Source organism: Acipenser ruthenus, chromosome 16 (genome assembly GCF_902713425.1).
Source record: "Acipenser ruthenus chromosome 16, fAciRut3.2 maternal haplotype, whole genome shotgun sequence".
Classification (NCBI taxonomy): Eukaryota; Metazoa; Chordata; class Actinopteri; order Acipenseriformes; family Acipenseridae; genus Acipenser; species Acipenser ruthenus.
Genome location: NC_081204.1, coordinates 32,842,634 through 32,967,556, shown reverse-complemented (window position 1 = coordinate 32,967,556; position 124,923 = coordinate 32,842,634). Strand labels below are relative to the sequence as shown.

Below are 124,923 nucleotides of genomic sequence, written 5' to 3'. Positions count from 1 at the left end.
TAGTTTATTTTTGCACATAAGTGCCTTTTTCAAAGAATGCTTTTACTGTAGGTACATGAGTGCATACTGTGGTGCTTGCCAAACTGCCTTCTGTGTGTTCCACAGCTTGCAGTTACTTGGTAGCAAGAGGTCATCGTTGTGCTTGTTCACTGCAATGAAATCCCTTGTGTTGGAAGTTGAATATGTTGCTGTAAATACTGTGTGTTTCTTGTGTGGATGGTTATTCCTAATTGCAGTGGGTGCAGTATCCCTTTTAATTCAAGCAGGTCTCGCTCAAGCAACTGAAAATATAAGTCCATGCATAATAAAAATTAAAAAAGATACAGGGAAGTGTGATTTTTGTATTTTCTGTTCTTTGGGATTTCCATCAGTCTTTATTCCTGCGTAGACGCTTATCTTGTGATCCTGAGTTAAATAGCTGCAAAAGCAGTGCTAAAGTGCTTCATTTTGGCACTGTAGAATTCCAAACTTTATTTGCATGGAATCTTGTCCCTAACTAATTCACTTAGAGGCGCATTAAATGCAGCTGAGGTAGCATACCTTACCAGAAATATAGCCTATTGATTTGACTTTAGTCATTGTTGTTTGTAGCACCCTAAAGCAGATTAGGGAAACTGCACCTGGTGTTAAACACACAGCACCCTGAACACGTTTCTTTCCACTCGTAATTCTTTTTTTGTGGAAGTTTGTGCTCACGTCTTTGTATTGGATAGAATGTTGTCAGAAGGGTGTTTTATATAAGCTATTGAAATAAAACTTGAACACTACAAACCTGGAATCTACCAGTCCAGTGATCATTTCTGAGTACAATGCTAAATAGAATAAGAATGCTGTGTCACAGATTCTAATGTTGATTGCATGATTGTGTTTTTATGGGAACGTTTTTGCTAATAGTTTCTATGTGTTATAAAATGCATGTTTATTCACACACATTTTACTCGGAAGTACCTGGATGTTGTTACCCTCCTTACGTCTGAAATTTTAACATTGGACAGTTTATATATATCACTGATTTAGAAAAGTGGGCATCTAATCCTCATGATTCCACTTGTCAGTCTGACTCTCCTTATGCATGCAATGAAGTGTGACTGGCCAGTAATAAGTGTCTGTGTGGCAGGTGGGGCAGGGCAGCTCACTGGAGGACTATTGAAACGTGAACGCTGTTTAATTACCGTTCATGTTTAATAGCCTGCCAGCGATGCGTCTGAGGACCAGTTGTGAAGGGAGATTATCCTTGAAGCATTTCTCCCTGGGGAGACAGTATCTCTCCTAATTTTCTTCTCATTGAAGATTCATAGTTATTGTTTATGAGCCCCATATGTTCTCTCTCTTATCTGTAAATGCAGCTGAACAGCCTTTGTCTTTTTTTTCTTGACTTTTATTTATTTATTTTTTTATACATTTAGTGTTCGCCAATTGTTTTTTATGATCATTTTCTCCCAATTTAGAATAGCCAATTATTTTTAGGCTCAGCTCACCCCTACCCACCCCCGCGCTGACTCGGGAGCGGCGAAGACAAACATGCTGTCCTCCGAAGCGTGTGCCGTCAGCCGACAGCTTCTTTTCACACTGCAGACTCACCTCAGAGCTACAGCGTCGGAGGACAACACAGCTCTGGGCAGCTTACCGGCAAGACCGCAGGCGCCCGGCCAGACTACAGGGGTCGCTGGTGCGCAGTGATCCGAGGACACCCTGGCCAACCTAACTCGAACCGGCGACGTCCAGGCTATAGGGCGCATCCTGCACTCCCTTCTTGACTTGAAGGGGAATTTTCATGAATTACTACCTACCGTAGTAGCATGAGCAGTGCTATAATTAGAAAAAAAGACTTTCGACTTTATCGTTAGTCTGCTTTTTGCTCTTTATCTATTTGCTGGACACCTGGCAACACTGACCTGCATGTTCCACTACCCCTTCATAATTTCTTTTGACATGCCCTTTGATTTTTTTAGTTAAATGTCCCAGTATAAAACAAACCGGTTCCATATGAGTAAAAGGGAATGGATGTAATTACAGTAAGTTATTCTAGCATTGATTTTTGATTACTAAATTAAAAAGGTCATGCCTTATTACAGCACAGTGCTGTTTAACTATACATGGTTTTCCTTTTTAAAGATTGTAAGTCATTCATTTTACAAGACTATTGATTTTAATGAGAGGTTAAAAACAGCTTGCTGCCTGTGGTTCAACGGTAAACTTGAGTCCACAGGCTATTCAAATACCAGAGTTTTGTATTCCTGTATTATATTGAAATCAGCTGCTGCATAATCCCTGCAGGTTTTATTTCACAGCAGTGGTGTTCAAATGCAGTATTCTATATTCAAATCCTATTTGTAGAAGGTTTCTCTGTGAAAGGGAGGTTGCAAGATATTTCAGGGTTTCCAGAGAGTCTGTGCAAAGTTACTGCAAGGATACTTGCTTAGGAAGCAATAGGATAACAAAGACCAGTAGTAACCAACACTGTAATTCTAGCGTATTGCACATGTTCAGTGGATCAGCCTTGATTCTCATCGGTAACCTGCAGGTTTCTCCCACTCTGTGTGAGTAATCCTCACTCAGTCACGATGTCCTATCTAGCTAATGTGAAAAGCACCGCAGGCTCTTCTGCCTTAGTACAGCAGACGCCCGACAATTAAAATGCAATAACATCAGTTGAATTGAAGAGACCTCCTTTGTTGCATAGTTCAATCAAAGCCACCCTTCTTACAATGTGCCAAACTAAAAGATTTTGCCAAGTTGTATCACCACTCTTATTATTATAATTACATTTCTTAGCAGACACTCTGTACCCTACTTTGCCTGAATGCATTTGATTTTGCCAATTTTTGGGCCCAGTGAAACATGTCGTACATTTTGTACCTATTACCACTGATACCTGACAAAAAGGAAGCCACAGCACTTATCAACGATCAGTCACTGTTGCTGCCATGGCAACTGGGATCTCAACATAATCTCTACAGTACATCTTTCTCTTAAGAGCTGAAGTTAACACACATAGCTGTAATCCAAATGATCAGCTCACAAGTTTTCATCTGTACACTTTACACGCAGAAGGAGACCACTGGGAGGGATGATCTGCATAATCCGTGTACAATGTGTTGACCATATGGATACAATGCCCCAGAAACAAGTGTAGAATTACTGATGGCTGGAGAAGCCTTTTTAATGACTGTAATATTTACCTGAATCTCATCCAAAATAACAGATTCATAGTAATCCTGTGCATTTAGTGTCAGCCTGATGAAAGTGAAATAATGTTTTAGAAGTGAATTTGTTGTACCAACTGTTCCATCCTAATGTTCCGTATACAGAAAGCCGCAGATACAAATCCTGTTCACTTGCAGTTTTGCCTTTCATGCAAACATTGTTGCAGTTTATTATAAATATCTATCTAGCTGTGTGTATATTGTACTGTCTAATGGATACTGTAACAATCATTTGAGATACAGATGCCGTCTTCTGTCTAATCCCCAGGGAGGTGTATGGATCTGTAGCACAGTAAAACCACAGCACTTTGCTATCAGATACGTTGCTTGTTTTCTTACAACAACCTCCCTACAGTGATATCCCTCTTACCTTTACCAATTCATTAAAGCTGCACACAGCTAGGAGGTGCACAGACTTCATAGTTTCAGGGCTCATACGTGCATATTGGGTTAAATGTAATGGTGACCTTTACATTATTTGGCTTTTTGGTTTCTGGATGATAAAGAATAGGCATACTGGTTCCACATTTCCGCATTCCACGATTTTCATAGACTGGTGTTCATGAAACCTTGTTTATTGTGATTTTTACAAAGCAATCATTAAATAAACCACTGGAATCATTTCATCAAAAGAAATATAATTTACTCTTGAGACGCTGCTCTAGTCTTAGTTTAGTATTTGATAGTTTGTAAGGTATTACCTTACACATTATTACATGCTTTCTGCAAGCTCCAAACTATACCACACTGTAACGGTGCTTTCATTTTAAAGACAGCTGTAAGCAAAGGAGAGTGTCTGCCAATGTACCATCCTGGCCGCAAAGGATGACTAACCAAGTGCTACAAACAAGCAGCCTGGGTTTAATGTTCTTCACGCCTGCTCGCTGAGGAGATGTTCCTGCTCGCCAAGTCCGCTGTGTTTAGACCAGACACAGTCTGTTGCATATATCTACTGACTCTGATGAGAAGCAGAGCAAAAAGCTGTTTAAAATGAGCCGGCTGCAATCACACAAGCATAGTCTGAAAAATGTAAAGAGAGTGGAATTTGTGATGCATTAAAGCAACAAACCCCGATCCTCTCCGCTGCCCCAGATGATTCTGACCTGGTTGTCGAAGGCACACAAAAGTTCTCCACACAGGTTTGAAGATTGAATTAAATCTGAATTATGAATTAGGATATATACATATAGATAATGAGAAAGCATGTGGCACCTGAGACTGATCGCAAGAACAGTATTCAATCACTCGGAAGATGGGAACATGTCAAATCAGCTGCCACCAGGGACTGCCGTCACAAGCACAGGGGAACAAGACCATTGTTGCCACGATATCATTTGATTAAAAGTAATTCAATTAGAGACGGTTAAATACAAAGGGATTAATGAGACACGGCTGGTGCCTGGGCTGCAGCAGACTGTGACTGATGGGAAACCTCCAAAGGTCAGGAGGTGGTTGAGATTGATACATGGTGATTATTAGGAGGCTTAGGAGTGAGGCTACTGTGTGTGAAAAGGTGTGCTAAGAGGTTGAGGCACTGTCCAAGCCAGACAAGGGCAAACCCTTTTATTTACCGTTACTAATACTCAACACTGGTTCCCTTTAAAAGCACTGGCACTAATGCATGCTGGTACTAAAAGGGATACGCTTTTTGTGATATTTCATTTCTTGCTTCTTTAATATCCTAATATCCTGTGTTTTTGTATGACTCTCTAATTATGCTCAGGTCATCATTTACCATTAGGAATGCCTGCCTTTTCTGTTTCAACCCAGAACACACTGATGATGCCATTGACCCCAGGAAACCTGCTCTTAAAGGAAGCTTTCCTTCGAAATGCAAGCCCTTCATTTCAAACACATACACAATGAACTTCAGATCAGGTTTACGGAGGTAACTACCTATGGGTGAATGTGTTGACGTAGATGTAGCCCAAGCTACATCTTCAGCTTGTATCCTCATCATAGCAGCCTGGCTCACACAATACCTTGAGCAGTCCAGCATCACAGCACAATGAGTTCTGTTATTTTCTTCTCCCCCATTTTACACGTCGAGGGCTTGTATTGCTTTCAGCCACCGCACACGCATCACAAGCGTTACTCCAGCCATCCCACGCAGATATTCAAATTGTCTTCCCGTGGGATTAGGTTATCAGCAGCATGCAGACCACAGATAAATGCAGGAACACATACGGCTAATCCTACGCATCCCACTGCTTCACAATGCGTTCCCATATGGCCATGTGGCATTCATTGAAAAGGAATGGTGCTGTTAGCACAATGAAAGAGTTAAGCCAGTCAGGTGTATAGCTCTATCCACATGATATCCTAAAGGGACACAGAATGTTCTTCTTTTGTGTGTGATGCTGACCTTTGCTGTCCTTAATGATTTCCACAGATTTCACACACATTCTTGCAGGTGCATGCATACACACAAACACATGCTTTTCTTTCTTCTGTTATACATGACAAATAACCCTATGAATAATAATGAACACCCCTGGTATTATAGTATATCCTGAAACTGCAAGCATGCACATTGTATCATAGTTGCTCTGCGTGTTCTGCAGTGCTCTACAAATGGCTGGAGAAATTAGGAAGTGGACAAAAATGAGAAAGCATTATGATCATTAAAGAAGTAAATGGCTTCAAATGCCATTGCTTCCACACCCTAATTTGTAATGAGTTGCTCTGTTCTGCTGCTCCAAGTTTGGGTTTAAATCATTTCTCCCTTCCCCTTCAGCTCAATTCACTTTACACTGCAAGGTGCTATCCTACGGCCAGTCTTTGGGTCAGTGTTACCATTCCAGAAGGCTGTGTAATGCGGTCACCTGTCTCAATTGTTGAACTCTGTAAGGAAAAATGGGAACCACTGAGAAAGACTGCAAACAGGAGACAAAAGACAAGGATAAAAACAGGTAATAGCAAAACACTGTTTGTGCTTTGTTGCTGGTACTGTGCTGTGTGCATTTGAAATCAGCACCGCTGCACTGGTCCAGGTAGGCAGCACTGGAAGCAAAGGCTCTCTCCATTGGAAATCTGGGTGACTCGGGCGCTGCCTTAAGCCCCTTGTTGCTAAATTCCACTCTCCACACTCTGTTGTGTTTGATGTTTATTTCTCAAAAGCTGCGCTTTAAAGTAATTCCCCTTAAGCACAGGAAACACAAAACACTTTCATGAACTTAAAAAGAAGCCCATACAATTCTAACTTGATTTAAGATTAGGGTGCTTTCAAAGGCATGGCTCCATAAACAATATTTCAAAGATTAAATAGAACAACTATTGTTCCAGGGGACTATACCACCAACATAGCACTTGTAATTTAATATCTAATGTACATTCCCTTTAAGGGTTAACCCCCCCACAGGCATTATTTTATACTCAAATACAAAAGATTTCAAAAGTATCACTGTAGTGTTCCTTACCTCAGTGATTATTGAAACGTTAAATTACAGGTACATTGTGTATGCTCATAAATACATAAAATATACTTGTTCTAAGCTGTGACTACAGCTGTATCAACAGAAAGCAGAGTGGTGATCTAGTGATTTAAGGACTCTTAAAGACTAGGCTGTCCAGTTCTATGGCCCGTGTTGGTTCTCAATGGTCCTGGGAGAATGTGCAACAGATGTAGATTGCCACTGTAACAGCTGCAAGGTTGTGGCTGCCATGGAAACAAACAGCCTTTTACTCCCAACCAGCTACAAGGCACCTGAGCCACTCAACTAACAGCACAACATGAGCTAGACCAAACAAACCAGAGGGGGCGATTCTCAGGAACATGGGCCACGAAGCTTCACCCTGAACCTGTGAAGCTTGGCAAACACTGGTATCAATAAATGGGCAAACCTTGATGTCTTGAGATCGAAAGAAAGAAAGAAAGAAAGATCTTGCAAAATCTCTATAGAACAGCGCTGCCCGCATGGGGGTCAGCACCATGTGTATGCAGTCTGAAGCTGCAGCTCCCTCCAGCTGTAAAGCAGTAAAACCACAAGCCACTATTTAGAGATACAGGGGGATTCATAATTCACACAACATTGTTGTTTTGCATTGTTTTCAATTCTACTTGAACCTTGACATTATTGACCAAACGCTCTGATGGCCAAACGGTCATAGACGTTTTTCCTTTGCATACCATCCTTCCCTCCAGTTTGCGCGATGCTTTGACAATGCAGTGAGAATGCTGACCTGTATATTGTACATCCACCGTCAGATGGACAGTGCTGCTGGAGTGTTATTGTTTGGCCTGGCCAGTCTGTGCCCCCTTTGAAAGCACTGACGTGCAGCGCTGGCACTGGGTGATACACTGATACAAGGCAGGTTCTTTGTTTAACAACAGCTTGTTACTGTACCAGGGGAAATGGGATTACTGCCACTAGAAGGGGGTTATATTCCCTCCGTGTCGCAGGGGGCAAACAACAGATTTCTTCCCTTCTTATTGGTTCATTTTATGGTGTGATTGACTTTTATTTGAATGTCTGTGTAGTAAAGCATGGCAAAGTGTAGTAAAGCATGGCAAAACACAGGTAAGCATGATGAATCACAGATAAGTATGACAGAGAATAGTAAAACAAAAACAATCTCTGAAGGCCTGTATAATTGCTAGTTATATACCTACAGACAATAGAAAAGTTACACCAAAGATTTGTTTGAATGATTTGTACAGAAGTGCACTCACACATTGATTTTGACATCCATCTCCGTCAAGATAGTCCACCATGATACCTGAATCATAGTTTTCTTTACAAGTCAGTACAAAGTGTACATTGTATGGCCCCGGTGATAAACTGTACACATACTGGTATTTGTCAGTGTGTGTTTTATCCCCCTCTGGTGGTTAAATACCTCTGTAACTACTGACATAAAAAGACAGCATCAGCACTGTTAAAACAAACCCCTTCTTGCCATTTGATGGCGCTGTTTCGCTTTTATTTTTGCAATCCATGCTGTACATTCAATTTAGGTTATAAAACAGTAACATTAAAGTGACATTTATTTTGCAGAGAGCAAGGGATAAAGACAGGATTTTTAAATTGCACTTGGACTTGCACTTGGTGTGTGTGTGTCTGTGTCTGTGAAGTTAGAAATCACAGTCTCTCAATCCCCTAATCACTGCACATGAATATTTACAGTTGGGGTTACGAATTATACAGACACAAAGTAATGAAGCCTGTCGCTGTTACGCTGTGCTGTTTTAATACAGGCATGTTCTTCGATGCTTATCTTGGTACACTGGGGCTCCTGCCTGTCAGAAAGTGACATGTAAGACAAGGCCTAGACTGATGTGTTGAGAGAAGCCTATTCTCCCCAAAACAATAGAATCTTTCAAGGCGTCTTAGCGCTGTGTTCTGTGTGTGTCAGCGCTATTGTCAAATGCATTGTTCCCATAGCAACAAAGTCATTTAGAACACCTCAGGCTGTGCTGTGAATCTCAGAAACCAGGGCAGGTAGGAAGTGAAGGGTTGTCATCACGGTCCCTCCCACACCAGTGCTCGCTATGTACTGCAGGCTTTCATAGATCTGCAGTCATTGTCAATCAGTAAACAGAGCAGGCAGAGCAGCAAGGCAAGCCTCTGCTGTACTGAGGTGTGACCAGTCTTAAACTGCACCAGAAATACTGCAGTGACATCTGACAGATATATACACATGGCAATGTTGTTGCTGCTGTTTGTTTAGGTGTGTAAATTGAATGTAATATATATATATATATATATATATATATATATATATATATATATATATATATATATATATATATATATATATATATATATATATATATATGAAAAATTTATTATAGCTGATGGGGCCCTTGAATGAAAATGAAGAGTTTGCTACAATTGATATCAATATTAAACTACTGACAAGCCCTTTTATGTGAGCAGGCTTCTTCTTTGTATTGGGACACACAGATCCTGGGCTTGCCACTGTACTGTCAGTGATGCAAACCTATCGCTTCGTATTGGTCCGGCTGTTTTCATAAACCAAAGCCCTGACGAAGGCCTACACTTTAGTTCCCTTAGCAACCCTCCCAGACCTGCAGGTAATGAATATGGGCACTGGATTTCCATCCCCAGCCTTGTGAAACACGGATTTCAAAACGCTAGAACGATGAAATTCGAAACTGGACACAAAATGGACAAAGCACAAGATTAGACTGGAGTAAAAAGAAAGTGAGTTAAAACCATTGCCTGCACAGATATGACCCTTTTGCTGTTTTAACATTAATTGCTTTGTTTCCATCTGCCACCGGGTCTTGAATGTGATCTAAAATCCTCATTGAGCATTGAGCTCAAACTGATTTGAGCTCAAACTGATTTCATTTGGGACTCTGTCAGCCTCAGTTAGGACTGGGGACCAGCAGAACTCGATCTCTCCTCCTCGCACTGAGGAGGAAGTTACTTAATGACGTCTTTAAAGTGTACTTACTGTATGACGTCTTTAAAGTGTACATACTGTATGCACAAATCACTTTTATTTTGGAAATTAGGTCACACTGCAGCGGGCTGCTGCGCCTGCTTTTTTTTTTTGTAACAAATCATTTGTTTGAATAATTCAAATCTTCACTTTTATTTTGGAGAAGAAGAAAAAAAAGAAAAACCCTTGGGTCTTTCAAAGTTATTTCTTTTAAAATGGAATATGCAGCTGCCAAAGATACAGCCTCATTCCAGCTTCAGGGGGGTTGATGTATAATGCATGAAGTGTCTCTTACTTTCTAGAAGACCGAGGCGGTGCTCAGTCAACTAAAATAAATGTTTTCTGTAATACACCTGCGTTCAGAAAAAAGTACAACCCCCAATTAAAAGTGACCACCAAAAAAAACTTGACAATCTTCAAATAAAAAAGTACTTTTCATGATAATTTTGTTGTCATTATTGAGTGGGTGTGAGCTTCACATGAACACGAGCGACTGCTGGCATTGTTAAAATCCGTGGGTGTTGCAGTTTGACGTGTGCTACTGTACGTGATGAGTTTAAAAGCAAGCGGATTGCCAATACAATGTGCATTATTATATGTTTCTCAGACCCATCTGTTTACATGATCGACCACTATTGGCAAAGCTTGATTATAACACACTGTCTTGAAGTAAAGTTTGATAATCAGGAAACTGTTGTTAAAGAAACTATGAACACAATTGGTTCAAGCTTTTTTCAAAGCACACTCTTAGTTTATTAACTGTTAATAATTAGCTTACTAAATATAATGATAAACTATTAAAAATGGCACAACATGAGATATCACTTGCAAAATGTTACTGCAGTGACATCACAGCCTTTTAAATCCATTCCGACTTGGTAATAGGGGATGTAGAGGGCTATTATGACCTATCTTTTAAATTACTTTATAAACAGTTTACTATATATTAACTATTAACAAAAACTAAACATATTTGCTCATATGTTAGTAAGCTACTACAAAATCTGTCTAACTGGTTCAAAACCATCACAAAACAATTTGTACATGAGAGAGATCCTACTGACTGGTTTAATATACAGGTGTCATTAGACTTACACTTACCTGCACATTAGGGACCAGAAAACACCTCAACACAAGAACCCTGTTAAAAAGGTGCGAATGGAGACAAAAAGCAAATAACCATTGGCAAATCACAAGCCTGTACATGCTAAAGAAAACCAAAGTACAAAAACATCATGCTCGATTACGTGTAAGTGCAACGGAATTAGTAACTGTCACTAACTCTAACCTGCCGTTACTAAATGTATAAACAAATACAGATATATTGAAATAATGAATCATGTTTGATTTTTTTGGGTATGTTGTCCTACCAATGGTATTGCACCCAGCGTATCCCCTGAGGTCAGAACTAACAGCCAGTGAGAACGCCTCTGCCTGTGGCTGTGACAGCTCGGACAAGCCTGGGCGTGGGTTCTGTACAGAACAGTACAGGATCTCCTGCGGCATTCAGTAGGAATCCTCTTCCATTCAGTGTTGGTCAGGGACCGGGGTCATTGCCTGGAGGCATCCCTGAAGTTCATTCCAAAAGGTTTGTTTGGATAGGGAAGCTCAAGTTTATGTGGCAGCAGTCATAGAGTACCTGGAAAGCATGGCAAAGGCGGTCTTGCCAGTTATAATGTATTTTTCCTCACAGAGATGGGTGCCACCAAGACAACAGTGCCAGAGGAAGCAGGAGCTGATTAGAAGAGGTACCTACCTCTCCGCTGGTGTTCTTGATTTGTTTAGCTTGCTTTGAATAAATGAAAACATAATGCAGCTTTTTAATGAGTTTCAAAGTTCTAAAATCCTGTTCTCTTTTAGTGGGCATTTGCTAGAGGCATAATTAAACTCAACTCTAAACTTGATTGGCTGAGCCAATCCGTTCTGTTTGTCTTAGCACATTAGTTTATAGTTCTGTTACAAGCGCTCACGTACATGGATCTTGTAGTAATATATATATATTATAACATTCATATAAAATGTTATAGCAAAAAAAAATCTATCACTGTTAATAGCAAAAATAATAGCAAGATTGAATATAACCACATAGACTGGATCTATAAACTAAAATGTGACCAGGTTTATGATATGCATTAACTGTACTTTGCATCAATGTTACCATGCTTTACCATTCTTTGCACACTGTTTACGGTTAAAGCAATAGATTAGTTAGACACCTGTTAAGACTTCTTTAATAGCTTCATTATATATAGATTTTGTTTAAACATGCACCAGAGTTTAAGCCAATATATTTTTGTAGAGTAAGGTTTTCTTGGTTTGCCAAGGTGATCTCAAAGAGCACACCTACAGTAATGACTCTGGTGTGAATGGGCTTAATCTGGTGATGCATGAGCATTTGAAGGTAAAACAATGATCTGTGTATATTACTACTGTAAGTGCTATTGTACTTCCTCAAAAATTCCAGTCCTTGGGTATCTTCCAAGTTTAGTTTATTGATACGTTTTTATTGAATAATAAAGACAGTATTTAGCAATTATAAGAATGCAATACTTGAATGCAAATGCTCTTAAGAACACTCAAGACACATGCAAGGCAAAACAAGATGCACTTCAAATATAGACATAATACTGTTCTCTGCTCTTTACCATTCTGTGTAGCCTATATGAAAAACACACGTGTCAACATTAATAAAAAAGTGATCTAGCCCTATTTTAAAAGTAAGGTACATTATCTGAGAATAACTATTGTAATGGTGTAAACTTAGGAAGGAACGGCATATGGTACGATTTAATGTTCAGGCAGGGCCTTCAGCACCATCAGTGGAGTCTGAATGTGTTTTAATGCGCGCTCCATAATCAACATTTAAAGAATATAAGACTTAAACAGTTGAGGGAAATAAATTGTTCCCCTAAGTGGATGAGAAAGCCAGGAAAGATAAAGCAGAATAACCAAGACTGCTTTTCACATCGTTAATTCAGTATGCAATGCTAATAATCCAGCCTTCGAGTGAAGCAGTAGGACTGGCACTTAAACTGAGGGAAGACCACAGCAAAACTAGAATTAAAATGACTGAAATAAACAGTTCATTTATGCTATTATTATTTCAGCTATGCTGAATCTCCATGTGTGGCTATCTATAAGGAGCATCTGTGTCAGCATCTTTTCATCCCAGATTCTTTTAAATTCTCACTTCAATAAATGATAGGTTTACAGCAGAGCCTCTGGGCTTTAAATATTTCTTCTCTAAGTGACGCTTGTGGTCCTAAATAAGAGTGTTCTTTAAACTACACAAAAACATGGCATGAGCGATCACAACAGGGAGTGGATTGCAATAGACAGCGACTCGAAATGTAACTAAGAGACTTCCCAGGCACTGTCCCACGGCGCTCTGTGGAGTCATACAGGCTGTCTTTGCTGTTTCTATGGAAATTAATTGCAAAGCTTCTCAGCAATAATTAAATATACATTTAAAGGAGAGCGTAATCCTTTCAAAGTACAGCACTACAGCAGTTAAACAAGAAAGGATCTAGAAAATGCAGTCATTCTGATCCAATCTACTGTACCAGTGGCTATGTGGAAAGTGTTAGTGCCCATGGCTGTATACAGATGAGGCTGGCATCTTGCCTTTCACTATTTGATGCAACGTTAAAGGAAATATCTCTAAAGGAATAAATTGCTGCATGTCTTTAAGTGGGAAATATGTTATGTATTAGTTAAACAATGGAATTAGATCAATATAAACCTTTCTACCCTTTGTGATGCTTAGTGGAATTAATCAGATTTCTTTATTTAAGTCAATCAAATTCCAGGCAAAATCCACTTTATATCTTCCAGCTTGGATCTGAAGCACAAAACTGTAGTGGTATTGGGGATGATTCACAGTCTTACAGAATTTCTCTCCAACTGAGATAGAAAAACCAGCAACAGAGAGCTCTCCGAGTCTCCTCACAGACCCATTCACAAACATTCCTTCCCCGGTGAGAAGCTGATTGGCTGAAGGCTTTTCCCAGGAGCCCCCTCAGTGGACAACCTTGACCTTAACTGGACAACAAAGCCTTTCCTCAGGCAAAGCCTCAGACTCCGAACCCCTTTAGCAGTGTGCTGGATGTTTAATGTGAAGCTACATCCACACGACCTTCTCCCCTGCTGGTAGCATTTAACAATCCATGTCCTAGGGCCATCCTACGTGCTTCTATCAAGGCGGGATCCACGACTTTTTTCTTAACATTTATTAGCCGCTATTGAATTGGGGCCATTATGGTTAAAAGATCCCTCAACATTAATGCATACTGTATGTTCCAATCTAGGGTTTTGTTTCCTGGGTCCTAGCTGTGCATTTAAAGTGCATATTGCATAAGTAAAACAAGCTACATTCAATAGTGAAAGCTAATTTGCATAGATCCTGGATGTATTTAACAAATAGGGTGCGGGTTAAACAACAGACTGGAATGCCCTCTAACCAGGTTTATTTTGCTTAATTAATCTCTTCAATTATAATCCCATCACACAGACAAGCCAGAAGACAGAACTCCCAGTAAAATGACTCGGCACAACAATAGGGTGAGAGATACTTCCTGGTTCAAATCAGGGAAGCCCATGGTCACCGTGGAAACCATGAAGCTTTAGAACAAGGAAACAAAGGGGCGTGGTTTATTTCGAATAAAGGCTTGGGCACACCTTGCTGTCTGCTGCAAAGCAGTAGCAAATACATCCGAGAGGAGGGAAGGAAAATATTAAAAAAGAAACACAGAACTGAAAATCTAAAGGACCGTTCAAAAGCCATTCAGATATAATTTTGAGCTTTGAAGCAAAGCTGTTGAAATACAATAACACACTAAGGAAAAAGGAACTGGGGACGATTTTCAAGGTGTAGATCTAATCAGCACCATGTCAGTGCTTACTAAATGAGAAAATGGAGTGTTTATGAGCCTTTGAATAGTATCACTACAGTAGTAACTTGCTTCTAATTATGAAATTAACCCTGTGTTTTTCTCCTTTCAAAAAACAGTATGAAAATACACCCCATTGAAAAATATACCTGTGCCTAACCAAACCATGCTCACCTCCAAAGCATAAAGAAATAAGAGGTCTAAGTGTAAAATATATTTCTGATGTTGTTGTGCAGACAATATATACTGTAGACAACAGTCCTGATCATTAATAGTAAAGCTGACCTAAAAACTCCTCCAGATGCATTCTGGCAGCTGCTACAAACCGAGATAAAGTTAAACCCAATAGGCCAAACTAAAACGCAGGATAAACATCAATAGATTACAGTAAGCAGTGAGATAAGCCTTCAGGCTGTTGGATTGCCTTTGAAGCAATGGCACTGGAATCTCTAGTCCACTGTTAAACATACTGTACTGTACTCTACTGAACTTTTCTTACAAAATAAACCTGTAATAAAACACATCTTGTTCGGGTGCAGTGGGACGTATTCATAAAGAGAATGCAGACTGGCAGATGCACCGACTAGGGCACTGCTGCTGTATCAATGCGTTTAAACTTTAAAGATCTAAAAAATGAGAGAGAATTCACTCATCACCAGATGTCACATCTGTTTCATTTCAATGAATCCTCACACACACACAACATCTACATTATTACATTCTTTCCTGACTGTTAACAAGGAATAACCAGTGTATTACAGTAACATTTTTAATGAAACATTCCTGGTGTAAAGTCATGTTATAAAATCATTAGAAAGTTTCTTAATTACATTTTCTCTCAACAGCGTATTGCTTTAGTTACTGTACAAGTACTCATAACAGTTTAAAAAAAAGGAACTGGTTAAAACAAAAACCTAGGCTGTCAGAGATGTGTCAGGATTGGAGTTGACAAAACAGACTGCCAGTAGAGTTAAAGAAACCACAATATTTTTAGGGATTTAGTTGTTTAGTTTAATTGTGTCACACACACACACACACACACACACACACACACACACACACACACACACACACACACACACGCACACACACACACCACGTTTGCTGATTCTGCAGAGACTCGCATTGAGAACACTTCTCTTAATTAGAATTCCTAAAAAATGTGCCGTTTCCTCTCTGGCCGGAAGCTGTCTGCGGACTGAACTGAGGCCGCCTTGCTTGGATTCTGTTTACAGCAGTTTCTTTTCCTGTTTGTTGATCATCGCTGATACTGTGCATACTGTGTACATGGCATGTTCTCAACCATCCAACCACCTTGCTGCCTATTGAGTCACCATCGTTCTAGAAACATACCCATCTCCCTGTAGTACGTGTCCTGTCCTAAAATTGATAAGCCAGACAAGACTTCCCCGTGCTTACCTTGGCCCCTTTCCCAGAGATTAGGATAAAATGCTGGCCAAAACATTGGCCGTTCTAATACTAAGGCGTTTCCATATAGATCATAAAAGGTGATCTGCTGGAGTTGAGGTATGTGTCAGGTTGGCTGTAGTGGGTGACATCAGACCAGGAAGTAAAGGCAACACACAGGGCCACTGCGGGGTAAATATGAAACGCTGCGGCCCTCACTATTTATTAAACAATAATACACTTTAAATAAACACAAAACAAAAAAGGGCACGTTGGCCAAAGTAAACAAACATTACAACAGAACACAAAACGAATGAAAACGAGTGCCCTTCAGGAAGGTGAGTAGGCAAATAGGGTTTGTAGGAGAGCAATCGCATTTCCAGTCTCTCTCTCTCTCTCTCTCTCTCTCTCTCTCTCTCTCTCTCTCTCTCTCTCTCTTCACGCTCCCTCTCTCTATTATTAGCACAGCAAATATAACATTCCAGGCTTCCCACCATCATATATAATACAACAAACCATAATAATACAATAAATCATAATAAAGAGCGCACAAATATACATAGGGGCGGGACTCCCCGTCGCTAGGTAACACAACTTGAAACATCTCTTCATCTGTTTCTCGTCTGCTGGCACATGGGCTTGCTGTTCAATCCGTTACGTTAACTATGTTGAGTATTTCATTTCACACCAATGTTCAGGAGCTCAGCTGGGGTCAAAGTGTCAGTGGGTCAGACACAGGCCAGTCTTTGCATTCTTTGCATTTTATTATTGCTAGTGCAACAGTACCCAAGTACCTCTCCTGGGGTTGTTGCTTCCATAAGAGCGGCAATACCACACGAATGACTGGATTGGTCATGGGGTTTCAGGACCTGAACAGCATTGGTATGCACACTCACAGCTGTAGAAAAGCAATACATGTCCAGCTACGTTTATTTTGTGTGGATATATTCTTTGTACACTCGTTTCCAAGGAAACACCTTTCCCCAGCCGGTAAGCTAACGTTTACTGAAAGAAACGTGACCAAGACAGTGGCTTCCGTAACCCTACTGTTCTTTAAAAGGTGTACTTGAATCTCTAATGCCTAGAAAACGTCCATGATCTTTGTAAAAATCTTATTTGAAAGTGGATGAATACAATATGTCATGTTGCTGAGCAGATAAACCAATAATAACCCACTGAAGGCAGAACCATCTTCCAATCATCATAAGTTATTCAAAATAAGACTCTCTGTATGGAGTAACCAATGCCCTTATTATCCCCTGGTATGTGCATAGACCACAGCTCACTCAATTGTCATGAAATTTGGTATTAATATTATTTAACATGCGGTATTGAGAATATCAGACGCTGAAGATAGGGGGTGTCTCTCCCAATACTGGTATATAACCAAGTCCAAGAAGTGCTTTGCATTTGATTATGCCATTACATCAGCTGGCCCCAGTGAATATAAATAATAGAGGAGGCACCAGCATTGTGGACATTGCGCATTGAAGCAGATGAGCTTGGAGTAACTGTGAGTACAAAGAAAGCATGGCCCACAGTAAAGTCAAATACAACACCACCTAACTCACATGCTGAACTGTAAAGGTCAGCGTCTTTCGAAAATTATTTCATGGCAATACCCCCATCTGTTAAAAAGCATGCTCACAGAAGTATGGGATACAATAAACTGCTCTAAAGTCTAAATGTCTAAAATCTAAACTGACAAGCTGCTGACACCAGGAAGGTGCAAGGGAAAGGTGTGTGCAAGGATCTGCGATGTGTGAAGAATGAACTGCTGTGATAATAAAGAGCTGACGATGACTATTCAGTGGGCTGAACAGAGCAACCATTTAAAAAGCAGGTCATGTTCTTTCTTTTACACACAAGTAAAAAACAACTCAATTGATGAGTAGAAAGCGGTGACAGCGTGGGTTGGCAATGGAATAAAGTGTCACCCAGTCTCTTCCATCTGGTTGCACCGGGGCGGACGAACAGGGACGACTCTGTGAAATGAGTTCTGGACCCCCTTGAGAAGGAAGAAGTGGGCTGAGTATACATGTGGGCTTCTTAAATATCATGGTAGTTTGAACCATGACAAAAACATAAACATTGAGGTGATAACCTATTCTGTTTTGGTCTTCACATTTTTTTTGTTTTGTTTAGTAACGCAACATATAGTATATTTCTTTACATTTTGAATTCCTTTGCAGGGGAGTTCTCGCTGATATCTAAACAGTACCTATAAACCCTCCATGAATGAACATGTTCTGAAGTGTTGGGAGATTCCTCATGATAAGGAATGCATGCAGTATTTTCGGTTCTATCCATAAACAAGCAGTCCATTTGCCTTCCTTTTCTTTGCCATACCTTCTAAATAATCAACGCAGTGTCTTCACATAGTCTCACAGACAGGAAGGAAAGGAAACGTTTAAATTTAGACTCCCCCCCTCCCCCCCAAAAAAACATCTCTTGTCTTTCTTTCTGAGCTCCACCAAAAAAGGGTCTGTTTAGGTTACTGAATTCCTCCAATTGCCTTGCTCTTTTCCTATTTTGACTGCTGAGTTGAACGGCATTAAACATCAAACAGCAGGGTTTAGATAATGCACAAATAGTCACTTCCCATGATACAATCAGATTACTTTGAAAGGGGAGAGGAAACTACAAGAACGTCCACGATCAGAGCTCTGTGAAACAAGGAAAGCACCAATCTGAAAATATTAAATACTTTTGTATTCTGATACAGTTCTGACTTTATCCAAACATTCCAGGTCACTCGATTTTAGATTGGGAGGTAAAAGGCTTATTTGAGCATTTTACAGCACCTTGGATTGCTTCAGCCACTTTTTTGTAGGAGTATACCAGAGACATGTCTTCGTCTCTTTGGCATTTAGGATGTGCTCCTTCAGAAGCACTTGAAGGCAGCAGGGAGGTAATAATACAAATGCAGGAATAGGTATAAGAGTCAGAGATGGACCAAGACAATGGAGGCTAATGGACAGTCCCGTCTCCTGTGGGACAAATCAATATTTATCACTTGCAATCAGAGAATAAAGTGTTCCGTAGCAGTGCTGAGAGAACCTCTTTGAATGCTGCGATGCAGCTCTTAAAGAAATACTTCCATAGACGTATTGAGAATATGATGTGAAGTACGTTAAAAAAAAATATGAATAAAACTAAAGAAACTGGATCTGGTTGTTTCTGCATTTTTAAATGCCTTTTTTTCTCTACCAGACAATTTAATTGAATTTACTTTAATGTAATCAATATTACTGCATTATAAAGTACTGTATTATAAAGTCTATCTGTAGCATTGCCATAAAATTTAATTCCGGATTTAGAACTTTCTTTAGTTTCACTCGGATTCATTGATTGTTTATACCAAAAAAGAAAAAAAAAGAAAACAATTCACCATAGAGGTTAAAATTAGTTGCTTGTTTTGCATCATAGGATTACTTGAATGAATATTAAAAAGATATCAAACAGCAATACCATTGGTGAGCTGCTGCCAGTGCCTTTGGGAAAATAGCAATTAAATCGACGACTGCTTTGAGCTGCATGGGCTAGCTAGTCCTGTGTGAGTGAGGTCAAAGGCACAGAGATTAGCAGTCTGAGTTAACTGGAGCTTGAACTATGCTGAGTGTGATTGAGAGTGTATGTGTGTGTGTGTGTGTGTGTGTGCGTGTGTGTCACGCACTGCATGCTGGGCTGAACTTTGCATTTACCACAGTCTGCTCTCAAACTTTGCAGGGATTGTTCCAAGCTTTTCTTGGGGGCGTTTCAAAGGCTGGGAAAGGTAGTTTTACCGGCTGGATTGGGATTCAACATAAACTGCCTTGAAACTTTTAAGGAGGGGAGTTCTTCATACTGATTGAGGAGGTAAACCTCACCTCAGCTGCTGTTTGTGGTTAACAGAGAATCTGTAGGAGCGGAGATACCATTCATAATAAAAGAGGATTATATTTACAAACATTATCTGGTGGCATGGTTGTCTTGCTGGCATGGTACAGAGATAGACAGCAATGGAATGAATGTTATTGCAGCTCCCCTCGCAGGACTAACCTACTGTGATAAAATATACTGTAAAAGAACACTGAAGTCCAGACACTGGAGAAACATTCAGGTAAGGTTTGGCATGCTTTTTGGGGTTTTACTGACATGTAATTTTAAGGATAATGTGCACATTATATATAAATATATAAAGATTTAAAAATAATGACTATGTGATGTAGGTTCAATATTTATTTCTCCTGTTTGATGTATTTGTTGGATTGAAGGTGTGGTTGAGTTCATATTCAATAAATGCTAAGCCATACTTCAAAGGTAAACTGGTTTGAAGTATGAGATCATATAATAAGAATAAAAAATGTTGTAAAGAACCAGCACACTTTGTTTTACATTGTAGAACACAGTGAATAGTTATTCTGCTATTACTGGGGTTTTACACACATTCCAAAAATAATATAATTGAGTTTAGATACATTTTAGTACATCCACACTGGTATAAACATGATCTTACCACTGTTTAAAAAGAACTAGAATCCCTTACTGTAAAAACTTTACTGGACAATGGTAAAACATTAGAAACACATGGTAACAAAGGCTGGAAAAACAAGGTAAAGTCCAGATAAGTATTGAAGATAGTTACAGATAATAACACACACAGAGACACACACACACAAACAGCATAGTTTTATAATGAACAGCAAACATGCAATAATGGAGTGGAGTGTTCGTGATAAATAACACATGTACAGTGCAGCTATGTGTTTATAATTAGCATACTGTGATTGTGGTTATTACTCATCTAATAAAGAAGAAAAAAACAGAGATACAAACCTGATTCACAGTGTGATTTACACTCATCAGTTATTATGATGCACAGTGATGTACAGAAAGTGTGATAATCAGGTGTTAAGAACTCTTTCATGTGCTGGCAGAGTGGCTCATCACCCAAAGTGGATTATTACAAAACACTGGCTTCTCCTCATAACCTCTATATACTATCCTACACACACCGGCTACCAGTCTATGTTCGGTAGCACTCACCCTGTTCTGAAAAGGGTTACTTGCAGCTATTCTCTCGTACAGCACTTCTGTGCCACCCCAATAACAAACTTGAAAATGTGACGTTGTTGGTGTATTAAATAAAGCATACACTCTAAAAAACATTTTTAGTACAAAGCTTTTGGGGGTTTTTCATTACAATAATAATAATAATAATAATAATAATAATAATAATAATAATAATTTAAGATGTTTTTTTTATTCAAATATACTTCTCCCATAGAAATAAACAATATATGTTGCACGTAAATGTATACAGCATATATTTACCTTAGTTGAACTCAATTCATATTCAGTGTAAACCCATGAGTTATGCATGTTCCACATGGGCATATATTAGTTTTTCAGTTCCTCTATTTTTATTACTGAATTCAATTTGAGCTTTAGAGGTATGTGCACAATTTAACTCTCAGGCCGATTGCTTTCACTCTGTGAACAATCCATCCAGGGCTGGCTCCTCATTCCCGTCATGTTTCCGCAGCGTAAACATCCTCACAGCTCTGTCTGCTTTGAAGGGCTGAGGCATGAGAGAGAGGTCACACATGGAGCCAACTGAATTACTGCAACATTCTCAAAGTCTGTGCAGGCAGAGTAAGCTCTATGCAGGACGACACTCTGATGTACTGCCCTATTCCACCACCCTCACGCGACATTACATTGGTTAGCAGTTCAATTTCACACATAAGGAGCTCACACTCTCCACACTGAGATCAAATAAGCAATACTGTCATTTTTGTGATAAGTAATTGCCTAAAGGGATACTTGTATACTGTATATCATCTTAATTTTCCTACTATTTTATTTCTTTCCTATTCAATAGTCTGTTTTGCATGTTCTGTATGGTTCTCTATTGCTGTTAATCCTGTTGGGAAAAGTGATACAGGGAGGCATTTCAGTGTTGCACAGGCTTCAGTACACTGAGCTTCACTTCTGGGCGAGCTGGAGAGGAGTCAGGTTTGTTTTGTGTAAATTCACTGGTTGGAACAGCCTCAATGGATGAGAATCACAAGTGAGATTCATTACCTTCTGAATCATAGCTGCAAAATAGGAGTGTCCCCTCTTTCTGGCAACGCTGCTGCTGTGGATAAAAACATTCCTCCATTATATGATTATATAATTAACTCCTCAAGGAATATTCTGGGTCGTTCCCAGAGAATTTAAAATATACGGTTCCAAAGAATACAAGCATTTTTTTGTAACCATGCAATGCTAACATAATGTAGGTAAACGGTCTTTGCAGGTAATTAGTTCTGACATGTTCAAGTCAGCACGCCTTACTGCAAATTCCAACTGTTCTGTCACACGGGACTGTAATTCATCAGAATTTATCACGTTGGTTCAAACTGAATTTAGCTGCACGCTTTCCTGCATGGCCGACACACCAGCTCAAGCATTTCTTAAATAGTTTTAAAGACTGAACATGATTTCACTAGAAAGGCTATGGAAAGGTTTTGGGGAAGGTTTCACCCTTGAGGCTTATAGCAGCCTCACTCGGGATTGCACACTGCTGTGTAGAGATATTGTTAATTATTCCTTTCTACTGTTCTATGTGGATTTGCAGAAGCATGCATGGATGATCACGGTTATTTATTATAGTAAAAAAGTAGCCAGCGGCTGTAAGAATGAGTGTGATCTCACACTGGACATGTTTCACATACATTCTGCTAAATATAAGGCCAGGTCTTGATGTGACCGCCTGGGATAAACAGGAGTTTTAGTTGGGTTGACGTTTCTTCAGCTTTATTGCTGTGCACATACAACCGAAGAATAAAACCTTGGAAGTGGATGCTGGCATGCATCAAAAAGCACAGTGTACTAAGACACTGCTTATAAGATGTCATGTGTGAGGGACAAGTTTTTTTAGCTTTACATTAAGCAATGCAACAGGACGACACCCTGATAGAGCGTTATTTCTACTGTACAATCAGCTCTTACTGTAAAGATGGTCAGGGCTTGGCAAACCGTAATTAAAACAGGACTAGATCCAACAGTTCCTCGTTGGCTCTGCCTTTACTGTTTGGAACAAGCTGCAGTTAGAGTAATACATGTACAACCTTAAAACTAAGACTATTTAACAGGAAAAAACGGTTTTACTTGTAATTCAACTAGTGACAGTATTCAGGAGGAGTGATGCAAGCTGTGTTTTTGGATGCTTGGATATTTCCCCAGCTTCATGGTTTACAGTCACATTCCCTATACCAATCTGTTTTTTTATTGTTATTTCTGTGACAGTGTATGTAGCTGGTAAAACGCCATCGTTGTCTGTCTTTAATGTGCATTAGTCCACATGGCAGATGATCTTTGATGTAATTGAGTTTGACGCTGTGTCTCTGTCCTGAACAGCAGCGAATGTGTTTCACTGTTTCAACACAGTTCGTATTTGCGTCAACAGATTTGTGGCAGATGAAAGATTCGAAATGACAGGCCATTCACAGAGGAGATCAGGACTCTGTCATTCCATTCAGTCCTGTTGGGGTGGCCAGACTGCATTTAGTGGTTCCAGTCTGTTTAACAACCATGAAGAGACCTTGGCTTTTATAGATGATAACCTGGGCAGGGGATCTAAAAGCTGTGAGTGGAGATCTAGCAGCTTCACACCCTGTACTATATTGGGCAGTTACGGGTCCAGTGGTTCGATGGAGTGCTCAAGAGGTTTGTGAACCCAAGATTATCCATTGACTTCCTATATGATCATGCAGCAAGTCACTTTCGCTGTACATTACTACTAAAGGTCATGCCTGCTTGATTTGTAGACAAAATGATAAGTTAAAGAGACACTGTCAAGCGCCACTAGGCTGCCTCCCTGGCTGATTTGCTAGAGGAACAGATGCACAGTGTTAATCTGCTTGTCTCTACGTTAAACAATAAACAAGTCCTCTTGATACATTGGAAGCAGTAACGATCAGTAATGCGTGCCCCCCTTATTGAAGCACGTGTCTGCACCATGACAGAAAGCTTTTCTTGGTGTCATCTGACAGGCAACACTGCCTCTTTTCCGTGCTTGGTTGACCGGAGCTGAGATTTTGCTGCACTGTTTCACCGTTTACAGGATCTAGAACAGAGGCCACCCCAGAAGATGCAGCATGTGACCCCCTTATTAAGCTGTCACCCTGTAATCTCATTTCAGCTCCAGTGACTGCACACAAGGTCAGCAGCCTGTGTGTTATTAGGATAGACAGGAGCTCTTCCAGCCTCTCAGTACTCAGAGCACAGTCCAGGTTAGAGGCTCCAGACTGTCGTTGGGCTGACATCAAACCACTACTTGTATCCTGAGCAAGAAAAAAGAAGTGAGTGTTGGGATTGGAGATCTCAGTTATTACGAAGCAGTTGCAGGATCAACAGATCAGCCTTTGCTAGATGCCAATATACAGAGTTCCCACCATGGTCAGGAGCCATAGTTTTCAAACCATGCAAGCTGTGTTTCAGCTAGTAACCCTAGCCCTAGAATGTAAGTGGAAGCAGAATGACACCACTTCATATTCCATCCTGTGATATAAGAGGCCACCTTATAAAGAGGGGGCACTGTATTTCATGCTCACCCTGTTCATTGCATATATATAACTGGCATATAAGAGTCACCTAAAGGTTTCTTACCCCTAGAGTAATGGGGTGCTATTAACTTCAAAAGAAGGACCCAGTTTGACAGACAGGAGGCACACGGATACTGCATTTAAATGAATGGGCAAGCTCAGTATATATATGAATGGACAAGCTCAGTATATATATCACTGAAGCACTGGGTTGTACTTGCAGCTGTAACTGTGTAAATGTGAAGCAATTCAATTGCAAGTCACCAATGTTATATTGGTTAACTGCCTGTAACTCAAAAGCAGTACATGTAAAAAACAGATACAAGCATTGCTGGTAATTATAGCGGTTCACAGTTTGCTGATTATAGGATTACATGCCATCAGTTGTACATGTGCAAGAGTGCTGCCTGTTCCCCTGTTTCACAGCTAGAGCATAGCTCTCTGGGTTATTACAGTGATAGTATGAGAGCACGCTATAAGCCTGAGGCACACAACTCCTGCAGACTTCCAGATAACCCATTATTTCTGTCAATAAAAGTGTCCATAATCAGGCTTGCAACAAACACACACATTACATTTGTTAATAAGGGATCCATTTGCTACTTGAAACTTTATTATTATTATTATTATTATTATTATTATTATTATTATTATTATTATTATTATTATTATTACTACAAGGTCAAACTGTGAAACTTGTGGTTTTGCTCGAGATTTATGGAATGGAAATTACCTATTTGAGGTCTGGTAAACTACCTGCATGGCCGCTCTACAGAGCTGTACACTGTGCTTCCAAAGTTGAAAAAAAAAAGTATTTCCATGATCATATAAACCCATTCTGTGACTATTCAGCACTCCCCTGTCTAGCAGGCTGTTGACAAAAGCTCTAATTACAGCACTCGTTGATGCTGCGGTTTGTTATTTGCGACACCAGCCCGATTTCCTGCTTCATCACAAACCTGCTGTTTTTCTGTGTGGAATGTTGTGTCAAGAACAAATTAATGTGAAGCCTAAATCTTTGACTGGAAAGGCATACAGTTTGAGTGCTTGATTACACAAATTAAAGCAGTTAAAATACCCCTCTGGTGCTCAAACATGTCGGCTCAAAACAAACAAACAAAAAAGCGACAACGCGGCGGTCCTTCAGATAGCAGTCGACGAGGGGAAGGTGGAAATCGTGTATATTCCTCCACTCCGACGGCTGTAACCGACACTTGACTTGTGGTATCTATAAATAACGTGCGTTAAAAGTGAATCATGATTAATATCTCTGCTGCCCACAGCCTCAGTGATTCCTTCATATTCCATGTTGTTGGAAAATATTTATTTCACAATGTTTTGTGAGTTTCCTAGTAACAAAACAACAGTCACAGACAGGCTTCTGTTTAGGGGAGTTTTCTTATGATTCTAGGTTTAAAAAAAATAAAATGACAGTGCTTATCTAATTCCAGTTGGGTGTAGTGTCTGGGTTTGGTGTTGTGGTAAATTCACAGACAAGCTTCAAGTTACACAGTTGTTTTTTTTATGTTGTTTGACAAAAGACAAATGTATCATTTGAATCAGGGCTGTCTAACAGCTTACTGGTCTCCCCAGTATAGTTCTTGATTTAGAAGGGGAGTCTCTATTAAACTAAACTTATTTTATGTCTTTCTTTTTTTCCCCATAAGTAAATAGTTGTTGAAAAATAACTGTAAACTGTGTTTACTTGTATCTTGTTTCTACTTTGTGTTTTGTCAAATCCAAGTGCTCCAGTATATCCTAAGAGTTTTATTGTTATCAAGTCTTGGTATTTGTTAACATTTTTACTTCTAATTGTAGGTACTGTTAATCTTACAATAAAAGAAATGAAGCTGGAAGACTAAACTGACAGATTTTTAAGATGGCATCATGGATAATATAGACAGTTCCATTCACGCTGATCAGAATGGATTCGTTAACAGAGTGTTTAATGCTTCCTTGGACTTAGAGAACGCAAAAGGCACAATGAAAATCTGTGAGGCGGACCTCTGTGACCCAAAGGACGTGGGTCAGGGCCTTGGCAAGGAAAAAAGTCAATTTCAAAAGAAACCTAAAAACTCTGGGATTTGGAGGATCCTCAACAGGAGGAAGACAACAACTGGTTATGAACAAAGGCCACATTCCATGATTCTTCCAGGGGAGTCCTCAGTCCCCAAATTATCATTCGTGGACAAAATACGATTCTTCAAAAAGCTGAGGTCTACCTCAAGGAGCAGAGGAAACAGACACTCGGAAGCCTCGACAATCAACACTGTTCTGAAAGTAGAGGGAGACCAAGAACAACTGCATAGCTGGGACTACTCAGCTGAGATTTATTCAAATAGACTTTTGACCAGACACAAAGTTTTCCGGCACTCTTATGGAGGCCACACCAGGGACTTGGACTGTTCATTTGAAGATGTAGATTTAACCAGCCCTTCTGAAAATGCTATCGATGAGAACAACTGGCTCAGGGACATCTGCAGACAGCAAAATGGCAGTGGGAACACTGAGAGAATATCCAATGGGAAGAGAACTCCCCCCGTTTTCTCAAACAGTAACAGTTCCGTAGTTTGTCAAGAGCATGTCCTTAGGGATTGCCCAAAGACCCCGCAGGGAGGAAGAAGGGCCAAGGGTGCGGACGTCTGGAGCTACTTGAAGAACATTTCTTTAATGGGGAAAGTGAACTCCGGCATGGCGGAACAAAGTATTGATTCTGAATTCCAAACCTTGGACAACACCATTGATTCAGACTTTGCCTCCACCGACGATGGAGATCCCAACCCCCCACTCAAAAAGTCCAGCGAGAGCAAAGGCAGCCATTTCGGTGGGCTGTTCAGGTTTTTTAGCAGTATAACACAAACAGCAAGAAGGTGGAGGAGCTCTGCCAGGTCCTCCACACAGCCTGCGCAGTCCCCTCTGGGAACCCCCTGCGTACCGAGATCTGGAGTCTTGGCTCATGGCTTGTCTTTACACTTAGGGAATGAACATCAGCCCTTGCCACCAACAGCCAAGTCTGTTCTGTCTCCAGACTCTGGGCTATGTGACGCCCTAACTCCGGCAACGTTATCAGGAGCCGAGTCCCCTCAAGTAGCTATAAAATCAAGGTCCATTGAAGATTCACTGAGCCCCAATGTTTACTCCCCTAAAATGACAGCCGAACCTGAAGCTCTTTCAAGTGTACCTCAGGGATCTATCAGTACCCCAACTTACGGCAGAGACCATTCCTCAAGTGAAGGGGGGATTCACCTTGTGAACAGGACAAGGCTGGATAACACCCTTCTCCAGGATTTGCACAATGAAGGAAAAGACACTGAAGACCAGTCTGTTTTAAAGGGGTTCTCATGTCATAAACAGGAGCAGCAGGGCTACAATACTGACACAACCAGGGAACATGGATTACAGAAGGCAGCGGCGCTCAAACACTTAGGAAGGCAGGAAGAAAAGGTAAGAGAACTTTGAATAATGATGACAAGTAGTTATCCTTTGGGTATCATTTTCAGGTTTGTAAGAGAGGGACTCCACATTAAATTTGATCAAATGTGACTCCATATTACTTATTATAAGTGTTTCTAAACCATGTGTAGGAGTCGTTATTACAGGTTACATAAATAATAACTATTGTTAAACAACAATACAAGTGATTTTGTGTTTGTGCCTTTAACCCTTCCCCTTGCCAAAATCATTATAAACATGTGACGAAGTAAGCAACTTCCTGAGGTACACGCTTCGTTTATAAGTGCTGTTCGAATGCAGTCTACACACAAAGATAACCACGCCCATCTACCTTGATTGACACGCTGCCCAGGGCTCTTACGATATTAACCCTTCAAGTGGTCATCACATGCTACTGTACAATTATAATTACCTTATTAATAACTCTTGAATTCCCGTTTATGTTTGTCTAGTATGACATTTATAACTTACTGCATTAATGCCTTGGAAGTTTTTCCCCAAAAAACTGTTAATAAAGTATTTAACCTAAATACAGACAACTGCATTTAATTAACATGGAACAGTGGAAAAGTCAATGCATTTATGTTATGGTTTGCCTGGACAAATTGCTTGCTAATGCAAGCGTACATTTATTTAAAATTGTGTGTTTGGTTCCAGGTATTGCGAAATGCTTCTGGTCTATTGTACCAGAGACCTTTTTGCAAAGTCATTCAGAAGAAGGAGGGCTGGTGTAAACTGGATCAGACAGAGTTTTAGAATCAGCCCTCAGCATAATTACTATTATTATTTATTTCTTAGCTGACGCTCTTATGCAGGGCGACTTACAATTGTTACAAGATAACACATTATTTTTTACATACAATTACCCATTTATACAGTTGGGTTTTTACTAGAGCAATCTAGGTAAAGTACCTTGCTCAAGGGTACAGCAGCAGTATCCCCCACCTGGGATTGAACCCACGACCCTCCGGTCAAGAGTCCAGAGCCCTAACCACAACTCCACACTGCTGCCCCTAACCACTACTCCACACTGCTGCCCCAGTTTTAACCTGGAATTACACACAGTCAACATCTGTCCGAAAAGAACACAGTTATAGCAGTTTCATTTCCACAGGTCCTGTGCACAGTGTTCTTGAACAATAGGTTAAATCAGACATTTTTGTGATAATTCGTGTCTAGACCAATGACCTATAGACACTACCTAAGTAATGCACGGTCCACGCAGCGTTAAAAACCTGTCTACTTCATTCACAATCACGTCTTCAAAACGTGGTGATAGCGCATCACGTAAGCATGTAGGGTATTAGTATATGAAATATATAAAGGTACTGCAATATGAGCTGTGAAGAAGCAGCCAGCAACACACACACGCGTACACACACACGCACCCACGCACACACACACACACAGTGAGAGTTTAGAAGCACAGGTATTTAATTTAGATGTAAATCGATCTTATAAAGGTGTCACTTGAAATCACATGAATGAATGTCAAGGAAGGACAGCATACTGAGTAACTGCAACTGCAAGGCAGTTTTTGCTGCTCGGTGGGGGTTAAACTGCAGTACAAATGCAATGAATGCGATTCTGAGTTGCCGTTACAACGCAACATATAGATAACATATAGGACAGACATTGGTCTCTGTCATGATCACACGACTGTCTGTGGAGAAATATATACTGAAATCCTTTTGCGCCATCTACTGGACAGCAACAACATAAACCTACAGTAGATTAAATCCAATGCAGAATAAGGTTCTGTTATATTAACTATGATTCCCACATCGGTGGAAGAAAATAACCTCAGAAGGTGTAATTCTGTAATATAATTATTCTGTATAATATTCATATATATATATATATATATATATATATATATATATATATATATATATATATATATATATATATATATATATATATATATATATAACCTGTATGTATTTTAAATAAAAATCGTACGTCATTTGTACAGTATGCTATTTTATTCCCATTAAACTGAAGCCATATAGCCCAACCAATTTCAAACACACTACAGAAATGCTCAGCAGTCAATTGGTTAACCCTTTGTTGGTCAAAAAAAACCTAATGATTTGTGGATCCCCGATCCTCCAAATGAGTACTGAGTAACGTTTTAAGCAGTGGTGTACAGTACTAATATTAATGAGATAATGCAGTTTATTTCTCTTAATTATTGACATGAAAAAAGGATCAGGTGGAAGACCCATCTTTGGAGAATGAAAATAAGCACCTTCAAACACCAACTGATGCCAACAGCAGCCTATCAGATTCGAAGGTCACTTCCCCAAAAAGGAGGAAGCGGCGCCCAGCATCAGCCTACAGCATGATGTTAAATTTGCAGTGTCCCATCCCTGAAGAGGGGTCCATTGTGACATCAGAACCCAAGCCTGCTGAGCAAGATAACAGCGTGGGCCTGCAGAACTCTCCAAACATTCCGTCTAAGTTCCAGGCGAAGAGGCCCCTTGTGAGACAGAGACCCCACTCTGTGATAGAGGGCGCTGCCGTGGACCATGCAGACGTTCTACATCCACCCAGAGTAAGACACAATGAACTGTGTTCAACTATCTGCTTACAATTCGGTTTCTAACTCTCTACCCTCATGAAGGAGTAGCTGCCTGTGCTATCGCTTTGTCTTCTGTGCTTTGGTGTGACTTCAATCCCACTAGACTTCACTAACCATAACTAATCTGAAGGTATTGACCTCATTGTTTTTTCATACATATTGACGTACTAAAGATGATACGAGAAATGCAGTATATTTTATTGATCTGATTACAAAGTTTGTTTTCACCTAAAAGAACCGATAGTTGCTTCTTTGCACATACTCTTCAAAGTTGATTGATAAAAAAAGAAGCAATCATGGAGACTCAACTGTCACCGATGATCCTGTCCCTTGTAAACAATCTATTATTATTATTATTATTATTTATTTCTTAGCAGACGCCCTTATCCAGGGCGACTTACAATCGCAAGCAAATACAAATACATTCAAGTGTTACAATACAAGTCATACAATAAGAGCAAGAAATACAATAATTTTTTTTTTCAAGTGTGACAAACCACAATTCAATAATACAGCAGATAATAGTGAAAGTTACATCAGGATATGATTAAATCTAGTGTAATCAGTCAAAGCTGTTGCTCCGTTCCGCCTTTTCTCTTCCCAGAGATCTGCATTTAATCGGCTCTATCATTTGACAATCTCAGATATGCTGTCTTCTGTGTAGATTTTTGAAGCAGCTTTAAGTAGATCTGAAGAGCCATTTACAGCAATCTCATGAGCGACCAAACCCAGCAGCACAAAGTGCAGCTGCTTTGATGGCGTTTTATTCCAGGAAATGAAACTTCTCAATGTGTCGTTCAAAGCAGCCTAAATGCAACCCAGTGAACGTATCCTCATCAGGGGGTTTTGAAGATTGCGGTTTCAATGCAAATGTAACAGGCAATGCTAGGTGATGTACTCCAGAACCGACCCACATCAGTTGGAGACAAGATAATGGGGAATACGTAATCAGGAAGTTCACTAACTTTAACGAAGAGATCAGAGCGATTAAGATGTGCACTGTGATAAGCGAAGCACGCTCCCAAGCATGTGTGACATAAACCATGCCCACGTGGCTGTTTAAATGAAAATCCAACTTGCCCAAGCTATTGTGATCCTGAACCCGCCTACAAAGTTTAGTCACCAAGCCTCACCACACAAACAACCACATAAACACTGGTACAGTGTGCGTAGGATGAAAAGCAGGATGAGACTGCCCGCTGACCCCTGGCAATCTGGGAGCTAGATCTGAATATGCAGCTACTGCACACTCCCAGTTTCATGTTTCTTTACCCTCCTTATTCTACTCCTAAAATCATGCCTGCTTCACATCGCCACTGAAGTGTAAAGAAAAGGTTTCTCATTTGAATTTGTTAATTATATGTGCTACCTTTCTGAACTATGTTGTTCCTACTTTCTCTCTGCAGAATACTAAGTGGCATGAAATTAGACTGCATATAGCTCTGTTACTCACCCTCCAAAGGGAAAATGTATCCGATCTGTCTTACTGCTGCTTCCATTTTATGAAAATGTGTGGCAAATCTATTTCTATACAGTGTCCACTGTGTTTCTATTACCTTCTTTTTTGTTGTTGCTTTGTTGTAGCTTTCTTGAGCCAAATATCTAAAGCAAGCCATGAGTTATTGATGTCAAAATTCTTGTAGATTTCAATAAATTTTAACCCCTTTTTTTTTCACTAATTTTGCGAAGTTCCAATAACATTTTTGTGCTTTCTATTTCTATTTCTATTTAATATCTATCACACTACAAAACCAAAACGCTACCTTCAGAAAGTCTTCCGAATATGTAGCATACTCAAAACATTACTAAGAAATGGGAAACGGACTACTTTGATTTAAAGGCACTGTTTGGCATTCCAGAAGTCTCTTTATATTTGTTTCCCATTCCTCTTGCTGTTTTCCAGCCTGTGTCTCGTCCTCCTGGACTCTGCCCTCAGGACCCCCATTTCGGTGCCGCTGCACTGCAGAGGTGTTGCTCCCTTCCCCTGTCCCAGAGCACTCCCACTGGGCTGGATGAGATGGGGTGGAGGGGACACACGCTGCACAAACCAGGTGAGACAAGATACAGCAGATGTTACTTAATACACCTGCCAACAGGGGGCAGTGTTGACACTAACAGCACAGATTCTCAAAGCTATACTTGCAATACAGTAATCACATTTCTTTTTTTCTGGAATACAATTCTAAAAAAAAAAAAACAGCTTAAGACCACTTACAAGCCCCTAAATGAAATGCTGTTTATTTCTGAATCGAGGGGCCCCCTTCTTACAATGGCTCACTAAACGTCTTGCCACTGCCACACTGTGGAAGTGGTGTTTGTCACTTACTGTAAGACACCCTGTGTCCTGCCTCTTTGGTGCTGCTCTCAGGATAATGTGAGGTAACGGGCTGGACTGCAGGCGGTCTGGGCTGTGATCCCTGGTTTCACATTAGGGTTGCTCTGTCTGGCAGCTGAGGCTCTGCTGGGTACGGAGACCGCGGGGGTGCGTGACAGAGGAGGCGGCGCCACAATCAGGAGAAGACTGCTGAAGCTGGGAGCCGAACAACTTCAAGTTAATAAAGTAAGTGGAAAACAAAACGATACCTTCTTTTGAAGGATCCCATGCCATCTTAAAAACACATTCTACACACTGAATTTAAGATAACATCAGTGTATTACCCTGACAGGACCCCAACAGACACTATTGCTCAGTTGGTTCATACCATATCAGTATAAAAATGTGTTTTGATTGGTATTTAACAGAGATTGAAAATGCATTTAGAATCAGAAACATACCTATGGCATAGAGGTAAGATGACTTCAAAGGGGAGAAAACTGCTCATACTATCTTTGGGGAATATAAACAAAATGTAATGTCAATGAGGTATTTGACTCTAAGGAATTATGCTGTAGTGTCAAACTGAGGGACACTGCAGCTTTAAGTTGCACGCAAGGAAACACATCATAAGGTTGGATAAAACTTGGATTTAATGCAAAGTCACCTAAACTTAATTTATCTCACCCAAGCCCAGATTTTCTGCATTTAATACTGAAAGCTGGGTTACGGTTCAATCCCATTCAAATTTAGAATAAAGAGGGAACAGAAGTGAAATATTTGCCAGCACTTAATTTAAAGTGGCATGATAAAAAGTTTGGGAAGAGAATAGTTATATGACCTTGACATAAATGCTGGTTCTGTGGGGTTGCTGCTGAGAATGCAGGCTTATTTTGCTGTTTACTTTTAAACTTGCTTATAAGCAACATTATTTACATGTTAATTACACATGTAACAGCTTCCTTACAAAACCAAACCCAATGGTATAAGCTATTGGTAGAATGTCTCCACAGCCAATAACCAGTACACGGCCTGATAATCCCTTCCACCATGCTACTGTATCAGGACCACTGGGAAATATTTTAGGTAGTTATGTAGTAGATTTATTTTTGTAATTAAATACGCCTTCACATTGTTACTACACGCATGTATGTGTAATTACCGTGTTATTGCTTTGTAATTACAGTGCTGTTAGAGGCACTTAATATAAAGTTTTTTTGAAGTAGATCTAATGTATATTCAGTCCACACAGAATGAGGAGGAGGAGGTGTCTAATTTAACACTGAAGCTTGATAATCAAACTGATTTTAAATCCAGCTGTTCCTTTGTCAGCGTGTAAATCACAGCAAATGGTCCAAGCACGGTGTGCAGTGTAAAAAGGAGGAAAGCTTCATGCTTGGCTTTCTGTGGAAAGACGAGCATCAGTGGCTTGTCTTAAGGACAGATTGCACTTGTTTCAGCATTAATCTCATTAAACAAACCAACTTAATAAAAGACACGTCAGCAGAAAAAAAAGCTTAAACTGCAAAAGAGAAATGAGGGTGAAAGGTCTACGCTGTGCGTGTGGATGGGATGGCATTAACGGCTGCCTCTGCACATGAATGGACTTCGAAAAGCACGACTTATACAGAGTTAGCAAAGATAATGGTGCAACAAACCGTGTTGCTCTGGGCTGGAGTTTCTTACAGTCTTGTACCTCTTCATTTCTCCTCATTATCTCCTTGCTTTTCACATTATGTGCCAGAACAAGGTGTTTGGGCAGCTGCATTGTGACCTAAAAGTACAAGAACATTTCACTGGCTTCCTTGGTATTTTTTCCTCTGTGTGCTTTTTTTTTTATTATAATGTACTCTACTTATTTTCTTGAGTTATACCAGTGCTGGAAGGCGTCATTTATAACCTCCAACTGCTGTAAGCACCATTAGGAGCACGCTCATTTGGTTCACGGTGACATGTATGAGTTCGGTTTTTGTGTATAGTAAAACTGAACAGGATTCTGGGACACTGCGTTCAAAAAATGATTGCGTTATTATAACACCTAACACTGCATCGAAAAAGATGAAATTTCTCTAAGTATTTATCTCCATTATTTAATCATTTTGCAGAGTACAGACCCCCCTTATTGTTTTCAATTGAATTTGTGATATTCTTCATTCTGATCTGCCCACCTTTAACCAGTGGAGCATAACTGTGTTATACTGTATGCATGCCTATAATCACACTCTTCATAATTAAAACAAAAATGGCTCTGCTCTTGCCCTCACCCCCTGCTATTTATATATACTGTAGCTGCAGTAATGTTCTTCAGCTAGAGTCCCTTGTTAATATAAGAGCTGTCTTTACCTAAAGATGCTTTGGTTCCTTGTGTAATATAATGTAATCATTCACCGAGCTTCAGGAAGCAACTTTTCAAATATTCCCCTGTTATAATCCCACACTGGCTATGTCTAAAATCAATTTTTACAGCAGAATTCCATTGGAATTAAGAATGCGCAGTGAAGCGCTGCAGTGCTGTGGTGTTCTAGATCTTTGAATACGCTGGTTCTAAACACTCAACAGGGATCTTCCTGCTTTCTCCTGAACTGTCATCTCAAACTCTTTGATATGCAGATATGTGACCTACATCATACGCCCCCTTTACAGAGCCCTCAACCTTCCAGAGATGGAAAAGAGGCATCCAAGTGCACTGGCAATTACTGCATTCTAGTGCAAACTGTTTAACCATTCATTATTGTTAGTATTATTATTATTAGTAGTAGTTGTATTAGTATTATTATTAGTATTATTATTCAATGGATACTTTATATATATGTTCCTAATCTTGAATGTAGTACTTGTTTAATTTCCTTTAATGTGAGTTATGTATACTCCTCCATTGTTGTTTTGACTTTGAAGGTTGATAATTATTCCAGCTAAATTTGCTTATGAAAAGACTCCACTCGGCCGATTTAAACGTGACACAGTAAGGAGAATCAGACAGTACACACACCATAGGGTTTTAAACAGAAATGAAGTGGAGTGAAAATGTTGATGGTGTAAAATATCCCTATTAAAAATAGCTTGGATTTTGTGCCTCTCGATTTCCTTGCCTGAATGTGTTCCGCTGTGACCTCACACAAAGCTCCATTCCAGTGTTCTTACAGCCCTTTGATATTTCTCGGAACCTGCAGTGCTGAGTAGAATTCTCAAGATGTATTGATTGTTATGCCAAAATGCATCAACAAAGAGCACAGGTTATTGGCTTAAAAGAACCACTTTTATAGCAGCTGGTAGATTTAATGAAAGCTACGTTGGTCCTGATAATATACGACAGTGATGATTATCAGCGAGTGTCTGTTTTATAAGAAAATCTCCATAAACAGATAGAAGTGTTGCAGCACAGAGAGCTCTAATGATTAAACAGCTAGCAGCTATCGGATGCAATCTACACAAGGGCTTGGTTTTTCTTCACATTATCTCTTGACAGAGCACAAGGAGGCTCCTGACACCAGACACTTACAATGTTAATTTCACCTGCAAGAATAATCACATTAATCAGCAGAACATGAGATGATTAAGACCAGCTGTTTACCGGGAAATAATGTGCATGCTGTGTCATAAGGCTATTCAGACATTCACATTGGTACACAGCTACTATAGAGCAACAGAGAGTTGATGAAAGTTCAGCATTTCATCGGGGGGCTTGGGGGACATCATCATTTGCTTGAGCTCCCATATTACCGAAAGAAGCAGTGAGGTCTATTATTTCCATTATATAAACCCTACTGGTGCCCCCTACAGCTTTGGTGATTTATTGGGATCCTTCGCCACTACATGCAGTTCAAATAGAGTGGAAACAGGTCATATTGGTGCAGGCTTGCAAGTTTATTATAAGGTCTGCCATTGAGTAGATCATTGAAACGGATCCTGAATACCCCGACATGGAAATTGCTTCCATGCTCTGCCCACAATGGAGACCTGCCCCCCTGAAAGCATGCTAACCAGACCTCCTTGACGAATCCCTAGAGGCAGTGTGCTGATCATTGGTGGTGCTAAGGGCTCCCAGCATGCCTGTGTGCACTGACAGGAATTGTGATGCTACAGGACAGATAGGGCCAAGGTCTTCAAGCCTGTTGGGGAATGACAGCGAAATCGCCAGCTAGCAGCGATCTGATTATCTCCCAAATTAATTGAAGTGCAGTTACTGGTAACTGCTCAAAATGATTAACAACATTGGATTTGGTGCATTATAAAACAGTGACACAGTAGTAATAATACAGATCATTTCATTTAGAAACACCTGGTCAAGGTTTTCTGTTTGACCCACAGTGGGTAGATTGGGTGAAGTCATGCTATTGGCTGCTTATTCTTGCGTTTCTAATCTGTAACAATGCAGATCTGTGGCTTTCAGTGATGGCAGCTAAATAAATATCTGTTCGATTAGTGTTTTTTCTAAGCTAGTATGACTCATTTTTCCCTGTCAATTAAATTTGTTTGGAGTTTTTTCTCCACATACAAAGATTTCTTTAAGAAGTCAGCACGTCATTTTGATAACTCCATGTGTATTTTACATTCTCCCCATAATGCCCTTCAAATTTCTTGCATTTAGACAGTAAATGTTTTTGAAATGATCTTCAACTCTGATTAAAGCCTTGCTGGTGCACGCAAGACTGTGGAATTCAACAATGCATTTGAAATACTGTAATGTCTTCAAATTGACATTATCTGAAATAAACTTCAGGAATAGTGAAATATCATCATTTACACGTGAATAGTGAAAGGAATGTTATATTGTTACAGCTGAGGCTCTGAAAATCATTTAAATGATATATAAGGGTCACAATAGTTAATGTTTTTGTTGAGTTTTCCTCCATACTGGAGAGCACAGTTAGGACCTGGGTGTTGTTGTTGCAGGAATTACTGTGTTTGAAACTTTTAAAAGTGCAACGAGTTTATAACACTATCCCATTAGCTCATGTTTGTCATTCGAACAGTGTACAGCGTACTAATCCCGTCTTGCAGTGTAGCATCTAATCATCATGTAACCTGATGTTATTGCTAAACTGCAGTCCACATTTGACCATTCAGGTTGAAAATTCTTTCATAGCTCAATGGAATTTCACTTATTTTTTAATATATCCTGGTATGCTTAAAACACATTAATAACATTGAGGATGACATCATACTTACACTGTTTGCTCTTGATTGACAGGTCATGGTAGGGCATAGCAGAACTGAAGGATTGCACTAAACCAGTTGACACTACTGCATTGTAACCACTGCTTCAATGGTTTAGTTAAGAGGTGTAGTTAAACTGTAGCCTCAGGTATTTTCCCCAGTGCAATACGGCACCAATAGATTTAAACTCTAGCTTTTTGTCTAATGTACTTATGCTCCCTAATGCCGTGCCTATATTAGGAAATAGTTGCATAATACAACTTGTCCCTCTTACTGTGGTGTGCATCACAACAGATAACACAGCAATTTACTTGCGTCATGAATAGAAATGACCTGAGAAACAGTTTGCAGTTAGTCTGTATTACTGTATCATGAGAAATGTGTTAATTGGGGAGGCTATCTGTTACTTGAGATCATTGTGAGGGGTCTCCTAAATTGACACTTTAATTGAAAATGATCTACAGTATGCCTGCATAGTGGGGTACATGGTACCCCTACTTTCTATGAAACAAATTCCCCACCAGTTTATAATAACTGAGGCTATATTCTGTACAGTGCTGCTGATGCAAGCAGCTGGCTCCTCTCATCTTTAGAAGCAGAGGAAATCTAAAAATACTCTCTTGCGTGGATTCTGAATCTGCAGTCACCGACTGCAGCATGCTGAAGGGAATTCTTTGCTTCTGCATAACTGCACAGATTGACCACATTTGCATAACTAAGCACTCTCCTGCCTTCTTCTGTTTATCACAACAACAACAGAAATAAAACAAAATGCATTAAAAACCACAAACGTTTTAAACTTCTGTTATGTTGATTTGAATACCGTTTCGAAAGTGCATTTATTTTTAAGCAGAAAAAAAAGATGAATTTGTTAATTGGGTTACACCACCACTGGTTTTCTCATTTGTTATTCATGGAAGTAAAATCCGCTATGCTTATGAAGCATCCAGAATGTTCACCTTGAGTCTTAATAAGCATTGCTTGTTTTGGTGCTGAAGGATGCTTAGGATAACCTGCATCGACAAAGGCATTCCTATAATTAAGAAAGGCACTGATTAATTGGTTTATGGATCAATTGACAGAGGGATTGGGTGAATACCTTAAACTTTTAATCTTCTGCACATGTTGAAAGGGAGCATTAACATCATACTGTCCCTACAGAAGCAAGAGGACTTTGTATAAAGTGTTTTTGCTGGGATATGATGGTACTCTCCTTACCAGCTCTGCGAGTGGACTTCAATCTGGACCTCAACACTCTCTTTCTTTCACTCCTGTCCCTTTCTCATGCCAGGCTGTATGTACATGTGTGTGTTGGTTTTTGGATGTATGACTGAAGTTCTCTGGGGCTATCTTGAGATGACCAGACTAATTTCCCTTGTGACCTGAGCTGGATTGTAACCCAAGCCTCCATCCAGAGCTGAAAGGCATGAAATGCTAATACATTAGCAAGCAAACATTTTAAGAGGTCTTTGGGTTGTGACAACCACTACATGCTTTTTTCCAACATCTTGCATTTTCTTTGTGGATGTGGAAACAAAGATCAGCAAGGATGCAAGTATATGTTTTAGGCAGACCAAATCTCCTCTCGAATTAACACCAGCAGTCAGCTTTGCCAACGCAGCGTGACTTAAATCTAGACCAGCTGGCAACACAGAGTCTTTATCAGTCACTTGACTCCCTTCCGACTCTATCTACCACCCCTTCTTTCTGCTTTGACATATTCAGGTAGGAAACCAAAATAATTATGTAAAAATATTAAGTACATTTTTTTATGCAAAGGAAAAATAAATTAGATATTTATTAAAGGTTCCTTTTTTTTAATAAATTGCAGGAGCTTCTTGCTCTATTCTACCGGAAGCAGAAGTCCCTCACCGCCAAATAGAAACAACACACTCTTGCATGTGACTTGCATACCCTTCTAACTTTCAATTTTAAAAGTCTTGGTAAAGAATAGAGCATAGAACATGTGCACATTGCATGCAGTATTCAGCCAGATATAGGGATCGCCACCAAAATAAACAAATAGATAAACAATTGCACCAGTATTTTAGGGCCTTTAAAAAAAAAAAAAGAAAAAAGAAAAACACGTATATGTTGTTTGGATATAACTACAGCACTTCAACATTAATGAGAAAATGCAGTTAGGATTTTCAGGGTCTATATGGAATATGGTGTAATCCTGCAGGCTGTTTTCACATGTAAGACAGTTTCTATTTTTAACTTGCTGTCTGTATTAAACCACGCTCTTTTCATGACTCCATTACCCTTTAAAACACTGTCATGTTTTATTTATTTCCTCCTAAGTGCATGGATATTATCGTTTTTTCAGCTTGTTGAATAGACTCCTGTAATGGATCACTAAATGCTACCATCTGGTTCTGGTGGTAGTTCTATATGACAGCAGATTGGGCACAATGGTGGTGTAATCGAAGCATGCTTATTTCCCGTGTAGAATGTGCAAGAGAGGAGGTCACCATTTGGAATATGGGTCTGTTGGGTATTCATTGAGAATGCAACTTTCCTGTATTATTGAAGGTATTACATGCATACCTTAATCAATACCATAGCCCACTAAAGAAAATGATTAAAGCCATCCGAATGGAAACAATGGAAGAGGGCTGCACTACTGTAAAAACCTATGGAATCTGCTGATAAGGGCAGTTAGTCCAAAAGGGTAATTTGAGCTATTTTTCATATATAGCAGTAAACCAAATGACCTTGATATGTAAAACATCTGGGCGCGATTCCTGAGCTGGATTATTAAATCCCAGATATCGAACCAAGTATTTCTTAACTAACTATGGAGAAAGGGATATTCTTTTAAATTTCAATCTGACAGGTGGTATTTTAATAGTTTATTTGGATTTGAATCCTTATACAGAATGATAGCGTACGTATCTGTGGTCGTTTCCCCTCTTCTTTTACTTTATCAGCTTGCTATTCACTGGTTTCTGCATGGTGGGAACTGGAATTTAAATGCCACAGTCAATCTGGCGTTCATACTTCACACCTCTTTCCCTTTTCATTACAGTCAAACAGAAGAGACAGTGATGCATATCACTGTGGCTGCTTTAATAAAACATCTATTATCCATCGTCTTGCCGGTAGGTTTGGACAGTCAGGCATGGCAGCCACAGCAGCCTGCAGTCTGATACATGACCAGCAGTAGACCCAATTTGTGAAACGTTCTACCGATCCATCAATATATGGAACTACCAGAGGCTGATGGGATTCCAGTGGAAGACATTTACAGACTGTGGCTAGTTAACCAGGAACTACTAAATACAGACTAGCGGGCAGTCAGGGGTGACCTCTTTTTTATAGCCTTGTTTTATTATGTCATCTTTTAATCCTCCAGTTGATTTACTGTAAGATTCACAAAGATGCCAGCAGGTGATTAAAACCCCGATGTTGTCCGATATCTCAGTCTTGCCTCGTAATGACTATAGTAGCGCACTTCAGTATTCTGTAGCTAGATATTTCTGTAGAGCTGAATATTGTAATCAAGCCAATTCGATTCATGGAAGTAAGTCAAGGGTTAAATACATCCCTATTTATACATACAACCTTTGTTATCCACAAACAAAATGTCAGATAAATTAAAGCAATCAGTGAAAAGAACTCACAGAAGCATCAACAATTCCATCTGTGGCATCTGCTTTAGTTTGTGCTAATTTGTTTCATTACAGTCAAGCCTTCCACCTTCTCTTCTCACCAGTGGCAGTAAGTAAAGATGAATCTGTCAGAACTGGTATCTCAGATCAAATCCATGTCTTTCTATTAAAAACAAAATCCTAATATAGTTGAGTCTTTATGTAAATTCATCTCTTTCTGGAAATGTGTTCAAGTGCATTTTTGCTATAAACAAAGGGAATTAAAGGCAGATCTGGTGCAGGACTGCGTTCCTGGCCTGTTCCTGGGTATGCATCTCTGTAACTTAGCAACATTTCCAGAGAAAACACAATAACACAGAAAACGACAATGGCCACATGAATAAGAATGCAAAGATAAAAAGCACTGAATGCATCTCTCATCGTATTACTATGACTTGAAAAGGGCAGCTTGTGAATAAAGCGATGGTGATATTCTGAAAACTAGCACCTTGCTGCTTTTTTTGTTGTTGTTGTTCATTTATATGGCAAGATATGTGGCATATATTACATTCACAATACCACTGGTCTGGTCTTCACATTGTACAATTGCTGTTAAGTTGCATATTTGTTTTCCATATACTGCTGTTAAACCCAAATCAGATAATGATCTGGGAGATAGCTCAGGTACGTAGATGACCTGTCTTCAGGAGAGGATTCAGGTAGCTTTTTCTCACTCGTACTCGCAAGTGCGTGTCTTACATATCTTGCCTAACTGTGTGTGTGTGAAGCTGAACTTTGTGAACTCTGCTTGCACTCTTATTTTCCTCACCATATCTAAACACTATCAATTTCTTGGCATGAGTTATAATGTTGTTCCAGACACAGAACATACACAAGGTCAAATGTACCCAATTTATCAATTCCTTGTCCTGGTGTCAAAAACATCTCTCTGTTGATAACAGCATATCTTGCAGCTGTGCTCAGCACAGTGTGCTTTACAATATTCGGTTAACCTTTCTCCAACAGTACCATAATGCCATTTCTCTGCAGTTGTTAAAGGGTTAACGTCTTACACCTCCCAACATTCCATAAAATGGATGTATTCTATTTTGACCCCTCTGAAGTTCCATTCCTAGTTTGACTATAAACTGGAGAAAGTGCTCTGAGAATACTGTATATGTGGCCAATATATCTGTCTAGTATTGAGCAAGATATTGGGAACTGCGTTAGAATGAATCACTCCCACTAGGACTAGGAAGTGAAGTGAGAAGTTTGGAAATTAAAACAAAGTCAATATTGTTGTTTTCATAGCAGCTTTTCCTTTACGTCTTGGGAGAAGGGAATGCAGTTATTGCGTCATTTTCATGACCTTTGGGGTTGTTAAGTGAGAGAGACAGAGAGAGAAAGAAAAAAGAGACCGGGTGGGACTTACAGTGAAATTGGAAGAAAATAGGAGAGTTTTCAGCTGGGGAACGCGTGCTTTGAAATTATTATTATTTTTTCTTCAGTGAAAGAAAATGGGCAAGGGAAACAACTGCAAATAAACGCTACAAGCACAATAAAAGTCTATCTAGTGGAACTAACAATGTATTTCATTGTCTCGTGTACAAAGCTCTTTTCTTCTTCTTCACCTATAACCTTTAATACTTTCAAGGCCTGTTTGGGGGTTTTGTTAGGGGGTAATGTGCTTCTCTCTAGCTTGGTAGTGTACACACACTGGCAGCACACCAGATAGGCATTGGGTGTGAGAGACGAGAGCCAGTGAGTCAGTGAAAATGACATCAGTTATCCAGAGTGAACTCCCCTGTACGTTTTGATTGCAGCTTTGATTTTGTGTAATGGTGCTTGTTTAGGTTTTTACAAGTTCTTGGCTAAGATAAGAGTAATCAGTCACCAGACAAGTCTGTCAGGCCTTCTTCCTGATCAGGAGAAGAGGAATTGGAAGCGGGCCGTGATCAAATTGAGATGGCCTGAGTTACTTCTTCCTGGCAGAAACCTCAATTAGACTCAGAGTTCTGTTCTAATGGTGAGAACAACTGATTTACTTTTCCCTATAATAAATGACTGTGTAGTACCTGGCATAAAGTTTTGTTAACTAGTCTGATTAAGCTGTACTTTGTAGGGGAAGGCAGGGAACCTAGCAACAGGACTGATGTCATTGTAACTCACTCCAAATAGAGCTTACGTGGGTGTTGTAAGAAACACTGTTGAAAAGTCAAGTGATTCATCACAACTCAGGATAAAGTTCTATAAATGAATATTCAAAAACATGTCATCATATATGTGGTATTATTATTATTATTATTATTATTATTATTATTATTATTATTATTATTATTATTATTATTATTATTATTCATTCAGTTCATGGAAAAATAAAGAACTCCACAGTCAGAGCTTGTTAAAAACGATTGTAATTAAGTGACATATAAAAACTATATGTAGGTGCAGATTGCCACTGAAATAAGTCATCATCCAGTGAAAATTGTTCATCATTAAATTAAGAGGGTGTAACACAGTGTTGGCATAGTACTATAATAATAATAACTACTTACAGCGAGGTAATAGAACGTGAACTATGGCTTTGTCTGCAGAACAGAATCTTCCTCTTTATCGTCCAGTTTCTTCCTCTACCTGGAACCCTTTTTTTATTAAGAACCCTTATTTTTGGGGTGCAACGACTCGACTGTATTGAGGTAGGACTCTATTATGTATACGCTCCGTTAGAAAACTGGAAAAATCCATTGAAATAGTGACGATCATGCAAAAAGAATAACGTTAAACACAGTAACATTTCAATGACCCAGTGCTTGTTGTTAAAGCTTTATGAAACATTACCCATGCCTTATTTCCATGTTATTAGAACAACCTATTGCTATTATTAGCATTATTATTGTTTTTCTCCTGCAGTGCCAATCATTTTTATAAATTAAAACAAAAAGATCATCATCAAATAAACTATTTTATACTCTGGAGTCATTTATTTAACGCATTTTATGTTCATATCTGTGGACCCAGGGCCCGAAGGGGATATGCTGCATATGTCAAACAATGATTCATCACATCCTTTATAACACATTTATATATGATATATTGACTGTTTATCTGTACATGTAACCCCCGCTATGATTTTGGGATTCCCACTTCTTGTTTAAATTACACATGGAAGCATAAAAGCAACCGTCTGTTCAACGCTCTCTGGAAATTGCTAATGCATAAACAAGCCGATTTATTAGAACATAAACACATTTATTATAGTTTGCTTTATATGATAATATAGTGGTCTGAGCTCCAAGCAGAACAAATATAAGAATCAGGGTTGCTGCTGTCAGCATGCTTTATGTAGAGTATGAGGGATCAAGACAGTTATTGATTGTGAAGTACCCACTGTCCCTATTCCTGCTTAATCGCTTTATTTGGGCACATATTAAAAGTAAAAAACAAACACCACACACACACAAACAAAGATGCATGAGCACCAATTTTGCAATCTGTGTGTAAAGATAAAGCTACGGAATGAGCTCTGAGAAGATCTCTGTTGTAGAATATGCTTTTGTTTCTTAACTGAGTTTAGTGGGTCTCCTCTCAACCACTGCATTTTTAGAAAGGCAATGGAATGCTCCTTGCTTGGGTGGAAGAAATGTTCGGACCACTTTACACTAAAGCAAGGGAGGTGATAGTTTCATACAAATAAAATACACAACACGGAAGTGCTACTGCCTTTCTAAACGTTTCCCACAGTAAAAGCACAGCAAAGTGTAATAAAGCATTGGGAAAGCATAGGTAAGCATTGTAAAGCACAGAGACGTAAACATCTACAACCATTGTAAACTATGGTAAATGCATGGTATAACAATGGGAAAACTGCAAAAATAAAATTCTCAGAAAACATTTTAAAGAAACCTGACAAAACAATTAAAAAATATGCATTCGCAGCGAGGTTTGTGTGTGGGGAAAGAAAAACACTGAAATGTAATGATCAATTACAATGCACGTGCATAAAAAACCAATAGCGACAAAAAGTAAGGAGAAATCACTTTAAGTTGTTTTGATACGTCCATCCCCAGTAAGAAGTTTCAATATAGGGGATAATCTCAATTATTTCTGAATGGTTTTGAAATATATTTCAAGAGTTCAGTTGAATAGCCACTACACATTAATCAGAAACCCAAGGGATCAGATTGGTAATATGAGGTGCTTTTTATATAACTTTACATAAAGTAGCCTCTTAATTACTCCATTCCTCCCTGTTCGGTTTCATACCCAATTAAAAATGTCCTTTTTAGGTTTTCAGGAGTACTAGATGAATACTTAATCACAGGCCTCAGTGTAATGTACAGGATTAATTACAACATTATTAGCATCCTCCTGGGTTACTCTACATATCATGCCCAAGTTAAAAAATGTGAGCTTTTTTATTATTAATAGCGCCATGGTAACAAAATACGGTGGCCTAGTAGGGTCTTTTTTTTCATTATTTTTTCAATGTCAATGATTTGATCAATATTGAATAGAGTGGGTTTCACAGTGGGTGAGTGGGCTTTTTTTTAGTGCTTTGACGTAGTGTAAATTGAACCTGTATCAATATGAACAGTTAAATGTGGGTTGGGAGTATAATTTAACATACATGAAAGGTTAAGCCTTATTTATTTTTTTGTACGTGTGTTTCATGAAAGCTAAGCAGAGAGAGTGCACTGCTTTAAAAGTAGTTGCTGCATGCTGCACAAATTCAGAGACACAGGCAGATTACTGATTAGCAATTAGCTGGCTTTCGAGAGCGGCATTTCTATACATTTCATGTTTTGATATACCAGCGAGGCTGCAGGGTGAAAATGGAGCTATCCCATCATGCTTTCACCTTCTATTAACACATTTGCATTTTGCTACAAGATTCCTGATGGTTTTATTTCTGTTCAAGTATTTCAAATAAAGGGGCATAGTGCCAGTACATTGTTGTTAAAGCTATGGTAATGTTGTTTTATAGGTCAATAGCCATTTAAAGACAAGTGTAATGTAATCAGATGGTATAACGCTTTGGATATAAGTTTATCATAGTAAAAGTGTCATATAGTGTATAACATGGCAAACCAGGATAGACTATGGTAAAACGAAAAGGCAAAACTATGGAAATAACATACCAAAATACCACGGTAAACTTTTATAAGGGTTTTACTGGTGAAAAAGCATTTGGGGGAGATTTGATTTACATATCTATTCGGGTGATTTCATCATCAATAGTTTATTGACTGAACAAAAATGAATATTCCAGACGCTATTCCTACACAGTTTATTGCTTGTGTTTATGCTTCCAAAAAACATTTATTTGGAGGTTAAACTCTCCAGTGGCTAAACAGTTCCCAGTCATGGCAATTTGAAATCTCTCTCTCTCTCTCTCTCTCTCTCTCTCTCTCTCTCTTGGACGCTGGGATATGTTACAGCTTTGAAGATGTGTCAGTGCTTTCACTGTGTCAAATCCTGAGAGATGACCACCTTTCCCCCTGTGAATTATCTGTCACAGTATATATATATATATATACACACACACACAATTATGCAATATACCTTCATAAACAGTGGCTACATGTCTGAGGCAACATGCAGAAGATGAGAAGAAGCTGTGAGGAAAGCCCTTAGAATTATATGATGATAATAATAACACATGTAATTTATACAACACAAAAAAAATGTGTGCTTATTGTCATCACAGGCACACAATAATCACTGTGCTGCGAGCATCCAGTGAACTTCCCATTCCTATTAAAGACATAACAGGTTTTGACAGATTAATTTTGATGTGATTTGTATTCATGAATGCATTAGATTCTTCGAGATTTAGAATTGCAGATGTAACCTTTGGTGTTTAAATGCCACACTGGAGATGCAGTAGAATTATGAATATATAAAAAAAGTAAAAAAGATAAAACAAATAGCAAAAAATACATGTTGAACCCAAATACTTTGTGTTAAGTTATATATGACTATATATGTATATATACACATACATAGGCAAATGAAACAGAGAGGCAAATACAAATGCTGTTTTTTTTTTTTTTTTAAATAGTATTGGGAGGAATGCACATTGGGGATTTGATGTGACTAGGGAGCACCAACTCTGATCCTAATATAAAATTCTAAATCTTTTTGTTAATTTCAGTATGTTTGTATTCCTTATTGGGACACCTTCCACAGCAGGGAGGAGGTACCTTGCACATGGGAAGGATCCCTCAGTTTTATGGACCAATGCATGTGGTTCATATAAATACACATTTGTTTGTATTATTTTGTGGTATTGATTTGGCAATTATAGGGTCAATTCCCTGCAGGGTTGGTCAATCACCGATCCAAACTGGTTTCCATGGAGACAGCCAGGTGAAGGCAATTGTCAGTCCTCAATTGAGAAATGCCTGTCTGCCTCTGTATAAAAGAAGAGGCTGCTCACCAGACAAGGTATGAGGCATGCTTGTATAATAGGATACAAAAATGAAAGGGAAGCATTTTTCTTCAAGAACCTTTTTGTTTTGTTTTGTATCAAGTATTTATTTTGTTTTGTCTCCGAACAATAAAAGTGCGCAGACCTGCGTCTTCTCCGGTTTCTTAATATCTAAAGATGATTGCGTATATAATCCTAACCCTAACCCTATCCCTAACTCTAGCCATAACCCTTTTCTGATACAGTTGTGTACTTAGGTATATCACGCCTGCATTACATCAAAAAAGATAGCTTTATACCTTGATCTTGCATCCTTGTTCTGTAGTGCAATAGAACTGTCAGTACAGCTCGCTATGTCTTAACATTCAGGAAGCCCTTAGATAAATCGAGATATATACAGCATCTCTGTGGAAATTCCCTTGAATGTCGCCATCAGAAATATAGAAATAAATAAAGCAGCATAAAGAGACTTTTCTGATTGAATATACACCTAATTTGCTGCTAAATAGGTCTCTCAATGAAGACGTGCTTTATTTTTAACCAGTAGCTATTTTCCATTAATCATGCCTACTTTTTTCATGTTTGAAAAATCCCACATCGTTACACAGAATTCGACAAGGATTAGGAGAAACCTCAGTGGAGACGGTGCTTGTGTAATGACATGTGGCAATAGCCTTGATGGATGGAACTGCTACAGTTTGCAAAGCAATTCAGCAGGCATTGTTGCACTGAGAGCTGTTTTGCTATAAAAGACGTTCCACAGAAAGTTAATATTGATAGCATTAGCCTGTCCACACTCTCTCCCGCTCTCCATTGACGGTCTATGATCTGACTGTATGGAAGAAATTTAACATGCCGGAATGAGACCGCTTCTGGGTCAGACACCTTCAGTGTGACTCATTCACAAGAAAAACAGTACAAAAAATAAACCAACAAACAAACAAACAAACAACAACAAAAACATGAGGGCCATATTGTATTTGAAGGCAATTTGCCTTGTTTGCTGACTGTTAAAAAATGTTGTTCATCTTTTGCTTATAAACAATGAAAAAAATATGGCTGTCCTTAAAAATGCCTTTTGTTATTTCACTGATATGATTGACTCAGTGTTGGAAATCATTACAATACTACAGTTTAGCTTTTTGGTATTTCACATTGTTATTGTTATCTATTGTAATGTACCACCAACCTTCATTCCACTGTAGTATATATATATATATATATATATATATATATATATATATATATATATATATATATATATATATAGTTATTGGGTTGAACTGCCGTTATTGTTACTGCTGTTTCATAACAGCCATTCGTTTACTCTCTCAACCTTCCGACTTCAGAAAAACCAGCAAGTGAAGCTAAGGGTTTGTTTTTTTTGTTTTTTTTACTTCCAGGCTAATCGTCTGATAGTTGTCATAGCAACAGCAACATGACCAAATGCAGACCTTGACCCAAAGGTCATGGTTGGCACCTGCAGATTATATAATGGTGTTTTTACTGCAGGAGACTGTGGGAGGGGCTAAGACAGGATCTTCTTCACAAGGCTTGGTGTCACTAAAGGAACAGAATGTAAGAAAGAGAGCTGCCGGTAACGTTGTTAGCATCATAAACATTGCACTCCATAAGTACTGAAACCATGTGGATTCAGAAGCTCCGTCAATTAATTAGCTGTCCGAATGCTCTGTTACTAGTTGCCCTGCGCATCCCCCAATTTATTTTTTTTTTTTCTGAAGACGCTCATCAAAAACTGCTGCCTATATTTTTGGATGAGAAACTATATGTTTTGTAAAGTTACATTTTACAACACTTTTTAAAATATATTAAATACAGACAGCTGATGTTAACGAATGGTAAAGTGTACTATAGAGCTAGGTACATTTTTTAAATAAAATAAGCAAAAGATAAAAAGGCAACTATATGCTGACTGTACATTTCTGACATTGAAGTGTAGCATTGTCTTGACACTATAAGTAACCCTTAAGTACATCTTTGTAAAATTGTTTTGGAAAGGTATTAACAAATTAATTTATTATTTTTTTTTCGTTTTTCAATATATACACTGATAGCGGTATAGCCTACAATACAACATGAAGCAAGAAAGTATTGAATAGGCTACTGATGTAGGCTTGCTCAAAATATATACATTTCAGAACCATCAGCTGTGTTCATAAATTGCTACAGACCTTGACATTGCATTAAAACAATATGCAGATTTAAGCTTATGGAATCGACATTATTTTCACATTTTGACACGTGATTGAGTTCCTTGATTTAAACAGATGGATAGAATATATAATAATTGTATTAAATGAGGTGTAGATGCATGCTGCCTGTGTGAACTGCATACCAAGGACTCAACATTGGATATGTTATGTTGGCTATAGCTAGATAATACAGTTATAAAATAGTGTTTGTAGTATACCTCTTCGCTCTATCTAGGAATGTTACCATGTTAATGTAAGCTATGTTAATGTGTACAGTTACCCTGGCTCTAATGATATCAGTGTAATTTAGTGCAAGGAAGTGCCATTCGTTTTTCATCAGGGAAGTCCAGTGGGTACATTTCCTGACTCTCCTCACATGAGATTGTCATAAACGTGACTGAGGCGAGTCATCAAAGTTTGACACCCAATCAAATTACCCTCCTTCTGACCTTTTCAGGATCCTTCACTTTATGAAGCCTAATCAACATGCTGACTGCCCACTGAACTTCACTGCAGTCCAAAGACTGTATCAGTTGTGGGAATTATTGTAATTGTTCAAGAGTATAGTGCTAATATTGATGCATGAAATGCAGAACAGAAAAGGAAAAAATATACAGGATATTAAAATGTTTGCACGACTACAGTGCAGCTCTATGATAAAACAAACAAACAAACAAACATAACAAAAATAACCTGCAGTCAATATGTATTATTATTATTATTATTATTATTATTATTATTATTATTATTATTATTATTATTATAAATAGCATTGTTTTGCTTGAAACACATAGATATGCAGAATGTTTGTAATAAAGTTTATTTAGGGTTATAGTAATAATATGTATTAGTCCACATGTTAGCAGCTTTCATTTAATTTGAAAACCTCTAAAATCGTTTTCTAGATTTGATTCTTTTACAGTATTCAGATTATTTGAAATACTCCCATCGTAACTATTTGTTTTCATCTCCTAATCGAGTAACTGTATTAGAGGCAGATTTAAACCAAAATGTATTAAAAACCAAACTACCACATCTCGTGGAATTGTAATTTTGAAGTTCATTTTGTGACAGTTTAAACACCAGGCACTGTATCATCATTGTGATTAGCTCATGCGGCCTGTTTCTTTTCTTCTTTTCTTTGAGTTTGTCACTGATTTTAAAGAGCCAATGAACTCCCTAAGGCCATTTCTCCAGACTGACTTTTTTTGCGAAATGTGTCAGTCTGACTTCAGGGGCGTGTGTTGCTGTCCCCACATTGCCCTATGACCCTGTTTTATGTTTTGCTAGAATTCGTTTTTTTTATGATTATACCCTCCCTTTACATCTCTGGAATTACAGAGGTTGTATTACCCACTGTATTAATGTTATCATCCCCTTTTCAAGTCCCAATAAAGATGCTCCTATGACCTATTTTTCAAATGCATCATTATTATATAAATGCATAGGCCTACTGTTTGAGTAATTGGTTGAGTCTTGATTATCAAGTACATATTATGCAGTAGATTCTGGGATATAGCTAGAATTAACCGGATAATCCAAGCACTAATCTACAGTAACATTTAGTATCATATATTCCTAAAAAAATAAATAAATAATTAATTGTCATTAATGTATAAATAGAATATAAATTTTGATGCGCGATTCAAAGTGATGTATATTTAATTAAACATCTGTACAGATGTTCTGTTCTGTAAAAGACCGGCAATGACACTCTGAATCCTATTTCAGTATCAAACAACAGTTCGAAAAGCAACACTGGAAGAGGGGGATCGCTGTGAGTTTATTCTAATCCTCTTTAAAACACGACTGAGACATATAGAGAATCACCCAGTACGTGGACCAGAAAGCTGATTTGAGAAACCACAATATGAGCATGTTACCAACATTATATTTGTAAAACAGTTTAAACACATATAAAGTACAGTCTATATACATTGCAAATAAAGTACCAATAGTATAAAGACAAATAACAGTCTACGGTAATATTTCGGCAGTAATAAATTCTTTGATCTGTGATATATCAAATAGTGATTCAGTGATCTATGGAGATACGGTGGTAACTGCTTATTTTCAAAGGCTTAAATAGATTTGCAATCTTGGTGTGATGACTAAGTATTCGCTGTGCCTCTCCTGTCTGTATTGGCTCCCCCCTTCTTTGATTGATAGCTGAGTCCCCTCGCTGCCTAGCTGCCGCTCCTGATTAGCATGCAGAAAGGGCCGCCTCAGTTGCTGCTCACCGCTTCGTACTGAGATGCAGAAGCCGCTTGCGTTGCCGTCAGCACCATAGAACACACCAACGTTCTACCAATACACGCTCGTTGCAGCCGTATTGCACATTATATTAACCCAGCAAGCCAAGAAGAAGCTATCCCGTCGCCGGGGGTTTTTATACTGGAAGAGAAATTAAGGGTACTGAATCTGATGATGATGAGGATGATGATGGTGAGGATGCTGATGCTTCTGTTGGCGAGCTTTAAACATGAGCTACAATAAGAAACCGTAAGAAGAAAACATCATATATACATATATATTAAAACAAAAAGGCTGTTGGTATTATTTATTTATTTATTATTATATAATGGTGGCTGTATGGACAGTTACACAGAACCTAGGTTGACATCTGAAAACAACCTACCACCTCAGCATCTTCAGTATTACACACTGCACTGCACCATGACCTTGGACGTACAAACGGTGGTTGTATTTACCGTGATCGTGGTGCTGGTGCTCGTGAACGTCGTTTTAATGTTCATCTTGGGTTCTCGTTAATGGATTCTTGCTTGAGCCGCTGTTTGCCTGCCTGCACTGAGACGCGCACAGCAGATACACAGTGGAAGCGGGGGAGAGAGTGCGCTTGCATTCAGAGTGGGGACACTCGGCGCTCCAACATGGCCACAGTGATATGAATGACGTTGGTATATTATATCTCTCCCTAAATCTTTTGTCGTGTCTTGTCATTTTATAATGTCTGTGAGCGTAGTGGTGGTGGCTGTGATGGTGGTCGTTGTTGTATAGATTTTTCTTTTTAATTTGTATTTATTTTCATTTTTCAGACATAGCATCCTAATTAATTAATACTAAGCTATCTAGCAATACCCTAAAAAAAATAACAAGCTATTAAATTTTCTCCGCCCTTTCCTCCCCCTCACCTTCTTTATCCTTGCTATGCTAGAAAAAAAAAAAAGCATGACAAAAATATCTGTAGTATGCAATTAAGAATGCGATGGTGCTTGATGTGGTTCAGGTGCAGGATTTCTGTTCTTTCTACTGTAATATGTTGGTGCTTGCTGATCACATTTATTTCACTGTACACCTTTTTCAGGTAGCCTATTGTTATTCATATTTAGCTGCTGGAGTAATATTGGAAATATATCGGCTGCGTCGGAGAGACAAGGGATACCCTTTACTGTTACTAAGGGGGTCGCCGGTTGGAGTGGCATGATTATAATTCACACCGGCATCAATTCGCAAATTGGTAGCAATTTATGGAATATGCAAATTACAATTGCAGCACGCGCTCACTGCACAGAGGTATGGTTCTGTGGAACACCTTTTTTTTTTTTAAACCGTGTTTATAATATTTAGAACCAACTGTTCCTGCTCACCGGATAGGCTAAATATACCGGAAACCATTTTAAAATAGTAAATAGGTTGGTTGGAAAGATGCATTCAGTTGTCTATGAAGTCTGTTTTTTTTTTTTTTTAATTTATTTTTATGTAAACATCCTAAGAGGTTTTGCATTTGTATGGAATGCAATTGCAAACTTAACCAGACTTAACACCAAACAACTGAACTATGGTATAATAATAATAATAATAATAATAATAATAATAATAATAATAATAATAATTTTAAAAACTTGTTATCTTTAATTTCTTCTACTTCAGCGTTCTCTTGGGTCTGATGTAAACTGTGGTACCAACAGACTACATTATCTATTCAATTCATCAGGAGTTTTATCTAGTAAAGTAAATAAGACATAAGTATTTAATGAGAAGTCCAGTGTGTTGAGATAACTAACGACCGCAGTGTATGTACAGGTGACAGGGGGCTTTCAAGCACCTGACTGGTAAACTGTTAGGTAAAGACTTGTCGGATTGCTTGCTTCTCGGAATTCAGCCAATGGTATTATTACTAGGATGCAGCCTAAAGACCACGCGTCCCTTCATTCAATAGCAGTCTTGCAGTGGCATCTTCTGCTCTTTGCAGGAGCCTAGCTCAGTGTTGTTATCTACAGCAGGGCACTTAGCAGGTGCCATTTCAAATTAAATATATGATGACATTTTCAAAAGGGGGTTGGGATTTACTGATGCTACTGAGCACTGATAGGCTGATAAAGTACGCTTTAATACACGCACATCTCCAGCAGGAGGCGCTGTTTACAATGCTGCCAGCAGCATTAACTACGGTATTGAACTTCTTGGATTCTGTTTTTACCTAACTCTCAGTGTCCTCGTTGGAGCACCTACAGTACTTGGCCCGAATCAGTAAAGTGACACAACATTTACTTCCCTTTCACAGAGCCTTGTTAAAGCACTACCAATTATGCATTGTTGATACCTTAGGCACTCAGTCAAAATGCATTTTCCAGCTTATGATTCAGAAAGACCAGACACAGATGCTGCACTAGCAGATGCAGTGTTGGTGTACTGGCCACATTAAAAAGGTTAAGCAGGGACAGTATTAATAGCCCTTGGTATGTAATATTGAAAGGTATGTTAACAGTGTAGCTGTCACATGTGATACCATGTGGAGCTAAAAATATGAAATGTTCTGGAACATAAGGAAAAGGTGGACCTGTTCTTAGTCACGCCTAGTCGTGTGGGTGCGTTGGTGTGTGCATATTTGGGGGTGGCTGGGCGTTTGTGTGTGCGGCTCCGTGGGTGCTAGCTTGTGACTAGCACTGGATTTAAACCCAGACCCTGTTAAAGGCTGACGAATGAGCCCTCTGTGTCACCTAGTCTCCCTGTCTCTTAAGTGGCACTGCTGCTTGCTCTTACAGTACAGTGTTTGCTGTCTGTCTGTCTTAAATAATGACGTTTTTTGTGCTCGGGTTGAGATGCTGTTTGTATGACTGGCCCATAGAAGAGTTTTTAATACAAAACAAGCATCTGATTATAATTCGGGACAGTTGTTCACTCATTTACGATAAAACTAATTTGAAGGAAACCTCTTTTAAGAATTCTGTTGAGACGTGTACCCAGCTGGCACTGAAATAGTCCTCATCGCTGTACGTATTTCTATACCCTGTCGGGAGTGCATATCCCTGCAGATGGGCTTAGGAGAGGCCCTTATAAAAGTTTACCATGGTATTTTTGCATGTTATTTTTTCACCATGTTTTTCCTATGGTTATTCTGTACATAGTTTACCTGTTTTTGAATATGCTTTACCAAAACCTCCCTGTGCTTTACAATGCTTACCAATGCGTTACCATGCTTTCACTGTGCTCTATTACACTGGTATGCTTTTACTATGGAGAGTGTTTATAAGTGGGAATGCCACTTCGTACCGCTTACATAACTGGAGAACCTCTTGTACAATTGTGATGAACACTGCCACAAGTTATTGAGAGCATCATTACCTGCAGTTTTTTACTTGTGCATACAGTGTGTATAGGTCAGTGTGATCTACCTTTTCATGATACAGCAGCATGATTAGCAGTTCCAGCCCTTGCAGGGGGATGCATGATACTAACATGCTTGTTTTAGGTGGCGAAAATAAAAACCAAGCTGAACGGGTTTCACATCACGACCAGGATTATTAAGCATATGCTTTCAACGGCTATTTAACCCCAGCATGTGTTGGTTTTTTTTTCAAAGATGCCATATGCTGCAAAACAGTTTTCAGCATTTTGAGTTTTGAAACCTTTAGGCAGGTGCAATGTTAGAAAAGCTACATCTTAAAATAAACTCTCCTAAATGTCCCTTTTTTAAAACTTTACACTTTATAGATTGAGGACTTGGGTAACACTGACACAGGACTGCGAAGAGTTAAAAAAAATAATAATAATTTGAGACCTTTCCAGTAAGAAATCAAGTGAAAAATATGGGCATGATGTAAGAATGGGGGTGTGATGGGAGCCCACAGAATCATACCATCCTTTTACACTACATGTATAGCAGTCTGTTATGGACATGTCAACTATGGGTAATGTTTCCGATCGAACATATAGAGTACAATAAGCCTTCCAGTGCTTGATTTGATTGAGGCATTAGAAAATATGTCAGCAGCTTTCTGTTATTACCTCTGGTCATTCATATATTCATTGATGCTTTGCTGTAAAATGTATATTGGGTTAGTACAGTATGCTTATCAGAAAACAAAACAAAAAGGCTAATAACTGCATTGGAAGGCTGCCTGCAATGCTACAAATTAGCCTATTGAAGAACCTTCTGAAGAGTTATTTAATCTCAATCAGTGTATCATTTTGAGATCCAGCAGTTTACAACGTCTTTTAAAAGATTGATTGATATCATGCAAATCATTTGCAACAGTCCAGTGTCCATCACATCTGTTTTAGTGAAGAATTGAAATAATGTGTAGCACAGCAAGCTGGAAGACATTGCTGGTTCTGACGACAAGATCAGCACACATAGATTCTTATTACGGTATTCAAGGTGGAGTGTTGCTTTCAAGCTTATATGTTAATTAGAAACGTTATAGGGAGGTTGATAATGTAATGAAATTCTAAATGAAGAGAATAGCAACACTTTCAATTAGAGGCTTTGCGAAATGAAAGATGTCATTCTGATGCCTTCATTAGGAAAATATAAATCCTTACACTGCAAGGCTTTGCCTTTGGGGCTGTCCCTGCAGAGTAGTGGTGGGCAACGATATGAAAATTGTTATCGATATGATATCGATATCGATGATATATATATATATATATACACACATGCACAGTACAGGGCCTGGCTTGGGGTGCGTCTACACATGCTGTGGCCTGCCTTGCTGATTGTTTGGTTCCGAACAAGCCAAGGTGAAGATAGACATGCAAGAGGAATTGCCCTGTTGTAGTCCATGTGTGCACACGACATCATTTATTTACTGTAAGCAGCTTCTGTATAAACTCTTACAATGCGTCTATGAGGCCTTGGTGCATTGCTTCCTGCAGTGGGCTTCAGTTCAGCTCCCTACCTTAGATAGATTTCTGTCAGCCCTGTGTGTGTCAGTATGCTGTATATAGTGTGATAGTCTATATGGAAGGAAAGGTTTATTCCAGCAATGATAGGAAATTGTGGCTGTACTAATCTTTTATTCAGTGAAGCTGCTGCAGGTAGTAAAGGTCAGGTGCATGTTTGTGGAAATACTTTACCTTTAAGCAAGAACACAGTGTTTCTCTAGAAGAAAGGTCAGGAGGTAGATTGCAGAAATATTGCCCTCTTTCATGCAAAAAATCCATCTCAGATTATACAAGTAATGCATATTTGAGGCATTTATTAACCAGGCATTCATTAAAATGTATGCACACATAAATACTGTATATACGTACTTGCACACATGCAACTTCACCTGAAACATGAATTATTTACTAATGTCAATGAATTATACAGACTATTTTAAATTACCTGTACTGTGAAACAGAGTTATAATACTATGCATTCTAAAAACACAGTTTAATTTGCATTCACACTAATTAATAGAGAGAGGTTGTTAATTAGGAGAATATGTTTAATACCTGATGTCTCTTTGCTTTTTGTGCTTGTTTTTCCTCTAATAAAATTAGCAGTGCTACTGTACTTGTTATATCAGACCCGAATTAGTTCATTCTGCTTGGTGCATCAAGCAGAACGGGGCCAGTAGTTTCTGTACTCCGCTTTACAATGTAGAGACAGCACTGCACAGAGTTAGGGTTGCCCACCCATTCTGGATAGATGTATCATTGGCTAATATTGGCTAATATCATCTTGAATAATATTTCATTCTTACTTCACTTGGAGTATCTGCTGTTTATATTATGTGCAAGTCCAATGCCACTCTGTATATGACAAACACGCTACAGTTTGAACTCTCAATTTGTAAGCTGACACAATCTTGGCTTCCAGCTTGACCCAGACCCAGCTGGAACCGATGCCTTGGCTGAACCATCATTTTCAGCCATTCCAGTCCTGACAGTTCATTTGTCAACCAAAAAATAAATCAAATTAAAATACAGATTGGAAACAGACTGGGGGCAATTTTGCAGTCACATCGAGCGACCAATCAGGGCAGTAGCTCTTTCATTGAGTGACCAATCAGGGCAGCAACTCTTTCATTGAGTGACCAATCAGGGCAGTAACTCTTTCATTGAGTGACCAATCAGGGCAGTAGCTCTTTTTGTTCTGTGCACTGCCATTCTTTCTGTAGGTGAGAGAGGAGAGAGGTCAGGGAGTACAATACAGAACAAACACAGCTATTTGTATTGTTCTAGATTTCTAGGTGTAATGGACATGTGACAGGGTCTGTATAATGTATAAGCATGCTTCAGGCTCGCTAGGTGCAGTACAGCACTAGTCACTCATTTGGCTGCGGGGGTTAGAGGGTAGAGAAGCTCTCCAGGTGACTTGCACATGCCTGGTTGAGCAATTCCCGCAGGAAAGGGTAATTAATTGCAGATGCATTAAAAAAAGGTATTGGTTCTCTATTCTAATGCAAGGCTTGTTATGTATTCACCCTAATTAATTTATAATAATACTAATAATAGTCATTTCACCTTTAAGGTGTTATTGTTTCCCTTTGACTCTAATTGGATTCTTACTTCAGCATTTCTCTTAGGGCTGGCTTCACAGATGCCGATTGGCACTGATTCTAGACTACCTACTACCTACTAACCTCCAGTAAGATAACATGAGGTCGTCAGTACACCAGCTGGAAAAGTGCATTTGAGTAATAATACTAATAATAATGAGGCTTGTTTTGTTGTCACGTTTATTGCATCAGTCCAGATCAGATTGGTTTCATATTCCAGAAGCTGTCCAACACGTTTTCCTTTATTGACAGCCTTTTGATCATTGTGGATACTCAACACTCATCCCTCGAAAGCTCTCCGCTTCAAGTACACGGCACGATGGTTAACCTTGAATAACAAAACGAAAGAAACTTAGACCCGCAAGAAATAATTTAGAATTACGAAGACTTTCTTTTCTTCAGATTTGATGCAGCAAAACACAAGCAGATCATTCCTAGGCTGGCGTGCGGGAATGTGTCACAATGGAACCCTCTGAAGTACCTTTATTCTAGTGGCTCATAACACAAGGCTCGTAGCCTTGTCAGCAATGACGATAACCTTGGGGGATATTGAGACTTGGGATGTTTCTCAGCGTTTCCATCTGTGGGACAAGCTGCTGTTGTAGTGTTTCATAAAGAGATGTTTATAGGGGTCAATATTTGTTTATGCAATGAGTGTTGAGAGATCTAGAATCGCATACAGTTTTTCGTATTCAATGCTGCTGCTATTTTGTTTTCAGATCTCATCTTGAAAACTATCCTTGCGTTCATTTAAATGCAACGACAGAATGACTGGTACCATCACACTGTTCCAAATCACACCGCATTGCTTAGCAGATGCAGAGCTTGATCTAAGGAAAGTAATTCTCCACATTAATCTGTTAAATACAGGTTCAAACATAAACACTTGTTGTATAAACAGAACGCTCATAGGCTACATTTATAACAGAAATAGAGGGAGCACGCTATGAATAGTCCAGGGAAAAATAATCCTTTATTTTGACAAGGGTTTAGAACAAACTTCCAAGTTCTGCTGCACCAGTGGATCAGCGGATGTCACGGTATGGTAATTAAGGAGGAAGTGTATTTCTGTCTCAGTAAAATGATGATTCTTTAATTCCCTTGGATTTGGCATATTTTGACCCACATAACGATGCTAATCATACAGAACTGGCACTGGCCAATCTCTGCTAGGTGTTCCATGCTAGTGTGATGATGGTATGATGACATCAGGATTCTAGTAAAAGAGCGCTCCATTCTAGGTGCCAGAAATCACTGTACAGTAAACCTACCCATAGAGTGCTGTGGTTATCACACTCATGAGGAAAGCAATAACAAACCACACCATCCCTTGAAGTAACCCATCATAGATTGTATGGAGATCCATTTAATCCATACACGCCGAATAAGGGTATGTTTTATAATCTATGCTACAATTTACACAGCAGAATTTTTATTAGAGAACAGTGCTGGAAATGAAGCATCCCACGGAGGTTGATCTTGCATTTCTGTCTATTTTGAAGTACTGGAAGATATTTGAACTTGTGTTACTTATGTATAAACATGCAGCAGAACATTCTCATGGGGATCCTTCACTAGATCAGTTCTTCCCTCAGGGGGCGTCTGCAGTACCCCGGTGGTGCTCTACTAATTCCAGTGGAAAGCTGTGCTTTTCTTTTCTTACAATTGGATGACAGATGTGGGCTGTTTTATCTTTGGTAACATTTGGAAATGAGTTTGTTAAAGCAAGCCGTTCAAGAGAAACGTCATGGAAACCACAAAATAATTGGGGTTAAAACCTTGGGAAGATCATTCCTTTTTTGGGACCTTGGATTAGTTTAGTTTTCTAACTTCTTAAAAAATGAGGGTCTGTGCCAAGCATAAAAAATAGTGGACCTGAAAGAAAAGCAGTACTTTGAACTCATTCAGTATCAATGGCATTGAACCAGCAACATAGACTTTACAGCATCCCTTCAGACACATGCAATACTCTCACAGGCATGAAAGAGTGAATTTCTAGAAGCACATGGTGCTCTGAAGTAATTTGGCTCATTACTACCAGTTAAACCTGATTGCTTAGAAAAGCGACTTAAGTACCTTCTAAAACTGGTATTTATTTCCCTGTGATTTAACAGGTGAAATATGTTTAGTGATTCAGAGACAGATGGCTTTCCATTGGTGTTTAAAGGAGTGACGGGTTTCAAATCCATTTTCTTACCTCCTGTTAGCACTCACAACATTATGACGATCCCTCTTCTTCTTGTGCTTAAGATCTTTTCATCCTTTGAATGTATATATTTAAAAAAAAAAACGAATTATCTAAAAAAAATCTGTTTCTGAAAGTAAGCTGTTCAGTAAGAACACTAGTCTGTCACTGTGATTCTCAGCATGCATTAGACTATTTTTAAGTGGAAAATATGCAGAATTTCCTAGCCTCATCAGCTATCCACCACTGACAGAACCACAGCAAGTAAAACTGATGTCTGTTGTCCTCTTATTTAGACAGGACTGCTGTTTTTTAACCCCATGTAGATATGTGAGCCCTCCAGGCTGTCGCTGTTGACTGGCACCCAGGCCAAATCCATTTAAATCAGTTTAAACGCATGGGGCGAATGACATCATCATTCTTTCTTTTTATTAGATTGTCTCATAATCCGCACTTCCTTGAGAATTTGTAATTGATGTCAAATGCCTGCAAAATACCTACTAAAAACGTGGGGTTGTAATAAAGAGATTACATAATCTCCGACGCAGACCTGAGACACCAGTGCTTCATCAAAGCTTAATCGTTTGTGCTGTACTGAAAACCAGCAGTGGATTGCTGCAGCTTGCAGAGGCAAACTAGCCTCATCTTCCTAATCCTGCGGGAGAGCAAAGGCTGGACCAGAGCTACCTGTGGCTCCCCAGTCAAGACTGTCAAGTTGGCACATATGGGATTCAACGCTTGACTCACCCTGCTCTCCAAACGCCAGTGCTTGTACTAGGTGAGCCCTAGGGTCTGTCTCGGATGAAAGTTTTAACATCAAAGCGTTGCTGTTCATTTCTAACAGCTATCCCTTGCTTTCTGGAAGAGGGCATATTTTGTTAGTGCAGTATATTGTGAATATACCTCTTTGAATGGGGTGCTGCATCGGTGTTTCAGGTGCCAAACAAAGGAAGAAAATTGTTTTTAAATAACTGCTGTATTTTTATTATTATTATTATTATTATTATTATTATTATTATTATTATTACAATCAGGCTAGTACAAACGTCTCCTTAGATTTGTTTTTTTCTCAATCAATCTTTAATTTAATTGTATTTTTGGAAAGTAGAAAGTTCCATGTTAGTGTTCCAAGATGTCCCGAATTAGTTGTTTTTCTCCTTTCAGAAAATATGAGTTAATCAAAGACAGAAGAATGTGCTTTGAAAATAAGCCTAAATTCACAGTACTTAACACATTTTCCATTATATGTTTAATGCTAGGGATGAACATTCTTCAGCGTTCTGTGAAATATTTTCTATTGTTTTTAAAAACTGTAGGAAAAGCTTTTTATTTAGCAACGCATAGACAAGCCAGATAATAGCCCAATTAGACAAAAATTAGACATGCTGTGAAAGAGACAACCTGCCCTTTAACACATCCAGAGATTAACTTGAAAGGGTTAATCTGTATCAGGAGAACAGAATGTTTCCAAAATAGGAATGCCTCTCATCTGCATTGTACCAGACTGGACCTATTTTAAATTTGCAAAGACAAGACTGACCACTCAGAACCCGATGTTTTAAAAAAGCACCTTAAATGGAGAAGACATCATACAGTGTGTGGGTGTTTCTAGAAGCTTACAGGTTCTGATGAAAATTATCCAAATGCGGAATAGGATCTGCAACAGAGCTGAGCACTCAGAGAGAGGGAGGGATGAGACAGAGAGGGAGGGGGGAAATGAGAGAGGGGGTGAGCAAGAGATGTGGAAAAGGAGAGAGAGAGAGCTCTACCTACGCAGCTGTTTTTCACTCAGTGTGAGAGGAGGTTTAACAAGAACTGAAAATGATTGATCACAAAATGTAAAAGAAAAACAGCACTACAGATAACTGTCAAACAGTATATTCTTTTAACAGCATGAGACAAGTGAAAATGTTATGTATTTTAACTGTAAATTAATAAATAATTATATATGGGTATTATGGGATATATTTAAAATACAGTTTATGACCAAGGTGACTGTAGAGAACTACTTGGTCAAGCGACTAAGAGGACTTTGTTCATAACCCATTCACTGGCCAGTAGATAAGCTTAATTCATTGATTGTTGGTGGTATTACTCTTGTGCTTTATTTTACTTTAAGTAAACTCTGAGGCTGGCACTGAACTACTGTAATTGGCACAGAAATACTGTAGTACCATTTGAGTATGGTTATCTACCTTATTCATTTTCAGGTTGTGAGCTGTAATCAGCCAAGTACCACAAAGTTTGGCTCCAAAGATGATGGAGACTATTAAAAAAAGCTGATCTTAAGATCTCTCACAGAACGTGAGCTGGATTTAAAATATGTAAAACCCTGTGGGTAAATATAAAGACAGAGAAACATTGCTTTTGGTTTATCCTTATGTTGCTGTTCTTTTCGCTTAGCTAACTAAATGTCTACCAAGAAGCTTACTGTCTTAGCTGAGAAGAATGATTGTGATGGGGGCTTTGATATGCCGAACACTTAAAATGCAAAGATTTACATCCTGGAAGCAAAAATAATTATCATTCTCTCCTCCTCATCAGCAGAAATAGTTATTGCTTAGAACTTTATTTGTGATGTAATTATCACTGGGTGCTGCAGGGACTGGAGAGTGATGAACAGTTATGGCTTTAGCAGCAAGAAATGTTGCCTTTCTTTTAGCATATTACATTTATAAGCATTTATAAGCATGTAAAACTTGCTTAAATAAAACAGACAATCTGGTTTACTGCTTGACCACTTCATTAGGATATACACCTACAGTAGTTTCTGGTTGGGCCACTGTTTGCCCCCGATGATAGCCTTGGCACGACATGGCATATAATCCGGAAAGTACTGAAAGGTGTTTTGAGCAGTCTTAATGTATTCAGTCATTCGTATTTCAGGCTTGACCGTCTCTGGGATGGAAATAAGGCTTCCATTGCATAGCAGTTTGATCCAGTCCCAGTTTTTGCTATATAAGACACACAGCTCACCTATGAACTGTGGCTAGTCAAGCTCCTATTAAAACCTGGAATGGGTGAAACTGCTATGCAGGGTGATGCCAAATCCAATTAGGTAGACAGGTCCTTATTTTAGAGCTATTTTAGGAACAAACAAGTTCACTGTATTCATGTTTTGCAGTTGAATTAAGCAGATCAGTGTCATGATCTTTACAATGTTTACTACTAATAAATAAAAGCAAGATGCTTTTTTTTTAATCCCCTGGCGTCTTGGAAAGTATTTCAACTAGAAAACAAGAAAAGTGTGAGAGAGCAGAAATATTAACTTAGCTAAGGTTATCGAAGATTGTCAATCGAGGTGTTTGAAAGCAAGTCTATAGCCTGCATTTTTGTCTGCTTTTAAACCCTATTTTCCCGTAATATATTGAGAATACAATAATAAGCAGGAGAGTTTTTAGTGTGCGGTGGTGAGCTTGTGGGAGTACAAACTTTAAACCCCATAGTAAATTGGGATAAATTGGACTACATATAACATAATTATTTGTAAATGTTAGCACAATCAGTTTCCTTACTAACACACATTTAACATGCTGTGTGGAACACATATGACTTCACTAGACCTTGACAGTACTGTCTTGTAACTCACCCCCATGTTGTTCTTCTCCCCTCCTGTTTAGTTGATCAGTGGTGGTTCTCTCGTCAGTGCTGAGGCAGTATGGGATCACGTCACCATGGTCGACCGGGAGTTGGCATTTAAAGCAGGAGACGTTATCAAGGTCCTTGATGCATCCAATAAAGACTGGTGGTGGGGACAGATAGACGACGAGGAAGGATGGTTTCCTGCCAGCTTTGTGAGGGTAAGTTTAGTCAAAATGCCATGCACTCTTCTGCTGCCGTTTCGTTCTTTCTTTCAGGCAGTGGTTTCAGACAATCACATTACCACATGAAAAGCTTAACCCTTTCAAAGCCATTCTTTTGACCCGTTTTCACCACCAATCCATCGTCATTAAAAAAAAAAACACCCACAAAATTATCTTTCATCTTGGAAGACTGCTGAAAAAAAAAGTTGTTTTTTTGTTTGTTTCTTTTTAAAGGTTGAATCCTCCCCTCCTCATCCACAAACAAAATCGAATTTCTATATCAACCCGTTAGCAGCCTCGAGATATCAAAATACAACTTCCAAGGTGCGTTATCTAGAGAGAATCCTCATCACTGACCCTTGAGGGACACGTAGATTCAAAAGCCATTTTATTGAGTTGTAGTTTATTCATCTGTCGCCCTGTTATTGAGATCACTGCCTGAGCATCCTGGTTCCACAAAGTCATGTGACATTGTGACCTTTCAACTTAAGGTACAATACCGTACAGTACAGGAGCAGGTTTGAAAGGGCAACGTCTCAGGTGATCTTACAGAGTGGGGAAGCGCAGGCAGACACCAGCCAAGCAATACTGATTATCCTAGCACTCTCAAAGACGACTGAGACATTTAAAGGGGAAACAAAATCTACAGAATTCAAAACTCACATTGTACTTTTGAGTTGATCTAAACACCAGCTGATTCTCAATCCCAGTAGTGTTGGGATAATTAAAACAGAGCCCTTTGTATACCAGGGTTATGAAAATCAGACAGCTAACATGTATGTCTCTCTAGTGTATTTCTGATTGTAAAAGAAAAATGTGTTTATGTACACAGTTGTACTGATTTAGATGATGGAGGTATTCAGATCACTTGAATAGATCCCAGAATACAATGAAAAAAGGTAAAAGAATGACAACATTAAAATGGCGTTTGAAGCTATATACCCCTACAGCGGTTACAAATCAGCCCCATAATGTAAATTCCAGGCATCTACAGTGCTCCTTTTGGTACTGTGGCAGAAAATGGATTTCAGGCCTTACCATGGAAAGGAAAAGCATGCTCTTTCCAATGTCAACCTGCGCCTTTGCACCCATAGCTACTTGGTCATGAAACATCATTCAGTTCGATCTAAAACCATCAGTGACTCCTCTGATTTTAATGTCTCATTATATAGAATTGATAACTGATCCATGCTCCTGTTGAAGCTAATGCTTGGCTATCTGACATTCTTGTGTGCCATTCAGGCCTGTATTGATGCGTGCTGTTGCAGTGTTTTAACCCATGCAGTGCTGTGATTTGTGGTGTCTTTGGTGATGTTGATGTGTTGTCTTGGCCGAGTTTTATGATTTAATTTTCTTTTGTTATCTAGGACTGCTCTCCTCTTTTCCAGGTCTAGGGGTCTGATTTTCAAATCTTCATTGATAAAACTCTAAAACGAAAAGCAAGTCACATTTCACAATATTTATATCAATGACATGACTTACCCTGTTCAAAACGAGCTTTAATGTAGGTTGAAATGCAAAAGCAAAGCCGATTTTATACTTATATAAATTGATACAAATTGAGGAATCTAAATCTACTTACCAATTTTAGAAAATCCGTCCTTTTAATCTTTTTGGCTATATCTTGGTAATCGTTCATTAAATTCTCATTAAACCTGGTCTAGACATTTTTTACAACACATGTTGACCTGCTTATTTATAATTTATAGTTTGAGATTATTCTCATGAGGGGACCTGTTGACCTGAAGTTGAATATGCTAATATTAATCATTGGACATGCTGTCCATAAATATCACACCCCAAGAGATAAGCTTCCAGAATACATTTTCATAAATTCAATATATGCTAATTACATCAATTTTCTGTATTTTTCTTCCCAGCTACTGTACATGCAGGGGGAAAAAAAAAGCAATCAAGTATTGAGAGTTCTTGCAGCAATGTCCAACAATTTAGTAAAGTAGTGCTGGGACAGCCTGACATCAATCTGAAGGCTGTGATATCTTCTGCTTTCAGTCACATCAAATGTATTCTGGGTACCAGCAACAGAAACCGGACGTCACTGTGTCCCTGTTTGCCAGCCGCTCTTTATAGTTCAGGTACAAGCAATGGGCTTGAGTCGTTTTGGTCTCGCTGTCGTGGTATAAGCTCTGTCTCGCTGACAGAGCTTATAGGGCACGGCTTTTAACTGTAGATATGGAAAGGTCTATTGGATTAGTCTGTGTTCAGGTCACAGTCTTCAGATTAATGATGACCTTGTTTTCATAACCGCTTCTCAGTTTTTAACACAAGCAAACTTATGGCTCCAGGATTATTGGCAGGAACAGGTCAGGTACGGTAGACAGTAGAGAGTTTCTCTGACATTTTATTTTTTACTCCCTCCCGTTTGTCCAATGTTTCTTAGAAAGCTAGTTTCAAGCATAAGAACCCTGTCCTTATCTCAAAGGCCCCCTTCAAAAAAAACTAATACAAATATTTTATTTTTGTTGCAAAAACGTTAACATGTTTAACAGTCCAGCACACTATCTGGGAGTGTTTCCACACTGAACAGATATGCCTAGTGATTTCCATCCTGCTACAATGAAAATACATTCCCTCAGGGGCAAGGCTAGGGAACATCAGAGCACTGAGGTGCCCTTTGGAAAAGGTGAGAGAGGGGATTCAGATGAATGGAGATGAGTAATTATCAGAGCCCGTGCATGCTGGAAAATGCTTTAGGAATGGCAATGTAAAAAAGCAAGCTTTGAAATGGCGTGTTCATGGAATCAGCAGGGAAAGTTCTCGAGCAGGGAAAGTTATTTTAGGTAGAATAATGAATTGTGAAGAGCGAAGTGCCTTGCTGGGTTCAGTCTCATCCTCTCGGTATGTCACAGGGAGTGTCAGGGTGTCTTCTTCTCAACACAATGGGCTAGAAATAGAAGCTGAGGACCTCAATGTGGTAACATAACCAGTGTGCTGTACCCCATTCTCAGCTTTTTTTCTTGCACTTAAATAAGCCTTTTTTTCTTTTCTTTCTTATTGTGAATAAAAAATAAATGCACATTGAAATTCAATTATGCAGTTATATTTCATAGTCCACTTATCGAACCATTTATAAAAAAAGCGGGCTTATTTATTTATTTTATTTATTTATTTATTCATTTATTTACTATTTTGATTAAGCCTTCTAAGACCATGCTTTCATCCTTTACGGCCCAGAGCATCTGGATTTTGGTAACAAAGTGCCATTGTCTAATTCTGCTTTTTTTTTTTTTTTTTTTTTTTTTACATAACTACTCTTACAAAGTGCTACAAGAAAGTCCTCAAGCAAAACACAGAAAGTATTTTTTTTTCCAGATAAAGAGTACATGAAGTGATTTTTTTCCAGGACATTTAAGTGACTCACATCCCTTGTAACTTGGGGACTGGAAAGGTACGCAGCATTAGTGGATATGCTGTTGCAGAGATATAAGGGAAGCGTCAAGGTTTCCTCTGTATATTTTGTCCTTGCAGTTACAGAACATCCTGCAGAATACATTTGTTCTTCCCAGTTCATATTTTATTTCCCAAATCAATATTCTGTTGTGTGTGTTTTCTTTTCCATCTCTGTAAACCCCACAACAGATTCAGCTGCAGTTTAAGAGTATTTAGTACATAGGTTTGACTTAATTCACAAAAACAGTATCCTACTGAAGGTTACATTATACAAGTGGGCAAGCTACAGTGCTTTGTATCTTTTCTTTAACTTTAGAAGGAAGGAATAAACTAAAAGGAAACACCTTTGTGTTACTCAAATGCCAAATAAGTGAGAAAAACAGCAGATATTATTATTATTATTCTGCAACTTCAGTCTCCCTGCCAGCCTTTATTGTGCATCTGTTTAAATTCTAAAATGCTTTGGCAGTCTCTTGCAGACTCAGTAAGGAATATTTGGCAAACTGACGCTCTTCATCTTCAGTTCTTTGCGTGGAAACAGTGCTGAAGAAGCGTATCTGAACGACCCTTCAGAGTAACACATCAATACTGCTTTAGTATTGCTTCTGATAAATGGAGCTGGGAGAATGTACAAAATTGGCCCTACAAATGGCATCTGGATATTAACAGAACCCTCTCAATTGTCTATTTCGGATTGCTCCAGTGCAGTGGCCCCCTGTACTGGACTGGGCTCTTGAAAGCTGCTAGCTAGTGCATACAGGCATAAATCTGCACTCACTTTTGCTGATGTGCAGCAGTCACTAGTGGATTGGCCAATTGATGGCATTTCACCGCTCTTGCAAAAACTGGTTGGAGATTAAACACATGCCATAAACTACCGTTTATTGCTCTTTTTTATTTGAAGACGGTACTTGAATGACTGTTGAACTGTACAGTAACATGTCTTGTGATTACCTAACATGATATGGTTTTGGGTGAATGATTTAATAAAACGAAGAAAAAAACACGACAATAATAAACTAAATGAATGAATGGTAAGTAAACTATAAACCGTACAGGAAGGGCTCCAGGTGTTAAGATATTTAAGGCTGCACAGTTGGCGTCCACCTTGGTTGCCACCATATACATGAAGGATTCCTTAACTTTTATTTTATTTATTTTTATCAAGTTGTCTTCAGCCACAACTCTTGATTCCCATGCTAACCGTTTCTGGATGTCTCCAGCTATGGGTAAACCAGGAAGATGGTGTGGATGCTGCAGAGGGGACCAGCGAGGTCCAGAATGGCCACCTGGACCCCAGCAACGACTGTCTGTGCCTTGGCAGGCCGCTGCAGAACAGGGACCAGATGAGAGCCAATGTGATCAATGAGATCATGAGCACGGAGAGGCACTACATCAAACACCTGAAGGACATCTGTGAGGTGAGCTGGGAAACCGAGCGTTTGCATCGTTCTTCACTTCAAACAACTGCAATTCTAAGGGATGGCAAGGTTTCTTGTTTGGTATTACTGACATATATTGGTAAGCAATAGATATCCACCATCTTACCACACCATGCATGATTTGAAACCAGTTCATTTGAAACCCAAACGTTTTTGAGCAAGCACACATATATAATACGTGCTTCACATAGCACTGTTTTTTTTTTTTTTTTTTTTTTTAGTAAAATGTCATCTGTATAAAACATAACCGCCAACTGAAATCAACTGTCAACTGTGGTCATGGTGGACGTGGAGATTTATAGCCATGCAAAACAGTGTCCCAACAGTCTAAAGAATACTAACAAAGAGCAGCTTTGAAACAGGTGCCAGTAAGGAACACAGACTCGACTGTTAAGTAATCCAGGTGCTTTAACCACCTGCTGTATGTAATGCAGGCTGCTTTAAAGTTGATTCAGATCCGTAGTTGTGAAGCTGGGAAGGTGATCTTAGTTGGCGTGGTACTGTCTGTGTGGGGGATAAGTGCCGTGGGACTCCAAGGGATGAGGTAGGTTAGCCCAAAGCAGAACCATCCCATCGTGTCTACCGCCTCACCAGTGTGCAGGGCATATTATCAGTGAAGCGACTGCCATTTAAGTTCTTCAAGTTCTGTCTCTTCCCTTCTCTCTCTCTCTCTCTCTCTCTAGTGCTCACCAGGGAGTACATGGAAAAGTACTTGAATGCACTCTGTTCGTCTGTTTTTATTCTTTTCTTGTCTTCTTTTTTCGACAAAAAAAATATTCCTGTACTGAAAGGGTTCATATATTTAACTTTAAATAAATCTGTCGATTCAAATCAGATATTCAGCAAGCACTGGAGATTACGACAGTGAAGCAGAATTTCTTAGTGTGGGCTTATTTGACCCTCATCTAAAGCGTAGAATGAGGATGCAACAGACATTGTGAGTCATCTTCCACACTCTCAAAACTCCCTCTACAAGTTCTCCCTTTTTTTTTAACTGCAGTTCAAGCAATTGCTAAAATGATGCTTCCGTTAATGAAATTGAATCAGGTAAATCCTCAAAGCAAGAAATCATTTAAAGATGAATTTGGAAGTTTGCATCTTTTTTCTTCACAGGGTTACCTGAAGCAGTGCCGAAAGCGGAGAGACATGTTCAGCGACGATCAGCTAAAAGTGATCTTCGGGAATATCGAAGACATTTACAGATTTCAGATGGGCTTTGTACGGGATCTGGAGAAGCAGTACAACACTGAGGAGCCTCATCTTAGTGAAATTGGGCCTTGTTTTCTAGAACATGTAAGTAAATACTATATGACTTGATGATGCAGCATTGTCAGCCTTAAATATCTCAGAGGACTGGGATTACTGTGTTTCCATTAAAAAACTATTGCAGGCTCTTCAATTCTCAATATATCCCTCGCTCTATGGCGGTATGCAATCATAAGCAGGACATCATGTTAGAGCTGTATTTCCTGATTGAATTCACGCCTGTAGATTTATTTTGTTTTAAAGATTTGCATTGAATCCCAAATCGGGATATGCATGTCAACTTCAATGAATGTTTTACTGTATATAGCAATACTATATATACTTCTACTGGGACATCTACTGGGACTCTAAAGAGCTTTCATTGTGAAGGGGAAGTGTTGTGGTGTAACAATGTAAATGAGTCTATCGATTAAAGAAGCAGATGCTTTAGATATTTATTACCTCCACAATTCATCAATTAGTCAACAAATCAAGAACAGCCACCCCGGCCCTTCCCTTTATTGATTGTGGACTATGTTAACTGAAATTTATAGCAAAGAAATATGATTAAGCGCAACATTAAGTGTATTTTCTCTATTAATTACGGCAGCTGAAAAAGTCACGTGGAACTGCTGCCCGACATTTAGTAGCACATTTACAGTTTGTTCTGCACTCAAGCTGAAATACAGGTGTGGAGCACTCCAGGGCTGATTCTATCCACTGCCTGCCTGATGTGCCTCTCCCTGGGCCTCTCTTATTTGTTTTGCAGCAAGACGGCTTCTGGATTTACTCCGAGTACTGTAATAACCACTTGGACGCATGCATGGAGCTCTCCAAGCTAATGAAAGATGGCAGGTACCAGCATTTCTTCGAAGCCTGCCGCCTGCTGCAGCAGATGATCGACATCGCCATCGATGGCTTCCTCCTCACGCCTGTGCAGAAGATCTGCAAGTACCCCCTGCAGCTGGCAGAGCTGCTCAAGTACACAGCCCAGGACCACAGGTAACTGCTTGCATTTCAAATTTTCCATAACCCCTTCCTTGGTGAGATGTCATTGCGTGCACATGACATTATCTAGGTGAAAACGAACAATGTTAAGAGACTCCCATCTGTATCATAACGTACGTGTCAATTACAATCTTCATCAACAGGGAGCACAGAAGCTTCATTATCTGAATAGAGAAAAGGACTCGTAAAACATTGAGCCCTGTTCCTTTAACCCTTTCAGTCCTGGGGTACCTCAAGGTGCAGCCTTATCTTAGTATGCTGTATGTTAACATATGCCGTTGGAAATCACGTTGGAACCTCACGGTTGTAAGGTAGTGTAGAAATATATGTACAAAAAAATGTCTTGGCCAGTTCAAATGTATACTCAATAAAGGAGTTCCTTTTTTAATTATATAATTTAATGTCAACAAAAACTAATTGAGGACTGAAAGGGTTAAAGGGATATGCAAATGAGTGGGGTCAGTTTAGAGCCAATCTACACTTGGGTTTCAATTTATTTGATATTTAATTGACTGCATTGTTTTAAACAGAAAACAAACATCACAAAGGATCCCGTTAATAGCACAGGGACAGAAGCCTGTGGTCCAGCCTAGTGACTGACACGTAACTGATTAAAATACAGCACAATAAAAAAGGAAACACTAAAGCAATTGTCATATAAAATCTATAGCTAGAATATGCATCAAGTGTACTTGGAGAGAACGGTATAAAAAACACTTTTGTCTCCCACTCGCTGTGCCCAGTGCAGTCGTTAACCTTTCGATGTCTATGACTCTTAAATGCTCTACAGTAAGTTTGAGTTAATGCACAGGCTTTGAAAACCAGGACCTAACCTCGTTTTCAGTGTCATACCCTTGGAAGACCTTGAGATGGAACATGTAGTTATTTGAGGGTGTCACTGGGCCCCACAGGCAGGGTGGAATTTACAAGTTTGTGGTATGTTTTGAAATTGAGGTTTTCACTGAAAAAAAGAATTCTGAAACCGCTTTTTGTTCACAGAATACCTCGCAGAAAAGCCAGCCACCCAACCATAGCTGAGCTTCTGTTTTTCACATACACTATACATTTTACATAGTGAGTGCAGTATTACAATTCTTTAGATTTAATGCAGATGGTTGATCAGGATATGTTCAGTAAAGTACATAATGTTTGAAGTGCATGCACAATAGTAAATATTGGTAAATGGTAACTATATTGTAACTACATGTACTTCATTTAGCTGTATGTAATAAGGGACTTTGGATCCTATTCAACTTTTAATTTATGAATTTTATAAGTCTCTCTATATATATATATATATATAGTAATGTAGTCTCTCTGTCGTCGGTTCGTTTGCTCCTTAAAAACATAGACCCAGACACAGAACTTTGATTTTTGAGCGCTTCTGTACACTTAATTTTCACAACACAAACAAAACAAAACAAACAAACAAAAAGCCTAGCTCAAACTTTGAGCCTACCTTCATTTTAACTTCCCTGACTAACACACAGGACAGCTAAGCCGTTTACCTGTCAACAAACACTCTAACAGCCAGTTTCTTTCTTTCTTTCTTTCTTTCTTTCTTTCTTTCTTCCCCTCCCCCCCCCCCCCCCATAGTATGTGGCTGTTCCCAATTAACACCAATTACTTTGTTTGGGAACAGCCACATTCTCACATGTTTTTGGCAGGGACAGGAATTAACCCCGTCCCTGCCAACCACCACCAAAACACACACAATCACCCAGACTTTATTTACATGCAGAGCCCTTGCTCTGTTACTATATATATATATGTATATATATATACAAAAAAAAGAAGATTGGCTTCATAAAAAAAAAAGTTCTTTAAAAAGATGTAAATAACTTGAGTTAAAGCATGATGAATAGGAATCTGTAATTATGTAAGAAGTTCTACATGTGTCTTTTTGTCTAAGAATGCATGCCATAGTGAGTGTTTATTCTGCTGATTTAATTAGTGATGTGTCAAATGATTTAGTCTGTTTTTAACTTCCACGAAACAAAAATCCAAACCACGCAAGTCACCCAGTGAAATTATTCAACAAAATGAAACACTGTCAGAATCAATTTTTTACTGTCACATCCAATTAAATGTCAACTGTTTCAGATCTAGTTTAAGGGGGAAAATGAAAAACAATTCACAGTCAACCGTCTCGGTGAACCATGCAAAAGCTGCCCCAGAGCTTACAGCTAAATACAGATGAACCTTCAGACAGTCGACATCACTGTGATCACAGAGAAAAATCATTAGTTTTCTTCCAGAAGATTTTTCTTTTCTTTTTTAATTTGGGGGTGAAAAAGCACCATTATTTTTGAAAAATAGCGTCTCAGATGTTCTGTTCCTTCATTAAAAGGATATTATACAATACAACCCACTTAAAGCTTTTACAAGTCTAAATAACACGACCGCCAACTCATCTCTGCAAATAACCAATAGAAAAACAAAGCTTTCTTACTAGAGTGTTAGTATTAAATTAATACACAATAAAAAGTGCCTCTTAAATATGCATTTGTATTATTAAAGAAAAGCTATCATGGTAGTTACAGTTTTGGATATTTCAGTTCTGGATATTTTTCCTTACCAAGTTCAGCTGTGATTTTGTTTTTTTAACTGTTGTAAACATCTAATCAATGGAGCCCCAATTAGGTTGGGGACTTTCAAGGAGACCCTAGAGCACAGGTCCTGGAATTAAGCCTGTGCTGTTTTGTGTACGAGCACAGAGTCTTTTGTTTGACACTAATGACACGAGTAAAGTTCAAGTGACACTGGAACCCAGGCATGCATTTAATCAGCTGCTTTGAATAATTGGTTGCAGGACTGTTTGTTCACCGTGAGCTTGTATGTGAGCTGACAAAAATTACCTTCCATTTTCACACTTTCATGCAGGAAATGAATGACTATGCAATGCTATAAATATGTTATTTTTGACCTCCTGTATCAAGACACAGACTCCCCTCATGCAAGGGGAAGGTTGGTAGGTTTGTGTGGATGAGAACAGGAAAATAGGTTATCACACTAGAGATCTGCAGCCCGCTGCAATCCCTGAACTAGTTCAGCTTTTATTTGTTTAGGCATCTGTTTATAAGTGGCTAGAAATGCAGAACAGTTTGTTAGCATGGCGAATAATAAAACTGCAATAGAAAATCAAAAAGAGGTAAACAAAAAGGAAGAGAGAGAGAGCTTTTAGTCACTGTGCTCTCAGAAGTGCATCAGTTAATGGTTTTAAGTCCAAATTAAAAACATACTTTTATAGTTTCACTTTATTAAAATTAACTTTTAAACAGCGTTTTAAAATGTGTACTCTTCTTTCCTTTTACTTTATATTATACCAACATGTTATTTTTTAATCTTGCTTTCTTTTTACTCTTATTTCTCTACACAAATGTATTTTATTTTGACTTGCTTTTGTTTGTCTTGTACAGCACTTTGAGTATGGAAAGCACTGTGTAAATGTAATTTTGTCCGTTGTTTCAGTGACTACAGATATGTGGCTGCAGGCCTGGCTGTCATGAGAAATGTAACCCAGCAGATAAACGAGCGGAAGAGGAGACTGGAGAATATCGACAAGATCGCACAGTGGCAGGCCTCTGTCCTGGAATGGGAGGTATGGGTGCTAGACTGGCTGTGGTTCTGCTTACGATTACTACAGCGCGCATGCCTGAGTGAGGTTCAGTGTTAATCGCTTTTATTAACAGTTATTGGCTCCGTAGCAAACGTCACGGGTGCCGTACGGAAGGGTCGTACCTCAGGGCCCTGTTTTCTCTTGCTGGTTGTTGATAGCTCAATCAATAATTCTTCCTAGTTAAAGATGACATGTAATAAAAGGGAAATATTCGTAGGTTACTGGAGTTTAAAAATGCATGTCGGGTTTGAAACAGGCCTTCCGGGAGGCAAAAGTCAACAGCGTGGTCTTCTCTCACAGTCCTGACCGATCAATATTACATCTTTGAAAATGCCACATCTAGGAAATGGGAATTGGGCCACTGAGCGACTTGGATTCCCAGTTGGGATTTTGACTTGGGAAGCTTTGCTTGCGATTAAAAATAGATTTCTGTGGCTCTTCGGTATTGACGTTTGGAGAAGCGTTATTGCCAAAAGCAGCTTTCGTTTCACATTAGCCGCAGTGCTAGGTGGACCACTGTCTCTACAGGCTTTTATTGAACGTGCAGGACCACATGGCTATCTGGCTGGCCCTAACTGAAACCTCATCTGGTCAGCTATGGGCTTCATATAATAAAATATGTAAACATTTAGTTATGGAGTTCAGGACCAATTTATTTATTTATTTATTTATTTATTTATATTTATTATCTGGGTTAAGAGTAAGCATTTCCTCAATCCTGCTCGCCAATGGCTAGATCATGGGACATACCAACTGAGATCTCTGTTTGAGATTTTTAGCCTGATTTCAGAAAACTTAGTGAGGGGACTCAATGGTACCCAGTTAATTTAATGAAGAAATGTTGGGAAGTAATACGTGAAACTGCACTTGTGGTTTTCTGCGAGAGAAGAATTATTTCTGCCTGATATTCAGTATTTAAGTTTGCTTCAGGTTATTATTCACGTTTCTTATTCTCAGCCCTTCTGGGGAAAGGTGTCCCTGACTGTGCGAATCTGACAGTAGTACATTTTCTCCTGCTTTTGTTCTTGTTCAGCAGAAAGCCACCTGCTTACAGTGTTGAAGGGCACTGTGTGGTAGTATTTGTTCTGTGCGTAGTGATTCATTTAAGGTATAACCAAAAGCCTGGAGTCTTCCTGACCGCAGGCTGGCAGTCAGTGTGCAGCAGCATATGCTACAAATGCTAAAAGTGCTTTCCCACTATAGCATTAATCCTCTACACAGGGCAGCTCATGTGCCATCCACATGGTACCAAAGAAAAATCCGTAACAGGCAGATGGCTCATTAAGCTGAGGCCCACGGACAAAGGACTTCCTGTTTTTTAGTTCGTGGGGCAAAAACCAGGTGGAGGAAAAAAAAAATCTATATTAGGGACATAGAAACACTAAAAGAAACTTAAATTAATGACATTCGATACTGAAAAAGACTTCTTGTCGAAACACCTGCAATTGAATATAAGTTTCTTTTAGTGTTTCTGAATTCAGCACTGTGGAGTGTTTAATAGTTATGGATACTATATGAGGAAGACGGTGCATTAGGGACAGTCTGGGTTCCCCGTTTGGTGGAGATTTTATGATACTTCCAACGGTATGTGCTAATTTACTTGACGGTCCTGTCCATTTGTAAGGCGTCGATTTAAAAATAGAGAAATAAGGCATCAGTGTTGAAACACCTATCTTTTCAAGATGTGTCAGATGTTTGTGCCAACTGTACAGTCCCGCCTCCCCACACGGCATGCTGAATCGGAGCTGGCAGATTGTACTGTATATCTGCACCTGGGACCATAGGGATTGAGGTAAAGGTTCCCACTGACACAAATGAACAGTGATTCCTTTGACTTCCAGAAAGTACAATGTACCTTCATACATATGATGACCCAAAACTCATTTTTACCAAGGTTTAAGGATGTCCTCAAATTCACGGAAGCAAATCGTTGAATATTAGTGGTATGTTACTGTGGAAATTGTCTTTGATCTCTTTTGATCTACAACCCCAAAGCATATCGATCGCACTTTACTTTAAAGATACTTTTAATACATATCTATAAATATGTTATTAACAGTTACTAGCACACAATAATAGTTTATTACAATAGCATTTTAATGACACACTGCTAGTGTTGTGTTACAAGGTAGGGTTTCTTATGCCTTAATTACATGTTCTTACAATTGCTATATCCTGTTATTCTTAGTAATAACGGTCTTATGTATTGTAAAACATCCTTTTATAACACATTCATAGATGCGTTATTGACTGTTTATAACCCTTAAAGTCATAGCTCCATATCTTTGCCATTCACTTCACTTGCTCAGTAAGATCCTCATCCAGTTATGATCTAGGAATACATCATGCTTGCATACATAAGACATATATGTGCTGCCTCGTTTACCGCCATCACTCAAGTATCCTGTTTGACAGAAGCCCTAGAATATAGATCAGTTCTCTTGCAGTGTAGCTTCTGGATAGCGCAGTGTACTTAAACAAGTCTTCATCTAACACAGCATGGGAGAGGTAAATTATTGCTCACGAGCCACACAGTAAGTGACAAGGTGTTTCATTAGCAACAACTCCTCCTGCAGTGACACGCTGTTCATCAAGACATCCGGATCCCGGCTCTCTCCGATGAAGGGATTGTAAGTGAATCAATTTAACGTCATGTCGCGTGTCACTGTAAAACGAAAGTAAAGGTGACCTTGCTAATAAGCCAGGAGGTGTTCATGACTGATAATTTCATCAATCACACTGAGCCTCGAGTATGCAGAATATCCTTCTGTAATGATAATGAGGGACCCTGTTACAAGAAAAGATGCATGGATATCTAAATTACCAAGGAGACAAAAGCAGACAAATGATTAGATACTCTTACACCGTGCCTTTGTAAGACCGTGACAACATATTTCTAATTTGTTTTATGTGTCGACTAGTTTGATTTTGTGGGAAGGCTTTTTTTTCAAGCCCTGTTTAAACTCTTATTAGGTTGAAGATAATTTTAATCTTGCAACATAAGACCTTTTTGGCATAAAGGTATTGATTGAATGCTCAGGCTGTGCACACACACACACACGTTCCTTTAACAGGGAGGCCCTGGGGAAGTTAAAGAGGAATGAAAAAAAGACGCATTAATATTTAGATGTTAATCTTTAACTAATTCTGGTTGTTTTTTTGTTTGTTTGTTTTATTTTTAAAGCTTGAATTGAATTTTGAAATGTTTGCTTTCATATCATTAGTTTTAGGCTCCTTAGACTTAAATGTAACTCCTCTGTGAACTGAAAGAAAGGTAGAGCAACATTCCTCAAATAGAGTTATCTGAAAGCAAATGTGTTTTCATGTGTTCTAATGAGATCATCTGATGATGATGTTATATATATTAAAAAGAGGTGTTTTGGACAACAGCCCATGTTACACAGCTGAAGGAGGGCTTTTGTCCGAAACATCCTGAAATAAGTGATTTTTTGGAAATATTTATACCTATTGAATACACCAATTGTTATCTTTTAAATAGTTTATTAGTAACAAAGTGGTACGTTGTTCTATTTATAATTTTTACGGCAAGCAGAAAACTTTTGCTCGAGGAAAGAAAACTCTTCATTGAGGTTTCATCCTTGAAAAATAAAATAAATAAAAGATCCAGTAACACAGTGGTTCCCTGGGATCCAGCGGGGGTGTGAGCGTTGTACATTCAGCACCCCGAGGACATCATGTAGCCCAGGCTGTTCTTAGTAACCAAAAAAACTATTCTGCAGTGATGCAGCCTAACTAGATGCTTTACATTATGTACAAAAGACCTGGTTGGAGGCTCTTGTTTTTGCAGAGAAAGAGTTTTTGTTTTGTCGTAAGCAGCCTCTTATTATGGTAGCCCTTGGCTACTGGGCTAATGGGAAGTTGTATAAGATATTGTGATAGAAACGAGCAATGTCTGTATTATCACTTGGGAATTGTCATGGCAACAGCATGCACTGTGATGAAAGCTGTGGGCTGGGAATCACTGGGCCCTTGTCTTGTGATCCTCTACAGATTACTGCCAACTGATGATTATGCTAATTAGTGCAGTAATAACACATGTAATTACAATGTAATGAATGTCACATTTTCAACTTTGGCTTTACAGGGTTGTAAAGCTAAGGTTGAACCCAGTGAAACCCTTCACTCAGAATTAACAACGTCGCTGCGCATTCTGAAGAGACCTTATAGAGAACATTTCATTAGCTATGATAAAATGAAACCCTCGTTGTAGGTCTTTTGTTTCTGAAATGATTATTATTATTATTATTATTTATTTCTTAGCAGACGCCCTTATCCAGGGCGACTTACAATTGTTACAAGATATCACATTATTTTTACATACAATTACCCATTTATACAGTTGGGTTTTTACTGGAGCAATCTAGGTAAAGTACCCCTTCTCAAGTGTACAGCAGCAGTGTCCCCCCTCCTGGGATTGAACCCACGACCCTCCGGTTAAGAGTCCAGAGCCCTAACCACTACTCCACACTGCTGCTGAAATGATCTTTCTAGTAATTATCTATCTCATAATTGTCAACATTTGAAATATCAATATTACCGATCACACACTTAGTCATTTATTTGTAAATTTCAGTGTGGATGTTACGACATAATGCAAATACACACTGTATATAGTTAGCTATACTTTATTGAAAGTGCGTGGATGAACCGCAGAATGCATCTGTTTCAGTGTTTATATATTATTGTGTACTATCCTTTGTGATAATGGGTAGTATAACTGTATTTCCATGCATTGTGTGTTGCTTCTGTTTCCATTCAGGGCGATGACATTCTGGACAGAAGCTCAGAGTTGATCTATACTGGGGAGATGTCATGGATTTACCAACCATACGGAAGAAATCAGCAGAGAGTTTTCTTTCTGTTCGACCACCAGCTGGTCCTCTGCAAAAAGGTGAGCCGAGCAGCTGTGATCTACTCCAGTGTCCGGTTCTCTTATACTGGTAGTCACATTAACAGAGATGGAAACCAGGCCACTTAGGTCAACTTCACTATAGGTAGCATATTATTATTATTATTATTATTTACTGACTTTTATGAAAAGTTTCTGTGCTCCAGTTAAGATTTAGACCCAGATGACTTTGTCAGGGTCTTCTGTGGGGAAAAACAGCTAGCTCAATCACTTACATAACGGCAGTGTGTTCTCCAGTTAAGCGGTTTATTTGGAAGATGCAAAACCTATGCGGTCACTGGTCCAGTGATGTAACTCTTAAAGGGACAACAGCAATATATGCTAGGGTTTGTTAAAACATTCCCTTCCAAACCGGGATTGTGAGTGCAGAACAGCCACTGTAATTGAGCAGTGTACAGTATAAAAGTAATTTATTCTAGTTTCTTTTACTATTGTGACATACTGTTATCTGATGCTCGTAATTCCCATGACGACGGGGGTGGGTACAGACGCTGTTAGCATCAGCAGTTTCAGAAGCAGGAAGCAGGACAACGTTTCTAAATTAAAAAGACAAATCGCTCCTGCTGGAGAAAAACCAGAGCCCCATTAATATTATTCTCTGCTTCGTTGTGTCAGCCGCGGGGCCCTGCACACTGAGCATGTGTCATTATTACAACAGAAACATGTGTGAGGGGATGCTGTGAATCTCTTCCAGTCATGCATGGGCAGTATTTGCAGATAGGTCTGTTTTACACCGTGGTACCTTCCATACCCATACCTTCCACTACTCCATACGCATGCTTATCTAAACAAGGGGCTAAACAGACATGTGTGCAGTTTGAAAGATAGCAGCTAATGCTCAATGTTGCAGTTTATTGTTTTGGTGAATTTAAAGGTAAATGCTTGAATTATTACAACATTAAGTAATGGATTTATAACAAATAATACATTTTATATGATACATGATTTTGGCTGCTCCCTTTAAACCCGTTAATGTAAAACAGTCGTTTCAATAATATGTCTTCATTTATAATTTCTAAATCATATTCTGTTGTACACTGCTATTCAGTATGGGGACAGTACTGAGACACAGGTTTTCTCCTGATGTGTTGTACAGCATGATACCCGAATGTAGTTCAGTGATGCTGGTGTGAATCCCAGGTAGTTCAAAGCAGAGCTGGTGAAGATTCCTATATCTTCGCTTGGCCTCCTGGGTGCTGATCCTCTTCCCAGGTGCTCAGATATGTATTATCATGGTAGCTCCACTCTAAACAGCCCCCTGACTCATCACAGTATTATTATTATTATTATTTATTTCTTAGCAGACGCCCTTATCCAGGGCGACTTACAATTGTTACAAGATATCACATTATACATTATTTCACATTATACAGATATCACATTATTTTTACATACAATTACCCATTTATACAGTTGGGTTTTTACTGGAGCAATCTAGGTAAAGTACCTTGCTCAAGGGTACAACAGCAGTGTCCCCCACTGGGGATTGAACCCACAACCCTCTGGTGAAGAGTCCAGAGCCCTAACCACTACTCCACACTGCTGCCCAGTAAAGCAGAGAAGGGTAGCTGGAGGCTAGCAGGGGCTTTTTAAAAGTAAGTGCAAACGAGGCTTTAAATAGCAGCTTTTTCATGCTGAGGACAGGGCGTCATTTTGTGTAAGTTTGGATTCAGAGTGCTGTGTAAATGCGCAAAATGAGTAGATAACCACAGGAACAGAAAAGGAAAGATATGGCAAAGAAAGCGACCATCTGCTTTTGTTACAGCTGCCATGCAGTAGGTGTCCAGTCAGTGGGGTGTTTGGGGGATGCTGAATACTTATTACATTCCAGTAAACAATGACCGTGATTTATGCATCAGCTAAAATAATATACTTCAGCTTCTAGATAATACGCTTAGCAGGGGACCATGGGACAGTCTGAACATTGGTGCCTGTCTAATTTGTGAACTGAAAGACTTTCATCTTGATCCAAACCTGTTCAATTAACTGTGCAGTGCCAACATGCCTTTGAAATGTGTTTATCTTTGCTTGGAATATCCACAAAGCAAATGTTCTGTTTCTCACCACCTGAAGAAGCATCTGCAGTAAAACGGGAGGGCATGATTGATAGTCTTAGAGTCGAGGTTAAATAAGCAAGGTATCTAGCCGTGAATGCGACAGAGAAAGAACACCAAAACTTTTGGAAGACAAAAAAGTCACAATATATTTTGAAGTTCCAAATATAAAAATATAGATGGTTACAGGCACCCCCAATTTCAAGGGGGACATTTGTATTGCCGATGCGCTCATAAGTTCACTTCAAGGTCATATCTCCAGTTTATCCCATAATGCCATCCCACTACCACTTCCAATCTTGTAACTGGCTTCCGAGTTCAACGTTAGAATGAAACCTGCTGAATAATATTCCATGAGCATATTGAATTACATACCGCTTTGCAGTTTTCCATATACTTAACAAAACAACTGACAAATATTGAAAAACGTGACATTTTGAAATCTAACACGCAGCACGCAAGCCACTGAAACAAAATCTCATTCTGACTCTTGTCAGCAGCAGCAGATCTGGTGGACTTAATAATTCATTGTGCAAACTGCCTTTGTTCTTCCGTTTATATTGGCAGCTTTTTTGCAAAGTTTTAGTCCTATAACGAGCATCCCGTGGGCTGTAATGAAGGTCCTTTTTTTCCCTGAGCTTTGCCATGTCAGTAGATATTCTTACACTCTGTGTTAATTTAACATTTCACCCCCCACCCCCCATGCAATTGACTCATGCAATTAAGTTTTTAGATGACTCATTTGCCAGTTTGGTTGTTACCACTGTATTTTTTTTTTTAAAAGCGCATAAAAAAGACGATCTAATGCACTGTTGAACAATATAACAGGCACCTCCATCCTTTGGATGAGACATAAAGCTGAGGTCTATTGGAAGTGACTCTGCAGCAGCAGCTGTGATGCACAGTTCACCCCCTTGTCTCTAAGTCGCTTTGGATAAAAGTGTCTGCTAAATGACTAAATAATAATAATAATAATAATAATAATAATAATAATAATAATAATAATAATAATAATAATAATCGGCCATGGTACTGTCAGTAGGGAGATTCAGTTTGTATATATTTCAGAAAACGTGTCAGGAATATCATTTGCTTAACAAATTAACTATGTGAGGGACAGCCTATTTACAAAGGGGCTTCTGATTGTCCAAGCCTCGCATATTCTCTACTACGACTTACATTTTTTGTGTTTTTTTTTCTGTTCTTTTTTTAAAATCACAAAGCAGCTTTTAAGTGTCTCCCTTGAGTGCTGATTAAAGCCTCGAATCATCCCATGGTAAGAACCTAAATGGTTCTCTGCAGGGATTCAGAATCTTCTCAAGAGCCCAATAAGTGTCACTGTTAAGACTATTTTCAGTGGCTTTTCCAGCATGATTATTCCATTCCCTTTTCACACTTCCATCCGTTAATGATCTCCAGTTCATAGTCTGGAAGTACTATCCCATATTTACTATTACAAATGTCAAACCACTTGGAAGTGCTCTAAATAAGAGTTGATGGGGAGTGATTTTCACCAAAATGATCAGGGTCAAGACAGAATAAACTGGAGAAGCGTATTCCATTGTAGAACCCTGGGGGCACTTGAGTTTTAACATTTGAACTTACAAAATGTTTGAGTACCAAATGAGGCTGTTCTGACCATCGAGGCACTGTTAGCTTGTGGACAGTATTTTAATTGCTTCTTGTAAGTGGGTCACCCATCTGTATTATTTACCCTTGTATGAAGGGCGTATTCTGCCTTGTTTATAAGACTAGAAAGGACATGCTATAAAATAGAAAGCTAATGTGGCAATTTGAAGCACAGTAGGATTCTGGGTAATGTCAACACATTACTCTCTGTTGCTTGCCTTCTCTGCTCCACTTGTTTCTCAGCGATTTGTTTTTCAAGCAGTCAAAGGGCATGGAGGTGGGAGGGTGTTGTTCAATATCGCACATATATTATTAATACTATTTTTATACTGTGTAATATTTTAGGAACTCTATGTTGAGATGTCGGTATGGATAATATAGACCGTCTTACAGATTACTCTTAGATCATTGAGACTTGGTATTTAACTAAGACTCTTAATGAGATCATGATACTGTTTTCCTATACTTGCAACATTTCTTTCGCTAATCTGAAAATATTAATTTACATCTAAACAGAGATCATGGAAAATCAAGGTGGGTTCATTCCAGGAAAGCGTTCTTGGAGTTTTACTGCTAAATGGGAGCAGAAAACATCTTCTTTTATGTGAAGTTTCTAAAGTTCTTCTTTTTTTTTTTTTGTCTGCCAGAATTAATGTGAAGCGTCCCATGTTATCTTCACAGGAAGAAGTGCTGCACTCACTTGAAAGAGAATATACAATCCCGATCTGTGAGCGTGCTGAGGGAAGATTCCTACAGAGAAGGGCTTCCCGAAAATAAATAATTCAAACAATCCCACAACTCGGAAAGGATTACAGAGCCAGACTTAACAAGCTTCTGTACTTACTTGCCTGCAGTGGATATATTCGCGTTTTTAAATGTATAGAAATCCACCAAGTGTCAGGTGTTATAAAACAGTTCTTTTCTCTGGCTATTGTGGGACGATAAAGGATCTCATTGATCAAGGGATAGTAGGTAAAACTCTCAGAGCCTAGTTTATGCTGGCATATAGGTATTTCATTTTGAATGCATGTCTTATGACAGGATTAAGCATACATGGTGACCGCATCTTATGTAACAGTCCCCCTCCTTCTAAGAAATGATCAGAAGGCTCTTCAGCATGTCTTGGATGTACTGTATCACATTCAAAGAGTCAGCTTGTTTCAGATTGATTGTCAGTGACGAGGCGAGTGAGATTATGAGGGCTGGCACCAGGGAGCATGTGGATACGATTCCAGAAGCCCTGAGGCTGTGGTTGTTTGTCTTGCATGCACAAACAATGAGTCAGTTCATACAGAATCTCCAGTGCAGTGTCCTGTGGAATTGCAATACTCAACGCTGTGGTTAAGCAATACAGATTTTGGACCGTCATGGCATGTAATTTTAAGACAGACAATTTCTTAGTATATTTCCATGTTTTTTTTGGAACAGTTCAGTTGGACCCTTTATATATGGTTCTTCCTTGGAAGGAGAGTGAATGTTACATAGGATGCTGTCGTTCTGAATTGCCTTCAGAAAGCTTGACGTGTGTCCATGTCAGTTGGTTACAGAGTAATACATCAGGGCCAAGTCGTGCAGCGATGTGGACGTCGGTGACTGACAGTATTCGTTGTTTTCTCCAGGACTTGATACGGCGGGACATTCTCTACTACAAGGGACGCATCGACATGGACAGGTATGAGGTGATGGACGCGGACGACAGCCGTGACGATGACTTCCACGTCAGCATCAAGAACGCTTTCAAACTGCACAACAAGGACACAGAGGAGATCCACTTATTCCTCGCCAAGAAGCTGGAGGAGAAGCTACGGTGGCTCAGAGCGTTCCACGAAGAACGCAAGATGGTGCAAGAAGACGAGAAGATAGGTAAGAGTCCAGAAACATGGAAACATCACAGTACACGTGAGACTTATTTTATTGACTAGTTACCTAATTCCCCCGGTATTATTTGCTGGGTGGAAACAGTAAGTACTTTACAGAATTGGTCTGTGCTTATAATAATTATGTGATGCTTAATTTTCCAGGGTTTGAAATCTCCGAGTATCAGAAGAGACAGGCAGCTATGACTGTGAGAAAAGTCAGTAAACAGAAAGGTGAGCGAAACTAAGATACTGTGTACCAGATAACACACTGACTGCTGTTTCTGTTCCTTTCTTAAAGAACTTTGAATGTGTTACCTTAACACAGTTTGTGAGAGTTTAGCCTTCTGGGCATCCCTACCTTTTTATAAAACTAAGAGAGAAAAATGACAGGTTATCTGCTAGTCTCTGTAATATTTGAGAACGTTAACCAGCTCTTGGTAATTATTGCGTTGCCATCTCTTGACAGCAATAACAACAAGAATAAAAGAGCTGAAAGGATCATTCCAGAAGGGAAAGTTGCTGATGTGACAGAAGTGTAGTATTCAATATTGTTTAATGAAGAGAGCAGTCATGTTTCTCTTGAGAAAGTGGTGTCTGGAGCCTAATTGCATGTGTAGTTAGCCCTCCACCAGGGACTGCCTGAAGGAGATCAGCTCACAATAATAGCAAGGGTTTTCTTTTTGCCTTCCCTTGAAAACAAATAAAGATAAAATCTTCTTGTAATCACATATGTGAGAAATGCCATCAGCTTTTATTGTTGAATTTGAAAAGCCCCCTTCATTTTGAAATGAGGGCAGGGTAACGTTGGAAATGCAATGCAATGGGATACCAACGGCGAGAATCTCTACCTTAAAACCCAATCAAGTCTGTAAAGGAACATGATTTTTTAAAAAGTGGGGCTTATAAGCCCTTCAGTCATACCTTAAAATACACCTGTCTCCTGATATGAGGATGAAGGATTGTCTGTTTGATGAGATCTTTCTTGTTTTGTCATCATCCATGATACCTTTAAGAATTTGTTAGACCACAGATTTCAGCCAAATAGCATTCAGTCGACCAGATTAACCCAAACCCCACCAGATCCACACTAATGATCAATATTTTCAGCAGTGCAGATGACTCTAAATGAATTATCACAATCGTTACAGTAAAATCGTCACTTGCAAAGCTCTGTATGTACGGAGTGTCCCTTTCAGAAGTAATAGTTCAATAAAGCCACGTACTGCAGTGCTTCCAAATCACAGTATTGCTCACAGGCATCATCTTTCGTTACTGCAACAGTACTTCAAAGTCTTTTACTGAGGCATGCTTACATTTACTCATATTTTTTAGGTACTAATTTGCCGTTATGGCATGCACTTTTATGTACTCTTCTGTTAACACAAATGTGTAACACAAAAAGACTACAGAGAAGGCGAAAAACGACTTTGAAAGGTCAGTATCTCTTATCTGCTGACTCTCTATTTCTCTTTTTTTAGGTGCGGGCCAAACAAGGTCAGTTCCCCCCTCCTACCCCCCTCCCCAGGACCCAATGAATCAGGGACAGTTCTTGGTGACTGACGGAATGGTCCAGATGGCCCAGTCCCAGGTATTTGAGTTCGCGGAACCCAAACGGAGCCAGTCTCCCTTCTGGCAAAACTTCAGCAGGTTAACGCCGTTTAAAAAATAGAAGCAGCAAGGTTTTTTTAGAAGGACTACCTTATTTTTTTTGAGAAGGACTGTACTGCAAAAAAAAAACAAAAAAAAAACAAAACTGATCAATAACTTAGCAGATAAAAAGGAACAATGTGATTTGGAATGCTACTGATTTTGTAAAGGCCTGCCGGACGATTGCTACCACTACCATGGATCCTGGAACTTGCAAAAATCCTTGACCGAAACACTCTGGTGTTTTTTCAGATCCTTTTCTTTTCTTGTCGGCTTTGCCCTTCCGGAAACAGAACAGGACAACATCATTCTTCTTCTTAGCAGGAGAACTGCGTCAACACATACGATCTAAAAAGAAAAAAAAGAGAAAAACCATTTCAATATTCGTGCCATTCTGAGTGCGCTTTGTAGTGCACTGTGCTATGGACGGGCATTTCTGTTGCTTTTCTTGTTTCTCGCTGTTTTTTGGGGATGTCAGTATTATTACGTGGCAGGCTGTTCTGGCTGAGCAAAGCAAGGTTTAGTCTGGTAATATTTTATTGCATATTTTAAATGTTCTGTTACTACTGAGTACTGCATGGAGTGGTCAGTTCACATGCAGGTATTATATGTGCAAGGGTATTCTAATGGGTCAAGGCACCAAATCAGCACCAATAACTATGATTTCTTAATGCTATATAATGCTGTCGACAGGGTATTTTTTTATTGAGGGACCAGAGTAACTTTTTTTTTTGGTTTACATGTTATACAGGGATTCTATTCCAAGCAAAATAAACAGAGGATACTTTATACATGTAGCTACTGTGTATACATTAACCTCTGCTGGATTCAGCTCCCTTCAGTTGCATTGTAGTTCCATTCTATATTTTATTTCATTATCTACAGTAGCCCTTCTGCAGATCACTGTCTGCACATTATGAGCGGGACTTCGGTTGCATTAACGGTGCTTTTGCTGCATTAATGATCTTTCACGTTGACAGCCACGATTCTGCATGGAAGTTGACACGTGTCACAGACGGCATGCATGGGACCTACAGTACAGTGTAAAGCAAAAGCATGCAAAGAGCAATGCAAAACAGCGTCCTGTGTGTTGTGTGTCATGCAGCTCAGCACTGATAATAGAGAATGAAACAGGCTCTGAAGTACAATCTGGATGAGTTGGCAAGCACAGTGCAAGAACTCGTGGGTCTTGTGTAGACATCTTCATGATCTCTGCAGTGAGCTATTTCTTTAATAGTGATGTATCTCGTCAGAAATTACAAAGTAATAAAAAATAAATAAAAAAAATAGATAGATAGGTGTTATTAAAAACTACCCCAGCAACATTTTTGCTCTGTGCATGAACAGCTATCTAGAAATATCTGCTGGCGAGGGTAATGCCAACGGCAACCAAGCAACCTTCATTAACATGCATACCCCAAGTTCACTAGATAACCCCAGAGCTAAAAAGCAAGCTGGTCCTAATTATCCAGATTTCACTGACAATTTGTGAAGACCTCAGGTTAGAGTCAGAGTATTAGTGCACTGTGTATTACATACTGTCAGATTCCAGTATAAAGTGCATTGCTGACATGCAACAGTGTCTGCTGACTTTGCACTTGTGTTTCCTAATTGAATCTTCCAGAAAGTACTATAGAGCGGTTAGACCCTGTTCTACAAACTTTATTATTATTATTATTATTATTATTATTATTATTATTATTTTTTTTTTTTTTTTTTTTTTTAAAGCCTGTTTTGTTATCTTAAAAAAAAAGGTTTGGTATTTTTCTGTTTGTATCTGTTTTAAAAAAAGGATTTGGAGTTTAGTGCAGAAACAACAACAGAATTAAAAACGTTTTGGAAATAATATGCATTTTTTTAAACACCCCTCTCTCACTGCTAGAAAAGTGCTGCACCAAATATACACAACTTAAGTTCCATTACTATATTTAATAATCTGATAGCACAATTTATATATGACATCCATTCTTGTGTTTACGTTTCACTTACAAGCATATATAATAATAATAATAATAATAATAATAATAATAAAATTGCCAGGTAATCCTAGATCTCTACGCAGCAGTTTAAATTCTTAATGGTGTGGTACCACACAGTATTGATCTTGGTTCAGATCTTGATGTGACTGGTAAATACTATTCTGTGGGGTTATTCTGGTCAGATTATTTTGTTTAATTTAATTTGATTAGTGAAGTCAGGTTAATGCCTGGCCTGAATTTCTAAAAGACATGCTTATAAATAATTGTCAGCCCAGTTACAGTTAATTTCTATAACCCCGGATTATATTAATATCCCAGTTAATCTATTATCTGTCAGGAATGCAGCGTCCACATCTTTAGTCATGTACAGTAATTGTATGAATACGCGAGAAAAATAACGATCTAAAAGTAAAGTTAGAGAGAGACGCTTGCAAGGGGTTGCCAGAATTATGGTAAACCTTTAATCAATAAAAAGCTTTTTATTTTTTTTAATCATTTGGAAATATAACAGCGCTTGTCTGCAATGAGTGAGTGATTCTGTAAGCAGACTCAGAATGAATAAGAACAATATACACTTTGCACATTAATCAAGTCCCCTAACTTACAAAAGTAATCGTAGTTGAGTAAATTAATAACCCTTATAGTAATTATGAATGACCTTACAACCAACACGCAGCTAAACCATGTACATATTGTAAATACAAAAGAGCATATATTTAAATATTTGTATTTTATGTATTGAATATATACCTTAAGTTACATGCTAGTTTTGGTTTAAAGGTGACGCATGCTAATGGCATTGGAGGTTCTGCATACATGACACAAACAACATCATTTTTTTTATTTTTTTTTATTTCATTTTGTTGTTTCTTATTCAGGATAATCATATAATCCCATTCATTACTGTAGTGCTGCAACGTGGCAAAAGGAATTCCTAAAAAAAAAAATCGAATTACTTATTATTTCATTATTATCTTGCAACTGTTGAAAGTGTAAAGGATCTTCAACTTTCATTTGTCTTACAGTAAAAACAAAAATACAGTAGATGCTCTCCTTGACTAGCTCTATATAAAGACCAGCACAGACCTGTTATTACAGTCTTGCTGCTGCCTGCTATTTAAACCCATTCACTACATTTTAACTGTGTTAGGCTTAAATATAGGTTTAAACCATTAATTTACAATCTGTGTATCCAGGACACTGTAATGGCATGGTGGAATTGTAATACCAAGTAAAACAGTGTATTCAGATATCTGGATCTCTCGTTGCTGAAATCTTACTCGACATTGTCAGCACAGCAGCTCAGTCTAGGTTTAGGCTTGCTATGTTGGTTTAGCTGTGCTAGATGAACCCAACGTTTGGAAATTTTAAAAACTCCCAGCACATACCACGCTTAGTAGTTGATTTTAAATAGGCAGGTTGTCTCTGAACCAGATTAATATCTACATATATTTATTAAAGACAATTATGGGATATGGCATGAGATATTTTACCAGCCTATCAAAACAAATAATATCAAAGCAAAAAATAACGAAAAACACATGAGCTGTTTAAATCTAACTTGAACCCCACAATACAAACACTTTGAACAACCAAGCAAGCTTCAGGGTTTTCTGCCCTTTACCAGCACACAGTATTGCATTCTCCCATTCCTGTTTGCCCTCTGCTGAATACCTGCCCTCTTCATTTCAAGAAGACTTTTTGCTAGAAGCACAGTGACGGGTCGAGGCGAGCCATAGGCGGCATTCTAAACCAAAGCCTGCTGTCAGAAAGCATTTTTTTCATGATAAAGTGCCATTTTTGTCATGTTGCATGGCAGTTTTTTTTTTTTTTCAGAAAAATCATTCTTGTTTCCAATTTTTCTCTCTAGCAATTAGGTCCACAAAGGTTATTACTAAAAACCGTTGTGAATAAAAGCTGTAAGTATGAATTAAAGGGAACTTAGAAGCTAGAAACAAAAGTATATATTGAAAAGGGAACAGGGGTTTGTATTCACTGCATAGGAAGAAATAATGTATTTTCTAAAGAGAAATCATATTACTAGATATAGTTTATAAAGAGCTTATAGTGTCAGTGCCAAATCTCTTCAAGGACCTTGTAGTATCTTAAAATAAATATTTCTTAATGAAACCAAGTTTGACAACTCACAGTTGCACTGCAGTTGCGGTAGCCATCTCAATATCTTCAAGAATCATCGATATGCCTCAAACAAATATTGAAAGTAATGTTTGGTACATTGTAAATAGTCACATAAGAAAATGTATGTCTGCTTGGTGCTGTAATGTTACAGAAACAAATGTTCTCTATTTTTCGTTTATGGATTTTAGACATAGAAACTTTGTAATTTGGTGAACTGTTATCAGTGTTGTATACAAAAGAAAACAAATATCAATATTTAACATTGAGCTGACTGAATAAATGATGCATACTTAAAGTTATTTTTTAATGATTATTATTATTATTATTATTATTATTATTATTATTATTATTATTATTATTCCAGCTATTTTCTTGATTGATTAACTGAGCACAATTTTAAAAGGTAAAACATGTTAGTAACAAAAAATGTGAACTGGCGGATTATCATTCAACATGCAAATAAAATGGATTAGCAAGATTTTCTATTAATTTGCCAACATTTATCTGACCCACGACTGTGCAAGTATCTTGTAAGAGGGTAACCGCAGCAGTTGTCTGCTTCCTAGCGCATTCCATTCTTTATTCCCATTATTCTGATTCTGCTTATAGAACGAAAGACCTCCAGTGCGCGTCTCCAGACTGAAGAAGAACTTTTCAAAGTCGAAAGTCCAAAGTCCAGGTTTTTATTTCAACCAGGCTCCGAATGAGGATTTTGAACTCTGCTTTGCCATGCACGTGGAATTGAAACAGTGATCCCAGCCTGAGACAAGCCTTCAGTACATCCCTGATATACAAGCATGTCAAAGTATTTATCATGTGGCTGTTGGACCAAAAATCATAATGACATAATGACAATGGGACCGTAGCTTGACATCCTTGTATATGTCTAACCAAGCAAAAACTAATGATTTGTCCCAATGTACAGCCTTGCGCGAGGCCCTGTTTTCCCATTGGAGACTTGCCTGTTTTCCCCCTTAGCGAAACACACAACTGGAAGCTTGCTGTACCGGCGATGACACAAACCATAGAAAACACAAAGCCATGTATGTCATAACAGGCACACAAACAAAAGAAGGGGTTTTTGGATAGGCTTGGGGGATGTCATGTCATTATCATTGCAGTCTAAGATCAGAGCAAGGCTCACTGCTGAGCTGCGTCTCCAAACTGTGCCAGCTCCCTGTTCAAAGCCTACCTATTCTCTCACTCTGCTATGAGTCAAAGCACTGGAAGCACAGGCATCTAAAACAACACTTTCTCTATAAACCTTACATCAAAAGGCAGTGGTGTGGAAAGTGCATTGTTTACCGCAAAACGCCCGCAAGTTATTTTGAACCTCTTTATATCCACAGGCTTTTTTTTTTTTTTTTTGGTTTAGGAGACTCAGAATAGGAGGCCATAAAGTATATACCACTCTTGTTTTGCGTAATTAAGCATCATTGTAAATGGCCGTAGCAGAATAAGCCAAAATGGTTACCAGAGTGGCTCACCTTGTAAATGCCTGATCTTTGCTGTGGATTTAACTGGGAGTGTCGCAATTTCTCTGTCACTTCCACATAATGCGGAGGCACAATCATGGGATCAGAGGATGCCCACTGACCTTCAGTTCACCTGAGCTGTTGTGGATGAATTGCTGCGGTACAGGAACATAATTGGACATTCTTAATGGCAGAGCACATGGTGACAAAATAATCAAGATATTCCTGGATTCTTAAACATGTTTATAATGTTGGATTTTCTGTAAGTTATAACATGTAACTTGTTAAGTTGATGTATACAGTACATTGTACAATACCAGAGTTCTGAAGTTTCAATGTATGTTCTTTTACCACTTGTTTAATTGCTACACAATTAAATATACTGTCAGTCATGGTATTAAAGTTGCTTTACAGTTTTCTTTGCCTTAATTCCCCTTATCTGACAGGCCTGACGGGAAGATTCCACGGGAGAATTTAAAACATGCAGAGAAAATGATCTCCTTCATTGAAAGCGCACATTATATTTTTTTTTCTGTGTTGGATCTTTGATCCATTTACTTCTGATGTTCGAATGCAAATAACGTGACTGGGAAAGATAAGCACATTTACAATTGAAAGAGCAATATTTAAAGACAAGTTCAGTGCATGTAAATGTGCACTAGGCTGCTTGAACAGTTTCATGCATACTAACAGGTTTGTACATCATATATATATATATATATATATATATATATATATATATATATATATATATATATATATATATATATATATATTAATAGGGCCAAATAACAGGAATGTCTTAATTAAAAGTGAGATTATTTTAAAGTTGATGTAGGTTCAATTTGAGATTCCTAAACATCATGACATCTTTAATATGCTGTAGGCTAGATTCTCAAATCTTCAGCAGCGTAATTGTTATCTGAAAAGAAAAGAAAAAACACCATTGCAATGCTAAAACAAGTAACTCCATGCTACTTACAAGTATCTAAGTTAAAAGTCTTAGTTGTTTATATCTTTATTACTTTTATTTATTTAGCAGACACCTTTATCCAAGGTGACTTACAGAGATTAGGGTGTGTGAACTATGCATCAGCTGCAGAGTCACTTACAATTACGTCTCACCCGAAAGATGGAGCACAAGGAGGTTAAGTGACTTGCTCAGGGTCACACAATGAGTCAGTGGCTGAGGTGGGATTTGAACTGGGGACCTCTGGGTTACAAGCCCTTTTCTTTAACCACTGGACCACACAGCCCCCCTATCTGGTTTGGTAACTTTATTGGGCTTGTTTCTAGTTAAAAAAAAAAAAAAAAAAACTACAAAATGTCTACCATAAAGAGCCTTCTAAAAATGGAAAAGACTGAGGTGAAAGCTTGTGTCTTGGGTCACAAATGAAAATATTTTTTTAAATATTAATAATATATATGCAATAGCTTTGCCCAATGCTGATGCCATCAAGAAACCAAGGAAAGGAGTTTCTGACACTGACACCTGTGCACTTGTATACCCCAGTGGCACTGCCGTACTGGTCCTGGGGCATAAACCAGTTGTACAATGTGCTGCACACCGTTGAGTCACTTGTTTATTTTCTTCTAGAAGGGCTAGTATTGTCAGGGCAATTTTGAAAGTTGGAATTATTAGATTGCAAAACATTTTCCAATATTCATCATGATTTTATCCCAGTGGTTCACAGACACAATCATAAGTACAGTAATATAAGTTTAAATGGTTTAAAATATATAAATTCATTTGAAGATACTGTAACTAAAATTAAATAAAATTATTGCACTGACAGTATTTATTCGGTTTGCCATGCTTTGCTACAGAGATCACAAGAAGCTTCGGATTACAGGGTTGACACTACAGTAGAAAATAATGAAAAAAAGCACATAAAAAGCCTTTCTGGTCAAACAGGTTGTATTGTATTCACACGAGATAGACTTGTGGACCCACGCTGCTTACAGTCCTGTTCTGCATTAGCAAGATAGTTAAGAATGCTTCTTTTAGAAAGTTTTGCTCCACACTTTGTATTATATTATATTCCCTTTAGTTGCCACTTCACTGTTCTGTTGCTGAGGCCTTGAATCCTGTGATATGGACTTCAAACGTTCATCATGTTTTCTTGTTCCGTTAGTAAGACTTAAGCTTAGGTGTTTTCACTGTTAAAGCAATCAAGAATTATTTTAAAATTTTTATTATACTCCTGCTGCTTATATTTTCCTGTGAAATATCGAATAATATTTTGTTTTCAGGCGTTTGTGCTTCTCCTTCTGTAAGTGGCTAGATTCAAATTTTGTTATGTTTTGTACGTGTATTTAAAACATTATGTTTACAATAAACGCTTTAAGCTGTTTCAAGCACCTTATCGACTTGTCTTTCTCGCCTCTGTGTAAATGTCTTACTTCACATTTGAATTTGGAACGGAACCTGTACCTGACTGTAATTACGCTATGGAGCAGCTGCTTTCTTTTAAAAGCTTGCCAATCACTGGGAAACTAAATCTGCCGCTTTGATCACTCCAGCATAAAAAATAAACCCCAGCTTGGCATAACCATGCACAGTGATTCTTACATTACTATTATTATTATTATTGTATTTCTTAATTTATACTTGCTATATTACAACATGCTGTATAGCTCTATCGAACAATACACATTTCTATTGCTTTTTTTTTGTGCAAGTGGGGTTGTACAGCAGGTTTAAAACAACCAGAAGTAAGATTCTGAACCCCACATATAAAATAGCTTCTAACACTGACTTTCTCTGCAGTGTTTTAAATAATATATTTAAAATGTAAGGGAAAATTGCGGGTGAGTGGTGAGTGGTGAGTGGGGACCCCATAATTAGAGAAATCCTTGCAGCGGTGGTGCTTGTAAGTCATGCTCTCTGTATGTACCCCCTTTTCTTTTGTTCTGATGCAGATAGATGCAGTTGCACAAGGTCATGACAGCAGCTGACAACATGCAAGTCGACAGGGAGTGTGCTGCCTCCAGAGCTCCAGCCAGGTCGCTATTGTGAAGCGACTAACAACCATGATTGCTTTGGATTGTTGCTGGCTCTAGGGAGGTCCATGTGATGGATGCCTGCATTACTCCCTGGATTTATCTGGTTCTGACTCCCAGCTCGGCTGCTGATGCTCCAGTCTAGGGAGATCAGGTGGCTGATCCCCAGAGCCAGCTGTATAATGCATCGGTACATGAGTTATAAAGAATGCCATAAACAATAATAATGCCAGGCTATAGCAATACAGTGTTATAGGAGCATGTATCTAAGGGATCTATGAGAAACCTTTGCTTTCTTACTTGACGGAGACTCTAGTAATGTGTCTTTAATGCGTTTGTGGTATTAAGTTGTTATTCCTTCTTATTCATTGCCTTTACTGACACATTTAGAGATTTAGATTGAAAAAAATGATTCTTGAAACTAAAGTGGTACAAACAGCTCTCCCAGTTTTCTTTGGTCTCATGTGCGACAGCAGTCTGCAGAGGCAGTCATGTTGCGTGTGTTTTCTGCATTTTAAGCAATTAACCATGAAACGCAGTATTAAACCAAAAGAAAAGAAGAACAAATAGTTCCAAACAACTGGCACACACACACACACACACACACACACACACAGAGGAAGAACCCAGGTGATACTGTAAAATGAAGTTTGTGATTCCAGCTGCACCTATTGGCCATGTGTTGTACTGGACTTAATTCAGTTCAGTGCAAAGTAATCTGTAAAAACTCAGCCATAATACTTAGTGTTACATTAGCCACTGTTACAGAAGTAGACTATGATCATATTTACTGTGGTCCCCTGTGTCCCTACCATGTGCAGCGTGGGTCGAGAAATGTAATCAAGAGCTTGCTGGTCTTTGTGCTTCTGTAGGCGAGGGAGGAAAAATCTGAGGTCTGGCAACATCAGCTTTCAGACTCAAGACAGAAGGAAGACAGGATGCCGGTTGACTTCAGTCCTGAGTCAGTTAGCTGGGTGCAGAAAGGCAACATTCAAATTGGGGAGAAAATAGAAAGTACTTTAACTTCCCTAGATCTCAATGTCACCGTTGCTTGCACTCCATTAATGTATTGGTATCGTAGGCTTACATTGTCTCGATACTGCATCACTGTTAGGCTTCATTTCACATTAATCACATCATTTGTCGCCCTGTTATGAAATATCTCTCTCTCTATATGGCGCTTATGCAAAGGAAGTCATGAGCTATCCTTTCCCTGTGCAATCCCAGCTGTGACAGTCGTGCATTGAAGCAGAAACGTGTCCAATTGCACCTGGAATCTGAGAATGAGACTGAACAAGGGTAAGCAAGGTTAGATGATGCAAATCATTTCTCCTGCAGGCACACAAAGGCATACCGCTATTTTGTGAAGTCAGGGCTTAGAACATTTTCTTCTATCAATTTTCCGTTCCATAAGTGACAAAAACACACACAGTAGACCATCAAATGTTAAGTACAATTATACTTTCTCAAACTGTCCTTACTTGTTAGCAGTTTCTTAATCTATTAAATAGTTCTTTTTTATATAGTGTAAAATACATGCAAATATGTATCCCCTTTGGTCACTATTTATTAATTACATTTTTAGAAATTTTAAAATAGTTTGTGTGAACTCTATGGAGTTCGAGAAGCTACCCTGCCAAAAAAAACAAAGCATATATGCACTATAAAATAGATACATAGCTAGAAAACCTAACATGCTAGTCTTACACATGCAGTGACTGAAGGGGATATAAAACACATTTTAATAACAAGTGAGATGCAGAATTATAAGAAAACAATTCCTTTGCTGGGTTCCTCTGCGATGTTTCTGAATGATGTTGATGGAATTGTTTTAATGTAAAGCCCATCAGTTATTCTATGGAAAGCATATGGCTTCACTTGCTGAAATAAAACATTGTGTTGTGTAATGTCTACAGTCCTCAGATGCCCAGGGCTGCAGGCAGTTTTTCTACTGTACTCCCAGGGAAGGTCAGAACAATAAGATATCATTAGTGGATCATTTGCTTTTCTGATGACTGCAGATATCCGTGAATTCCTTCTGACTGTATGCTGTTTGACGGTTCTCTGAAACGATGCTGAAACAACTTACGGGGAGGAAAATCTTGAAAAAGCTGCATTACAGCACAATGGTGTCAAAATACTGATAATTCCTGATCATGATTATGGCAAATGGTCAATTCGTGTTGGGGTTGCTTTTTAAGACACAGGAGTATTTTTTTTTGTTGCAGTTTATAAAATATGTTAGATTGGCAGCGCTGGAGACTGAAATCCTTCATATCAGAGGGTGGATCTGCTGAAATCCTGCATATCAGAGGGTGGATCTGCAGAAATCCTGCATATCAGAGGGTGGATCTGCAGAAATCCTGCATATCAGAGGGTGGATCTGCTGAAATCCTGCATATCAGAGGGTGGATCTGCAGAAATCCTGCATATCAGAGGGTGGATCTGCAGAAATCCTGCATATCAAAGGGTGGATCTGCAGAAATCCTGCATCAGAGGGTGGATCTGCTGAAATCCTGCATATCAGAGGGTGGATCTGCTGAAATCCTGCATATCAGAGGGTGGATCTGCTGAAATCCTGCATATCAGAGGGTGGATCTGCTGAAATCCTGCATATCAGAGGGTGGATCTGGCCCACAAGGTCTGGAGTCCTGCAACTTTTCTAGGCATCATTAAATAATTAACTGAATAAGACTTGGACGGGAGGTCAATGAGGATTGGAATTGTGCACACAAGGACTGCGCTGGTTATCAGTTGAATCTCAAAACATGCACAGCTTCTCTGTGCTGAACTGTGTTGCTGATTAATGATGCAGACTACAGTCCACTGACAACCAAGACCACCAAGATGATTTTACACACAAGATTGAGACTAGTACAGTAAATAGATACAGTAGGTACATTTGAAATGGTAAAGATGATGGATGGGAAGGTTTGAAACTTCACTTTGTTCCTTAGCTGTACAATGCTAACAGAGTTCCTATGCTGTGCTACTGAGGTGTTTGCTGGATTGTTGTCAAGCAGCTGACAGTCTGATAGATGAGTCCAGTAGAATTTTTATGAAGAACATCCACATTAGGGGAGTCCCTGTTCTTTCACGGATGACTAATCTGTTTAAGTAGCATAAAACCTTGTTAGTGGCTATGCTTCTTATTAAGATAAACGTTTGTATAAAGGCTGAGAATTATTGTCCCTTGATGCCTCCTACTGTACTGCAGGTCTGTTTTCAAAATTGTGAAATGGAACCAAAAACAGAGGTAGGGAGTCAGACTCTTAATGTGTCTTATTTAGATGGCACCTACATATTATTTAAAAAGCACCATTTTATATTATCACCACAAGACTGCTATGTTTTAAAATACCTGACTCTAAAACCAGTATCTTTATTCTAACACATTCCTTCTCCTGAACTGAAAAAAGGACATCAGCAAAGCAGGCACTCAGTGGAAAATGAATATCCTTTGGGAAAATTAAAGTTCTGTAGGTTTCACGACAGCATCCAGCACAAATTGTGATTCACAGATGCAGCTGTGACACATCTGAAGGGCTCCATTGCACCCCCTACTGGACAATGTGAGAATCTTATCCTCAGTGATCCAACACACACAAACAGTTTTTTTTAATTTAAATTCCCCTCCCCTCATGTGCTCATTCTGGTGAACCACACAAGAGGGAATAAACCCAGGACTATTTGAATAATCTCAGATTTAAGATAAATATTAGAAAAAGCTTTCTGATCTGCTATACATGTGTTTAGATACCAGTGGCTCTTTGAGGGTTTTCTGTGTGTGTGTCTCTTTAATTTAAATCTCCATTTAAATGCTGATTTTGACCTTTTCCAGGAATCTTCTGGTAAAGCTTCCCCATTGAAATGTAAATCAAAAGATGCACTAGAAATCCGAAACCTCATTATAGCAAAGAAATTGACTCATCACAATATCTTTTATTAAAGAGAGAGCCCAAACCATATGTCTTGGAACCTCTCTTCCCTACTTCCCTACAGAAATGTTGGTTTTACGCTCAGAATTTCCTCGACTCTTGCATTATCTGTCTCACAGCGAGAGAGCTTTGTGGTCTTTGGTTATCATTCTGGCAACTTTCTTTGCAAGGTGCTTTTCAGCAATTATCTCCTGACAGAAGGACCTCAATCTGCAGATTTAATTTGAATGCAGGCAAAGATACTGTGGATTAGATAATTAAGGATGTAGTAAACTGATTAAGAAACTCAAACATTGCAGGTACTGTAAAACATTTCAAACAGCTTTTATTTTATTAGCAGTTTTGAAGACGCTTCAGCCAGTGATTGTACGCAAGTGCAGTATTTACACAAAACTTCATATTATAAAGAACAGAAAAGCAAACAAACACCAGTCACAGGAGGTTATTTGTGTAACACAAGTACAGCATTGGATCTTCTCAGGAAAGCTATGGAATATGCCATTGAGATGACAGGACTGATTACAGTGACAGTGTGTTGAAACAGGACTCAAAGATCCAGACTAGGGTTTTAACCACATCACAGAACAATGTGTTTTTCTACACTCGAGGCCCCTTTTGAATTTAGAGCATTATCCGTGTGCTGAAGTATCTACATGGACCTCGCTGTAATAAACTTCTTCCATGATTGGTAAACTGGTTTGCAATGGTTTCTCTGATGACTTGTGACTTTTTTCTATCTTTTTAAGCACGTCTGAACTCTGAAGTACATTTTCAAACAGACTTTAAAGGGGAACACATTTTTCAACTCAAACATTGAACCCAAAACCTGTTACCCTCTGGTGCCTCATTTGTAGTTACACGCAGGTAGATAGCAGCTATTTTAACCTATTGAGCTGTGTGTGTATATATATATATATATATATATAAATATATGTATATATCTTAAACAGAAGATGCATACAGGACCCTATATTTTCCATGTAATTTACAGTGCTTAGAACATGTTGCACATTACTGAATATGGCATTTTTGTCCTATTTGGCATTAGAATCAAACTGAATCAAAACAGAGATAAATACACACATTAATTAATAAATAAATACAATTTCTGCCAAACTGTTTTACCAAACGATTCTAGGTTCTGTGTGGATTCAGCCTGCAGCTGAATGTCCTATTTGTCAGAGTGTGTACCCTTTTCTCACTGTGCTGCCCGCAGTAAAACATAATTGATTCGATCCCCAAAATCGCACATGCAAACCTGCTGTGTGCCTGGGAAGAGACATGCATGTGTACAAGTGTTTGTGGTGACAGCTACAGGTACAGCGCTGTCGTGACATGATGATATTAGCCAGTATGTAAAACGCTTGACTGATCATTGTCTCCAGAATGAAATGAACACTTACCCTGCAAACCTAGGGTGGGACAATCACAGAGACGGAATGCTCATCAAGAATGGATTCTAGAACAGGATTGGGATTCTGTTTCTACCTGGATCTGTAACAACATAACCCGACTGGGTGCCCTTTTTAATTCGTTTTTGAACAGGTCTGTTAGATTGGGGGTCTGCGATCTGTGTGCATAGCAACTAGGAAATGAAACGCATAACGAAATGCACACTGTATGGCACAATGTAAATGTGACATGGTTAGAATGATCTCCTGCTGTAATGGGGGTCTATTGTAAGTACATACACAGCAGTGGATCGTAACCCCAATGCCCACATCTATGCCCCTGATATTTTGCTGCCCTTCTTATTTTGTTTGTATTGTGTTTTGTGATGATAATAAAGTGGTCAAGCACCAGCAGGGTTAATACAGAGTTAATGGCAGGGGGGTTGAGATCGCCTGCTAGGCCATTCAAACAAACCAAACGTTCTGTATGTCTGTATTCCTGAGAAATGTGGTATCCCTTTAAGATACATGTAACATGGGCAAATAATGATAGTTTACCTGCCAACTCGTGCCCCTGAATTGGCATCCTAATAAGAAATTCTTCTTTAATTTCCAGCAGGTTACTCCCCCCCCCCCCCCCCCCCCACACACACACACATTACTTACATATACAAAAGAAAAAGAAAAAAATGAACATAAATTCTTTCATTTTCCCATAAATAGAAATGTCTTACTTAGATATCAGTGCGCAATCTTTTGTACATATTTTTTTTTTTTACATCTTATTACTTGTATACACACCTTTGAATATCTTATTTCATTGCAAATATAGAAATTTAAGAACATCTATGAAAAAAAAGTGTTACAACATACCATATTTAAAAGTGTAAGATAAATGTAATGCATTTTAGTAGCTTGCCCTCATAGTGGTTAATTCAAAGTAAATGTACCTGAACAAATGGAAAACACCCACCCCTGAACTCATGCAGAAAGGTATGATATTACACATGCCAAACCCATGCAGAACGTGTATTTTTATTAAACACGCAGAGCATAGCGTGTCCTATTTTGGATGTACACAAAAGGTTTAAATGATTAAAACATAAATTTATTTATTTCAGGACGTTTCGGACAAAAGCCCTTCTTCAGCTTTGTAGAAAGAAAACACAGTTTGTCTGAAATGTCGTGAAATAAATAAGTGAATAAGTGATTTTTTTATCATTTAAACCTTGTGTGTACATCTATATATACTGTGTGTATATATATATATATATATATATATATATATATATATATATATATATATATATATATATATATATATGGTAATGACGCACATATATATCCATTGGTCTAAAATGAACTTCCTTGTGTAAACACAGTCAGATTACTTTTAATCTTGCGATACTTGCGATAGCCTTCCTGCTGCTTTTCTGTTGCTGTAAATAAGTGCAATGTCAGTGATGTATGATTTGCAGCTGTAGTTCTAGCTGCAGCTATGTGGAGCGTTGTAAACAGCCCAGCACATGCTATTTTCTGTGCGGTTAATAATAAAAAAAAATATCATTTATATAATTTCTATCAGGATGTTTTTCTTTTTTTTTTGGCTCGCTTAATTATTTGGATTCAATTTAAAAAAAAAAAAAAAAAAAAAAAAAAAAAGAATACATACCGATGCATACAGTACTTCATGAGGAAGTGAACTTTGTCCAGACACCAGTGACTTGCCATAAACTAAGGCAAACTAGACTATTTCCAGAATAAACTTCACCTTCTGCAGCTGCAAAGGATTCTCAGTGAAGCACTAGATCTTAAGAAGCAGGCATGGGGAGCCAAAGGATAAAATGACACCTCCACATGGAGGTCATTTAATGAGCACATCCCAGCTTACTTCAGGCCAGGGGTCCCGCATAAGTGCTATGTATACTTTATAATGTGTTTATGTTATTAATGCACTTTTGATTATATATATATATATATATATATATATATATATATATATATATATATATATATATATATATATATATATATATATATATACTTGAACATGTTTTAAGGTTATATTATCACAGATGGCAGTGTTTGGTTACAGTATTCCTGCATAGATGAATGCCTAAGGTTAATGCTTTTCAAAGGGCTAATGCCACATGATAATACCCATAGCAACCAAATATTAGGTGAAGCTTAGTGTTAGTGTGCTGTGTAATAACATTAAAAAAAAGAAGTTTAAACTTGAAATAGCCCAGGGTGAAAGATTCAGCCAAAAAGATAATGAGTGGACAGAAATAAAAAAGACATGACCACAACACTGCTGATAATGGTAATGCTACTGATAAGAGTGTCTAGTGTAATGATCTAAACAGATTTGACTCCAGACTCCTAATATAATTCAAGGTCTTACAAGCACTCTCAGAATTGGTAATGCAAACAAGGATATTTCTCTTTTTGGAAATACAGGGAAAAGCCGGTTTACAAGTCTGAGGCTGGAGATATGAAGATCCTGAAGAATGAATCATTAACATATCTCTCGGTGCCAGGTTTTTCTTACTAGCTAGTCTGTGGTTTCCCTTGTATCCCCATGGTCCAGTGCTGGTGAGTTTTTCAGTAGGAATTTGAAAGTTTCGTTCAAACTTTTGACTGCCTCACGTCTGTCCACTCCTGCTTAGTGTTCTGAAGGGCCTGTGTCTTCTGCTCGTCCACCTGGACGTAGTCCACCCGCATCTCATCAGCAAGCATGGGTTTCTAGAGAGAGACAGAACAGATGTGTGTAAGAGACATACTGTAGGTAACGCCTGGCTGGGGTTTAAGGTACATAAGATATTACAGGTGTTTGTGCCAAAAGGAAAACAAAGACAATTATTACCCCATGGCATGCCGAGTAACATTTCATATGCATTGCCTGTGAAAAACGTTTCTATAATCACTCAGCCAGAAATATACATGCTATAATGTTATAAAGAATGCTATAGACAATTTAATAATGGTAGGGCATGCAGTGTTACAGGTATCCTTAAACTAAAATGTGTAAATATGTTGCTGAAATTATTGTTTAATAACAAGTGTCTATGTAACAACTCACTCAGCTGTATATTTTTTTGCCCACCTAGTTATGTGATGAAAGCTGGCCTTTAATAAATTATCAAAATGGAATGCTGCTCGTGAGAGCTGTGAAATTAAGGTTTATTCAGTAAACAACACGATAATGCTTCTTGCCCGCTGCAATCACAGACATTGTTCATTGTATACAGAACAGCATATTCCAGAGAAAGTCAGGAGCCGATCTGTTCTAGGAATGGCTCTTCAGAATTCCACAAGGCAGAGCTATCCATGTGCAAGCTGCGTTACATTTCATTGCTTGATTATTGGCTTCCTTGCATCAACTATTTTCTGATGTTCAGATGTTCCAATAAAAACAGCTGCATTTGTGCATTGTCCTTCATTTTTAGCTGCACAGACAAGAATGCCAAGTCATTAAAACAGATTATGGGATAAAAATAACAAGAACGATTTCCCTGCTGCTTTTGTTTGCATTGGTACACTGAACTGTATGAATTCACTGCTGAGTAGAACATTGCTTAAATTGATTATATGCTAGTAAATGTGCATTTGACCTAAGTGGACTACATACCAGGTTTAAATCATAACTCAATCACCAACCTCTATAGGACTCATATACATTTACTGGTGTATATTATACAGTGCATATTAAAGTATTCCTTTTACTGATCTTCTGCACAGTAGTATGCTTATAAACCAAGTCTAGAGTACATTCAAGTGCATGAGGTGAATATTTATACTAATTCTGTTACACGCACCAGACTGTTTCACTTGTTCATTATAAATAACCGTACCACTTAATAGAGTGTAATTACTTGCGTTTCTACAGCCTCAGGGCTATTAGTCCTATTATTTAGGACTACGCTGTTCTCAGAATCCAAAATAAAAAGTGGAAGAATGATAGGCTGGCCAAGAACATCAGGGCTTTCCTTCACCAGCTTCCCTGCCTTGAGCCGGTATTAAGGTACTGTAACTGCCTTTATTATCTTGTGTGTTGTGTTCAATGACATGAGGTGAAGTAGCTACAGTATGCATATGCATACAGGTCTAATATATATATATATGAACTCAGAAGAATACTGTTTTACTGTTTGAGATGGTCTAACCATCAGATCAACTCACTTAGAAAGTATTATGCATCTGAAAAACAAACCAGCTGCTTATGTAACCCCTCAGTAAAGTGACTGGTTGAAATGCCACAAAGACAATTCTATTTCTATTTAAACAGCTGTTGCCTGGATACTGTAAAGGCTCTGTCAACAGCTCCTGTGAAAAATGACCCAGTGTCATATTTAAAGAAAAAAGCAATGCTACACAGTCAAGTGTATTCAATAAAATATTGTTCTCCGTCTATGTGAACAGGGAGATGTAATCATACATAATTTCACAGTCCTTATAACTTGACCACTACAGACCAGATTTTCAATCTTCTCCAAATCGTCATAAGTGTTATTATTGTCAGATGAGACAAAAAACACCAATAGTCTAATAGCCTACCCACAAGCCCCTTAATAAAATGTCTGAGTTGTTTACTTCTGGCTTGGTAATTTTATTAGTTACATCTTTCCTTTTCATTCACTCACAGTCTACAGTATAAATGCACAGAACTATCCCACCAACTACATCAATAACAGTATTATCATTATGTTCCTATTTAAATGTGTTTACTTTATTTGTGGTATACATTTGTGTTAGTTTTTTGTTGTTAAATGTGTATATTAACAGGACCCAACAAAGGGTTAAGTTTGAGCCTTGATTTAAATACTTCATTTCCATTTGGTTTCAAATCATGCAGGTGTGCATAACAGGCTGCACCTGGCCTGTATGTTCACTATTGTAGAGGCTAGGGCTTAGAAAGGAGCACCAGTGGGTTGCAGCTAAAAGTTAAAACTTGTTATTATTAGTTCAAATGGATTTGTTTTGTTTTATTTATGTTAAATAAAAGTACTCGATAGCATTGCTGTTTCAATGGTGAAAAACAAATCATCCTTTCTAATGGAGGAAAGTTCAGTTCTATTCAGTGTTTGCATATGGAATGAACTACCTGACTCTGAAGAGTCCACTTCAGTTTCTCATACTAAAGGTATTGCATACAGCTTGCATACAGCTTTCTCGATCCTGTCTCAAGGGAGCGTTTTTAAATGTGACATTTTTGTTGTAGTTATATATTTTCTTCTAAAAACTTAAAATACAGCAAAGGTCAATGCTTTGCTTTCTGTGTTTTTTCTTGTGTCAATTTTTTTTTTTATTGTACTGTCACAACTATTAAAACAGCACAGCTCGGCATCACAGAATTTACTTTACAAAGACAACACTGTCTATTTAACTGATTTATTTGTGTTTAGTCTGGGATATCATGCTGAAATGGATGCACCTCAGCCATTTCAATGTTTATGATGAAAATAAAAAGATCACTAGTTGTGGTTTATTTTTCTTGGAGCCCATATAAAACAGCAGGGTGTTTTATTTGAATAAGAAACTTGAATATTTCATCATTTTTCAGCATTGAATGAAAAACTAAATAATTTAAGTATATATTGGGCTCCAGCTCTACAGATGTAAAGTGGATGTCTAGAGAAAGACGTGGCATTGATGGGAACGCATTATTTCTAACGAGACCGTTCTCAGTTTTCTCAGCAGAGGTACTGACGGCAACAGTCCCTAGAAAGAGGGGATTTAGATCATTAAAGGGAGATAAAAAAAATAAATAAATAAAAATGACTTCTCCAATATTACTACAGGAATATGTTCATATACAGTGTTTACCATAAAATGATACAGCATGCACATTTTACACAGTAAAATCTCTCTCTCTCTCTCTCTCTCTCTCTCTCTCTCTCTCTCTCTCTCTCTTTCTCTCTCTCATTTTAATTTGGTTACAGGTGTAGTATACCTTCTGAACAGGAGAAGGAGATGCTGAGTTGAAGTCCAGAGCCAGATAGTCCAGGTTAGATTTTCTCGGCAAAGGAAAGAAAATGTGCGTATTGATGGGAGAATTCCTGCGCGAATGCTCCTGCAAACACATAAAAAAACCAGCATCATTAGCATCAACAATCTTCTAACTGCACCTCCCAGCAGCTAAGTTGCTTCTTGTTAGTTTTATAAGGTTACAAATCTTTGATTCCTCTCTGCAAGTGTGCCTTTGCTAGTGCACTCCCTTCAGACTGAGACCCTGGGAGCTGCCTGGGCTGTAGAATTGGGGCACAGCATTATTCCTATCTCCTGGCTCATCCTGCACGCTGGCCTTGTCTAAGGGAGCTGGTGGTTCCCAGCTCATATCGTTATCAGCAGAAACTTTGAGGATCGATCCACATTGTGAATTATTTATTTTAACCAATTAGGATTTGATCATTACTTTGCATAGCAAGCCAGTCTGCAGCAGATTTCTTCTGTTCGATTAATTCACCTGGGCTGTAGATTTGACTATCCAGGATTACCCCAGGCTAAGGTACTGGGCTGTTTAGTTTAGTCAAATAATAAAGTCTGGAGTCTGCATGGCAAATCGAGCTTGAACCCAATATAACAAGAGAAAGTTTTTTTTATTTACTCTTTCAGACATGGTTTAATCGATGATACACTTTTATACACATTAATGATATATGGAATTAAATAAAGTTTAGGGTTCAAGAGACCGACAACAGAAAACAAAGTTAACAGAAAACAAAGTTATTCAAAACTGAACTGTGTGACTTGGGTTCATTACTGAGCACATCTGGAACAGAGTGATGATTGAAGATGGGCGGCAGAAAATTTTAGAGCTGTCAGTCCACTCAATATTATTATTATTATTATTATTATTATTATTGTTATTATTATTATTATTATTATTAGTAGTAGTAGTAGTAGTAGTAGTAGTAGTAGTAGTCGTATTATTATTATTATTATTATTATTATTATTATTATTATTATTATTACCCCCGGTGTGAAGCTGCTGTCTTCCTCCCCGAATGTGACACTGGCTGTGGCTCTTCCTGGTGCCGGGTTGCAAGGACTGGAAACACACAATCAGGGTCAAGGATGCTGCTTCTGACAGATGTGGTGAAGCAAGGCCAACACAGAGACAATTGACATGTGTTTCATGACACTGCTCTGTGACAGCCCAGACAGGCTGTGTTTCGTACACTACACTGCAGTCCAATGTTGAATTCTGTTAGTAGATACCACATTCAAAGAAAATTAGGCAACGCTACAGTACTTGTGGTGCCAAAGTGGAACATTCTATAAATATAAACTGATAGGAGTCTGGCTGCACAGATGGAAACTAGTATCTATTTTGTCAAATGCTTGTGATCTGCCAAATAGTTTAATCACAATTATATGCAATGTTAAAACACACCAAAAGCATTTCAATTAATCTAACACCATCATAACATTATCACAGTTTACTTTACCTAACTATAGCTTACAATAAAACAATCAATGCCAGTGATATACAGACCAGAACCTCACCAAGAGTATGACAATGTATTACCCTGGGACCTACATCCAAAGCATCTGCAATAGTATATCATGACTGTGATGGGGTGAAAGCCCCTTACATGTATACAGGGTTTATTTTGCTGATTTATTTGAGGTAAATAGCTTCTTTATTTTGATACTTCTCATTCGCTCCTGTATTCTACAGTATAAATGTGCAGAATTGTTTCCTCAACTGCATCAATAACAGCATTACCGTATCTTTATTTTCAGATTTAAATGTATTACTTTATAAATGTTCCCAGGAAATAATTAATTTAGAGCCTTAGATCTGTTAATGTCCATGTGAATGCAGCTGGCCAGGCTGAATTGCTTAATTGTTTAGCAATTTATCCTGGCCCACCTGTATTTTAAGCACAGCCATTTACGCTGGCAGTTTGTTCACAAGACAGTCTTTAATATAACGCGTTCAAAATGAAGGTGTCAGTACCGATAATGAATGCATCTGGACTGAATCATCAGCTTTGCATGTAACTTGGCTGTTTAGTTAACTAAAATCTGCATAGCCAATTAAATCCATTGAAGTCATCCAATCTCGGCACTGCAGGCAAGCCTTTAATCCATAACAATCCCCTTTCCTGCCCGTTTCCCCTGATTGTGTCTTCTGTGAGTGTCAAAATGGAATCTTCATAAAAAATAAAACCTGAACATAACGCAGTAGCTTCTGGCTCAAGTGGGACAAAACCCTCCGAACACTGGGGTCTGGTAATGTTGGTATTCCACTACCTATCCTCGAATGCAGCATGTTCTAGCTGTTATGCACGGATTGTTAAGAATGCTTGAATAGAATTTAGTGTTATGAGGTTCATTTGTTTGTTTTCATTCAATTTGTGTACTTTTTGTGTTATTATGATTTTTTATTTTGTCCTGGTTTTAACTACCGGCAAATAAACTAAAATGTATTCAAAGGAAATGCTGGGTATGTAAATAATATACCGGTAGTTTTAACTTGGTCAGTTGAACAAATGCAAAGTTGAAGCCAACAGCTAAACCGCATGTGAACTAGAGACTGGAGTTGTCTATAAGGGTGTGACACCAGCTGACTTCCTGTTTCTTTTGTGGTTTAAATTCTGTGAAATGCAAAAGCCAGGCAGCTCGGACAGATACTGGTGCAGGCTTGAGAAAAATGAGAGAGAAGAAACTGACCTCTTTTAAATTAATTTTACTCTTATCAGAGTATATGGATCAACGTTTGAGCTAGACTAGGGTGTTTCTTACACGGTACTGTACTTACAAGGGCTCTGTCGATGATCTTATGAGAGGCATATGGATAGGATGTTCCCTGATCGTGGTAAGGCCTCTCAGATCCAGTGGCGGAGGTCTTGCTGTGCTCAACAAAGCAAATGACAAAAAGTTCACTTTTTAATTAGCGGTATCAGGGATAGGAGCAATAAATAAATAAATAAATAAATAAATAAATAAATAAATACACAATTAAAAAATAAAATAAATTCTGGATATAGATATTGTTTCTTTTTCAATACTTGAGCTTAATTGATTTCATTTTTTTAATAAAAGCAGCTGTGCGCAGTGTTTGGAGCTGCTGTGTGCGTTCTCTCACCTCTCTGGAGGGGCTTCAGGTGCCTTTTCACTGGGGGAGGTCCTGGTTCTGTGTTTCCGTTGGACAGCAGGAACTTTGTGCTGGTGGGGCTCATGGGGATGTACCCGTCGGAGGGGCAGTCGAAGGTAGAGATGGAGGGAGAGGCTCCAGGGTTCATGGGCACATAACTGTCCTCGGGTATGTCCACTGGGCTTGGGCTGTATGCTGGAACCCTCCTGGGCTGAAAGCAAAATACATTTCAAATTAGACACCTGTCTAAATTACATGGCGTTTCATTTGAAAACCTCCAAAAAGCTGGACTGTTTTGAAATGAGGTTATTGTGTTTAGGTTTTTTATTGGTCGTTTCATTCGCCACACCTAATGGCTTTTATTTATAAAATATCTGACAAGCTACTTACCAAATTAAGACTCAGCCTCTTGTCCCGGCTCCTTATAGAGATCCCTTCAAATTCAGCTGCAAAAAAAAACCTTAGGGTTTAATTTGACTAAACCTATACCCTTGCCAAGACAGGCCACAGCTGGATTTTTAGAGCATTTTACAGCACTGGGGAGAATTTCAGTGACCTACTGTGCATACAGTTTGCGAGTTACATGAAAGGTGTGCTGCATACTCAGGTCCTGGTATTCTGTATAGTATACTATGGAGTTTGTGCAGGTTTTGTAGTACACTGTAAGAGAGTGTCTCATATTTCATACCCAGGGCTGCTCAGTAATGCACATTCATCTCAGTATGGATTACCTCTCCTGACGTTATCCAGACCGGACAGGGAGATTCTTCGCTGCACACCGCTTGCCGGCACAGCGTAGGCACCGTTTCCGTTCACGAGCATTGTGTGGGCCGTGAACTCCTCCTGCCGTCGCTCAGAGAAGCTCTTGGGCTTGGGGGGCCGTGGCGGGGGCGTGTTCCCGTCTGGAGTGCCCCCCAGAGCGGAGGCGACGAGGTTCTTATCGAACCGGAAGATCTGGGGCTGGGCGTGGGCAGTCAGTGGGGATGAAGAGGTGAAGTCCCGGGACGAGGCGCCCCGCTCGAGCGGCGTGAAGGTGCTAGGGTCTGTGGAGGACGAGAATGCCGTGTCCAGAGGCGAGAATGGAGACGGGGGCTGATAGGAGCTGAGCGGGGAAAGGATCACGTCTTCAAACACGCTGTCTGACGAATTCTGCTCCAGCCACCTGTCTGTCTGTGACCAGGTGTTACACCTGAAATAAACAAACAATCGAATACATCAATAAATAAATAACAAAACAAAAAAAAAAACAGATACTGAAAAAACAAACCCCTGCTCAAATAACCTCAAAGAACTGGCTTACCAGATTGAAGCAAACAAGCAGCAAGGGTTTTATTTGCATTGGAATAGCATGGTGTAAACAGTACGGATAACCTAGCGTGTTTGTTGTCAGTTGAGATGTGTGATGTGTTTCGTGGAACTTGCCTGGGGATGTTGATTCTTCCGCTCTCGCACTGTGACAGGAAGAGGTAGTCCGGGGGCAGACTGGAGTCAGACTCGCTGTGGCTCTCCTCCGTGGTGTTGGTGTCCGTGTCGGCGGTGAGGTCGTGCGCCGAGAACGAGATGTCGTCTGTGACCCTGGAGGTGTGGGTGGAGGCCGAAGGGGAGGGCTGCAGAGAGGAGGCAGTCTGGGAAAGGCTCTCCACCGAATCTACAAGAGCAAGACAAAACACAAGGGCAACGGTCAGCCTAAAGATCCAGGAACACAAAGCCACCTTTTCAGCAACAGCGGCATGAAACCTGGTTCCAGGAGACCTAGTTTGAAGCGACTTTGATAAGATTGTAGGTCCATAAACGTTTTCATCCTGTTGGGGGGTAATTGGAAATACTGCATACATTTGTAAAGCATGATTGCACACAAGGTACAATGATGATGATGATGGGTATTTCAGTTGGTAATAGCAGGGCCCCTGTGAGATTAAGCTAGGCAAATTGAGGTTTTTACAATGCACTGCAATGGACTGAATTGAGGTCAGACTTGCCATGCCTAAATTAGAACTTGCTTTTGTAAACAAAAAAACACATGAACCATTTTTCTGTTTCCAGCGAGCCTCTGCTGTCATAGCAGTTTAACAAGATCACCCTCTTTGCAAGGTGTGCCAGCTCACTGCAGTGCGTGCTGATGCATTAACAACACTCCTAATCCATTAGAGAACTGCACCGCTCCACCCTGACCACACCATGACTGTTTACTGGGACCATAAAACCCTTTCCCGACATGCACATGACATCACGTCATCTCGTTTGTGAGTCAAAAACAAGCGTTAGAGGGACACAAAGGGACAGAGGTTGACAGAATGTCTTCCCTTTTTCGGGATGGACATAATAAAACAGAACTTAACTACTTTTTTTTTTTTTTATAACAGAATGATTATTAATAGGTTTTGAGGAAGATATCGGGTTGTTTTCATAGCCCCTCCCTTATCTAGTGTGCCCATTCCTGTAAGTGCCATTTTTTCCTGGATGCAATTCAAATGAACACTGACTGACAGAGTGTTCCCTCTCAATTCCATTGCGTTTTATTGTATTATTATTATTATTATTATTATTATTATTATTATTATTATTACTATGAACTGATAAGCCAGCTAGCAGGCTGGACTGGAACTCCAAATTCAATTTAAAAGATATTGGAGTTATTTTTCAGGATTCCCTTGTAATGAAGAGTTCACTTTCCATGTGGACACGAATGCTCCCTTCCTAAACACACAGTCTCAGCTTTAAATTGCAGACCCCATTTACAGATCATAAACAGCCCCTGGCCATGCACAGTATATTGTATGTCTCTCCCATCGGCACCTCAGAATAGCCTGCACGATTGAATTAATCGCGCTGGCGCAAAGCAAACGGTAGAACTAACATGTTCACAAATTCAGATCATATTGCCCGAGTACATTTGACAAACAAGACACGTTTTATAACATAACCGCATTACTAATTTATTTAAAGGAACATATTCCAATCCCTGCATTTTGACTTTGATACAGCAGTTTTTTTCTAATGCTAGAATGCACAGAGAACCCATCTGAAGAACAATCAGATTCAGCTTGAAACGAGGTCGATTGACACTGGGAGGCAATGCAGTAATTTGTATTGGTTTCTACAGCTGTTAACAATAAGCATTCCAACTAATTCATTCCTCTAAGCAGCATCTAGGGCAGTGGCAGAGCTGTTATTTTAATAACGCAACGTATATGGCGCTAATAACCCTCCAGGTCAGTTGTGCTCACATTTATCTGGTGTAAAAGATTCCCGGGAGGTGGGCATTCAAGCTGCTATGGCTGTACAAATCCAGGCTGCACCGCTCTAATTCAACCACCAGGGGGCACAGCTCTGACGGCTGGTTGCTCTCCTGCATCCCGAGTGGCTGAGGACGCTCTCTGGTTAAACGTAACTGCTGAGCTGCAGCGTATATATCAGAGAATCCCTTTTCAAGGTGCATTTACCATTTCAAATAGAACAAGAACAGAGCAGGGCTGTGAGTCGTCAGTGTTATGGAAAGCCCCATATTAATCTCCCCTTTAAGGAGAACTAGGTGAAAGTTTACGAGTCTGACGTGCTTAAATGTCACCTAGATAGCCCCAAATATATATATATATATATATATATATATATATATATATATATATATATATATATATATATATATATATATATATATATATATATATGCGTGTGTGTGTGTGTATATATATATATGTATATACACACACACACACACACACACACACACACACACACACACATATATATATAAACTAGAAGGCATAAAGTGCACCACAATGCTTGTTATTAGAGGTGCAAACCAATGCAAGGCAATTTATAAATGCCTTATTGCAAAAAAGGTCTCAATAAAGATCCAGATACGTTTATCGCTGTTGGCAAAGGCTTGTAGCTTGATGGTAGACCTTTTAGAGACGTCTTGGTTGCACACTCATCCTATAACTTCTATTTATAAGAACATGACCACTGCAAATTACTTATTAAAACTTATTACATTTTATTGTTAAAAACAAAAGCAGCATATAAACAGGTATCTATACACTATCTATGATAGATAGCTATGCAGCGTTAGCTCAGTGGCGCGCAGAGGCAGGGGCGCTTATCTGACGGAGTGTGAGGTCTCTTGGGGCAGGACAGGAGCTGCAGTGTTTAGAAAAGGCAAGGCTGCTGCTCTGTATAATTCATGGACATCACAGGGATCACTGACAGACACCCACGCAATCAAATTCGGGAACAGGCTGTCCCAAAGTCTGAGCAATCTATTCTTTGATCAATATCTGTATGTATGTATGTATGTATTTATGTATGTATGCACTGTGTGAACATGTACATTTCACTACCTGTTTCACAGACTCTATACTATAGCCTACTCACTTATACATTATGTATAAGTGAATTATGCACAGCAGAATTTGTTATTGGCATTGACATCCCTCAGTTACAGAAACTCTACATCATGAAAACCATTAAAAGAGAATCTGTTTTCAGAGAAATGTATATAAATAAATAAATACATAGTGTGGATATTCAGTGCAAAGAGAGTCTTAGGGAGTAGAGTTGTCAGGAATGTTCATGCTGGCATTTAAAAAAAAAAAAATCTTTCATTCATAGCATTGCGATACAGTACGGTTTGAAAGCTACATAAAGAAAGCGGTGATTAAAGACTCATGAGGCTCTCCTGTCTTTAATGCACACTGATCCTGTTACAGGGATCAGATCTTAGAAGTGGAATCAAGGCTGCATATATCACTACAGCCTGAAGGTTAGTAAAGGGCTTTCACCACCAGCCTCCTGGAGCTCACCGCGTCAGTCCAGGCACTGAGGACCCGTGCTCTGTATTCTATCAAACCATGCAAATTAAATATTACATTCCTGCGATTTTCTGACTTCGCTTGGTTTGTTAGTTGCATGTGTTTTTTTTGTTTCTTTGATTCAGGATATGCTGATTTATCAAGTACAACATTACAAATCTTTAAACTTACTGGTATCTCCCAACTTTCATGTGCTGAAGGCCACTTACAAACAGACCAATGGAAAGAAATTGACAGAGAGGGATAAAGTAACAGCCTTGTTTTATTCTAGCTTTTGAAATGCCTGAATAGCCCAGAGTGTGTAAAAAAAACAGCAAAGAAGCTTAACGAGATTCAACACAAGAACAACGATACCAGGGTGATAATGTTGCCAGTGCTATCACTCCTCTAAGTTACTGCAGTGAAAATGCATCATGTAAGACCACACTGCTACTGCACACCCACAGCGTGCTCGTGACTTGAATTGCTGAAACTGAAAATCCCTGCAGCATTGAACCGACATTCCCAATGCTGCGGTTTTCGCATTTAATGCAGATAGCAATCTGCAGTTAAAATTGTAGTTGCAATGTTGGTACAGTAACGTGACTGCAGCGGTGCAGATCAGAAGTGAGATATGGAAGTTAAAGTGCAGTTCATATGAGAATGTGGCGCAGTGGTCAGAGCAGAAGACTGGAGGCTTCCTCCTCCTCCTCCTCCTCCTCCTCCTCCTCCTACTGTACTCAGCTCAGCCTGACCTCCCTGGGGGGTGAGTCGCTTTACCTCCCCCACAATGACTTCAAATAATCATTTGGATGTGAATCCTGGCAAGGCAGGGTCCCTTTGAAAGATTATATTTACAGCTCATCTGTGCTGTTCTTAGCTTTTTTAAATGGTTTTCTAAGTGCTATACCTATACCGGGTGTACATGGTGTTTTCTTAAGCATTAAATTTCGATTAGTTTTTCTTCCCAAACGAGTGACTGTTGATGTAGGTTTTATTGGGTGTGGAAAGTGCTGAGAATTCAACCTGACTTTACATACGATCCTATTAGAATGAGTTACTGAGGCTGCTCCACTATAGTTTTACCAGCATCTCAAAGCACTTTGCAAAGCAAGTAATTAACTGCAGTGGACATCTCAGCATACATTATGCACTGAGCAATACTCTACACACATACAGTAAGTCACAAACTCTCATGCTTCTCTTTTAGTTTCAGTTGTTTGGTGTGTTTTTGGGCGTGCGTCTGTGCGTGTGTGCTCCAGTTCAATGGATCACTGGCAGTACCAGGCTGATGAATCATACAGTGTGCCAGAGTACATACAGTTCAGCTTTACAGGATCCCGTTATGAAGATGCCTGTGGATGTTTCTTGACTCTCTTTCTGACATGGTCTTATCTGCACTCCCATACAATCTATACAAAGCTCTCTGACATTCTGCAGTCTCTATTAATGCACAACAAGAAGTGGTTAAACTGAAAAAGATAAAGCAGTACAGCCTTTCAAACCTCTCAAAACCACAGCGTGTCTTTTTAGATATACCAGTAGCAAAACAAACAGTATCCATCTCTCTGATCCCCTCTATTTTAAAAGCTGTTGTTAACCTTTTCTATGTCGTCATCATCTCTCACTCTGTCTCTGGGTTAGGGTTAGGGTTAACACAGTGGTGCTGTGCAGAAGTGTTGAAATGGGTTAGGGTTAACACAGTGGTGCTGTGCAGAAGTGTTGAAATGGGTTAGGGTTAACACAGTGGTGCTGTGCAGAAGAGTTGAAATGGGTTAGGGTTAACACAGTGTTAACACAGTGGTGTCGTGCAGAAGAGTTGAAATGGGTTTGGATATTTACTGTTTAAAGCACATTTAATTCTGGCAGCCCAGTCTAACAATAATCTCACTTTTTTTTTTTGTTAGAAATCTTATGTGAGACACGGTGCCAGTAACAGATTAAAAAAAAAACAAAAAACTAAAAAAAACATTGTATTGGAGAATCTCAATAAATCCATTAAAACCATTTTTTAAAATACATTATGAATTTTCACGGTCCACGAAATGAACAAAATAATATCTGCATGACTAAGATAAGTGGGAGATTTAATTTCCAAACTGGGAATCAGGATACATCAATCACACTCCTCCTTGTGTAACCAGAGGCGTTGAATAAAAGCTTGACACTCATACATGAGGCCCCTTCCCACCCACAGCCAGGACTGTTTTCACAATTAACATGTTACTGAAGTGAAAAACACCCTAGTGTTCTGTCAAAGGGATACACTGTCAGAATGCTGATTTAACAGCTTGGTACACCTGCGTTTGTTTCTCCAATGCAATGATGTGGTAGGCGTACCTGTACCACTAAATGATACTCCTTGCAAAGAAAAGTGTAACCTCAAAAGTACATTGCCCAGAAGGATGAAGGAAATGCCAAAAAAAATTAATTTACATTCTATTCCACTGTTCATATAGATGAAAGATAGGGAGCCCCCCCCCCCCCCCCCACACACACACATTCGTTTCAAAGTTATTGAAGGGAAATCCCCAGAACAATTCGTCTGCAACTGAAACGTACAAAAAAAAATACTATACTGTTTGCAAAAACACAATAGTACTATATGCACGCTGCGTGTGATGTGAATCAAATAAATACAAAAAAAATGAACTGAATCATACTACAGTATTTAGACTATTGAAGTGTATATTAAACTGAATATTGGGGTGTACTTTTAAAACCCCTGTTGCTGTTTTATTGTTCTACAACGCTTCCACCATCGAGATGTACAGGCATGACTGTGTTTCTTTCTTTCTTTGTTTAGTGCCTCTGATGGTCCCTGTAGGGCAGGCCATGCTTTGGTGTGAAGGTGTGGTACAGTGAGCATTGTGATCGTGTCGGATCCTCTCTCGCTGCCCTCTGATGAACTTTGTGTAAAGAAGTCTTACAAAGACATACACACCACATTTTTTGCTCCAGTGCAAAGGATAACAAAACTGTTCTGATATCGACAAGAAACCACTTGGATGCACTTAAGAGTCCATATCCCTTTTGAACACAGTGATCGGCAGGGCTGAATTCAGCTTCTAAATGGTGTATATATATATATATATATATATATATATATATATATATATATATATATATTGCTTCACAATTGTTCTGATATTTGCATGGGCAGATCAGGGTACAGTTTATTTTTGTTTGTTTAGAACTAGGAACCATATGGACATCTTTATAAGTATAATTAAAAAAAAACAACCCTCAAAGGCATTATTAAAACGTTGCTTGAATGTTATATCATCACCATAGACACACGGTAAACCCATAAACTCAATGCCTAAGTGCCTAAGCACACACTCAAGCAGAAAGCATTAAAACAGCACTCTATCTGTTTGGACACTGTTAAGGACCTTGACCTTGTGTTGTTTAAAACACTGCTAGGTCTGCTTAGCAGCCACTGTGTTGATCAGACTTTCCATTAAAACATGCTGCATGTACTGCAACAAGTGGACTACATTAAATCTGATTTTCAATATGCTGCAATGCAGTTCTAGTGAGAAAACACAGGGTCCTTCATTTAAAAACAGAACATGTATTTCATTATATGTGTACTCTTTCTATTTAACTGCTTGTGATTGCCAGGACTACAGTAAGCAAGAAGCCTCTTGCATCTGACTTCTGTACCAGGTTGTCTGGATTGTGACAGAGTGTGCCTATTATTGCTAATCGGTACGAGCGTTCAGATGCAGCAGCAAAGGGGTTAACAACAAAATCAATCTGTTTTCAGCGTAACCACTGTGAAATGCTGAGCTGAGATCTGTAAATAGTGAAATGCTTATTAAAGGATTAAGACCATATTCAGGAAACACTTAAAAGAACATGCAAAGGGTGTAACTATGTTTAGACTGAAAGTGCACACTTCTTGAAAATGTCCTGGTATTGAAAATCAGGTAAACAGTATTGCATTAAACAAGCGCTGTGCTCTCAAACATCATGTGAGATGTCCAAACGTCTTCAGCCAGTCCTGCCTGCCAGACAGAGGCTATGATACAGCCCTGTTAGTGTGACAAAGAAAGCTCAGATAGACCCACCTTATTTCTGCAAGATCTCTAAATATAGTAACTTTAGAGAAGTTCACTAACCACGTCAAAACACATCAAAGAGCCTGTGAGCTCGGAGTGACCTCGACGTCTCTTGTAATGCTGACCCTTTCATTCTATGAGGAGCTACTGTCAAGCACAAGATAACCTCGAGCAGACCAGACCCCAGATGTATTTGAGGCACTGTGGAAGGAGACAAGGAGGGCCTTGCTGGTTTTAAGTGACAAGTAAACCCATTATCACATTGCTGTTAGCGGAATCCGAAAGGAATGCAACTGCAAGGGGAATCTCTCTCGCTTTCATTGAGATTCCAAATCCCGTTACTCTGCCATAAGACAATATGGTGCAGTCTGGGTAAAAAAAACGTCACAAAGGTCCATTGACAGCACAGCGAATGCAGCATGTCACCGAGCTGCGTAACTGATTTGGTCAGACTGTGGAAGCAGCACATAGCTGACTTTTTAATACTCAAATTCACAAACAGCAAAAAAAAAAAAAAAAAAAAAAAAAGGAAAGACCAAAGCACATTTCATTTAACAGCTATTGCCCTCGTAATTCTGCCATCATTCGTTGCTAGCTGTTACATTTTTTTTTTAAAATTTACCACGCTTTTTGAAACAAAGGACGCATGTAAAATGTAGAAGTTACAGAATTTGGAATCGATGGTCGCTTATAGAATTGTGACTGAAGGGCTCACGTTTGCATGTTTCCAAAGAGGATGGGAATTGTACTGTGCAATGCTGTATATCTGGTTCATTGTAAATCCAGTCCCCCAGGAGCTGGTTGTTGTTTTTTAAACTGTAATAGCAGTGGCACCACCTTCATCTGAGCCCCTGCTGGTTTTGTAATAGGGGTTGTTGATGCTGTTAATGCATGATGGTTGAGGGCTAGAGCTTGTTTGCAGATCTATGTAAGTGTTTGAGTGCCTGATGCCCATTGGAAACTATGTATTTTTTTTTATTTTATTTTTTTACTCATGGAATAACGTGAGTGCATTAACCAGTGAAAAGGAAACTCCTTCTCTTCACACATACTGTAACAACCAGTTCATCTTTACATACAATACGGTATGCTGTCAAATTGAGCCAATTAGCACCTAGAAGCATTATTCAATTGGAACTATAGCGTGCAAGTGTGTCTCAGTGACAGTGGATGTTTAATAATACATTAGTTTATTGTAATATGTTATTTTTCTTGCACATGTAAACTCTGATCTTTTTTTATTACTGTTTTTGCTAGTTTTAAAAATCCATGTTCATGTTCTGTCATAGATTCAGCTTGTATTGAAAATCCCAATTAGCTGTTTAAAGGGATTATTTATTTTTTATTTTTGAAAGGCTTACTGTACATGGCAGATTTGCATGCCACATTTAAACATGGGAAAGACGCCAAACTAAGAGATCTAAGCACATCTTCAGGGGGTGTCCACAACCAGGCACAAAACCTTTTTTTCTGCAGGCAGCCTAAATGAAAACCAAGTATTAACAATATCAGGAGTAGAAACATAAAGCGCTAAAAGAAAGAACGCATTTTCCACTTTAAAAAAGGAGGAGTTGTCTGGAGGTGTTGTATGTGGTTCTACTGTATGATACCTACTGTATGGTTGCCTTTGTGTGCCTCGGGCTGGCTGTGTACAGTATCACTGTTTTCATATCTTTCCATTTGTTACGGGCAATCTGAGTCATTATCTTTTATTGTTGTTTATGCAGTAGGCTGTTACTAGTGATCCACATGAGTGATCAGCATTGGAGGCAAGTCAATGCACACCACACTTTCAGAATCATTTAGAAATCCCAAAACAACTGTAATCCTCACCCCTTGCACCTCCCACCTCTATTTTACCTTACGATTCTCAACTTCGAATAGAGTGCATCAGAACTTAATGAGGATTTTAAAAATGATGTTTTTCACATGGCTGGGCTGACATGGTTGTAATCAGCCCTCTGAATCACTGACATGGACCTGGTGGAAGATTAGGAGGTCCCTACTGGACCATACGAACAGGATGGTTTCCTCCTACAGTACCTGTCCCATCATCCAGGGGCCCGAAGTGGCAGATCTGGCTGATGTTGTGCACCCAGGTGTTCATCTCCTCCTGGGTCTTGGCCACCAGGTAGAAGGTGCGGAAGGAGGTCTTCACTACGAAGATGTGGTTGTTCATGAACTCCCTCTTGACCACGCCAGCGTCGGAGCGTGTGTGCATGTGGACCCCGCACTCGTTCAGGTCGATCACACGCAGCGGCTTTTTGGAGTTCTTGTTGCGGTAGTACTCCAAGACGTCAGGGTTTCCACTCATCCGCCCCCGGCGCAGCACGAACCAGCGCTTCCGCCAAGCCTATAGACAATGGAGAAGCACAGCAAGGGAGTGAGCCAGAGAGAATTGCTAGGGTTGTGAAGTGAAGGGTTAGCTGAGCCCAATTCACACAACAGGTTTGAGGACTGTTTTGTTAAGAGTTTTTTTTCTTTTCTTTAAAGCCCACACTGTATTGATAAATGAGATCATATTATTATTATTATTATTATTATTTATTTCTTAGCAGACGCCCTTATCCAGGGCGACTTACAATTGTTACAAGATATCACATTATTTTTACATACAATTACCCATTTATACAGTTGGGTTTTTACTGGAGCAATTTAGGTAAAGTACCTTGCTCAAGGGTACAGCAGCAGTGTCCCATACCAGGGATTGAACCCACAACCCTCCGGTCAAGAGTCCAGTGCCCTAACCACTACGCCACACTACTGCTCATAGTTCATACAGCTTTTTACAGCTGTTTTAGATAGGGTTTATTAATTTGTTAAGATTTTTCAAAGCACTAAGAGAATGTTTAGAAGCAAACAAACAAAAAAAGTCTATAAAGTTTGGTAAAGTAGACTCGCTGTATGAGAAAAGACTCCACCTTGCCAGTGGTAACAATCAGAAAACATACTGTTTTAAGGACTTTGGTGCTAGATTTGTCCACACCTGATTTAACAAAGACTGTACCTAACTGTTTCTAAGTCAAATGGAAATGCTGGTATGTAAATGATATTGTGTTTTTATGAAGCGTTTACAAACTGCATTGGCCTCACATTCAGACACCACGACTTTTATTTTTGGTCAGGCTTTTTGTGGGGAAATACAGCATTTCCCAGAATCAGAAAACGTTTGAAAGAGGAAGTTAACTGTACACAATGTATGGCCTGCCTCAAACCTACTGCCAGCTATTTCTATAAGAATGCAGTTCTTGAGAAAGGAGAGCAGTAAATACAACTGCTTTTTCTTTCTTTTTTTACCCTTGTAATGGGAGGAGGATGTATTTGCCCCTTTTGTTTCATGGTTGCTTTTACAAACAGGAAGGCATTGTTCATTTTAGAGATGACATATAGTAGTACACTGTGATTGTATTAATTCTGGATGCATGGATAAGAAGACTATCCAGATCCTTTACTTATATGACTAATACAACTCATTTCATTTCTGCTATCCGATTGTTGTTCACTGGCTTTCTGCCTATTAAAAAATAGTTGCTATTTTCACTAGCTTCACTAGCACTAGGCCTGAATTACATTGAATATATAATAGATCTAGCACTACTACTACTCCCTGGATCTAACAAGCAACAACTGTGTGGGAGAGCCAATAGTAATTTTCATATGAGTATTGCTGAACAAAACGGGGAAATAGCACATTTGCATGTGTACTAAGGCATAGTATCACCTGTAAAACAACTTTTCTTTCCACAGAACTTTATTCAAATGAATGTTAGTCATGGTTAAATTGAACTGGCAGTGTGAAAAAGTGTATTATTATTATTATTATTATTATTATTATTATTAGTACTATTAATAACTTTAGACTTTAAACTGACTTGTGTTCAAAGACAGGATTCTTTTTCTTTTACACATTTCATGCAAACTAAGAAACTGCCTGTTTATACCACAGACACCCACCTAATCATGTACAGTATGATACATCTAATGAATGTGGTTGTCAATTCACACTTATGAAGGCTGACATAACTAGACAGCAATAACCGTTTACAAACGGGAGGTACATGCGGCTTAATTAACAGAGGCTCACGAAGATCCAAGAGAGTGCATTCGGCTACAACAAAGACTTGTGTGTGTGTGTGTGTGTGCGTGCGTGTGTGTGTGTGCGTCCTCTCTGATGATCCTTTCACTTTCAGCAGAGTCGAAGCGACGCGTCACAATCCGAGACACATTTCAGGTGAGAGGCCTGAGCAGACAGACGCTGGTGCAGAGAAGCTTCAGAGCTGATCTAACGTCTATTATAAAAGCATACAGTGCGGTGTGCTGGGCAGGCTGCTGCTACAGGGCTGACCGCTTTGCACTGCAATCCAGACAGCAGGGCTTCTTGTGACTGAGTACACTGACACATACCCAGTTCTGACAAGCTGTTCATTTAACTGGCTAGCTCTGAGTCACTCAAATTGAAACTAATGAAGAAGAAACAAAAACAAAACAAAAACATTAACCAGCTCCATTGGAAACTCTAGAAAGGGAAGGGCTAAATTGAGGATAGACATTTCAGTTACATGTAAAACAGTCCTAGTGGGTTTTAGTAGTAGTGCTTACTAAGCCAGTTGCTAAATTATATATTATATATGGCAGCTGATTTGTATGATTCCTAACTTAGCGACAATGAGACAGATGATATAGGACATGCAAAAACCTACTGCAAAAGTATTGAAAAAAATCTGCTGTAAACTGCTGTCATCCACACCAGCAGTGAGTACAGTACACTGTACTTTTCAATTGCTGGTGAAGTAAATTGTCACAAGTTTGACATGGTTGTGTTATGATGTTCAACAGGGATTTCTTGTGTATATATATATATATTACTGAATGTTGCATTGCAGCACCATATCTCTAAATACCAGTGCTCTCATGACATCAAGGCCAGTAGATTGTTAATGCAAGGAAAATAAACAGGAAGTTGGGCAAAGTGGATCTATCAGTTACCGAACCACAAACCACTTTTTATTCGTTTTTTTACATCTGAAGAGAAATGTGTAAAGAGTATGTAAGCGCGCATATTATTATTATTATTATTATTATTATTATTATTATTATTATTATTTATTTCTTAGCAGACGCCCTTATCCAGGGCGACTTACAATCGTAAGCAAAAACATTTCAAGCGTTACAATACAAGTGCATATATACAAGTTTACATATGAGTTTTCAATTCACTTTAATTCAAAGTACAAAGCG

The 124,923-nt window shown here is 38.8% G+C and overlaps 2 protein-coding genes across 8 annotated transcripts in view; one reads left to right on the top strand and one right to left on the bottom strand.

Annotated features, from left to right (window-relative positions):
* The first annotated feature begins 19,642 nt into the window (after positions 1–19,642).
* LOC117412252 (rho guanine nucleotide exchange factor 9) lies at positions 19,643–93,806 on the top strand. Of its 6 annotated transcripts, XM_058989497.1 has the most exons (15): positions 19,643–20,015; positions 26,308–27,933; positions 30,152–30,499; positions 32,430–32,577; positions 32,977–33,086; positions 64,771–64,950; positions 65,188–65,277; positions 69,588–69,785; positions 70,920–71,099; positions 71,821–72,053; positions 75,531–75,660; positions 80,459–80,590; positions 85,911–86,154; positions 86,313–86,381; positions 87,629–93,806. In XM_058989497.1, exons 2-15 carry the CDS (start codon positions 26,377–26,379, stop codon positions 87,817–87,819), a joined length of 3,810 nt encoding a protein of 1,269 aa, XP_058845480.1. In that variant the 5' UTR covers positions 19,643–20,015; positions 26,308–26,376; the 3' UTR covers positions 87,820–93,806. The 6 variants fall into 6 exon arrangements, with proteins under 6 accessions (XP_058845480.1, XP_058845481.1, XP_058845482.1 ...); XM_058989498.1 differs by lacking the exon at positions 65,188–65,277; XM_058989499.1 differs by lacking the exons at positions 19,643–20,015; positions 26,308–27,933; positions 30,152–30,499; positions 32,430–32,577; positions 32,977–33,086 and adding an exon at positions 52,331–52,678.
* Positions 93,807–103,749: 9,943 nt separating this feature from the next.
* Positions 103,750–124,923, bottom strand: part of LOC117963280 (GRB2-associated-binding protein 3-like) — a 32,224-nt gene continuing 11,050 nt past the window's right edge. Inside the window, exons 2-10 of one of the 2 annotated variants that reach the window (XM_058989496.1) lie at positions 121,729–122,038; positions 112,251–112,476; positions 111,560–112,017; positions 111,219–111,274; positions 110,820–111,039; positions 110,493–110,583; positions 108,698–108,773; positions 107,676–107,795; positions 103,750–104,467 (exon numbers count right to left, since the gene is read on the bottom strand). In XM_058989496.1, coding sequence (XP_058845479.1) covers positions 104,351–104,467; positions 107,676–107,795; positions 108,698–108,773; positions 110,493–110,583; positions 110,820–111,039; positions 111,219–111,274; positions 111,560–112,017; positions 112,251–112,476; positions 121,729–122,038 — 1,674 coding nt within the window. In that variant the 3' untranslated portion in view covers positions 103,750–104,350. Of the gene's footprint in view, positions 104,468–107,675; positions 107,796–108,697; positions 108,774–110,492; positions 110,584–110,819; positions 111,040–111,218; positions 111,275–111,559; positions 112,018–112,250; positions 112,928–121,728; positions 122,039–124,923 lie in introns of those variants that run through there. The other variant, XM_058989495.1, reaches the window with a different exon arrangement.

Bases quoted from the DNA above. Each gene is read 5' to 3' on its own strand.
- LOC117412252 (XM_058989497.1), top strand. From the start codon at position 26,377: ATGGATAATATAGACAGTTCCATTCACGCTGATCAGAATGGATTCGTT. The intron at 27,934-30,151 runs GTAAGAGAACTT...ACATGAAAAAAG, and splicing joins TAGGAAGGCAGGAAGAAAAG to GATCAGGTGGAAGACCCATC. The intron at 30,500-32,429 runs GTAAGACACAAT...GCTGTTTTCCAG, and splicing joins ACGTTCTACATCCACCCAGA to CCTGTGTCTCGTCCTCCTGG.